We start from the raw sequence: 144,179 nt of genomic DNA on the forward strand, positions 1-144,179 counted from the left end.
AAATCCTTAATTTCCAAGTAAAGACAATAACAAGGTAAATAATTCTGATTAACATGATAAAACTGTATTGTATACAACAAAAAGTGCATGAATCTCTTCCCTAGAAAAGGGAATAAAGTCCCTGGGTGATGTTTACTCTTTTCCTGGTATCCTATAACTTAAATACTATGATGTAAAATTAGCAATACTTAAATACTGACTCAAAGTCAATATATTTTATAAGATGAATAAGGAACAAAAACAGGTCATCTGCTTAATATGTGTATATACACAAAAACATATACTTTTTTAAGCTTATTTATTTTTTATTTTAAGATAGGATCTCACTTTGTTGTCTAGGCTGCAGAGCAGTGGCAAAATCACAGCTCACTGCAGTCTCGATCTCCTGGGCTTAATCAGTCCTCCCACCTTAACCTCCTGAGTAGCTGGGATTACACACATGCACCACCACACCCAGCTAATTTTTAAATAATTTGTACAGATAAAGTCTCACTATGTTGCCCAGGTTAGTCTTGAACTCCTGGACTCAAGCCATCCTCCTGCCTCGGCCTCCTAAAGTGCTGGGATTACAGGTATAATCCACAATGCCTACAAAAATATTTTTAACAAAATAGTGAGGAAATAATCATGACAATTATAGTCCTCAGTTCTGTAAGTGGTAATGTGGTTATAGTTGGTATTTATAACGACCTTCTTCCAGTACACATTCTGTATTCCTTTTGTCTTCAGCAAGCACCTCACTTGGTTGTGGTTCTTTACATGGCAGGGTGACCCAAACCTTTATTTCTGAAGGGTCTTGGCCAGTCATAATCCTACCTGGATTGGGTTGTTGTTATTTCCCATTGACCTTAATCACAGGGCATGGTAATACTAGTAGATGCCCTAAGGGATCTCTAATATTCCAGACACATCCTTCCTTACCACCATTGTGGAATAATAGTCCAATTTCTCTTTAGTAATCTGATCAGTCATCCCGGTCAACACTGTAACTCCCTTCTTAGCCTATTGACTCAGAAGCACGAGGAAACCAAAGTGACTGGGTGGCAGTCTTAACTTTCAGTTTAATGAAGTCATTGTTGTGAGTCTTGGTAGCAACATTCCTCCCTCTGGAACTGAGACCTCTAGGCCAGCAGAGCACATATTGCACAAACAGGAAGCAAGGATTTTGCTAGTTGGTCACTAGGGGTGATGGTGACTGGTGCCACTCCCGTATCCCCCTGGATTCCTGGACTCATAAATCCTGGCAATGGGATTAATAGTACCATATATTGAATGCTGATTCAGAGCACATACAGCCTTCTGGAGAACCTTGCTCCAGACTTTCAAAGTATTGTCACCTAGCTGGCACCGTAACTGACTTCAAAAGGCCATTCCATCATTCTGTCAAGCCATATGCTTCAGGATGTTGGGGAAGATGGTAAGACCAGTGAATTCCATGAACAGGAGCCTGTTGATGCACTTCTTTGGCTGTGGAGTGAGTTCCTTGGTCAGAAGCATTGCTGTGTGGAATACTATGATGGTGGATAAGGAATTCTGTATTTTTGTTTTTGTTTTTGAGATGGAGTTTCACTCTTGTCACCCAGGCTGGAGTGCAGTAGTGCAATCTTGGCTCACTGCAACCTCTGTTACCTGGGTTCAAGCAATTCTCCTGCTTCAGCCTCCCGAGTAGCTGGGATTACAGGTGCACACCACCACTCTTGGCTAATTTTTGTACTTTTAGTAGAGATGGGTTTCATCATGTTGGCCAGGCTGGTCTCAAACTCTTAACCTCAAGGGATCTGCCCACCTTGGCCTCCCAAAGTGCTGGGATGACAGGTGTAAGCCACTGTGCCCGGCCTGATAATGCATTCTGTAAGTACATGGATGGCAGTTTTGGCAGAAGCACTGTGTGCAGAGAAGGCATATCCATATCCAGAGTGTCTATTCCAGTAAAGATAAAATGCTGCCCCTTCCATGATGGAAGTGTTCCAGGTAACTGGTTGACTACCCTGGGGAATGATGCCATATCAGGGGCTCAGTGCTGGTCTCTGCTGCTGGCATATTGGACACTCAGCAGTGGCTGTAGCCAGGTCTATCTTGGTGGGTGAAAGTCCATGATGCTGAGCCCAATCCGTATTGTTCATCCCTCCCACCATGGCCACTTTGTTTGTGAGCCCATTGGCCACTGACAGGGGTGACTGGGGTAAGAAGCCAGTTGGTATCCACAGAACAGGTCATCCTACCCACTTGATTACCAAAGTTTTCCTGTGCTGAAGTGACCCTTTGGTGAGCATTCACATGGGACACAAATATCTTCACGTCTTTTGCCCATTCAGAGAGGTCTAGCCAGTAACTCCTTCCCAAACTGCTTTGTCACCAGTTCTCTAATTGTGTTCCTTTCATGTCCCTGACCATCCAGCCAAACCACTGGCTAAAGCCCATGAATTGGTACACATCTAGGAACATCCTCACAGATACATTCAGATGTAACGCTTTATCAGTTCTTTAGGTATTCTTTAATCCAGTCAAGTTGATACCTATCATCACAAAAAGGCAGATCAACAGGAAAATTTAAGAGGCTGAGACTTCAGTCCGTAGTAAGAAAACAGGTATTTTCCTTGATTCATTCAACACATTTAGGTAAGTGAATCACCTGCTTTTTAAGGTCTTTTATAATAATCTCATAAACTGGGCTTTTCCTGGTTTCAAAAAACACTTCCTCTAGCTTCAAGTTATCAGATTCAGAACGATATCACCATTCTCCCAGGATGCTCAAACAAGAGAATTCTCAGATCCCAGAGATGTTGTTTATATACTCTAACTTAATAAATATCAGGCTAGGCACAGTGGCTCATGCATGTAATTAATCTCAGTGCTTTGGGAGGCAGAGATGGGAGGATCCCTTAAGCCCAGGGGTTCAAGGCTGCAGTGAGTTATGATCACACCATTCACTCAACAGAGTGAGACACTGTCTCTAAAATTGGTTTTTTTTTTTTTTTTTTTTTTTTTTTTTAAGATGGAGTTTCACTCTTTTGCCCAGGATGGAGTGCAGTGGTGCAATCTCGGCTCACTGCAACCTCTGCCTCCCAAGTTCAGGCGATTATCCTGCCTCAGTCTCCCGAGCAGCTGAGATTACAGGCACACGCCACCACGCCTGGTTAATTTTTGTTTTTTTATTAGAGACGGGGTTTTACCATGTTGGCCAGGCTATAAAAATCTTTTCTAAAAAAAGAAATATTGGATTTAAAGAATAGGTGTCAGCCATGTTTTAAATGCAAATTTGGCAATATACAAATCTAAATGGTTACTCATGAGGCATGTGCTAATTGTAGGTCATCCTATTAATGAAAGCCCAAACAAAAAATTTTCACAGGTGGCTTACAGGTCTTTGAGAGTATGTCTGTGCCCCTCACGAGTTCCAGGGACCCCATTTTGAGAACCAATGAGAATTCTTTTCATAGGATTATTTACTCATGCATTGCATTTATATTGATATCTTGCCTCAAATGTTATCAGTCTTCTACGGAAAACAGTATCTGATAGATTTAAATGTAAGTAAAATAAAAAAGTTTTTGTTAAAATAACAATAAGAATAGTGGAAATAAGTGAAGCATAGGAATCATGCTAGGAAATTAGGGTCCTTGACACCATTATCTGTTTCAAACTCCGGTTTGATGGGAAGTGTTTTTCCTTCGGAACTCTAGGAAGAAGATACCAGGAGGGGGTAAATAAGAGTAACAGTGGCCAGGCATGGTGGCTCACACCTGTAATCCTAGCACTTTGGGAAGCCAAGGCAGGTGGATCATGAGGCCAGGAGTTCAAGACCAGCCTGGCCAACAGGGTGAAACCCCATCTCTACTAAAAATACAAAAATTAGCCAGGTGTGGTGGCGCATGCCTGTAATCCTGGCTACGTGGGAGGCTGAGGCAGAGAGTCGCTTGAACCCTCAAGGCAGAGGTTGCAGTGAGCTGAGACAGTGCCACTGCATTCAAGCCTGGGCAACAGAGTGAGTTTCTCTTTAAATAAATAAACAAATAAATAAAGTTTAGACTAAAGCTACCTCCTTACATATTTTAAGTTTGGCCTAAAGGTTTATCTGTACATAGCAAACTGGATGTGTAAACAGACTATAACCTACTCTTGTAGCAAGAGCAAGAAGCCAACTCTCAGACAATCACAGCAGCCATACTTCAACCATTCACAGGTGGCCAACTATTTAAGCAAGAGAAACACTGAGTGTAACCAATCCAGCTCTTTCTATACCTCACTTCCATTTTCTGTGTGTCACTCTTTTTTCTGTCTAGAAATCTCTGACCAGGCAGCAGTGCCAGAGTTGCTCTGAATCTGTTTCTGGTTTTGGAAAGTGGGCTGTCTGATTCGTGAATCATTCTTTGCTCAATTAAACTCAGTTTAATTTGTCTAAAGTTTTTAACAGTAGATCCAAGGATTAGGCTCTAAGCCCACCCATAAAGAAAAAGTTGGATGTATCAATATCATCCTTGAAAAGTTCCCTGGAAATTCTCCATCATGGCGACCATTTCAGACCACCTCTCACCATGTTAGTTTTCCTTCTGAAACTGCCTTTGCAAGAATTATGACAGTAAAAAAAAATCTGTCATAGAAAAATTATGACAGTGAAAGACATCTGACCTAACTGACTCCATCTTGCCTTTAACCTCCAAGCTGCCCTTGACCATTCCTGGGTGTAGGCCAAGCTAACTATGGGAGTAATTTAGCTTATCATTTAACTTTGAAACAAAGGAAATAGCTGTGATAACAAAGGTTCAAACAATTCTCCTGCCTCATCCCCCTGAGTAGCTGGAATTACAGGTGCCTGCCACCACGCCCGGCTAATTTTTGTATTTTTAGTAGAGATTGGGTTTCACCATGTTGGCCAGGCTGCTCTCAAACTCCTGATCTCAGGTGATCCGCCCACCTTGGCCTTCGAAAGTGCAGGGATTACAGGTGTGAGCCACCGCGCCTGGCCTAAACTCTTTATTGCAATTCTCTTGTCTTAATAAATTAGCTTTATTTGGGCAGTGGAGAAGAAGAATCTGTTGGGCAGTTACACTTCCATTATTGGAATCGATTCATTGCTTCTTGGGCTGAGCACAGATGAAGTACTTATGTGGATTTTAGGGCTGAGTAGTTTGAAAATATAAACTATAGCTTTAAACACTAGGATTGCACTCCATGGAGAAAATGTTCACATTTTGAGAGATCCTCCCCCAGGAACTGAGACCTCTAGAAGGAAAAGCACATTTATATTCCCCATTTCAAAAAGCTCTCTGAGTGGAATGACGACGATTTTAATTTTTGTTCTTTACATGATTTTAGTCATATAGTTTAATTCACATATGTTAAATGGGGCATGGGGTATTAGGCAATTCCACTGTAAATAATGTACCTCCAAGCACTATTATTTTTTGTTGGATACTTACTTTCATGTAATCCAGCATTTTTCCAAGTGTAGCCCAGCTATTCCTGGAAGTCTTCGCCACCTTTCAGGGGGACTGGGCACTGTGGCTCATTCCTGTAATCCCAACACTTTGGGAAGCTGAGGCAGCAGGATTGCTTGAGCTTGGAAGTTCAAGACCAGCCTGGGAATAAAGAGACTCCATTTGTGCAGAAAAATTAAAAATTTAGCTGGGCATGGTGGTGTGCATCTGTAGTCCAGCTACCCTAGAGGCTGAAGTGGGAGGATAGCTTGAGACCGGTAGGTTAAGGCTGTAGTGAGCTGTGGTCATGCTACTGTGCTCCAGCCTGGGTGACAAAGTGAGACCCTGTCTGGAAAAAAAAAACCTTTCAGAGGGTTCATGAAGTCAAAACTATCTTTTTTATAATACTGAGATGTTATTTTCCTTTTTTACCCTCATTCTCTCATACGTGTGATTTATTATCTTTTTGATGTCTCAACCTGGCCAGGATATAGTCTCCGGTTATTCAGGGGCTATAGTCCTCTAGTTACAATCTAGATGTTACTGTGAAGTTATTTTATTGATGTGATTAAAGTTGAGTTTAAGTAAAAAGGAGATTATCTTAGATAATCTGGGTGGGTGGATTCAATCAGTCCAAAAGCCTTAAAAGTTGAGCTGAGGTTTCTTTGATGAAATACCAACTGGACTTTTAGCTTCTTATGCCTTAGAATTTCAGTCAGCTCCATCTGATAGCCTTTCCTGTGAATTTCAGACTTGCCTTGCCTGTCCCCACAATTGCATAAGTGATTCTTTACAGTTAATCTCTTAATACATAATTCCTCCTGTTCTGATTAAGATTTTGACTGATAGAGGCCAGGCGTGGTGGCTCACGCCTGTAATCCCAGCACTTTGGGGGGCCGAGGCAGGTGGATCACTTGAGGTCAGGAGTTTGAGACCAGCTTAGCCGATATGGTGAAACCTCGTCTCTACTAAAAATACAAAAATCAGCCGGGTGTGGTGACATGCGCCTGTAATCCTAACTACTCAGGAGGCTGAGGCATGAGAATCATTTTAATCCGGGAGGTGGAGGTTGCAGTGAGTGGACATCATGCCACTGCACACCAGCCTGGGTGACAAAGTGAGATTCCATCTCAGAAAAAAAAAAAAAAAAGATTTTGCTGGATAGAGATTTTGGACAGAATCATAAGAATGAGTTTTTGGAGTTGGTTTGCTAATCTGATTAAATTTGAAGGCACCAATGCCTCTATTTTCAGAGGTAAAGAGGGCACTGGTAGTCCATGTTATGATATGGTAAGAGATACGCAAGGCATGGCCCCTGGATACTTCTAATAAAGTATCTACAGGAGGCAAGGTTCTGGGTGGCCAAGTATTTACTTTGAGTCAAACTACGGAATATAATGAGATGGGCTGATTGTTCCTAACTTCACTGAGTAGTAGGAAAAGAAAAGGATGAGCTCAAGCCTTCAAATTCTCAGGTCATACTCCACATAAGAAACCTGAAAGCATCTATGTCTGCCCTGAAATAAACCCTCATCTCCTGTAGCCACATGGCAAAGATTTCTGAAAACCAACCCCCGCGTCTCCCTCTGCCAAGGGCTGAGTTAGACACAAAAGTGAGTCCTTGATTGAGAAGGAACATGATCCTGAAATTTGGTATGGGAACAAGGCAGATCTTGATGAAGCTGAGGCTACAGAATCCCTAAGTTCTGATGCATCTCCTTTGCCAGTTGGAGGGGCTTTCCACCACTGCCTGAAGAAGTTAGCCCTCCTATGCCTATGCCTGAAGAATGTGTCATGGCCTCCCCTGAGGCACTTGCCTTGCTCATTCTCCTCAGGACCTGCCTCCATCACTCCTGTCTGGTTCTAGACTAGAACTAGACTCCAGTCCTAGCACGTCATGAAAGGTGAGGTATACTATACTCCAAAGTATGTCCTAGGAGAAGGTATACTGTACTCCAAAATAACTGCTTTTTTTTTTTTTTTTGGAGAGTTTCTTGCCCTGTCGCCCAGGCTGGAGTTCTGTGGTGTGATCTCAGCTCATTGCAACCTCTGCCTTCTGGGTTTAAGAGATTCTCTGCCTCAGCCTCCCAAGTAGCTGGGACAACAGGCATGTGCCACCACGCCCAGCTAATTTTTGTATTTTTAGTAGAGACGGGGTTTTACCTGTTGGTCAGGCTGGTCTCGAACTCCTGACCTCAGGTGATCCACCCGCCTCAGCCTCCCAAAGTGCTGGGATTACAGGGGTAAGCCACTGTGCCCAGCCAAAGAACTGAGTATTTTTTGCAATGTATGCTGAAAGAAACCTGGAGAATATCTGTGGGAATGACGTGAAGGAAGTGGGAGCATGTCATCCTGGTTCACAAGTAAAACTAGGAGCTTATGTAGGGCAGGTGATCAATGGAGTTTTATCTCAGGTCCATCTTATATTGGGCCCAATGAGTCTTTGAACTCATCCTGTGGTTACTTCCCCAGTCCTGAATGCAAAATTGGGACAGACATGCTCAGCAACTGGTAGAATCTCCATGGTGGATCCCTGACCTGTGAAGTGAGGGATGTGGATGAGAACAGGAGACAGGTGTGTGTGTATGTGCATTGGGGGAAGCACTGGGATGTGACCAAAGACCCAGAGAAGAAGAAACCCTGCATAAACCAGAAGGTGGGAAAGATTATTTTTTGGCATGTGATGAAATTTGGGTTGGATGCAGACTGTGGAATGCTTCCAGATCTAACCTAAAATGTTCAATATTTCATCTTTAACTTCTGGCTATTAGGGAGCATTAAAGTAACTAAATATGGTCTGAGAAGGACTCTGTACTTCTATATTTGAGTGCTCGTGGATGAACTGCAACCTAACTTAATAGGCAGACAAGATCGAAAAATCTAACTTAAGAGTGTGTGCCCGGCCGACGCAGTGGCTCGCGCCTGTAATCCCAGCACTTTGGGAGGCTGAGGCAGGCAGATCACCTGAGGTCAGGACCAGCCTGACCAACATGGTGAAACCCCGTCTCTATCAAAAATACAAAAATTAGCTGGGTGTGGTGGCGCCTGCCTGTAATCCCAGCTACCTGGGAGGCTGAGGCAGGAGAATCATTGGAACCTGGGAGGTAGAGGATACAGTGAGCCAAGATCATGCCACTGCACCCCACCCTGGGCAACAGAGCAAGACACTGTCTCTAAATTCTGTTCACATTGGCCACAATTGCTGTCAAAGCAGAGGCTTGAAGAAGACTTGAATAACACAATGAGTTAACAGGTAAGGGCAGCTGTTTGGAATCAATTATTTTTGCTTTGATATCCAGACACCTAGCTGGACCTCAATGTTTTTTTTTTTTTTTCCTTTTTAGACAGGGTCTTGTTCTGTTGCCCAGGCTGGAGTGCAGTGGGGTACATGTCGTCAGGACCTCCTGAGCTGTCATGAATATATATATATATATATATATATACACACACACACACACATACACACACACACACCCACACACACAGAGCCTGTAATCCTAGCACTTTGGGAGGCCGAGGCGGGCACTCTCCCCGCTATGGATATGACCTATGGATATGACCTTATTTGGAAAAATGGTCTTTGCAGATTAATGCAAGAAAAAGATGGAGGGTTTTTGCCCTTGCACCAGGCTGCCTGCTGATCTCTGCATAGAGCTTTGCATATATACAGTATACTGTATATATATTTTATATATATAAGTGTGTGTATATATGTGTGTATATATAACACACACACCTGTATGTGTGTGCATATATATGTATATACACACCTGTATATACATATACATACACACTTGAATATACATATATGTAGAGATCAGCTGTGTATATATATAATATATATACACACACACAGGTGTGTAAGTGTACCTATATACAGGTGTGTATATATATTCATAGTTACGGGTGTTAGGACTTGGACATATCTTTTGGGTAGGCGTGTATATATATACATGCCTGGATTAATAGGTAAAAAACAGGAGTATGGATAACTTCATTATTGAGCATTGACTATTAGCTACCATTTAATACGTACCCTTCATTTAATACATAGCCAATAACAACCTTGCCAGGTAGGTGTTATTATCCTCATTTTACAGAGATGGTAATTATAATGGGTTGAATTGCAGCCTCCCCAAAAGACATGTCCAAGCCCTAACACCCCTAACTGTGGATATGATCTTATTTGGAAAAAGGGTCTTTGCAGATTAAGTTTAATTCAGGGAAGAATCCCAAGATTAGATCATCCTGGATGAGGGTGGGCCCTAAATCCAGAATAATGTGTCTTTGTAAAAGAAAAGAAGGGAAGAAGAGACACAGGAAGGCCATGTGAAGACTGAGGCAGAGATGAGTGTGCTGCCACAAACCAAAGAATGCTGGGATCCACCAGAACCTGGAAGATTCTCCTCTACAGTTTTGGAGGGAATGTGGCCTTACAGACAGACACCTTGATTTCACACTTCTGGTCTCCAGAACCGAGAGAATCAATTTCTGTTGTGTTAAGTCCTTAAATTTGTGGTGATTTGTTAAGGCATCCCTAGGAAACAAATACAGTAAGTACAGGGGGTCCTGACTTCAGGGACAGAGTAGGTAGGTTCCTACCTAGGTTTAAGTCTCAAGGAATGGAGGAGGGAGGAGAGGTGAGGTAAGTGAAAGAGAGACAAGGAGAGCGGCAAGTCGGGACCACCCTTCCCTGACTTGAGACAGGGTCAGGATCACCCTACATTTCTTCTCTTCCCTCACCCTCCTCCAGCACTGCAAAGATGAGCCTTTGTTACCCTGGGGAGCCTGTGTTGGCTCTCCTGCGTTTTAGGCAAGAAAAAGATGGAGAGTTTTTGTCCTTGCACCAGGCTGCCTGCTGATCTCTGCATAAAGCTTTGTCATTTACCATGCAGTTTCATGCTCAGAATCACTTTCAACCCCGAAAAGAACCCATCTTACTGATGAGAAAGGTGAAGCACAGAAGCACTTGCTCAAACTTACATGTGTCAAGCTGGTGTCAATCGAAGACTCCAAATTCCATTTTATTACCATTGCACCATACAGCTGTGGAAGAATAATTCTTCCGTAAGAGTTAAAACAAAACCAAAACCATTTTGTGGAGTTTGTTCATGAGCACCAAAAATCATTGGAGAGTGTGTGCACTCAGCACACGCAAAGTTGTGTGTATTATCTCCGTTGTAGGGTAAACTTTGGTACAAGGATTCAGCCTTCCTTAGTCATCTTGGTTTGAGGAATAAAAGGAAAATAAGAGTTTTGCCTGAACATATGGTGTTAAATATGCCAATATAATCTTTGGAGTTTTGCACTAAATATATATAGTTTTTGGAAGCAAGGACTTTGGGCAGCTTTCGGTAGTTGTGTTTTCCGTGTTTTTCTAAACTAGCCAACCCATACAGAGGTTTAATTTTGAGAAACCAAGCTCCTAACACGTCTTCATTCATAATCTGTTTCTTTGTTTATTTGTTTCGTTCTTGTTTTTTGAGGCGGAGTCTCGCTCTATCTCCCAGGCTGGAGTGCAGTGGCACGATTTCGGCTCACTGCAACCTCCGCCTCCTGGGTTCAAGTGATTCTCCTGCCTCATCCTCTTGAGTAGCTGGGACTACAGGCGTGCGACACCACGCGGAGCTAATTTTTTTTGTATTTTTAGTAGAGATGGGGGTTTCGCCATGTTGGCCAGGCTGGTCTTGAACTCCTGACCTCAGGTGATCTGCCCACCTCGCCTCCCAGAGTGCTGGGATTACAGGCGTGATCCACCGCGCCCGGTCCATAACCTGGTTTTAATCATCAAGTTATAATTTTTTCCGTTCTTAGTGCGGGAGGGGGCTTGTGACAGCTACCTGGCAGTAAGTACATAAGGCAGACATCTACATTATTTACAGAGGTGCCTCTCACTTTCTTGCCTCCCCAGTTCCTCCACACCCTGGGCAGGGACCATTTTCTCTGCAATATTTGCTATCAACGCTGTTTCAATTCAGTTTGCTGGCCCTCCCAATTTTTCCAGCTTGAAACAACACCTGAAAAGTACCTGTAAGATATTTTGGTCGAATTCAGCGGCAATCTGGAAAATCCCTTCTCAAAATCCCTTCTGCTCATTCTTTAAAATAGTTCAGGTCTCTAAGAGAACTGCAATGGAGTAAATAACATACAGGGTTTTGCCCTTCGTTGCTCTGATAAGGGCTGGCACGGTAGAAGCGCGGAGCCTGAACACCCAGGAGACACGTGTCAGCTTGGTGAATGAAGGCTTGCGCCGGCCTGGCATTTCTGCTACCTCTAAGCGCGGAGAGTATAAGCTGAATGGTAGGGGAGGGTGTGGTTGGAATCTTCTCCAGGAAGGGAGTGACAGATAGGTTTCTGTGCTAGGGAGATGGCGGCTCAATGGGTTAGGCGACGCGTGGACAGAGCTTCCTAGTCTCGGGATAAGCAAGATTGAGCCCCACAGCTGTAGGCCATGCGGGGAAGGAGGTGTGGGAGTCTGAAGCGGCGTACACGGCTACCTGGTGCGCTCTGCATTTTTCTGTCCTTGGAAGCCCTTCCCAAGAGTTCGTTTTACACCCACACAAACAAGACCTCAAGCGTCCCAGAAACGTCAGCAGTTCATTCTGCGGGTGAAGAAAATATTAACATTTTTCAGATGAAAACTCTCCTCCTGAAAGGACCTTTGCTGAGTGCTGGGGGAGGCGGGGCGCGGGGAAAAACTGAGACCGCCCAGGAGGCTGCGGCGCTCTTGGGCTAAGTCCTGCCAGGGAGCTCCCCCGTTGGGTGACGGAGGAGGTGGGGCGAGGGCAGCGCGCAGAAATAGGGCTCTGGACGCCCGAGCGCAGCCAGCCTCCAGCACAGCCCGCGGCCCGGTGCGAGCTCCGCCCGCTGCCGGTGTGCCAAAGTGCGGTGCTCCCGCAGGGAACCTGGCTCGGGGAGGGCCTCTGTGAGTCATCTGCTGAGTTGTCGCAATCACCATCCAGAGGAAATCAGGCACCGGGCGGGGCGCGTTCCCGGCTGCGCTCGCGCGCTCTGCCGCGCGGCAGTGTCCCTTCGCTTACCCGCAGCTCCGACCACTGGCTCGCGCTACCCAGGTCTGCGCACGCCGCGGTGGCTTCAGCCCAGACCTGGGCCGCCGGCGGAGAAGGAGTTAACTGACAGGGGCGAGGAGGAGCCCGGGGAGGAAGGAAGGATATTGCCGTAATTCTGAAAGTTTTTTTCCTTCCTCTCTTCCCCTCGCAGAGGTGAGTGCCGGGCTCGGCGCTCTGCTCCTGGAGCTCCCGCGGGACTGCCTGGGGACAGGGACTGCTGTGGCGCTCGGCCCTCCACTGCGGACCTCTCCTGAGTGGGTGCGCCGAGTCATGGAGGGCGCAGAGCTGGCCGGGAAGATCCTTTCCACCTGGCTGACGCTGGTTCTCGGCTTCATCCTTCTGCCTTCGGTCTTCGGAGTGTCTCTGGGCATCTCCGAGATCTACATGAAGATCCTGGTGAAAACTTTAGAGGTGAGTGCCGGGAGGGATGCAGCCAGCCCCACGCCGCTGCGGGCTCAGAACCCTGGGGTCCAGCTCTCAAGGTCAGTGGTCGCGGGTCAGGGGTGTGTGTGCGCGCGTGTGCATGCGTGCGTGCATTTCTGTTCCTTGCCCGCGGCAGTGCGAAAGTCAGCATCTCGGCGGCTTTCGCGGACCTGGAGGGATCTGGGCTGAAACCACTGGACCACTATTGTTCCTCTGGTCGGAAGCAAAAATCACTCCATTCCCTGAGCATCGTTATTATTTTACTGATTATAATAACAATGCGACCAACTTTTTGTATCAGAGGATTTGCTTATATCCATTATGCAGTGCAGTTTCCGCCTCACCCGCTTGTTTTTACAGCCCCAGGTTTCAGAGGTCCTTTAGTGTACTCAGGCATCCTGTTAAGAAAGGCATCGTGTTCTTCTTTATGCCCAAGATAAGAGACCAATTCCTGGATGGCAGAAAGAAATCGTATTTTATTTTAGTGGAGTCATGGAATTTTATCTAACTAACAGCACTTGAAATGCCATTGAAAAGGTATATATTCTTTGACCTCAGGTCTCCCTACCCTCCTGTTTCCAAATTCTGCAAAGAAAAATGTTAGATGGAAGTGGGCCTGGTAGAGAACAACTGCAGCTTACTCTTAGGGTTTTATTAAGTGTCAAAAGGCTGGGTAGGGTAGGGAGGGCAAGTGCTATCCCCCTTTTACAGAGAGGGAAACTGAGAGTCAGAGATAAGTGGTTTGTTTGAATTAACTGTTAGAAGCAGGAGTCTTTTTTTAAAAAAAAATTGTATGTATATAATTTATATCTACTTGTTTCAAAAATATTTATATGTATATATTATATATACTTTTTTTAAATATAAGAGACAGCGTCTTGCTATCTTGGCCAGGCTGGTCTTGATCTCCTGGCCTCAAGCAGTCTTCCTGCCTTTGCCTCCCAAAGTGCTGGGATTACAGGTGTGAGCCCCACGCCTGGCCAGAAACAGGAGTCTTAACTGAGAAGAGGCCCTACAGCCTAGTGGTTAGGAGTAGAGATCCTGGATACAGGTTTGCTTAGATTTGGTACCAAAATTGTAGCTCTGTTTCTCAAAATGTGACCTTAAGGAGGTCATCTACTCTTGTGCCTCGTTTTCTTTATCTATAAAATAGGAGTAACAATAACTCCTATTTCCACAGGGTTGTTCAAATAAGTTAAAATGTATCAAGCACCTTAGAAGGCTGCCTGCATCGACTATATGAATGTTTGTTGCTATTAAAAGAATAATATGATTACTGAGATTCTAGCATTCCACAGTGCCTTCTTATAAGTTTGGTTCCCATTTTTGTGACCTTATTTTCTCTCTGCCCTTAGGATGTGGCTTTATCTGCTCTTCTTCCTCAGCTAATTGGGTGGCTCCCAGGTATACATCTCTAACCCACCGGACACTGTCTTGTACCTGCTAGCCTCCTGTATTGCCCTAGACTCTCGTTTGTGGCTATTTCTTTGCCTAGTCTTTGAAGTTGTATGTGATTCTTCATTCTCAGTGCTCATGCTTTTAAAGTTTTATTGTTTCTACTTGGGAGCTATTTCTGTTTTGAACTCTTATTGACTTTACATTGTGAGCTTGGTCACATTATGCTGTGAATTTCTTAGCTGCCTGCTACTGTTAGACCTTCTTCAGAATCCTCTCCCATAGCAGATGATCCTCTTCAGCTGGTGTTCCGTCTTTCTCTGAACTCTGAAATGATTGAACTGTTCTCCCATACAGTAATGTCTTTTGGAATTTATACCCTGTTTAAGAATGGTTTAAGGTAAATCATACCCACTGGCTTCCAGGGGCTCACTCCTGTTTTTCTTTAGTGACTCAAGGTACAGCTAAGGGCAGAGGCCAGCTAGTTGCTGTCAACCTGGCAAATTATTGCGCCTGATAGGATGATCTCCAGTCCAGGATCTGACTTTCAGTTTGACAGGGCCACAGATTTTAATTTTTGTCCCTCTGCGCAACTCCAGAGCTGAACTCCTTGTCAATCAAACTGTCAAGAATGCCAGTTTTCTAATTCTGGTGGGAGAAACTAGATAGTTTGGAAACTAGGTAGGTGACACATAAGGAACCCACCCTGTCTGCTGAGACTAAGTTATTAGGTCAAAGAGGTGCTTGATGTATGTGGAATTTGAATACAGATTCATTGTGTGAGCCAGCTCTGATTTGTTGGCTGTGACTGCCTGGAACTCCTGTGGGAGCATCTGAGCTCATCAGGAAGGAGAGCTGTGATCCCATAGTGATTTCTGCTTTAGGTGCAGGAGAACAGTAACCCAGGATCTTCTCTCCTTCAACTAGAACAGTGTTAGATGTTTCAAAGACATTTCTGTTAGACTGGGGTTAATATGGTGGACTGCTTTTCTCAACTATAGGAATAATTCCTTAAGGGATTATGTTGATGTTTAGCATGAGAAAATCTTCAGTGCTGGACAAATACACTGCCTTTTTGTAGATTGCATTTAAGGCCCAGCCCTTGTATCACTCCTTGGTAAATTCTTAATTGATTTAGTTGTTTCTTTCTTTACATTTCATTCCCAAGAATATTCTTTGAGCTCTGATCATAATTGGATGTTTCTCAAGTTTCTTTGCTTATAATTTATGTACCATTTAAAAAGATCATTTAGTTTTGTCTATTATATGTTTACTTTGACAAGTTTTACTGTCAATGGGTATCTTTCTTATGACCATAAACTCAAATTCTAGAAGTTGAAATGTGTGTAGGGTACCTTCTAAATTGCTGATTTTGATAATTATTACTTGTCAACTCACTGAGCTTTATGCTCTTCTCTGACCCCTTCTTAACCCACTGGTTCAAGTAATAATCATTTATTGAGCACCTACCTCTACTTTCTTCTGCATTGCTGGGTATCTCTAGATGTATGCATAAGTCACTGATATGACAAGATACTTGAGGATAAGCCTTGAATACTTAGAATAAGTTTAGTGATTCTCCAAGCCAGTGATTTTCAAGGGATATATGATAATTTGTTGGATATGTATGCTAATATTACAGCTTTATATTCGAGAAAATTGTTTTAGGAATACAAATTATGAAAAGTAAAACTTGGCCAGGTGTGGTGGCTCATGTCTGTAATCCCAGCACTTTGGGAAGCCGAGGCGGGCGGATCACTTGAGATCAGGAATTTGAGACCAGCCTGGCCAACATGGTGAAACCCCATCTCTACTAAAAATACAAAAATTAGCCAAGCATGGTGGTGTGCACTTGTAATCCCAGCTGCTCAGGAGGCTGAGGCAGGAGAATCACTTGAATCTGGGAGGCACAGGCTATAGTGAGCCAAGATCACGCCACTACACTCCAGCCTGGGTGACAGAGCAACACTCCATCTAAAAAAAAAAAAAAAATCAGACTTAAAGCCATTTCTTTTGGTGAATTTTGGACAGCTACCTTTTTCCCTCCAAGAGGATTTGGAAATTAGGTGGAAAGATAACTTCATTGATAAGTATCTTTCAACTTTCCTGGGGAGGCAGAAACTGTGGGTTGTTAGAAGCCACTTTTGTACTTTAGGACCATTTTGCTGACAGAGCTGCCTCTTTTGTGATGCCTTGAGGCAGATATGTTCTGATATACCCCTGTAAGAGATTCAGAATGTCTGGAAGAGATATTCTGTATTTGTATTTGGGTTGATCTGATTGGCTAGAGAAGCTGGCATGGTAAAAGAGAAATAACTATTTATGGGGAGAAGCACTGGACAGTCTGGAAAAAACTGGCCATTTCAGAGGCCTGAAATGTGGAATATAGGGAGGAGGAGGCTACTTTGTGGCCTGCTGTGTGGTAGGCAGGAGCTACATTATCTCCTTTAGCCTTTACAGCCACCTTTGGTATTGCCCCTGTTTTATTTTTATTTTATTTCTTTTTGTGAGACAGAGCCTTGCTCTGTCACCCAGGCTGGATGGAGTGCAGCGGCACAATCTCAGCCCACTGCAACCTCCCCCTCCCGGATTCAAGCGATTCTCCTGCCTCAGCCTCCTAAGTGGCTGGGATTACAGGCGTGAGCCACCATGCCTGGCTAATTTTTGTATTTTCAGTAGAGACGGGATTTCACTATGTTGACCAGGCTGGTCTCCAACTCTTGTCCTCGAGTGATCTACCCGCCTTGGCCTCCCAAAGTGCTGGAATTACAGGCATGAGCCACCCCGCCTGGCCTTGTCCCTGTTTTAGAGATGATGAAATGGATGCCCCAAGACGTTAAAGTCTCTTGTGTGAGATGATTCCAGCCAGGAAGTGGCAGAATTGCAATTCAAATGTATATCTATCTAGCTGCAAGGCACAGGCATGTTTTTACTTTCAATGGAGGGTCATCCTACAGAAGAAAAGGGTTTTCTAGTACAAATTCCCTTAGGCACTAAATGTCTGCTTCTTCAACCTTAACATTTGCATATCTTTTTTTTTTTTTTTTTTTTTTTTTTTTTTTTAAGGCAGGATCTCCCTGTCACCCAGCCTGCAGTGCAGTGGCATGATCACAGCTCACTGTAGCCTCGACCTCCTCAACCAGTCCTCCTGAGTGGTTGGGACCACAGACGTGTACCACCATGCCCAACTAATTTAAAACTTTTTTTTTTTTTTTTTGGAGAGACAATGTTTCACCCTGTTGCCCAGATTGTTTCGAACTCCTGGACTCAAGTGATTTTCCTGCCTTGGCCTCCCAAAGTATTGTGATTATAGGCATGAGCCACAGTGTCTGGCCTAAAATGTGCTTATCTTAACACAGTCATTGTGTTATGCAGGGTAGACCTTTAGAGCTATCATTTCAGGAGACAGAATGCATTCTGAAACTTGTCTGGTGCCAAAACATGGAGTGCTTTTGAGCAGATCATGCTTTTTGAGGAATGTCACTGTATTAGTTTGCTAGAGCTGCCATAACAAAGTACCACAGACTGGTGGCCTAAACAACAGAAATTTATTTTCTCAGTTTTGGAAGCTAGAGGTTCAAGTTCAAGGTGTCAGCAGGTTTAGCCTCATTCTGAGGCCTCTCTCCTAGGCTTGCATGTGACTACCTTCTAGCAAGAAGGTGTGGTATCCTCACATGGGCCTTTCTGTGCTCACATCCTTGTGTCTATTTGCGTGTCCAAGTTTTCTCTTCTTATAAGGACATCAGTCAGATTGGATTAGGGCCCACCCTGAGGGCTTCTTTTTAACGTAGTCACCCTTTGAAGACCCTATCTGTAAATATAGTCATATTCTGGGGGTTAGAGCTTCAACGTATGAATTTTAGAGGGACATAATTCAGCCCATTAACAGGAACAGAATACCAGCATTTTCCATCATATGAGCATGGAATAATAGTTCTAGTCTAAGGTAACTACTATTTGTATAAAATATAAAATCACTCGCCTCACAATGAAAAAAAATGAGTCTGAAATGAACAATGATTGACTGTTTACAACATTTTATTTTAATTATATCTTTGGTTTACTTACAAATGATAATAGGCCCTGAAGCTTTAAGTAAAAATCTATGGAAACAGTTACCTCAGTTGAGAAAAGCTGAGTGGTATTAGTCCAGAGTTTGAGAACTCATGCACTAAATCCGCAAAAGATAACAGGATGCAATCAGATTAAGACTGAGTCTTATGATTTAGTCACTTGTCACTGGAAGCTGGGAAGACTGGCCTCTATTTATAGGCTGTTTTCTAAGTGCAAATGGCATGTTCTTGTTTGGCTCTGTGGGTTGTTTTGAAGGGGTCCTGACGTAGTCAGATATCATGCATTACTCCCTGACCTTCATGTACGTTTTAGGTTATTTATTCTCTATCAGTTACGTTCTTATTTATTTGAAAAATTTTTTAACCTCTCTAGTCAACAAACTCTTTTGAGCCTAGCAATAACTGAGGTTTTGACTTGGCCTATTAATAAATCTGTCTGTGGGCTAGGTGCAGTGGGTCACACCTATAATCCCAGCATTTTGGGAGGCTGAGGCATTTGGATCACCTGAGGTCAGGAGTTTGAGACCACACTGGCCAACTTAGTGAAATCCCACCTTTACTAAAAATACAAAAATTAGCTGGGCTTGGTGGTGGGTGCCTGTAGTCCCAGCTACTTGGGGGGCCAAGGCAGGAGAATCGCTTGAACCCGGGAGGCGGAGATTGCAGTGAGCTGAGATCGTGCCATTGGACTCCAGCCTGGGCAATAAGAGCGAAACTCCTTCTCAAAAAATAAAATAAAATAAAATAAAATACGATATAAAATGGTAGCTCACACCTGTAATCCCAGCACTTTGGGAGGCTGAGGCCAGTAGATTGCTTGAGCTCAGGAGTTCAAGTACAGTCTGGTTGACAAGGTGAAACCCGATTTTTACAAAAAATCCAAAAATTAGCTGGGAGTGGTGATGTGGGCCTGTGGTTCCAGCTAGTTAGGAGGCGGAGGTGGGAGGATTGCTTGAGCCCAGGAGGTCAAGGCTGCAGCAAGCCCCTGTCTCAAAGAAAAAAAAAAAAAAAAAAAAAATTGTCTCTGCCCCTTCAAGGGTGCTTATGTTCAATTATAATTACTACGATACTTTTTAGTGTAAGAGCCCTGGGGATTCTCTAGAATGAGAGACTTGAAAAGTTCACTAGCAGTTTTTGAATTATGATGTTAATAGTGAATAATTTGGGAAGTGTGTAAAAAATGTATAAAGAAAAAAATTTTTAAAATTACTTCTGGGTACATTTTTTTATATTCCTAGGTACCTTCAAAACAACACGAGAGTTGTTTTCCAGTTCTTAAATTCCCTAAAATCTGTAGATCTTCATAATTATAACATTTTCCTATGCATCTTTATAAGTATCCATGTGGACAGATGATTTTCTGTAGTTAATGATTTCTTTTTCTTTTCGAGAGTCTCACTCTGTTGCCTAGGCTGGAGTGCAGGGGCCCGATCTCTGCTCACTGCAGCCTCTTCCTCCCTGGTTCAAGCAATTCTGCTTCAGCCTCTAGAGTAGCTCCAGCATGCGTCACCATGCCTGGCTAATTTTTGTATTTTTAGTAGAGATGGGGTTTTGCCATGTTGGCCAGGCTAGTCTTGAACTCCTGACCTCAAATGATCCACCCTCCTGGGCCTCCCAAAGTGCTGGGATTACAGGCGTGAGCCAATCGTGCCTTAGTTAATGATTTCATCGAGTCCTTTCTAACTTTCCAAGTCTGTGCTGCCTCTTTCTGCGAGCTTATTTCTGATGCATCTTTGAGTGTGTCCTACCCCTGAATGTCTAATTTGTTGTGAAAATAATTGTTATACTTTATGCCCTACGTTTTAGGCCCTTATATGTGTTATCTTGTTTAATGTGACAGCAACCCTATAGGATAGGATCTATTATCCTTATTTTACAATGAGGAAACAGAGGCCTATAGGGAATAAGTAATTTTAAACCCAGACATTCTTGATGCCGTGACCTGTACTCAAGCCCCCCATGCTTCACAGCCTTCTCAATGAATAATTTATCACGACACCCATGCATGTGAGGTGGTTGAGAAAGGGTAAATATTGTCCTTTCCACATTTTATTAGGGCATTATCAGTAACTGATATAAAAGTATACTTGGGACTTGGAATACTGCTACATCAGAGATTCACTGGGGTTATCTCTTTAGTTCAGATACTGTCACAGCTTGATGTGTAATTTCACTTGTGTATAATATGGTTGAAGTATTTTATGTTGTGTCTGTGGGACAGTTTAAATTAGTATTTCTTGTTTTTGAACAGTGGGCCACAATACGAATTGAAAAAGGAACCCCAAAGGAGTCGATTCTTAAAAACTCTGCTTCTGTTGGTAAGTTTTCCTTTTCATTATGATTGTTACCATATTCAAATTGCGTAGATGTAAACCTACCCAATTTGAACTTGAAATATGCAGAGAGCAGTATGTTCTATAGGCTTTGGATCTGTCATAATTCTGTCAGTGTAGAATAGCAGCTGCCTGAGTTTTCACGGACTTTTTATTGTAAAGGTGGTAATATGTGTTAGCTCATCTATGTGTTCTTATAGGTATTGTTTTCCTTTCTAAGGGCATGCATTTGAAGATGGCTGTCCATGGTTTTAAAGATGTAGTCAATGGCCAAAAGAAAAAAGAAAAAGAAAAAGAAAAAGGCTAATGGGAGTTCCTGCAAGTTAGAACCTATTATTGAGGTTTCATTAACCAACTTGTGATTCTCAAAGTATGTTTCTCAAAATACTCTTTTCTGCTGAAGGCTGATTGGTAATACATGAAATAAAAAATAATTTTCTTGTGAAATAAGCTTAGGAATCATCACATACTACACTTTCCTTTTGGAGAGTCTATTGCATACTAATAAAGGCTCAGAAAAGTCCTGCAATAAAGAAACATGCTTGACCAGGTGCGGTGGCTCACGCCTGTAATCCCAGCACTGTGGGAGGCTGAGGCGGGCAGATTGCTTGGGCTCAGGAGTTCAAGACCAGCCTGGGCACATGGTGAAACCCCGTCTCAACAAAAAATACAAAAATTAGCTGAGTGTGGTGGTGCGCACCTGTAGTCCCAGCTACTAGGAGCAGGGCTGAGGTGGGAGGATTGCTTGAACCGTGGAAGTTGAGGCTGTAGTGAGCCGTGATCACACCACTGCACTCTGGCCTGGGCAATACAGTGAGACCTCATTTGGAAAAAAAAAAAAAGTCAAACTATCAAATACTTTGTTGGAAGGAATTTATCTTCTGGAAGCTTTTCTAAAAGGAATTATAGAAATTGTATTCTATAACGAGTTTTGGAAATAACAAAATATTTGACTGAAAACATTGCAGTATTTTTGTATAATCAGATTATGATTTTCAAATGATTGAAGCAACTAGTAGAGCTTCATTGTGTATACTTAAACACCAAAATATTATCACCAATAACATTTTTACCAAGTCTGGATATTTCTGGCTATATTTTATCGTTTTTTTATTGCCAGATACCTTCTCTGAGATATAACAGATCTATAATTTTAAAAAATTATTCTGAGTTCCTTTAAAAATGTATGTCCTTATGATTTAAGGAAAGAACAAACTTTCTTGCTGGTTTTCTGTTGTGCTTGGTGAGACTGAGCTGTTGATCTTGAGTGAAAATCAGTGAGCCTTAATATATTGGGGTGATTGCGGTACATGTTTTGGGCCATGAGTTTTAATTTAATTTAATTTTCTTATTTACATTAAATTAATTAAATTTTCTGCTTTTGAGACAAAGTCTCATTCTGTCCCCGAGGCTGGAGTGCAGTGGCGAGATCTTGGCTCACTGTAACCTCTGCCTCCCAGGTTCAAGCAATTTTCCTGCCTCAGCCTCCTGAGTAGCTGGGACTACAGGCGTGTGCCAGCATGCCCGGCTAATTTTTGTATTTTTAGTAGAGATGGGGTTTTACCATGTTGGCCAGGCTGGTCTCAAACTCCTGACCTCAAGCGATCCTCCCACCTCGGCCTCTCAAAGTGCTGGGATTACAGGGCATCAGCCATTGCACCCGGCCAGGCCATGAGTTTTAAAGGACACAAAGTATTTCAATTTGGCAGGTGATGGGATTAAAAAATCAGTAGATGAGAGGGTCCAGTAGCATGGGTTTAGTTGTTTTTTTTTTTTTTTTTTGCCTATGCAGAAATGAAAACTTTTTGAATGTTTACACTTACTGGATTACTATTTTTATTGCAATCTTTGTCAAACATCTGCTTTTTCTGTTTTTGATCTTTGTCTTTTCCGTGGTATCTCCAGGAAAGAATGGAAGTGAACAGGAGGAGAAAATAGAAATAATATTTTAGAGTAATGCTGATGCCTGCAAAATTTGTCGTATTTCATTCAGAGTGTCTGCCCTTCCTTGTAGCCTGTGAAATTGGAAATTGACTCTCATAGTTATTGAACAACTGCAACATGTAGGGTTGACAAAGGATCCAAAGTTGATTAAGACATGGTCCCTGTGGGGAGATAGGCATTTCACAGACCACTGTGATAAATACTGAAATAGGTGCATAAGCAAAGGACAGTGTGAGATCTCATTTCGGCTCTGATATTACTGCTTTCGTCTCTGCTAATCCCACAACTGTGCATGGTATGCAACTCTGCTCCCCTCCTGACTTGGTGCTTGGGTATCCAGGGGTACTTAGTACCAGGGGTATTAAGTAAGGGGTGTGTGCCCTGTTGATACATACTAGTGTTTGGAGTCATCTGAGAAGTAGTGTCACAATCCTAGACAGACTGATAGAGGGTGATGATGAAACATTGAGCACTTGTGTGCTTGGCTGGTGCAGTTTTTGGCCTTGAGAGCACCACGTCTCTGTATCAAAGTTTAGGCAAGGGTCACAGGCAGGCCAAGGACCCCAGGAGTGTGGGTATGATTTTGAGATGTGTCTGAATGATATAGTCCTGAAAATAGATTTTGAGGAGCTGAGAGGGAGAGTTAGGCTTATTTTCTGCACTGAAAAACTTCCTTCTGCTGCTCTTTCATTTAGTGAAACACACTTTTTTTTTTGAAATGCATTTCAAGTCTCCCCAGTTAAATCCCTCTTGCATTGTATTTCTTCTGTGCTTTTATTGAATAAGCCAATTGAAAGGTGAGCCTAGGCAAATTATTAACTGTGGTTAAATAATTCTCTTCTGTCTTTGGTCATATTCTGCTGTGTCTTTTATTTAAAAGCTATTTAATTTGTTGAGCTTCAGATATGATTATGGGTAAATCTTGTTAAGAAGTTATGTTATTGCACTTTCACCTTCCTCTTCTTCTTCTTCCTTTTTTTTTTTTTTTTTGAGATGGGGTCTGGCTGTATTGTGCCAAATCCCTGGCCTCAAGCAGTCCTCCTGCCTCAGCCTCCCAAAGTGCTGGGATTACAGCCATGAGCCATAGTGCTGGGCCATACCTTACTCTTGTAAGCTTCAGGACTTTTCTTCATTGTTAACACAAAGAAAAGGGTAAATCTTTTTCCCCACTTCAAGTAACTATTTTATTCTGAGCATTAAACTTCAGTGGAGAATATAGTTACCCTTCTACCCTAGTTTTGTCCCCTGAAAGCAGAAGTGCTAGAGCCACAGCATAGAAGGCTAGGACAAGAAAATACAAGAATAATGGCTCGTTTGCTTCTTTTTATCAGCTGTGCTTTTGTTGCTCCAGCCACAGGACAAATGCATCTCCTCGGACCCTGGGACTTGGTCTGACTAAGATCTTAGCAACTTTTATTTTAGCCTGTTTTAAATATACAAAGGATTGTTTGACTTTTAAGAGGCACCGGCCTTACTCTTTGGGCATCTGATTTTCGAGGATTATGATGCTGTTAGGATTGAGTTTGAATTTGGTTCATAGCTTTGATAGTAATTGTGATTAATATTAGTAATTATGTAATTTTAGTGACTCAAGATGAATTCTACTCTAATTGCATTATGACACTAGGACATTTTGAATGATTACCATGAAAAGTCACCAAGCATGAATAAAGGCCTGCATTTACCTGGGAGTGAGTCATAAACACCACAAATACATAGAGGTGGTAGCTTGTCCTTTGGCATTGTTCCCTTAGAGTGTGATGCTGGCGTGACTCAGCATTGTTGGCCACAAAGTGCACACAACCACTGCAAGTCCTGCACCATCCCCTGCTCCAGCAGCACCGCACACGAAGACTGTGGTCACATGGCCTGCTATTGATTTAGCCCCTGTGCTGAATTTCTCTCTGCCTTGTATCTCATGCCCCTAAGTCTCTTTTGCCCACCTAAACACTCAAAAAGGAGAAGGTACTAAGGTGAAACTTATGGTGTTATACCTATTCAGAGAGAATTCAGGTTGCCTAACATGGCCCTCTAATTTTACTTCGGGAATTTTTTTCTGTGAGGTAATTGACTAACTACTTGAAATCCTGTATACACTGGTTATATGAACATTAATAAAATCTTATGCATTCACAGAAAAATATGGGATCATATTTTGTGACAGAAGTTTGAGAAATATGAAGTCAGGTGGGGTCATGCATGCCTATAGTCCCAGACACTTGGGAGGCTGAAGGGGGAGGATCTGGAGTTTGAGGGTAGCCGGGGCAAAATAGTGAGACCCATCTAAAAAAAAAAAAGAAAGAAATTTGAGGAATATTTTTATACACTTATTTTGTTTTGGGCAGGGCGTTTTTGATAGTCTATATTAGCTAATTTAATTAATGGTGTACACTCTGAATACAAACCAGTATGTGTTGCCCTCAAGAATATGAAGTATAATGCATCTAATGGGGTTATCTTATTGATACAATACAGGAAGTTGTCATATATATATATATATGAAACATGTATTTGTATGTGAAATATATAAACTTGTCTCATATATATGAAACATTATGTATTAGTATGTGAAATATGTTATTAATACATAATATATATTATTATTATTATTTTTAAGACAGTGTCTCACTCTATCGCCCAGGCTAGAGTGCAGTGGTGCAATCTTTGCTCACTGCAACCTCTGCCTCCCGGGTTCCAGCAATTCTCCTGCCTCAGCCTCCTGAGTAGCTGGAATTACAGGGGTGCGCCACCACACCTGGCTAATTTTTGTATATATTTATTATTATTATTTTTGAGATGGAGACTGGCTCTGTTGCCCAGGCTAGAGTGCAATGGTGTGATTTCAGCTCACTGCAACCTCTGCCTCCCGGGTTCGAGAGATTCTCCCACCTCAGTCTCCTAAGTATCTGGGATTACAGGCATGCACCACCACGCCTGGCTAATTTTTACATTTTTAGTAGAGATGGGGTTTCACCATGTTGGCCAGGATGGTCTCAATCTCCTGATTTCATGATCTGCCCACCTAGGCCTCCCAAAGTGCTGGGATTACAGGCGTGAGCCACTGCGCCCTGAGTTATTAAACTCAATTTTGGGGGTTAAATTTATATTGTAAGCATAAAAAATAGAAAACCCCAACCAAATAAAACATTAGTAATCATTCAGCTAATGTTTATTCTGACAAATAGAACTAGTTATATATGAATGGAAGATAGGTACCTTCTTGAGGTGTGATTTGATGGTTATCTGCTCCAAAACAGCTCCATTCAGCCTGACCAGTGCCTGGAATTTAAACTTAAACCTATGGAACAAAGGAGTTTTTAATAAAAATACATTACCTCTTAGAGCTGGTTTTCTCAACCTCAGCACTACTGATACTTTGAATTGGGTAATTCTTTGTTGTGGGGAACAGTCCTGTACAATGTGAGATGTTCAGCAGTATCTCTGGCCTCTACTCAGTAGATGACAGACAGTAGCACACTCCCATTTGTGACAACCAACAATGTGTGCAGACATTGCCAGTTGTCCCCTGGGGGCACTTCTCTCTCCTTCCCTCACCCCACCCCTGCTCATTTGTGAATCACTGCTCCTAAAGAAGAATGCATTAGTGTATTGGTACCCACTATCGTTAGCATGATTTTAGTTTTCTAACAAGTAGGCCCTTGAAGGAGCAGAATTTGATTTCTACAGTTTTTGGTGGTTGATTTGGGGAAGAATGGAACGACAAAGTAAGGCATAGGTGGGGGTGGTTAGATGAGCAGCAGGGTTAGCAGATGGTAGAAGAGGAGGCAGGTTCCTTAAGGAAAGGTAGAAGCAGACAAAGAAATCTTCTTTCAAACTTTGCCTCATAATCTAATGAGAACATACTGGTTTATTTTGGAGGGACCTTTACTTTAAAATGGATTAGAGACTGGCATATAACTGTGCTTTATGGACTGAATGTCTATGTCCCCCCTCCCTAAATTGATATGTTGATATCCTAACTCCCAAAGTGATGGTATTAGGAGGTGGGGCCTTTGGGAGGTAATTAAGTCATGAAGGTAGAACCATAATGAGTGGGATTCGTGCCCTTGTAAATAGGGGCCCCAGGGAATTGTCTAGCCCCTTCCACCATGTGAGGACACAGTGAGAAGATAGCCATCTGGAAATCGGAAAGAGAGCCCTCACCAGAACCTGACCCCACTGGCCCCCTGATCTTAGACTTCCAGCCTCCAGACCTGTGGGAAAATAAATTTCTGTTTTTTGTAAGCTACTCGGGCTATGGTACTTTGTTATAGCAGCCTGAAGTGACTAAGACAGTGCTCTAAACCTCTGAAACTAAATGACTTAGCATTTAACTTTGACCACTGATGAATGAGCAGGATGAAGTTGTTCTGGCAGGAAATGAGAAGGTAAAAGGTCAGATCAGAGCTATGGTCTTGTAACTGCATTGCGAAGTGATGGGTGTAAAGAGAAGGAAATAAGCCTTGAATCACAGAAAGGAAGGCTCCCATCTAAGGAAACTAGCTAGGACATTCATAAAATGTCTTGAATTATTTTTTAGATTGTTTTTCTTTTCAAATAGTAGTAACAACATGGATAATATTCCTGTGCCTTACCTCTATTTTCAGTGAAACTAGTTTTAAAATTTTCGTCTCTAGCACTAACTGCTGAAGTTCTGGTTGGTGATTTAGCTGTATTAGTCCAAAGCCCCTGAGCAGCTTGGAAGAGGGAGGGTACTTGCATCTCAGAGTTGTGGAGGTTTGAAAAGGCTGAGTGAGAACTGAGATTCAAAGATTATTTGAGGCCTGGTGCAGTGGCTCACACCTGTAATCCCAGCACTTTGGGAGGCCAAGGCAGGTAGATTGCTTGAGCCCAGCGGTTCAAGACCAGCCTGGGCAACATGGTGAAACCTTGTCTCTACAAAAACTATGAAAAATAGTCAGGCATGGTGACTCAGGAGTCTGAGGTGGGAAGGTCTCTTGAACCGGAGAGGTCAAGGGTGCAGAGAGCTGAGATCGCACCACTGCACTCCAGCCTGGGTGACAGAGTGAGAGCCTGTGTCAAAATAAATAAACAAAACAAAACGAAATAAAATAAAATAAAATAAAATAAAATGAAATATTTGAGAGTGAGAAGATAATAGGATCAGACAATAGTCCCTTATAGTCAGCTCAAGAATACATAGCCTTTTATTTATTTATTTAGGGAGACAGGGTCTCCCTCTGTTGCCTAGGCTAGAGTGCAGTAGTAAGGACCACTATTTACTGTAGCTTTGACCTCCCAGGCTCAAGCTGTCCTCCCACCTCATCCTCCTAAATAGCTGGGAGACCACAGGTATGCACTACCAAGCCTGGCTAATTTTTTCCTTTTTGCAGAGGCAGGGTCTCATCATGTTGTCCAGCCTGGTCTGTAACTCCTGGGCCCAGGTGATCCTTTCGCCTTGGCCTCCCAAAGTGCTCGGATTAAAGGCTGCCTGCCTTATTTATTTAGGGAAGTTCTTTTCACTGTTGATAGGAGCAGACCTCTTAGCCAGTATCTACCGCACTGAAAATCCAGCTTGTCATTTTAGAATTATTTCCCAAACCAGGCTCCTCACCCTCTGTATATCTCCTGGTCTCTAAATCTCCCAGAGAAAAATCCCAATTAAAACTCCAAAGCTTCTTTATTTTGTTTCTATCTTTTAGGCAAGAACCTGTCAATAATAGTAATCATAGTCACCACCATTTGTTAAATATTGGCCCCACTATTCCAAATTATTTATTATATATGAGGGGGTCTTGTTAACCATCATTTTACTTGCTCTACATTGCATGGCTGGTCAAAGGCAGCTTGAAAAGAATCCCAGTTTGTCTGTTCTACTCAAAAGCCCCTGTTACCACTTCCTACTACTCTCTTACTATGCCTTCCTTACTAGCTCCTCTGGGCCATACTTTCTGATTCTCCTTTTGATGTTTAAGGTGACTCTTCTACACATGGAATGGAAGCTCCCTCTTCTTTTCTTTTCTTTTCTTTTTTTTTTTTTTTTGAGATGGAGTCTTGCTCTGTCACCTAGGCCGAAGTGCAGTAGCGTAATCTCGGATCACTGCAACCTCTGCCTCCCAGGTTCAAGTGATTCCCCTGCCTCAGCCTCCTGAGTAGCCAGGACTATAGGCGCACGCCACCATGCCTGGCTAATTTTTGTATTTTTAGTAGAGACTGGGTTATGCCATGTGGCCAAGCTGGTCTTGAACTCCTTATCTCAGGTGATCCACCTGCCTTAGCCTCCCAAAGTGCTGGTATTACAGGTGTGAGCCACCGTGCCTGGCCTCCTCTTCTGAGAATTGGCTTTGTCACTGTGATATAATAAGAAATATGTATTGGACTTCTGCTCCCTCTCCCTTTCCTGGCACATAGGTCCTAAAACCTTTGGCATCTCTGCAGTGATAAGTGATAGTATCTTTGTATATGCTGTTGAGATGACTGGTGGCTGGGAGCTCCTGGATAGCCTCAGGATGGTGGCTGATTGCCAGGGAAGCCAAACATATGATTAGAGGGTTGGAACTTTCAGCTCCCCTCCATATTGCTCCCCAAAGGGCAATGGTTTAATCGATCATGCTGATGTCCTGAAGCCTCCATAAAAACTCAAAAAGACAGGGTTTAGAGAACTTCCAGGTTGTTGAACACATCCAGCTGCCTGGTGGGAGGTGCACCCCAGCTTCATGGGAACAGAGGCTTCTGTGCTAGGGACCCTTCTGAACCTTGTCGTCTGTGCAGTCTTCATCTGGCTGTTCATTTGTATGCTTTAAAATATCCTTTGTAATAAATCAGCACTAGTAAGTAAAGTGTTTCCCTGAGTTCTGTGAGCCATTCTAGCAAATGACTGAATCTGAAGAAGGGGCTATGGGAACCCTCAATTTATAGCTGGTAGATCAGAAGTACCAAAGGCTTGGACTTGCAATTGACACCTGAAGTGGAGGTGCTATTGTGGTCTTGTAGAACTGAGCCCTTCATTTGTGGGATTTGACTCTAACTCCAGGTAGATAGTGTCAACATTTAATTGAATTATGGGACATCTAACTGGTGTTGAAGAATTGTTTGGTGTGGGAGAAAAACCCACACATCTGGGGTCACAGGAGTGTTCTGTGTTGTGGTGAGAGTATAGTAGAAGAAAAGTCAGTCTGTTTTTGTCTTGTTATGTAGTCACTTACCAGGAAGCTCATGACAGTTTGTCCTCAAGTCGTCAATGACATTTTTGAAGAAACAAATCTATTGAGAATGTTTAGCATTACAATCAAAGATACTCTACATAAATGCCAAACCACAAGGCTGACATTTTAAGTGAACTGATGGTTCATTTGACAGTGGAGTTTTATGAATGCTTCTGTGTTGTGGGATTTCTTGTTTAATCAAATTAGCTGTGTCCAAATCAACAGAGTTAATGTGTGCTGCCAGCCAAGATGTGGGTCCACTGTGTGTTGAGTGGGTTGTTAAAATGTTAGTCATTAAAATGGAACTCTGTTGAGACCATTCTGGCCAACATGGTGAAACCCTGTCTTGACTAAAATACAAAAAAATAGCTGGATATGGTGGTGCACAGCTGTAATCCCAGCTACTTGGGAGGCTTAGGCATGAGAATCGCTTCAACCCAGGAGGCGGAGGTTGCAGTGAGTTGAGATTGCACCACTGCACTCCAGGCTGGGTGACACAGTGAGACTCAGTCTCAAGAAAAAAAAGAAAAAGAAAAAAAAAAAAAAGAGGAACTCTGCCTGTTGTTCACAACACTGGTGTTTTTTTTTTTTTTTTTAGTGCTAACTGACAACTGATTAGTGTCCACAGCTCCACCCCTACCCCCATTTAGGCATCAAAATTCACAGTTAATTATGTGGCTAATACTTATATTTGGGGTTAAAATTTTCCTATTTTATAATCAGCATTGATTATTTTGTAAGTTTTTAGAGAACTACTGGAATATGTAATGATGAAAAAAGAAATAGATTTTCTCATCTACCTTTCTCAAAAAAAAAAAAGTAAATTTATTGCTTCTAGCCTGGTATTTTTCTTAGTCCACTCAGGCTGCTATAACAAAATACCATAGAGTGGGTGGCTTATAAATAACAAACATTGATTTTTCACAGTTCCGGAGGCTGGAAAGCCCAAGATCAAGGCCCAGCTTCCTATTTGTACAGGTTTGTACAGAGCTGTCCTTTTGCTGTAACTTCACATGATGAGGGGAGTGAGGGATCTTTTTAGGACCTTTTTTTTTTTTTGAGACGAGTCTCGCTTTATCACCCAGGCTGGAGTGCAGTGGCTCAATCTTGGCTCACTGCAAGCTCCACCTCCCAGTTTCATGCCATTCTCCTGCCTCAGCCTCCCAAGTAGGTGGGGACTACAGGCGCCCACTACCACACCAGGCTAATTTTTTGTATTTTTAGTAGACGTGGGATTTCACCGTGTTAGCTAGGATGGTCTCGATCTCCTGACCTTGTGATGCACCCACCTTGACCTTCCAAAGTGCTGGGATTACAGGTGTGAGCCACCACGCCTGGCCTAGGACCTTTCTTATAAGGGCAATAGTCCCATTCATGAAAGCTTCACCCTCATGATCTAATTACCTCCCAGAGGTCCCACCTCCAAATACTCTGACATTGGGGATTAGGTCTCAACACATTAGTCTTGGCAGATACGAACATTTAGTCTATAGCGGTACTTTTAACTTGGTTTTAATAACTGAGAGATGCTAGCAGAAAATTACTCAGTTATAAAAAAAGGGGAGGGGTGCAGATTATTCTGTTACAAATATACAAATCATGTAGAAATGGGAATATTGAAGTTACCTTTATTTTAGTAAAGCTTTTGATTCTATTGTAATCCCAAGTAACAGGGTCAGCAAATCCATTCTGCCTGTTCCCTTGCCATCATCCTGGCAGGCATCACTAGTTGATGAAGTCTGACTCTAACTCAGGGGTATCCAGTCTTTTGGCTTCCCTGAGCCACGTTGGAAGAAGCAGTATTGTCTTGGGCCACACATAAAATGCACTAACACTAACAATAGCTGATGAGCTTTAAAAAATTGCAAAAAATTTCATAATGTTTTAAGAAAGTTTATAAATTTGTGTCGGGCCTCATTCAAAGTGGCCCGAAACAAATTTATATGCAGCCCATAGGCCATGGGTTGGACAAGATGCCCTAAACCGTGATATGGCCTCAGAACTCTTTCATGCAATCCAGCAGACAGCTACTCATGTCTCACTGTTTTGGAGTTGGCCTTTGCACCACCTCTCATCTGGAGGATAGATAGGGGTTCTCATGCTGTGTACCAGAGAGGGTCACTAACTGAGAGTTGGAACCTGTTGAGTAGCTGGGTTTTGGCATGCATTTGATTTTATTGTTTGAGGTAGTATTGATGAATTTGACATAATGTAAAGGGCACTGTAGTTGATTGGAGACTCTTAGAGTTTTAAACAATGTAGGAAACCGGATTTTAAAGCCATCTTGATTGGGTGTGGTGGCTCATGCCTGTGATACCAGCACTTTGGGAGACCGAGGCGGGTGGATCACCTGAGGTCAGGAGTTCAAGACCAGCCTGGCCAACATGGTGAAATCCCATCTCTACTAAAAATACAAAAAATTAGCTGGGCGTGGTGGTGCATTCCTGTAATCCCAGCTACTAGGGAGACTGAGGCAGGAGAATCACTTGAACTGAGGAGGCAGAGGATGCAGTGAGCCAATATCATACCACTGCACTCCAGCCTAGGCGACAGAGCAATACTCTGTCTCAAAAAAAAAAAAGTCATCTTGATAGTTTTGATGAATGAGCCATCAGAGAGCAGAACTACTTTCAAGATTGTTTACCCATAGATGATGCTCTAAAATGGGATTAAAAAAACTGGGCTGGGTTATGTGATAAAGACGTGCCACATAATGGCAGAGGCAGAGGTTTAGACAACCAAAAGGTGAAAAACAAGGCAAAACATAGAACCTAAAAAGATGTGGCAATGCATATCAGAACCAGCACGTTCAACTACACAGCCATGACTGAACCACTCACCCTGGTTTCTGCATGCAGTATGAAAGGAGATCATTTTGGATGGGGGACATTGGAAAATGTTTTTTGGTGGATATGTTGGTGTTGAAGCGGCCACGTGGAGATGGATTGGGATTAAATAAAGTGAGAAGACTGTCTAAACTGGAGGGATGAGGGAATAGCTTAATTAGCAGTGGGAGTGTATTTAGTTTAAAGAAGGGACAAAACATAGAAATAAAGTTGTAGGTAGGCAAGATTGGGTTCTGGAGGCCCTAAAAACAAAGCAGCTTGGCTTTGATGTAAAAGCATAGATAAACCCAGGTTTACTGTTCATATTAAGGGTGGTAAAGAGGAAATTCTGAAGCCTAAAAAAATGGTTAAGAGATCTGTGAATCTGTTAAATGAGATCTGTGAAGGCTGATTACTGAATTTAGAGAAAAACCAAGGGATGACTCATATTAAGTTGGTTAACTAAGTTGGAAAGAGGAAGCAAACCCACGGTTTCTCGAATTCTTAAGAGGTGGAACCAAAAGATTGGCTTAAATGGAAATAAAAGAATTAATATTGTATATAAGAAAAAACTTCTTATTAGCAAAAAATGATTAGAAAACTGGACCAGATTAGCAGGTAGATTATATGAGATCTTTTACAAGTAGGATAAATAGTTTAGAATTTTGGGAGAGGTATAAGTTACATAACAAAGCTCTTTTTATTTTCTTAACAGTGCCTGGTCATCTTGGTTGTAAAACACCTCTATAAAAATTTTAAATGTCTGTTTATTTTTAAATCCTTCTTTAGTCAGTGTTTATAATTGTGGGACTATCTCATGTGGATTACTTAGTATATAGCAGATAAAGCAGGAAAGTTTTTTTTGTTTTTTTTTTTTTTTTGGCGATGGAGTCTTGCTCTGTCACCCAGGCTAGAGTGCAGTGGCCCAATCTCACTGCAACCTCTGCCTGCCGGGTTCACGTGATTCTCCTGCCTCAGCCTCCCAAGTAGCTGGGATTACAGGCGCATGCTGCCACGCCCGGCTAATTTATTGTATTTTAGTAGAGATGGGGTTTCACTGTGTTGCCCAGGCTGGTCTCGAACTCCTGAGCTCAGGCAATCCGCTTGCCTCGGCCTCCCAAAGTGCTGGGATTACAAGTGTGAGCCACTGCGCCCGGAGAAAGCAGGAAAGTTCTTCATCAGTTCTTTTAATCTGCCAGCGAGTATCAACAATCCTTTCATTCTCCTTTGTCTTTTCTTCTTTCTCTAAAAGGTTTTGGTAATGGAATTTCCCATTTTTCTCTGTCCTCTCACTGAAGCTCCTGGGACCCATGCATTCTCATATGAACAAAAAGATGAGGGGGGCAGGTGGCAAGGCATGCTTTGTACACAGAAGGCTGGGGAGATGGAAGTAGATAACAGTGCTTCTGTTTGTTGAGAACAGGCTTTTGGGCTCAGAGAAAGGAGACAGCCAATTGGACTTGTGATTAGACAGAATCCTTTTCTTGGGTTGGAGTAGGAAAAAGCCAGTGATGTCTGGATGCCCAGGGAGCAGGCAAAACCTTCAGGCAGGAGCTTTGGTCTTTGTGAGGCAGCCTCAGAATAGTATAGTGGAGGCTCCACTGTGGATCCCCTTCACTGACTTTTCTAGACCGGGTGCCTGGTGTTCCTGCTCTCTTCCTCAAAGCTCTGTTTTGTTTTGGTTTTTTCCCAAAGATTGGGCTGGTGAAAGAAGAGCTTTGATTGCCTAGAGGCCCATCAAGTTTCCAGAAGGTCCCTCAGGGAGCAAACCAGTAGACCTTTACATCTTCTGTAATTTCTGAGGAACAGCTGGTGAACAAGAGCAAGAGGAAAGTGCGATGTGGCCTGATTTTCACCAGTTTGAGCCTCAGCATTTCTCCCTGGGGTGGGTGGGCGTTGCCTCTGAACTTCTCTGGTATGGTGCCCAGGCAGCCCATACCTGCTCATTTCTTATTTATTTTTGTTTAAATTTTTTTTTTTTAATTTAAGTGACATCACGGTCATACGTACCTGCTCATTTCACCTGAGAAATAGGAGTGGACCCTGAAGCATGAGGATGCAGGGGATACTGAGGACAGATTTTTGTGGGTGGGATACTTTGGCCCCTTTACCTTTGAGTATCTGGGAAAAAGCACTCTATGCAGAGGACTGCAACTTGAAGGAATACTGGTGATACAGTTTGGATGTGTCCCCGCCCAAATCTCATGTTGAAATATAATCCCTGGTGTTGGAGGTGGGGCCTGGAGGGAGGCGATTAGATCACGGGAGTGGGTTCTTATGAGTGGTTCAGCACCATCCCCGTGGTACTGTCCTCATGACAGTGAATGAGTTCTCGCAAGATGTAGTTATTTAAGTGTGTGGTACCTCCCCTCCTTCTCTCTCTTGCTCCTGCTCTGGCCATGTGATGTGCCTGTCCCTGCTTTTGCCTTCTGCCATGATTGTAAGTTTCCCGAGGCCTCCCCAGAAGCAGATGCTGCCATGCTTCCTGTACAACCTGCAGACCCGTGAGCCAATTAAACCTCTTTTCTTATAAATTACCCAGTCTCAGGTATTTCTTTATAACAATGTGAGAACAGACTAATACAACTAGCATCAGGCCTTTACAAGAAGTTAATGTATTTTGGAGACAGTGTATAAACATAGCAAATGACACCCTTCTTCAAGTTATTAGAGAAAACAGCACAATGGGGGGTGATTTCTAGTATCCTTTTGCAACCAGCAGTATTCTCTTGGTTTAAGTGGAGAGAAACTGATAATGAATTCCAGAGGCTATCATTTTAATATAACAAAACAGAATTTTTTGAAAAAAGGAGATTAATGCCAGAAAGAGATTACAGGCTTTGGCTATGTGTAATTAATAACATGCTTGGTAGAATATGTAAAGTACTTCAAGTCTTTGCAAGGTGTAAGTGTATGTTCCTTTTTTTTTCAAGATTGGCAAGCTGTTTATTTGTTGATATCTGTCAGTGTATCATTCATATCCCTTCTTCTTCTTGCCTCTGCAATGACGTTGGCACAAATGTGCTAAAATAAAATAACATCCTCATTTTCACTGACTCATTGTCCAAATCAGTGAGTTTACTTGCCAGTGTGTAGGCCGACCCACATGACCTCCCACAAATAATATCAAGTGTGTGATGTGAGCAGGGATTGCAAAATTAGAGCATGTGCTGGTATTCAGCATCTGATGTTCCACTGGCGTCCTGTACAAAAAGTATAAGCCCAACAGTGCTAATCGATAAAGAAGCATGTGTATCAGGGTTTGTGTAAAGGAGAGTTAAAAACAGGCATTTTGTAATTGAGAAAGATAACATAAATAATGTCCTTTTTCTTCCCTTTTTGGGTTAAAAAAAAAAAAGAAAGAGCATTGCCTTGCCATTCCATCCTTATCTCCATAGGACAAGGCATCTATCATGTTCTTTAATATAAGCCTGATTTAATTTTAGAAATTTGGAAATGATATTTCGTAAGTTTCATATAAATTGGTCATTTTTTGGTCTTTGCTTATAATCATTTAAGACAACCCCTTATGTAATGAATGGAGTCATGAGCTCAAGGAAAATAAGAAACAAGACAATAGAGTTCTACTGATGTGAAAACTGAGAATGATTTCAGGGAAAGGGGCATCTGGTAGAAGAAATTGTAAGCAAAGGCAGGAGGTTAGGAGACCCTAGGAGATATTAGACACCCAATAACTGATTTCTAGTTATTATATATATATTATATAGTTTGGCTGCAGCTAGAAGGCATGAAGATGAGTTGGGCATGGATGGACTTGAGATTGAATATGCAGGTTTACATTAAATCCTAAAAGGCTTTAAGTGAATGCCAGGCTATGAAATTCATTCCTGAGAGGAGGAGATCACAAAGTTTTGAAAAGATGAATCTGGCAGTTTTATGAAAGTGGGATTAGACAGGATGTGTGTGGGGGAAGTGGAGAAAGGAGGCGTAGTAGACAGGAGGACATTGTAGAAGATAATGGGGGCTTGAACCAGAGCAGTGGCATTGGTGGAGTTTCCTAGCAGCCGTATAATAATGTGAGCCTGGGGAAGAAGTCAGGACTATAGGTATGTATTTGGGAGTTATTTGCAGAGGGTGAAAGTTGTAGATTTAATGAACTCACAGAAAGTGAAAGACATTTACAAGGGCTGGAGAAAAATTCATAGAAAAGGGGCAGGAAGAGATGAATGAACGAGACAAAGATCAACGATGAAAGAGAGTAAGAGCAGAGAAAATGGAAACAGAGAGAGAGAGAGAAAGAGATAGAGATAGATAGATAGATAGATAGATAGATAGATAGATAGATAGATAGATAGATACTTCTAACTATATATATATATTCTCTCTCTCCTCATTCTTCTGTCCACTGCTACTCTTGTGGGCTATATTTTTCTCCCAAGAATAATAGAAGTTGTCTACCAACTCCTCTTCAGAAACAAAAGTATTGAATGTCTTATCTGTAAACTGTGCTTTTCTGTGAGTTAGTAACACATATGAGGCGGGGGATTATTAGGGGCTTCTAAAGCTAACACAGAAATTAAGTATTTTATGTAAGATTTGGAATGAAAGGGTAACACTAGTTATCGGGAGAACCCACTCCTGATTGTTACGTAGGTTCTTTTCTATTTCCTAGGTGTCTTGGCTGGTTTGAGAAATAAAGGGAAAGAGTACAAGAGACAGAAATTTAAAGCTGGGTGTCCGGGGGAGACATCACATGTCGGCAGGATCTGTGATGTTCCCCGAGCAGTAAAACCAGCAAGTTTTTATTAGCGATTTTCAAAAGGGGGGAGTGCACGAATAGGGTGTGGGTCACAGAGATCACATGCTTCACAAGGTAATAAAATATCACAAAGCAAGTGGAGGCAGGGCGAGATCACAGGACCACAGGATGGGGCAAAATTAAAATTGCTAATGAAGTTAGCAATTGTCATTGATAACATCTTATCAGGAAACAGGATTTGAGAGCAGACAACCTGTCTGACCAAAATTTATTAGGTGGGAATTTTCCTCCTCCTAATAAGCCTGGGAGCGCTACAGGAGAACCAGGATTATTTCATCCCTTCCGCTTTGACCATAAAAGATGGCATGCCTTAAGGGGCTGGTCATAGGCCTACCCTCAGGGCGCATTCTCTTTCTCAGGGGTGTTCCTTGCTGAGAAAAAGAATTCAGCGATATTTCTCCTATTTGCTTTTCAAAGAGGAGAAATATGGCTCTGTTCCAGCCGGCTCACCAGTGGCCAGAAGTCTTATCTCTGATGTTCCCTGAACATCGCTGTTATCCTGTTCTTTTTTCAAGATGCCCAGATTTCATATTGTTCAAACACACATACTCTACAAACAATTTGTGCAGTTCACACAATCACAGGGCCCTGAGGTGACATTTGTCCTCCTCAGCTTACAAAGAAGATGACGGGATTAAGAGATTAAAGACAGGCATAGGAAATCACAAGGGTGTTGATTGGGGAAGTGATAAGTGTCCATGAAATCTTCACAATTTATGTTCAGAAATTGCAGTAAATACAGGCATAAGAAATTATAAAAGTATTAATCTGGGAAACTAATAAATGTCCATGAAATCTTCACAATTTTTGTTCTGCTGTGGCTTCAGCCGGTCCCTCTGTTCGGGGTCCCTGACTTCCTGCAACACTAGTTATGTGGAAGGCACCATAATCCAGTTTTACTTTGTTTCATCTTTACAATTCTGAGGACATGCTGAGCCATCAGACTGATGTTATTCTGGGAGGGCTAGTACTAGTGGACAAACACACAAAGGATATGTGTGTGCAAGTTATTGTGTAAACACTTTAAATTTGGGTTTTACTCATTGTTTTGAAAACGTTTTAATTTTTTGCATAAGTAATAAACTCACATTGGTCAGAAATTATAGCAATTTAAAAACATACGCTTTAATAAATGTAGCTTCCACTCCTATTACTACCTCTATCCCAAGTTAGTTTCTTATGTATCTTTCTATTGTTTCTTTATGCTATTACATCACAAACATGTTATTCTAATGCAAGTATTTATTATTTTCTTTTTTCTTTTCTTTTTTTTTTTGAGATGGAGTCTCACTCTGTCTCCCAGGATGGAATGCAATGGCACAATCTCAGCTAACTGCAGCCTCTGCCTCCCAGGTCCAAGCGATTCTCCTGCTTTAGCCTCCTGAATAGTTCGGATTATAGGCGTGCACCACCACACCCAACTAATTTTTGTGTTTTTAGTAGAGACGGGGTTTTACCATGTTGGCCAGGCTGGTCTCGAACTCCTGACCTCAGGTGATCCACCCGCCTTGGCCTCCCAAAGTGTTGAGATTACAGGCATGAGCCACTGCGCCCAGCCAAGTATTTATTATTTTCTTGACTTGCTAATACCAAACATGATGTCCTATAAACAGTATTCTGAGCCTTGTGTTCTTCACTTATTATATACCCCATAAACCTTTCTATATTATTACTTAGAAAGTTTCTTCTTCTTTAAGAGTTGTAAGAAATTTCATTATATGAATGCAAATAGTTCAATTTACCAGTAGTTCCCAACCTTTGCTGCTTAGAAAATGATGCTGAAGTAAATATATCTGTAACATGAATTCTTAGCAATAGGATTGCTCTGTCAGAGAACATGTGTGATTTGGATTGATAGTGTCAAACTGCCCTCCATAATGACCTCTATTGTGGAGGCTAGTGGGGCTATGAGTTCCCGCTAGGAGTGTATGCAAGTGCCTGTCTCCCCACAGCTTCACCAATGTTGTAAATACATGTCTAACTTTTGGATTTGTGCCAATCCAATAGACAAGAAGTGGAAACGCAGTTGGGTTCTAATTAGCATTTCTCTGATAAAGAGTGTGCGTTTGAACATGTTTTCATGTTTAAGGGTCAATTGCATTAATTTTTCTGGGAACTATCTACTCCTGTTTTTTGACCTTTATTCTATCAGGCTGTTCTGTTTCTTTGTTTTCTAGGACCTTTTCATATATTAAAATGATTAGTGGTGGGTGTGGTAGTTCAGGCCCATAATCCTAGCAGTTTTGGAGGCTAAGGTGGGAGGATAATTAGAGCCTAGGAGTTCAAGACCAGCCTGGACAACATAGCAAGACCTTGTCTCTACAAAAACTCAAAAAATTAGCCAGGTGTGGTGCTGCATACCTGCGGTCCCAGCTACTTGGCAGGCTGAGGTGGGAGGATCACATGAGCTCAGGTGGTCGTGGCTACAGTGAGCTGCGATCATACCACTGAACTCTAGCCTGGGCAACAGAGCAAGACTCTGTCACAAAGAAAGAAGAAAAAAGGATTAGCTTTTGTCTGTGATGAGAGACAAATATTTGTTTCAATTTGCAATTTGTATTTTTACCTCTGCTTATCATACTTCTTACTGTGCAGACATTTTTTATTTTTATGTAGTCTAATGTATCAATATTTTCTTTTTCTAACTTCTGGATTTTGAGCTTTTAGTAGAAATGTTTTTTTTTCCTCTGCTAAGTTTTAAGGGAATTCTCCAAAGTTTTCTTCGATTACTTTCATGGTTTTATTTTTATGTTAAAATCTTTGATTCATTTATTCTTGTGTGTTTTTCCAGATGTCTATCTAGTTGTCTCAACACTCTGCAAAAAAATCCTTTAACCAACTGATTTGAGATGCATCTTCAATAATTTGCAGAATTCCATTATACATTTATTTCTTTATCCATTTATTTATTTATTTTTGAGATGGAGTCTTGCTGTGTCGCTCAGGCTGGAGCACAGTGGCGCAATCTCAGCTCACTGCAAACTCCACCTCCCGGGTTCAAGTGATTCTCCTGCCTCAGCCTCCCAAGTAGCTGGGATTACAGGTGCCCACCACTATGCCTGGCTAATTTGTGTATTTTTAGTAGAGATGGGGTTTCACCACGTTGACTAGGCTGGTCTCGAACTCCTGACCTCAAATGATCCTCCTGTCTCAGCCTCCCAAATTACTGGGATTACAGGTATGATCCCCCATGCCCGGCCTCCAGTTTATACATTTAGATCTGTTTCTGAGCTATTTTATTTCATTTGTGTACTTGTCTTCTCATGCACTGTTATCATATTATCTTAATTATTGAATTTTTTTTTTTTTTTTTTGAGACAGGATCTCGTTCAGTCGCCAGGGTGGAGTGCAGTGGTGTGCTCTCTGCTGACCGTAACCTCTGCCTCTAGGGCTCAAGCGATTCTCCTGCCTCACCCTCCCTAGTAGCTGGGATTACAGGCACCTGCCATCATGCCCGGCTAATTTTTGTGTTGGGGAAACCAGCCCCACACCACTCGGCATGTACCCTGAGTCCAGCAGAGACAAAGGAATTAGAAAGAGATAGAGTAAGAGTTTAAAAGGCGGTCGGGGGTCCGGAGCATCGGAGGCTTGCTCACAGCCCCAAGCTCTTCGTCTCCACCCAGTTTATTTATTTACAAGCTCTTTGTTCTTAAGGCAAATGGGAGGGGTAGGAAGGGATGAAGAAAAGGATTCATCAGTGGAGGAGAACTCTGTGAATTTCCTTAAGCAAAGGCGTGTGTCTAAAGTACTTAAGATCTTTAACTTATCAGGACTGACATCAGTAGGAGTGGGTTTCAGGAGAAACCAAGATGATTAGACTCCACTCCTTCAAGGGGGTGTTATTTCCCTGAGCAACCTGTGGAATGCCAGAGCTGTTATGCTCTCGGGGCATAAAGACATGAAGGCGATAAGGAGACTTTTCTCCTCAGAGGCCGCCCATGGCTCCCCATGGCTGTCTCACACAGGGAAGACCAATTCATCTGGCATCCAAGAGACTCTCTTTCCCACATTTTCGTATTTTTGTAGAGACGGGATTTCACCATGTTGGCCAGGCTGGTCTCGAACTCCTGACCTCAGGTGACCTACCCGCCTCGGCCTCACAAAGTGATGGTATTATAGGCGTGAGCCACCAAGCCCAGCCAATAGTTGTTTTAGTGTCTGGTAGGAATAGTTGTTCTTATTGCTTTTCCTATTCATTCTTTTTTTAAAAAAAAAAAAATTAATTTGTTGTTGTTATTATTATTATTGTTATTATTAATAGAGACAGGGTTTCACCAGGTTGGCCAGGCTGATCTGGAAGTTCTGACCTGAAGTATCCACCCGCCTCAGCCTCCCAAAGTGCTGGGATTACAGGTGTGAGCCACGACGCCCGGCCTCCTGTTTATTCTTGTTTTCTTATTTTTCCATATGATCTTGAGATTCAGCTTTCTGTGATACAAGGAAATACAACAACCCGTTTTTATTGGAGTTGTATTAAATTTGTAAGTTTATTGAGGAAGGTTTGACATTATCTATATTGGGTTTTACTTTCTGAGGACATTATATCTTTCCATTTGTTTAGGTTTTCTTTTTTTTTTTCCCCCCATTTGTTAGGTTTTCTTTTGTATCCTTAAGAGATGTTTTAAAATTTTCCTCCGATAGGTGTTGCACATTTCCTCTTAGTTTTATATTTTAGTTGCTATTATAAATAGGGTGTGTTCTTCCATTATATTTTCCAAATAATTGTTGTTCATGCATAGGACTTACTACCTTACTTTAGTAGGGTAGAAGATATAAAATTAAGAATTCTCATACTGTATATGGTTTTTCAGGAATTCCCTTTTGTTCAGATACATAATTATTTTATCTTCAGATGTTGATAGGCTTGCCATTTCTTATTCAATTTTGGTTTGCATTTTATTTCTTTCCCAGTTCGTACTTCGTTTTTTTTCTCTTGTCTGGTTGTGCTGGCTGGTACTCCCTGCAGTGCTGAACAGTAGTGGTGCTAGTTGGCATTCCTATGTGGATGGTCTTCAGTGCCTTTAGGGTCTTCCCAATAAGGATCATGTCAGCTTTGATCTATTTTTCCATCTCATATTAAATAGTTGTTGATTCTTGTTTTGTTACTTTAAATTAAGAATGAATGTTGAATTTTTCATGCTTTTAAAGCATGTCTGATGGTGAAGATAGATTCTCCCCCTTAGACCCATTGTAATGAATTTTATTAATAACTTAAAAAATGTTTGAATTAACTTTGCATTTATGGAATAAACATTACCTGGTCATAATATAATGCTGGAAGTTGTCTGCCAAAATTGAAGTTAGGATTTTTACAGTTGATTCTTATACTTGTGATTAGTGTATTACTTACCTATCTTCCTTCATTTCTCCCTCCCTTGTCAGTTTAAATGTGTGGTAGAATGCCTTAAAAAAAAGGTCTGGTCTGGGAGTGGTGGCTTACCTGTAATCCTAGCACTTTGGGAGGCTGAGGCAGGTGGATCATTGAGCTCAGGAGTTCAAGACCAGCCTGGGCAACATGGCAAAATCCTGTCTCTATTTTAAAAAAACAACAATAAAGAAAGCCTGGGTCCGGTGCCCATTGGTTGGTTAGGGGTGCATATATAAGTATTTTTTTTGCTCCCTGCAACGTTATTTCATCTGTGCAAGTGGTTCTTTTTAGCATGTTCATCTCTTGGTGTCAGTAAAGCTTTGAACAATTCTTTTTTTTAATAGAAAGTTGTGTATTTGCCCAGATTTTTATTAAAGTTATTTGCATAAGACTTTGTGTAGAATTCTTTCTTACGATTTTTATGATTTTCTGTTTTTTCTTTGCACATTTTCATTTTGTATTGTATGTGGGCTTTCTCTCCTGCCCTTATTTTATTTTTCTTAATTGGGTTAAGTAGTGGGGTGTACAGTACTTAAAGTAAACTTTACCCTTTTTCACATTAAAAAAAAATTGATTGTAACTTGTAACTTTAAATGTGCCAACCCAGGCCACGTTACTAGGGGGAGCGTGAGTAATTTCATAACTTGAATGCTTTTTTTCAAAATAGGCAGTCATGATTGAGTCATCATGATTGAGTAGTGCTTAGGAAAACCAAGGGAGATGCATTTATTTTGAGCACATTTCATGTATATTAAAGGTCATCATAGCTGTGATGACTTCTTCCGCTTTTCATTTTATGGACCTACTGTATGGTGTATCATAATCTATTTCTTCTAAGGCAGGGTTGTTGCTACCAGGAAACCTGTGAAACTTTTATGTAGTGAGTTTTTTTCATTTTTCAGTTGTATTCACTTTTTTTTTTTTTTTTTTTTTGAGATGGAGTTTCACTCTTGTCGCCCAGGCTGGAGTGCAATGGCATAGTCTTGGCTCACCACAACCTCTGCCTCCTGGGTTCAACTGATTCTCCTGCCTCAGCCTCCCAAGTAGCTGGGATTACAGGCACCCGCCACCATACCTGGCTAATTCTTTGTGTTTTTAGTAGAGACGAGGGGTTTCACCATGTTCACCAGGATGGTGTTGAACTCCTGACAGGTGATCCACCGGCCTCAGCCTCCAAAGTGTTGGGATTACAGGCATGAGCCACCACACCCTGCCTGTATTCACATTCTTCTTTTTTTTTTTTTTTGTTTGAGACGGAGTCTTGCTCTGTCGCCCAGGCTGGAGTGCAGTGGCCAGATCTCAGCTCACTGCAAGCTCCGCCTCCCAGGTTTATGCCATTCTCCTGCCTCAGCCTCCCAAGTAGCTGGGACTACAGGTGCCCGCCACCTCGCCTGGCTAGTTTTTTGTATTTTTTAGTAGAGATGGGGTTTCACCGTGTTAGCCAGGATGGTCTCGATCTCCTGACCTAGTGATCCGCCTGTCTTGGCCTCCCAAAGTGCTGAGATTACAGGCTTGAGCCACTGCACCTGGCCCACATTTTTCATTTGTCATCCTCTTCAATTTCCTCACTTCCAATAATTGAGAAACTTAAAACCTTAAAATAACAACAAAAGTGCCTAACAAGGAGCAACCCCTCTTACTAGTACATTGCTAATGTAACCATTAAATAGGTAAAATACTATTCATAGTAAGTGAAATTAAGTGGAAAGATGTAATGTGTTTCTGTGACCTCCCAGTGTTCTAATACTTATTGGTAATAAGTTGGTTCTCCCATCTTAAGTATTTCTCCTAAATCAGCTTCATTTGTAAGGTGAATGGTTTAACATAGATCTGTTGTTTGTATCAACAAAATGATAATGTTATTCAGAGGTAGGGGCAAGTCCAGGTCTTGTGGGGGCTTAAAGTTTATGTAATTTGGAGGCCTTCTTTAATAAGGAATCCAAAGTGACCCAGGCAAAAGTAAGTACAGGACCTTGGAAGGGGCCTATGCAAGTTTGGACCCTGAATTTAACCTTACTGGCTTCATGGTTAATCTGTCTTTTGCTCAAAGACCTTGAACTCAAACCTGGAGTGATGACTGAGGATATAGCAGGGCTGCTTGACTCTTCGGAACAAAAAAGAGAGACCATTTTCTACAAACCTTGCCTGGGTGACAGTCCAGGTTATTAAAGATGTAAAAATGGTAGAAGGTGTAAGAATATATGTAACAACAATAACACCAACAACAAATCAAGGGTGATTATCCTTTCTAAACCTTGACTAAGCCGTAAGATGTGTAGGGAAGCTGCTTCTGCCGTGTAGAGGCCTTGAAGAGTAAGGATACTGGCAGGATGCCTGTGCATTGATGTTACAGTCTTAACAGAGGGCAGAACGGTCTCCTTGGACACCGTGGACCTGGCTGAACTACAGCACTGGGGGACCACTGGGTGCACCACAGCCCAGGGGATGGTTTTGTTTGTTTGTATGGCTTATTGCAGGATGGTCCAGAGATTCTAAATGAGAGGAATTTAAGTGGGTTCCAAGCTATAAAAGATTCCTGCCTCCATTAAAAGAAAAAAAAAAAAGGTAAATTGAGTCACAACTTGCTGGGAAGAATGATCAAGTGTAAGTGAATTATAAGTGCATCTCTAGATTAATGTTAGATAGGGGCCATATATAGATTTTCTTGTATCAATTAAAGTTCTCTTTCTTCCCTCAAAGGTAGGAGAAATGCTAGGAAGAGCTGCTACTCAGGGCTTTCTGTTTGGCAAGAAAGAACTGGGGGTGGTGTGATATTGACGGGAAATATCTTACATATTTGGGATTCATCAGTGGGCAGGTATTGGACAGAGTGATGTGAAACTTGAGGCAATAACATATGAGGAAGCACTTGGTTTTGGAGTCACCGACTTGGTTCCAAATCCTAGCTCAGTTCCTTCTTCTCTCTGGCCCCAGGCAAGTTACTCAACCCCTCTGAACTTTAATTTCCTCATGTATACGTTGGAGATAATAAAGAATACCTCATAGGATTGTGAAGACTACAAAAGTGTAGGTGTCAAGGGTTTTATATACAGCCTGGCATCAGGAAACCCTCAGTCAATGTCAGCTACCTTCTAGTTTAGGAAGGAAGACTTTAAAATATACATGGGAAGATAGATAGGATTGGCTAGAGCCTTTAATTGAAATTATAGCTAGAAATTTGGGAGAACTCTTTTTTTTTTTGAGACGGAGTCTTGCTCAGTCACTCAGGCTAGAGTGCATCAGCATGATCTCGGCTCACTGTAACCTCCGCCTCCTAAGTTCAAGCGATTCTCCTGCCTCAGCCTCCTGAGTAGCCAGCACTATAGACGTGCACCACCACACCCGACTAATTTTCGTATTTTTAGTAGAGACAGGTTTTTACTATGTTGGCCAGGGTGGTCTCGAACTCCTAACCTCAGGTGAGCCACCTGCCTTGGCCTCCCAAAGTTTTGGGATTACAGGCGTGAGCCACTGTGCCCGGCTTGGGAGAACCCTTAAAGGTAACCTTTTTTCTCTGATTAAAAAAAAATTGAGGTATAATTTACATCTGTTAAAATGCACATATTATATGTACAGATACATGATTTTTTACATATTTGTAGGCTCATGTGATTACCCTAATCGAGCTAGAGAACACATTTATGATCTCAAAGTTCTCTTAAGCCCCTGCTCAATATTTGCCCTTCATCTCTCAGTCCCTGTGGTACTCTGTCTTCCGATTTCTGTCAGCATCTGTTTTTCACATTTACAAAAATGGAATCATACATTACATATTCTTTGTGTTTGTTTTTGTTCCCACTCTGTATAATATTTGTGAGATTTCTCCATGTTGCATGAATCGGTGGATTTTTAAAAATAATTGCCATGGAGTATTCCTTTATATAATACCAATAGTTTGTTTATTATAATGTTGATTGATAATTGGGCTAGTTCCAGTTTTTAGCCATTAGGAATAAAGCTGCTATAAACATTGTACAGACATTCTTATGACTGTCTGTGCCATAGGGTAAGCAAGTATTTGTTGAACTTTATTAGAAACTGCTCCATGGTATTCTAAAATGTTTGTACACTCAGCAGCAACCTTTGAGAGTTCCAGCTGGTCCCTAGCATCTCCAGCACTTGGTATTTTTGGCCTTTTAAAATTTTAGCCATTTTTGTGGGTGTGTAGTAATATCTTATTATAGTTTTAAAAATAACATCTTAAGTATTTTTCTCAATGTAAATTAATATATATACTTCATTGAAAAATTAGACGTTGCAGAAGTATAAATAAGAAAGTTAAAAATCAGCCATATGAAATACTTATTAATCAGAAAAAGCCTAATATTTTTATGTATTTCCTTATAGTTTTTCCCCGTTCATATATATATAGTTTTGTTGTTGTTGTTGTTTGAGGTAGTCTCCCTCTTTTATCCAGGCTGGAGTACAGTGGTGCCATCTCGGCTCACTGCAATCTCTGCCTCCCGGGTTCAAGCAATTCTCCTGTGTCAGCTTCCCAAGTAGCTGTGAGTACAGGTGCTTGCCACCACACCGATTAGTTTTTGTGTTTTTTGTAGAGACGGGGTTTCACTATGCTGGCCAGGCTGGTCTCAGACTCCTGACCTCAGGTAATCCACCCCCCTTGGCCTCCCAAAGTGCTGGGAATACAGACGTGAGCCGCTGCGCCTGGCTTCATATATATATTTTAAAATGTAACTGACATTTTATTTTAATATATCTGGGAGTGGGCCCTGGTGTCTGTTTTTTAAAAGATTCCACAGAGAATTATGGAATGCAGCCATGCTTGAGAACCACTGAGTTAGCTCAATCCTTTTTTTCTCTCTTTCCCTTATAACTTAGTATCTTGTCTGGTGCCTGTCACTCTTTATATATTGACTAACTGAATGAATGAGTGAATGATTTTTTAAAATTTAGATGAGGAAATTGATCCTCAGCTAAGCTGGTATCTCCTACAAATTTCTTAAGTGCATTTTTAAGCATAGTATTAATTTTTTAAAAGTAGAAAGAATAGTACAATTAGTCACCTTATACCCATCACCCAAATTCAACAATTATCAAGAATTTGCTACATGTATCATTTTATTTCAGGTTTTCCTTTGTGTAAGTATTTTTCAATTTAAAAAATTAATTACAGAAGCAATATATGAGCAATGTAGAAAGGTAGAGAACACCAGTAAGTAATTAGAAATACCATAGTCTCATCTTCATGTATATCCTTTTATGAAAGTATTTTAAAGTTAATTGCAGATATCATATCCTTTTATATACTTCAGTATACATCTCAAAAAATGGACTTTTTGAAAAATATAACCCTAGTGCCATTATTACGCTTAACTAAATTAATAACAATTAAAAAATTTAAAAATGTTTGGCAAGGGAAGCTGTGATAATCAGGATCACAAAGGAGTCACTGTGAAATGAGCTTAGCCAAGTGGCCTAACTTATGTCCTGGAAATCCTGGCTTGACTAATGGCTCAGGGAATGATTTGGATTTGGTATATCTACAGTTTAGCCTTGCAGTGTTACATCTAAATTATTGTGAGAAAAGGTGGCAAAAAGTGGACTGAAATCTGTGCAGTTAGGTGACTATGTTGTTGATGCAGTAATTAACTTATTAACATATCTAGTGATTAATGAACTGTAGAAGGACAAGATGGAGATCAGTTGTACGTTCCTGGGATCTGTCCTTGGTACTAGCTTGTTAAGATGGTATAATGATCTTTTTATTTTTATTTAATTTAATATTTTATTTTTTTGAAATGGAGTTTCACTCTGTTGCCCAGGCTGGAGTGGAGTGTCATGATCTTGGTTTGGTTCACTGCAACCTCCTCTTCCTGGGTTCAAGCAATTCTCTACCCCAGCCTCCTGAATAGCTGGGACTGCAGGTGCATGCCACCATGTGTGGCTAATTTTTGTATTTTTAGTAGAGATGGGATTTCACTACATTGGCCAGGCTGAGTCCAAGTGCCTGACCTCAGGTGATCCGCCCACCTCAGCTTCCCGAAGTGCTAGGATTACAGGCATGAGCCACTGCACCTGGCCATAATGATCATTTTAGTCTTTACATCTAGGTGATTGCTTGAGTATGGGCCAGGCCTCTTCCTTGACATTGAATATTTCTGCTCTTTAATCTCAGTAGCACTGGTCCATCTCATTCCCCAATGTATACATACAGTTGGTCATTATACTACCTTATCGTGGTCTCTTCTTTAATCACACTAATCACATTTATGGGTCAGGGAGGAGGTTGGGGATGGTAGGGAAGGATCTAGACCTGGCTTCTTTGCCAAGGATCTGAGCCCCTCAGAGGAGCTTCTCATGCCAGGAAAAGTACACTATCACCAATAATTGGTGCTGGAACAGGTAAACTCCTCCCTGCCCAATTTTAAAATAATAACATACATAGACAGGAGTGTGAAATAATAAGTGTACAACTTCATGCATTTTCCAAAATGAACTTGCTCATATACCTCTCATCTAGATCAATAAATTGAACATTACTAGTACCCCAGAACGTTCCCCCAAAGCCCCCTTCCAGTCTCTGTGGGATTTAGGAGTGTATTTTTGTCAATTCCAAACTAGATTTAATTTAAAATTTTCCTATAGAAACAGTGTTAAGAGAGACTTTCTAGTTCGTGCTATTACTGCTCTGTGATCACCTGCTTTTGAGTGAGTTAAGCTTATGACTGGGTAGGGTTCTTGCTCACACAGACCACTTCAAACAAGGCTTCCATGACAAAGTGTTTTTCATGCTGAGGGTTTTGCTGCTGTGTTTGGAACACAGGCCATTGGTAGGTTAAGGGTCTACTTCTGTATATAAGCTACTATATCTTCTTTGGTCTGCAGTAGACCCTGATTTTCTTAACTGCTTGCTTAGGAAGTTTGCTTTACAACTGGAGGACAGAAAAACTAGTGTGATTTATAAATGCACTGTTATTCTAAGAGTTCACTCAGCTAATTTAGAGTTAATTATGTTTGAGATGGTTTCAACTTCTGCCTTCATTTCCACAGGCCTTTCATGTCTGGTGGTATTTATGTACAAGTGACTTGCTAAAGTCACAGGGGCACAGGGCAGCTTGTGCAATTAATCGCTTGCGTGAGATAGAGAGACAGTTGTAATTTTATCTTCATCCAAGCATGGACTGTGTTGGCTTGGTGAAAGCATTTAGTGTAAGAACAAAGTTCAAATGTTTATGGCTTTACCCTTTTAAAGCTGACTTGTAAAGTAAAAGGAATTTTTTTTTTAGAATTAGAGTTTTACCAATTTAAGAACTGTGGACTGCTTTGAAGGTTCAGGATTAACTTATTAAAAATAATGAGATTGTTTTAATGATAACAAAACTAATATAATAATTGAATCTGTGTTAGCTAATCTGATATGTGTTTATTTCTATGTATTTTGAAGACTTTTGGTCTACTCACGAACATTTCTTGGTGCCAAAACAAATATTTCCTCTCTTCCTTTCTAATCTGTAATTTGAGGTCTGACGCATAGTGAGTGTTCCCTGTATGTTGATTGAATTGAATATTTTTTCCTGTCAGAGCTTATATTTAGGTAAATTGGATCTGTAACTCAGACCCTCAATAATCAACATATCTCAGCAGAAAGTAACGTTATGTTTTCAGTCGTGCTCCTTTTGACTCCTTATTTTATTTTATTTTATTTATTTATTTTGAGACGGAGTCTTGCTCTGTTGCCCAGGCTGGAGTGCAGTGGAGCGATCACGGCTCACTGCAAGCTCCTCCTCCCGGGTTCACGCCATTCTCCTGCCTCAGCCTCCCCAGCAGCTGGGACTACAGGCACCCACCACCACGCCCAGCTAATTTTTTTGTATTTTTAGTAGAAACGAGGTTTCACCGTGTTAACCAGGATGGTTTCGATCTCCAGACCTCGTGATCCACCCACCTCAGCCTCCCAAAGTGCTGGAATTACAGATGCGAGCCACCATGCCTGGTCTCACTGTGGTTTTAGTTTGCGTTTCTTTGATTATAGTGAAGCAGAACATATTTTCAAATGTTTCATCAGTAAGGCTACTCTTTTATGAATTGCTTGCTATATTCTTAGCCATTTTTAAAACAGAGTTCTTTGACACTTTTAAATTAATTTATGTATTAATATATTCTGGAAATTAATCCTTTGTCAACTAGATACATTACAGTTACCTACATACTTTTGAAAGATGCTTAACTAAAATATAAAATTGAGTTATATTTTATTTAAGTTACACAGAATACACTAGGTAAGAAGGCAGAGAAAACATCGCACAACAAGTGTGTAGGGGCTGGAGGGCTGGCATTGTTTGCAGATCTCTTCTCTCTTGGCTCAGTCTAATAATATGGGGCAACTTGAACTTGCATTCTTATCTCTGGCCCCTCTGAAAAAGGTTATTTTTAGGAAGGCTGTCTGTCCCCAGTGTATTTCATTCAGAAATTTGCTGAAGAATGTATTCTTCCCTCTTGCTGTAATGAAACTCTTGCACTGCTAAATACTGGCCAGTACTTGGATTGAGTAACGGGCTTTGAGTGGTATTGCAGTGCCTGTAGAGCAAGAGGGTAATTCAGTAGGCACGGTATGGTGGTTCATCCTCTAATGCTAATTAAACTTCTTTTGGAGATGGTGAAAAAAGATTAAACCACTTAGACTTGACTTCTGAAAGAGAACTTAGTAATCATTCAAGAACTTAATTTTTTCCTTCCTTCCCTTCCTTCTTTCCCTCCCTTCTCCTCCCTCCTCTCCTTCCTTCCTTCCTTCCTTCTTTTCTCTCTCTCTCTTTCTTTCTGTCTTTTCTCTTTTTCTTTCTTTCTCTCTCTCTCTCTTTCTTTTTCTTTCTTTTCTTTTCCTTGCTTCCTTCCCGCCGTCCCTCTCTCTCGCTCTCTTTCTTTCTTTCTTTCTTTTCCTTCCTTCCCTCCCTCCTTCCTTCCCTCCCTCTCTCTCTTTCTCTTTCTTTCTTTTCCTTCCTTCCTTCCCTCCTTCCCTCCCTCCCTCTCTTTCTTTCTTTCTTTTTCCTTCCTTCCTTCCCTCCTTCCCTCCCTCCCTCTCTCTTTCTTTCTTTCTTTCTCTTTCTTTCTTTCCCTCCCTCCCTTTCTATTTTCTTTCTTTCTTTCTTTTTCTTTCTCTCTCTCTCCTTCCTTTCTCTCTTTTCTTCCTTTCTTTCTCTCTTTCTTTTCTTTCTTTCTTTCTTTCTTTCTTTCTTTCTCTTTCTTTCTTTCTTTCTTTCTTTCTTTCTTTCTTTCTTTCTTTCTTTCTTTCTTTTTCTTTCTCTCTCTCTCTCCTTCCTTCCTTCCTTCTCTCCCTCTTTTCTCCCTTTCTCTTTCCTTCCTTTCCCTTCCCTTCCCTTCCTTTCCCTTCCCTTCCTTTCCCTTCCCTCCCCTCCCCTCCCTCCCTCCCCTCTCCTCCCCTCCCCTCCACTTCCCTTCCCTTTCCATCTCATTTTGTCACCCAGGCTGGAGTACAGTGGCATGATCACGGCTCACTGCAGCCTCCATCTCCCGGGCTTGGGTTATCCCCCTGCCTCAGCCTCCCAAGTAGCTGGGACTACAGGCACATGCCACTATGCCCAGCTAATATTGGTATTTTTTTGTGAAGACAAGTTTCACCATGTTGCCCAGGTTGGTCTCACACTCCTGGGCTCAAGTGATCGGCTCGCCTTGACCTCCCAAAGTGTTGGGATTACAGGCATGACCCCCCATGCCTAGCCCCTATTGCTCTAATTCTTAAGGTGACTAGGTATAAACTTTGCATGTGGGACAAAAACAAACTCCAAAATACCCATATATCCCAAACCTAAAATCATAAAACATTAGCCCTGTAAGAAAACTAAAATTGTTTCCATTCTCTCAGTTTATAAAAGACATCAGTCATGGAGCTGGAGGTTGTCCTAAACAGGACTTGGCTTTTGACTCCAGGTCCTCTTTCCTTTCTCCTCTAGTATTAGTCCTTCCAAAAACTAGACTATTACAGCTCTTTCTACTGATACACATATAACTCTTCCTGGGGATAGGTAATACAGCACTGTCCATTTTCCTCATTGATTTCCTAGTAAACTGGAAAATGAGGTGATCAAAAAAGATCTTCTTTCAGGGAATTTAACATCTTAATCACTATCTCAAAAGAAAATATTTTTCTTTGTAGTCTAATGTCAGAAGTAACCTTTTGTGATACACCCCAAAGGAAGCAATGAATGATCATATGACTGTGTATGTAGTTACTCTTTATTCTTTGAAGACGTTCTCATTTTTTGTACTTAGTAGTTAGAACTGAATGACAGTAGTCACTTTTCAATTCATAAAAATTTATGCTGCTTTAAAAATCATTGGATTATTTTCTTGATGGAAAATACAATAACAGTATAGAGAGGAAAATCTAATCCTATTTTCTAGAAATAACTACTTAATGTTTTCATTTTGACATTTTTTCTATGTATAGTAGTTCATAGAGTGAAGCTATAGTTTTAGATTCTGTCTTTTCTTGATTAACATTATAGTATTTAGTAATGGATGCATTTTATATCATTGTGTGGATTAATTATAATGAAGAATGCTACAGTGAACACCCTTGCCTACATTTGCCTACATTTCGAATTATTTTCTGATGACAGATTCCCAGAATTGGAGTTACCGATCATCAGCAAAATTATCTTCAGTCTTTTCATGCCAAACCAACTTTGACCAAGTTGCTACTACTTCCATACTTGTACAAGTTGAATATGAGAGTACCTGTGTCTTTCAAGTCATTGAATTTTATCATTGAGTAAAATGCTGCTGATTTGCTACTGTAAATAGGCCTTTGTCTAATTCACATTTCTTTTTTCACTAGTGAAAAGTTCTGTGATATTAACTATTAATATTTATTTTGTTTCTGTGAACTTTGCTTACTTTTATGCAGAAGGCTGTGTTTTTCTTATTAAATAATTTTCATATATTAAAAAATCGGCTGAGTGTGGTGGCTCACTGTAATCCCAGCACTTTGGGAGACCGAGGCAGGCAGATCACGAGATCAGGAGATCGAGACCATCCTGGCTAACACGGTGAAACCCTGTCTCTATGAAAAATACAAAAATTAGCCGGGTGCCTTGGCGGACGCCTGTAGTCCAAGCTGTTCGGGCGGCTGAGGCAGGAGAATGGCGTGAACCCAGGAGGCAGAGCTTGCAGTGAGCCGGGATCGTGCCACTGCACTCCAGCCTAGGCGACAGAGCAAGACTCCATCTCAAAAAAAAAAAAAAAAAAAATCAACTTTTTGCCATTTACAGTAAATCTTTTGCCATTTTGCTTGCTTTTTGATTTTATGGTTTTTGTCAGGGAGAACAGAAGTCGTTGTTTTTACACAACCTAGAGCTATACTTGGGGAGAATTATTTTTGTGTGCATGAGTTCTTTGGCTAATGGTACACAGGGAAGAAATCCAAGCAAGAGGATTATGGAGGACCAAAACTCCTGTTTATAATTAACAAAGATCATGGGGTAGAGACCATTTCATGCAGACATAGTGATTTCACCTCTTTTCCCACTGCAATTGTTTGTCTCTTACTTCTGAAGATGGCTGATGTCACCCATTAAACTTATTTACTTGTTTTGCATATTTAACTTCTACACAGTTAAAGTTGCCACTTTGGTCAATTCTTCTGTCCTATGGCATTTTCTTATGTCCTGATGCTTTCTTTTAAGGTATTATCCAAAGAGATGAGTCACCCATGGAAAAAGGGCTCTCTGGTCTACGAGGAAGGGACTTTGAGCTGTCTGACGTGTTTTATTTCTCCAAGAAGGGATTGGAAGCCATTGTGGAAGATGAAGTGACCCAGAGGTTTTCCTCAGAGGAGCTAGTGTCATGGAATCTCCTCACAAGAACCAATGTAAATTTCCAGTACATCAGTCTGCGGCTCACTATGGTGTGGGTGCTGGGCGTCATAGTGCGCTATTGCGTCCTACTGCCTCTGAGGTAAGTCACATGCCTGGTAATTTGATGATATGCTTGACTCAGCTTTCTTTTTGAATCATGTACATAGTGGCCATGTAAGTGTTCTGTGGTGCTTATTCCACCCATTTCTACGTAGGAAATGCTACCAAACATGACCTCTGCAGGAATGTATTAAGTCTCCATTTTCCTTTCACAATTTTTCCCCAAATGAAGTTGTATATTCAGAATCCAACGTGTATCTTAGAATCTGGATCCACTTTGCTATTAGAGTCCGAGCTAACTTGAGGATGGAGAGAAAAGGGAAGAAGAAGAAAGAAGAAGAAGAAAGAAGAAGAAGAAAGAAGAAAGAAGAAGAAGAAAGAAGAAAGAAGAAGAAGAACAAAGAAGAAGAAGAAAGAAGAAAGAAGAAGAAAGAAGAAGAAGAAAGAAGGAGAAGAAGAAAAAAAACGAAGAAGAAGAGGAAGAGGAAGAAGAAGAAGAAGAAGAGATCATTAACAGTTTCATATTCACTAGAGCATCAACCAAACTGTAAGAGCTGACCAGAACCCACTGCCTTTCTTTGCCAGTCCATTGCACTTCATAAGAGAGAAAAACGTCTTGAGTGTGGTTACACGTGGGAGACAGCCATTTAGAAGTGTGAGTTTGTTCCATCTAATTCATTGTGATCACCTGGGTCCGCTTCTGCTTCTGAGCTTGAGTGCTACCTGCTGAGAAGGCAGTGTCAAGCCTAGTTTATGGAAAGCACGATGTGGAACGTGAGTAGAAGGCACTGCGTGGTGGGATGAAGCTGTAAGTGGCCGAGATCTGATTAGCATGGTGGTAGCAGTAGTAGGCATGTATACCAGCCACAACATTATTGTTGATCATCTTGCTTCATTTCCCTGGACATGGGCTTGGCATCCTCTCAGCAGAGCTTTCCAGGCAGTGGCTACCTGCCAACTAAACTTGGCACATGAGTTGAAATCTTTTTACTACCCCCAGGGTGGCCTGTGCTTGCCTCATTCAGATTTATTACCAGAGAAAGTATTGCTTAACTACAGGCAAATGTAGATTTCTAAGAAATTCTTTCTTTCTTTTTTTTTTTTTTTTTGCCCATATTGCCAGTTCAGACATTGGGGCATAGTATGTCTTTTGGGAATCATTTCAGCTGTGATAGTGAAGCAAAATTCAAGGTTTCACGTACACTTTTGCCTGAACCTTAAACTAGTGCCCCCAAAGTGGAGTTCATGTACTCTGGGAGTGTACAAGACTATTCATTGGCATGCAGGAAGGAAATATTAGAGCTCTTATTTATTAAAAGCTTCTGTTCTGGCTGGACGCAATGGCTCACGCCTGTAATCCCAGCATTTTGGGAGGCCGAGGCGGGCGGATCACGAGATTAAGAGATGGAGACCATCTTGGCCAACATGGTGAAACCTTGTCTCTGCAAAAAATACAAAAATTAGCTGGGTGTGGTGGCGCACACCTGTAGTCCCAGCTACTCGGGAGGCTGAGGCAGGAGAATCGCTTGAACCTGGGAGACAGAGGTTGCAGTGACCTGTGATCGCGCCACCACACTCTAGCCTGGCAACAGAGCGAGAATCCGTGTCAAAAAATAAAAAAAAGAAAGAAAAGAAAAAAGCTTCTGTTCTCTTTATAACTAGCACTTCCATTTATTCTGTTTTCATTCTTAAAAAGAAAAAGGCTAGGGGCATAGTGGCTCACACCTGTAATCCTAGCACTTTGGGAGGTCAAGGTGGGTGGATCACTTGAGGCCAGGAGTTCGACTGGCCTGGCCAACATGGCAAAACCCCATCTCTACCAAAAATACAAAAATTAGCCAGGTGTGGTGGTACGCACCTGTAGTCCCAGCTGTGTGGGAGGCTGAGGCAGAGAATTCCTTGAACCCAGGAGTCAGAGGTTGCAGTGATTCAAGATCACGTCACTACACTCCAGCCTGGGTGACAGAGTGAGACTCTTGTCTCAAAAAGAAAAAGAAGTTTGGCTGGGCATAGTGGCTCATGCCTGTAATCCCAGCCCTTTGGGGGGCCGAGGTGGGTAGATCAGTTGAGGTCAGGAGTTCTGTATCAACCTGGCCAACATGGTGAAACTCCATCTTTACTAAAAATACAAAAATTAGCCAGGAGTGGTGGCATGTGCCTGTAGTCCCAGCTACTTGGGAGGCTGAGGCAGGAGAAATCACTTGAACCCGTGAGGCGGAGGTTGCAGTGAGACACTGTATTCCAGCCTGGGTGACAGAGTGAGGTGAGGCTCCATTTCAAAAACAAAAACAAAAACAAAAAAATACATGAAGCTTTAGTCAAGTTCAATATATGGATTGGTTCATATCCAAGGTAACCTGAAGGAAGAATGAGGAATTCTACAGCACAGTGCTTGAGATGCCCTTGTTTGTTATTGGTTAGCTTTCACCGTCCTGTGGGGGCCCAGAAAATGCTGTTGTGATTCCCTTATCTACTAAACAAATGCTCACAAAGTAGATAAGTGACTTAAAATATTTTTGCAAAGAAACTGATTTAAGATAATAAAGCAATGTAAACATTTATCACTTCTTGGCCTTTGGGCTAAGATCAAGTGCAGTGATATAAGCATCTGAGAACAAAAAGAAAATGCAGAGTTAACACTCCTACTCTTAGTAGATACTTTTCAGTGTGGAAGAATTGCTTTGTAAATGCTTTTTAAAAGAAGCACCTAGTACAAAATGAGCTTTTCAAAAACCAGATTGTATTAAGATAGACTGTGGTGATGGTTGCACAACTCTGTGAATACGCCAAAAACTTTTTTTTTTTTTTTTTTTTTTTTTGGAGACGGAGTCTGGCTCTGTCGCCCGAGCTGGAGTGCAGTGGCCAGATCTCAGCTCACTGCAAGCTCCACCTCCCGGGTTTACGCCATTCTCCTGCCTCAGCCTCCCGAGTAGCTGGGACTACAGGCGCCGCCACCTTGCCCGGCTAGTTTTTTGTATTTTTAGTAGAGACAGGGTTTCACCGTGTTAGCCAGGATGGTCTCGATCTCCTGACCTCGTGATCCGCCCATCTCCGCCTCCCAAAGTGCTGGGATTACAGGCTTGAGCCACCGCGCCCGGCGCAACCAAAAACTATTGAATTGCATACGGCGCTATCTTGGGTCACTGCAACCTCTGCCCCCTGAGTTCAAGCGGTTCTTACGCCTCAGCCCCTCCAGTAGCTGGAATTACAGGCATGTGCCTCCGGGCCTGGCTAATTTCTGTATTTTTAATAGAGATGGGGTTTCGCCATGTCAGCCAGGCTGATCTCAAACTCCTGACCTGAAGTGATCTACCTGCCTTGGCCTCCCAAAGTGCCAGGGGAATCTCATTATAGACGTGAGCCACAGTGCCTGAACTGAATTGCATATTTTTATGGGGTGAATTGTATGGCACATGAATTGTATCTCAATAAAGCTCCTAAAATGCAGACTGTGGCTGAAAACTTATATCATCTATGAGAACTCTAACATTGGCTCACTTAAACTGGGATACATAATGTTCTTGCCTGTTAATCTAGCGGGTAAAAAGTTTCAGTAGTTTTGAACCCAATTGTTAAACATGTTAAAATGAAAGTCCTTCTGATTTAATGGACAGGAACAAGTGATTCTCCCTGGGGCAAGATGGCAAAACATTATTTTAAAAGTTTTGCATAATTGATGATGAGATTAAACAGTAATTTAGTTATTGCATCAGTAACTGACAAGAAAAAAGAACCTGACCTTCAAATTGCTATGTCAAATCTTTAACAAGATTTAACACCTTATTTAACAAGGTATTTATAGGAAAGCATATTCAAAAAGCTTTCTTCTCGCTCAGAATAGTAATAGTGTTAATTATACTTATTAGCTATAGTAATATATCATGCTATTAAATTATAATTATACGATTGATAACATTATCATTACATACAATTATAATTATAATAAAATTAATAATATGTATTTATTAATGTATTACTATATTATCCTATTTTGAGTGAGGACAAATTGCAACATTAATATAATTTCAAAATACTGTATTTTTTCATAAAAATACTTATTTTTTTTTACATTCTTTATGTTTCCAGATGTTTTATAATGTACATTATATCAGTACAGCATATGCACATTATTCTTAAACATATTGGGATACCTGTTCAGATATGTTATTGATGGAGTGTGTCTCCAACTGGGTTGAGACCACTGCTTTTTACACTGTTTGGTTTTTTTTTGTTTTTTTTTTTTCTTTTCTTTTTTGAGACAGTCTCGCTTTGTTGCCCAGGCTGAAGTGCAGTGGCACGATCTTGGCTCACTGCAACCCATGCCTCCTGGGTTCAAGCGATTCTCGTTACAGGGATGTGCCACTATGCCTGCCTAATTTTTGTATTTTTAATAGAGACAGGGTTCACCATATTGGCCAGGCTGGTCTCCAACTCCTCACCTTAAGTGATCCGCTCGCCTGGGCCTCCCAAACTGCTGGGATTATAGCGATGAGACACTGCTTATTTCTTTTGTTTTAAATAATGTTAAACTGCTCTGTTAAATAATAATAATCTCCTGAAAGACAGAATAACATCATGCTTATGAAAATGAATTCTGGAGCCAGACTCCCTGGGTTCAAGTCCTGGCTCTGCTGCTTATTGTCTGTGTAACTTTGGGTAAGTTATTTAGCCTTTCTATGCTCCAATTTTTTCTTGAGACGGAGTCTCGCTCTGTAGCCCAGGCTGGAGTGCAGTGGCCGGATCTCAGCTCACTGCAAGCTCCGCCTCCGGGGTTCACGCCATTCTCCGGCCTCAGCCTCCCGAGTAGCTGGGACTACAGGCGCCCGCCATCTCGCCCGGCTATTTTTTGTATTTCTTAGTAGAGACGGGGTTTCACTGTGTTAGCCAGGATGGTCTCGATCTCCTGACCTCGTGATCCGCCCATCTCGGCCTCCCAAAGTGCTGGGATTACAGGCTTGAGCCACCGCGCCCGGCCTCCAATTTTTTCATCTGTAGAATGGGGATAATGATAATATTATTGCCTCATAGAGTCTTGGGGATGATTAAATGTGTTAAATATAAAAGGTGCTTAGAATATTGCCTGGCATACAGTGTTAGCTGTTGCTTTATCATCATCTAATGTAAAACCTGGAATTGGTTAAGACAAACAATTTTATGCTCCAACTATCTGATCAGGAGGTAAAGCAGTAAATGAGCTTCACCCTGGAGAGGGTTACTATTCCTGACCCTTGACCGTAGGCAGCCATTGTAGCTTCCCCAAACACACAGGGTCCTTCTGATACTGCAGTGATGGTCCCCTTCGGTCTTCTTACTGAATACCTCACACATTCAGCAAAATGTTATGCTCTTCTGGGAACAGGAAGACATAGATAGGCCTCTGGTTTGATTTGAGAGAGCAATGAGATAATCTAAAGTTTCTGCTTTCTTCATTTGACAAAGATGATTTAAAGAATCTTATTAGTAAAATGTGATTAAACTATTGATTTTTCCTCTTTTAACTAAATCCTATTTATTTTGAAAGATTTTAAGTCTTAACTTTCCTTTTTGAATAATTCTATTTACATTTCTAGAAATTACTACTTTCCTTTTGAAGTCATTGGAATGTATATTAAAAGCACTTTTCAAAAAGAAGGCAATGTCTCTATGGAGGTTAGAGATACTGTCAGTCACCTTGTTTGCTAACTTCTGAGTTATCTTGAACCATGCAAAAGGACAACAGTTAGATTTGCATTAAAAGATGTCTACATGGTGATATATTTTGGTGTTCTTATTATTAAAGCACCTTTAAATATATTCCCTTCACTAGCCCTCTTAACCCTTTGATGATTATATAGATTTAACTTGATAGTTTTATGAAAATTTCCAGGCCTTCTCTATGCAGGTACAGACTTGTTACACATGTGCCTGTTGTTATTTTGCAGATGGCATCATATTCTGTACTTTATTCTGAAACTTACTTTGCTTTTTGTCTCTCAAAATGCATCGTGGAACATTCTTCCGTGTTAGAGCTATATAGATTTACCCAGTTGTTTTAGTGGCTGCATCATATTTCATCATGTGGATACTCTACAACTTATTTACAATTTTGTTATTTATGAGCTTTTTGGTTACCTCCCTACTATGCGTCAAAATCTTATATGACCCTTTCTTTTCTTTTTCAGGGTTACCTTGGCTTTCATTGGGATCAGTTTGCTGGTTATAGGAACTACACTGGTTGGGCAGCTGCCAGACAGCAGGTGAAATGTTTCCTTCCATCCAGCCATACATAGGATTGTTTTTACTCTTAGCTGTGTCCACAAAGAGAATATTTGTTTGATTCCTACGTATTGCATCATTATTATTATTATTTTTGAGACGGAGTCTTGCACTGTCACCCGGGCTGGAGTGCAGTGGTACGATCTCGGCTCACTGCAACCTCCACCTCCCAGGTTCAAGAGATTCTCCTGCCTCAGCCTCCTGAGTAGCTGGGATTACAGTCACCCACCACCATGCCCAGCTAATTTTTTGTATTTTTAGTAGAGACAGGGTTTCACCATGTTGACCAGGGGGATCTTGAACTCCTGACCTTGCGATTTGCCTGCCTTGGCCTCCCAAAGTGCTGGGATTACAGGTGTGAGCCACTGCGCCTGGCTGTATTGCATTAAAATTTATGTTCTCTACTCATTTATTAGAATCCTGCTCACTTACTTCATCTTCATAGTCTTTCTTTGATTTTTTATCATACTTCCATATTAATCGAAAGAAGTTGTTTTTTCAAAGGAGAATTGAAGAAAGAAAATGAACTGAGTTACCTCAGAAAGTCTTATATATTGGCAAGCTCATAAGAACAAGACGAAAGAAGCTTCAGTTTATCTTGTTCAGGAATTTGTCATAATAGCCTAGTGGTTTTGAGCTACTTTTCATCAGAGTTATGTCCAGTTCTTTTGGTAGACTTTTATGATCTAATACTAAATGCACCAATGAGACTATAAGAATTGAACTGTACTGGTTCACCAGAATAGAATGCAGTATGCTGTTGTGAAAAAGCACATTAAAACTTTCATTATACTGTTTCTTAAGAGTGCCCAGAATGGCACAATAAAATGTTTCTATTTCCTTCAGCCTCAAAAACTGGCTGAGTGAACTGGTCCATCTGACTTGCTGCCGGATCTGTGTGCGATCCCTCTCTGGTACCATTCATTATCATAACAAGTGAGTATCTGCTGCCAACGTGCCTGTCTTTTTCTAGGTCAATTCAGCATGAGATTGACAAGGAAGCACTGGAAGTGGGTGGGAAGAAGTGGGTGGAGTCAGAGTGCTTCCAATGTGTTCATCTCTACTTCTCAGGGTGGCACAGGCATAATGCACAAAAACACTAAATAGCAGTGTTTGCAGAAAGAATATAATAATAAATATGTAGTTGTGCTCAATAATTGGGCATTTATGGTGTGCAGGCCAGACCCTATGTTTCTTATAGTTCATCCCTATGAGATAGGCACTGTTAACCCATTTTAAAGGAGAAGAAATGTAAGCTTTGGGATTTGTTGTTTAGGGTCACAGTGAATAAGCAATGGAATCAGGTTTTGAACAAGGTCTGTCTGATTTTAAAAACAATGAAGTTGACAGGTCTGTAGTGTGGTGGAAATAGGACTAGACGTGGAGTCTGGAAATGTGGTCTCTAGTCTTAGTCCTGCTACTTCTAAAATTCCATAATTGAGCCTTAAAACAAAATTCTGCTTTTCTCTCCCAGAATTGTAGAGAATGAAGGTAGCAAAGGAAAATAATTAGCTAAGTGAAAGGGATTTTGATTACGTTTGAACTACTTTTCTGTTATCTCAGTTTTTTTAGATTTAGCATCATTGTTTTAAAAGTTCTAGGCCAAGCATCTCTTTTTTACTGATTTGGTCTTTCTTTCTCATTTGTAGAAGAGAAACATTTTGCCATTTGGCTTTACCATGTGGTACCAACATAAAAGACCCTTTAAACATTTTAAATTATATGATCTTGCAATTGGACTATGAGTTTTAAAGTGAAGAGTAAAAGAAAACACTCTGGCAGAGGTGCAGTCAGAAGAAACACCTGTAGAAAAGGCACACTTATTACATAAAGAGGAGTTCCTAACTTCTTATAGAATGACTTCTAATTTTAAAGAAAATGTGCTAAATAATTGCGTATTTGGTTCTCTTTCTTCTCTGTATAGGCCCAAACAAAACTACTTTGCTTTATTGGTGTCAAAGGCTGGTTTCACTCTAGGGTAGAGATCCACAAACTGAACGGGAAGCCTATAGGCCAAATCTGGCCCACCATCTGTTTTCTGTAAATAACGTTTTATTGGCACACAGCCGTGGTCATTCACAGCCATGGCTGCTTTTGTGTCACAACAGCAGAGTCAAGTAATTGTGACAGGCATTGTCTGGCTTGCAAAGCTTAAAGTATTTACTGTCTGGCCCTTGATAAGAAAAGTTTGCCAACCTCTGCTATAGAAGGAGAGGAGGGAGGAAACTACGGCGAATTTTCTGCATGGATTACCATGAAACCACTAAAAGTGATGTATATGAAGATAAAAATAATATGAAAATGCTTCAGATTAAATAAGTGAAAGCTATGTATTATCAATGTTAAAATCATGGGCCCCCTACCACACTCTCATCATACTGCCTAGAGATCACCTTTTAAAGATGGGCCCATCTACCTCCAAACTTAATTTTTAAAAATATGCTTAAAAAAGACCAGGCACTGTGCTCATGCCTGTGATCCCAGCACTTTGGGAGGCCAAGTGGGGCAGATCACTTGAGGTCAAGAGCTCGAGACAAGCCTGGCCCACATGGCAAAACCCTATCTCTGCTAAAAATATAAAAATTAGCCAGGCCTGATGGCACATACCCTTAATTCCAACTACTTGGGAGACTGAGGCAGGAGAATTGCTTGAACCCCTGGAGGCAGAGGTTGCAGTGAGCCAGGATTGTACCACTGCACTCCAGCCTGGGCCACAGAGTGAGACTCCATCTCAAAATATATATATACACACACACACACACACACACACACAAACACACACTTAAAAAAATAAGGTGACTATTTACATGCTGTGGCTATTTTAGAAGACTTTGAATTTTCCGTTGTTTGTAATTGCAGGCAATACAGACCCCAGAAGGGAGGCATTTGTGTTGCCAACCATACTTCCCCAATTGATGTTTTAATCTTGACAACGGATGGATGTTATGCTATGGTAAGAGCAGCTCATTGATATTTCAAGTAGTTGCATGTTTTATGGATTGATCAAACTTTTTATTTTGGCACAAATTAGCAAGTTGGTTTTATGTTAGAAATTTGGCTGCGTTATACTATTGTAGCTATATAAGTTATTTGTAATATATTTACATGAGGAATATGTAGTGCAAGAAAAGGAAGGAAAGTAGCCATGATATTTAAGATGGTCAAAATTTAACTTACTGAAATGCAGACATTCTTGAGCTTGATAGTACCTTGTAAAGTTGATTCCATTTTCCTTGTAAAATCCCTGCCAGTGTTTAATAATGTTTGCAACATTAAATTCTTTCTTTTTACAGTTGTACATATCCCCCAGCCACCCAATTAGTTCTTTCTTCCTTCAGGGACTTATATGCAATTAAAAGAAATCTGGCTTTTTAACAAGGATTAGCAAGAAAGGCAAATATTTATATCAGGTTGCCTTTCTCAGTCCTTGCCTGTAGCCCCAAAAGAAAAGAAAACGAAACAAAACCCAAGAACAAACTACAAAGCCCACAGTAAAACTATATACCTCAAAACAGCCTTTCATGGGGATGAATACAGGAATCATATTCTGGCTTTTTTTTTTTTTTTTCAAATCTGTGTTTTCTGTTGCCCTTGCAAATTTGTCAAGATTTCCTGCATCTCCTTTCTGTGTCAGGTAAATTCTGCAGGATAATTGAAGCTGCATGGTGGTTAAATGTGCCTTCAGTTGGTGTTTGCCTGGACAAGGGTCCTAGAGGATTACCTTCTCATATTTTTCATGGTGGTGGGTTGGGCTTCAGGGAGAGTAGATGGATTTTATTTCACTTACCAGTTCCAGGGATTGGTAATCATGGTCTGGTGTGTTTTTCTGAGAAGGCATTTGAAGGGAGCCATTCTTGATTAAATGTCGCTGCAAGTAGGAGGGTGGAGAGTATTGGCACGTGTGCAGGTATTTGACTCTGCATGGGTTACACAATCATTAAGGGAATTTTGAAGGCCTTTGCAAAAATTTCTACTTATTGCCATGTGTTTAATCTGTCTAAAATACATGGTCAGATACATAACTCTTGAACACTACATTTTAACACATTATTAAATTTCTCTAAATACTGAGCTCTTTCTGAATCCAAGGAAGCGTTAGCCACCTTTATGAAAAGACTTATGGGAATTGGTACTTCTTAATCTTTTCTTAGGTTAGGAATTAGTTGATAATTATGTACCTTTTTTTTTTTTTAATTTATTTATTATTATTATACTTTAAGTTGTAGGGTACATGTGCATAACGTGCAGGTTTGTTACATATGTATACTTGTGCCATGTTGGTGTGCTGCACCCATCAACTCGTCATTTAATTATGTACCTTTTTAAAGAAAAAACTAACATGTATCTGCATCATACAAACACAATTTTATGTATAATTTCAAGATGTTTATGGGTCTCCCTAAAGACCGTCCAAGGATCCTCATGTTAACAGCCTTGATAGACCCCCCAGCACAATTCTCAGTGTATGTAATAATCCTTGTATTTATGTGGACAAACACTTTCATGCATTATATTTGACCCTCCCTGTAATCCAATCAGGTTAGGTCTGAAGTTTTATTATAGATGAGGAAGCAGAGGCTTAGGCAACCAATCTGACTGTCAAAGTTGATTTTGTGCTGCTATAACAATACCACAGACTGTAACTTATAATGAACAGAAACTTACTGGCTCACAGTTCTGGAGGCTGGGAAGTCCAATATCAGGGTACCAGCATCTGGCCATGGTCTTCTTGCTGAGTCATCACATGGTATAAGGCAGAAGGGCCAAAAGCCCAAGAAAGCAAACCCACTCCCAGAGCCATTTTGTAAGGGCATTAATCCATTCATGAGGAGAGCACCGTCATGGCCTCAGTATCTCCCGTTATGCCCCACCTCCCAAAACTGTTGCAAACCATAACACTCCTTGGTCATGGTTTTGTGTTTCAGAAATCATATTCCTCCTGTATTCTGGTCAACAAAGAGTTGAGTATAACCCATTTGTGACCAAGGACCTCAGAACTTTGTTGCCATTTTTCTTATTTTTGGATTGAGTATAACTGCAGTTGCAATATATTAGTCAAAATTTAGAAAAGCATAGTAACTGCAAACTGTCCAATGGGTTGAGTGTAGAAAACTAAAGCTGACTGAATTTAAATTGGAGGTGGCGCAAGGCAGATGTGGGATGATATGGTGCCATTAGCCTCCAGACATCATAATTGGCCTCTTTTGACTAAATATAAACTCTGTATCTGAAGAACATCAAAGATCTCTTCTCAGTGACTCTCCTTTTATTAAAAGAAATCTATTGTTTAATTGACAAATAAAAATTATATATATTTATAGTATACAACAGATGTTTTGATAGATGTATATATTGTAGAATGGCTAAATCAAGCTAATTAACATATCCATTACCTCACTCAGTGACTTTTCTAGTCTTTTTTTTCCTTCTAGACAAAGACCTCTACTTTTCTAAATTTAGAAATGTTTTCAAGCTTACAGAAAAGTTGTAATAATAAGAAAATCACAGTAGAGCACCCTTACGCCCTTTATCCACTTTTACCTATTGGCAACATTGTGCCTCATTTGCTTTGTCATTTGCTTTCTCAGGTACTGGGAAAAGCTGTCTTGTTCTATCTCTCCCTATAAAAATGTGGGTAAAATGTTTGTATTTTTAATATATTTATTTTTAAAATTTCTTTTTTTTTGAGACAGCACCTCACTCTGTTGCCCAGGCTGGAGTGCAGTGATGTGATCTTGGCTCACTGTGACCTCCGTCTCCCAGATTCAAGTGATTCTCCTGCCTTAGCCTCCCTAGTAGCTGAGATTACAGGTACCCACCACCACACCCAGTTAATTTTTGTATTTTTAGTAGAGACAGGGTTTCACCATGTGGGCCAGGCTGGTCTCAAACTCCTGACTTCAGGTGATCTGCCCACCTTGGCCTCTCAAAGTGCTGGGATTACAGGTGTGAACCACTGTGCTTTTTTTTTTTTTTTTTTTTTTTGAGACATAGTCTTGCTGTGTCATCCAGGCTGGAGTGCAGTGGTGTGATCTCGGCTCACTGCAACCTCCGCCTCCCAGGTTCAAGTGATTCTCCTGCCTCAGCCTCCCAAGTAGCTGGGATTACAGGCGCCCACCACCACATACGGCTAATTTTTGTAGTTTTTAGTAGAGATGGAGTTTCACCATGTTGGCCAGGCTGGCCTTGAACTCCTGACCTCAAGTAATCCGCCTACCTCAGCCTCCCAAAGTGCTGGGAATACAGGTGTGAGCCACCACATCTGGCCTATATTTACTATTTATTTCTAATATTTACATTGGAAATCTGAATACATCCAACTCTTAAGGTTCTTTCTTGCTTTCCTTCAATTCATATTTGTATCTCGCTTTTTCATAGTGAAAATCCTGTTTCCCAAAAATATCATATGTTTACTAATTTTCTCAATTCTATAATACATCTAAAATTATTTCAGAATTGCTTCACTATTACAGACAAAAATCTAGTGAAAAGAATTCAGAATGTTTTGCATCCAAGATGGAGGGTATGTGGTTAGACACTGTCTGTGTAAGTTTCTTGGATGTTTCCCCCTTCTTTTAATGCTATTCTTTTATTCACTTAAAATACAATTGGGTTCATTTGCTTCAGTTTGCTTTAGTTTGTCATTTGTTCCTTACTGATTTACTTTTATTTATTTTTTGAGTATGTAGGGTATCAGTATGTTTCCGAATGTCAAAACAAAGCAGAAAACGTATACTTATTGAAGTGCTGCTACCTTCCATGTTCATTCCATCCCATTCCTTCCTACTCTTGTAGGTTCATTGACTTTGGTATTTCTTTTTGTAGAGATAAACACATGTATGTGTATTATTTCCCCTTTAGTCTTATACAAAAGGTAGCATACTGCATTTGTTCTTTTGTCTTTTTCATTTAACAATATCTCCTGGAAGTTACTCTTTATCAGTCATAGAGATCAACCTTGCTGTATTCCCAGCTGCATAGTACTCCATTATTTGTATGTACCATTGTCTATTTATCTAATTTCTTATATTTGGACATTTAGGTAGTTTCTAATATTTTGCCATAACAAGTAATGCTGTAGTTAATAGCCTTGTGCATATATATTTTCATTTTGTTGGAAGTTTATCTTCAGGATAAATTTCTAGGAGAGGAATTATTGAAATGAAAGATGAATGTATATGCAATTTTGTAGATGTAGCCAAATTTTCTTCCATTTGTGTTGTAATCTGCTGCCTTCTCCCAGGCAATGTATGAAAGTTATCCATACCTTTATGTCAGAATGTATTGTCAAGCTTTTAAATCTTTGTCAGTGTGATGGGTTTGAAATGGTATTTCAGTGTAGTTTTAATTTGCATTTCTCTAATCTTGACCAAGTTGAAAACCCTCTACTTTTTGAAGTTAGAGGATTGCTAGCACAAGAACATAACTTAAAATTCAAAGGTGCTACTAAAGAATACCTTTTTGCTTACATTTGACCTTTCAGACTCTTTGATCAGACTAAGAACTTCAGTCCATAGAAGGCCAATCTTATCTTTGAGTGGAGAACAGAAATTTGTTGGTACTTAAAAAACTTTTTTTGGACAACTGTGTCTTTTACATTTTTTTTTTTTCTTATGGTACTTCTAGGTTGGCCAGGTTCATGGCGGCTTGATGGGAATTATTCAGAGAGCTATGGTCAAGGCTTGTCCTCATGTCTGGTTTGAACGCTCAGAAATGAAGGATCGACATCTGGTTACTAAGAGGTAAGCAGTGAAATTACTCAGAGTTCACTGGAGTAGCATGAAAGCTGATAAATCTTGGCCTTCCTACCAAAGAGGGCCGAGCAGCACTGAGTCTCAAAACTAAAACAGAGCTCTGTTTGCAATTGGATTTTCCTGGCAAATCACCTGTCTTAGCCACATTTTTTTTTTTATATACTTTAAGTTCTAGGGTACATGTGCACAATGTGCAGGTTTGTTACATAGGTATACATGTGCCATGTTGGTGTGCTGCACCTGTTAACTCATCATTTATATTAGGTATATCTCCTAATGCTATCCCTCCCCAAGCCCCCACCCAACAGGCCCTGGTGTGTGATATTCCCCACCCTGTGTCCAAGTGTTCTCATTGTTCAATCCCCACCTATGAGTGAGAACATGCGGTATTTGGTTTTCTGTCCTTGCGATAGTTTGCTGAGAATGATGGTTTCCAGCTTCATCCATGTCCCTACAAAGGACATGAACTCATCATTTTTTATGGCTCCATAGTATTCCGTGGTGTATATGTGTCACATTTTCTTAATCCAGTCTATCATTGATGGACATTTGGGTTGGTTCCAAGTCTTTGCTATTGTGAATAGTGCTGCAATAAACATACGTGTGCATGTGTCTTTATAGCAGCATGATTTATAATCCTTTGAGTATATACCCCAGTAATGGGATGGCTGGGTCAAATGGTATTTCTAGTTCTAGATCCTTGAGGAATCACCACACTGTTTTCCACAATGGTTGAACTAGTTTACAGTCCCACCAACAGTGTAAAAGTGTTTGTATTTCTCCACATCCTCTCCAGCACCTGTTTCCTGACTTTTTAATGATCACCATTCTAACTGGTGTGAGATGGTGGCTCATTGTGGTTTTGGTTTGCATTTCTCTGATTGTCTTAGTCAGATTTTTTAAAAATGTAATTCTGTAGTCATGGTGGGATATATGATGGGATTAGAAGGCCAATGTATTTATATTGCTGTGACTTAGATATAGTCCAGTCACTGAATCTTCAAAGATAAAAATTACCACCTTTAAATTTGATATGTTCTCACTTGAGTATGAGCAATTAAAAAAATAAATTAGATATGTATATTTCACCTCAAGGAAAAATATATGAAAAAGGAAAAAGATACCACCTTGAAGGTTAAATAATTGATAACTACTTGCTAAATAGATGATTGATTGTTTTCTGAATGATTGTTATCACTTAAGTCCAGCTAGAAGCTGGGCATGGTGACTGACATCTGTAAGCCATGCACTTTGGGAGGCCATGGTGGGAGAATGGCTTGAACGCAGGAGTTCGAGACCAGCCTGGGCAACATAGTGAGACCTCATCTCTATAAAAAAATAAATAAAATTAGCCGAATGTGGTGGCATATGCCTGTGGTCCCAGCTACTTGGGAGGAAGGATCACTTGAGACCAAGAGGTTGAGGCTGTGGTGAGCTGAGCCTCACTACTGCCCTCCAGCCTGGGCAACAGGGGGAGACCTTGTCTTAAAAAAAAAAAAAAAAAAAAAAGGTCCAGCTAGAGACAGAGGAATGGGAGAAGGAACCTTTGGGGTTTAGGGTAGAGTTGAGCTACCAGAAACCTTTGTTAGGAAACAGCTTTTGGCCTGAGGCCTTTAACTGAAGGCACATTGGTTATTGCTTCTATAAACACATTATATTCTTAAGAACATAATGAAAAGTATTTGCTGAATCTGCTTCAAGTTAGAGAAACAATTCCCTATCTTGAGATCATTTGGCAGTGGGACACTGTGGCAGCTGCAGTCTGGCTACCTCAGCCCTTACCAGCTGTGGAGAGAAGAGTTGGGAATATAGTGTTGGCTGCAGGGAGGACAGGACCTAAGCCTGGAAGAACGTCAGTCTTTCTCAGCTTCATGGTGTACACATGGAAAGTTCAACCTGAATCGTTTAAGGATTGTCTTGTACTTAATGGCCATAATGCAGATAGATCCAGCAACCCAATATTCCCATTTTTCAGATGAGGAAACCTAAGTACATGGAAAAGAGCACAAAGCTCCTGACACAGAGTCTCCAGAGTCCATGTCACATGACTGTCTAGTACTCTTTTTTAAGAACAGGCGAAGACACTGAAAATCACTTACTTTGGTCCAGGCATGTTGGCTCATGCCTGTAATCCCAGCACTTGGGGAGGTTGAGGCAGGTGGATTGCTTGAGCTCAGGAGTTCCAGACCAGCCTGGGCAACATAGTGAAATGCCATCTCTACAAAAAATACAAAAACTTAGCTGGGTGTAGTGGTGCACATCTGTGGTCCCAGCTACCTGGGAGGCGGAGGGCAGATTGCTTAAGCTCAAGGGGTGGAGGTTGCAGTGAGCCGAGATCATGCCCCTGCACTCCAGCCTGGATGAAAGAGTGAGACCCCATCTCAAAAAAAAAAAAAAAAAAATCACTTACTTTGAAATTTGAGAAATTACAATAGTGCAGCTCTTCTTATACTTTTTTAGAAAGGAAACAACTTCAAATTTATTTCTTTTACCTATATCTCAATTCTTTTCTCCTTATTGCTTCATAATTGTGCCAGTAAAGTGCAAAGAATATCAAAAAGGACATCCACCTCTCTCTTAAAAAAGGCAAAATTTTGATCCTTTATTTTTTTTCATAGACTAAAAGAACATATTGCTGATAAGAAGAAATTACCCATATTAATTTTTCCTGAAGGTAAGAATGGGCCTGCCTACCGAGCTATAGTTGATAACAATAAACCAGCAAAAATGTGTGAGGAATAGAATTGCCATAGAATTGGCAACCTTAGCCCTGATCTCTGCTCTTACAGGAATGGGATGTCATTCTCTGAGCTATTAATTCCTTGCTTTCTTTTGAGATTTGATAGAAATCATGTTACCTTTTTAATTCAAAAGTCATTTCTGGGTAGTGAACTGAGAACAGAATTGTCCATGGCTTTAAGTGTTGCATGTATTGAAATTATCACCTGTTGAGAGGAAGTTGTACCCATAGGCCCATAGAGTGTTCAGTAGAAAAGTAAAAGCTTGTTGTTAAACCTGCTTAGTTAGAACTATTGGATTACTCCTTTGACAGGGTTTGGTTTATGATTTGGTAGTACAATGCCTATAATTTTGATATTTTAAAATATTTTATATCAAAATAATTTCTTTTAAAATTTATTTTTAAAATGACTCCCTTTAAAAATATTCATGCTCCTACCCTCACCCCCTTGCAGGAACTTGCATCAACAATACTTCAGTCATGATGTTTAAAAAGGGGAGCTTTGAAATCGGAGGAACCATACATCCAGTTGCAATTAAGGTAAAACAGATACGTAATAAGAATAATAATTATTATTATAAAGATATTGTATTGGTAATTTTATTTTGGTAGCATTTTAAACTTAACATTTGCAAGAACGAAGAACACCAGTTTTTGCATGTACCAGTCCTCTGCACTTTGCCTCCTCTGCTTTCTCATGCGCTCACTCTCTATCTGTAGATAGATGTATACTGGGTGACTCTGTGCCAGGCGCTGTATTTGCTCGTAGTGTTAAGTGAAACAGTTGCTGTTCCTGTTTTCATCAGCCTTCTAGTTAGTGAGGAGACAGATATTTAATAGTCACATAAATAACTCTTGTTGCTGCACTCTGTGGTTCTATTCAGAAAAGTAGTCAGCTCTAGTCAGACGTGTTAGCTGACCTGGTTTACTTTTATTTTTTAATAAATTCTATCAAGTGAAATAACTTCTCTTTTTCCTAGAGTCTGATAAAGCTGTTTGGCCTACCACATTTAAAATATTGGGCACAGATGAGAAACTACTTTTAGTTCATAACTGGGATGTATTTTCTTTTCTTTTCTTTTTTCTCAGTATAACCCTCAGTTTGGTGATGCATTTTGGAACAGCAGTAAGTACAATATGGTGAGCTACCTGCTTCGAATGATGACCAGCTGGGCCATCGTCTGTGACGTGTGGTACATGCCCCCGATGACCAGAGAGGTATTCCTTAGCTAACACTTTGTCTAATCAGGTAGAAGCAAGGAGACCTTCACCTGAAAACCTGGGTGTCTCCCTTCTCCATGCCATGCTTTTCTGCTTGCTCAGCAAATGAGTCATTTTTTTAAATAATGTATTTAGCTCCCTTTAAATCAAACCATTTTATATTTAGAGATTCTTTTCCATGTTGGTTTTACAATTGCTCTTGGTTTATTGAACCTACAGATATTATCTTGGGTAAGACTAATAAAAAGCGTGATAAATATATGCACATGGTAAAAAATTAAACAATACAGCACTGCATTTTCTTGATAGAATAAATGATATTTGCTATGATTGATTAAGAATAGAAAGCATTTGAGCTGAAATATGAATCTTATATTTTAAAACAAATACAAATGATTATGAGACAGTATTAAAAACTTGATAAACTAAGATGTTCTTGTAATTTTTTTTTGTTTGTTTTTAACCAGGAAGGAGAAGATGCAGTCCAGTTTGCTAACAGGGTTAAGTCTGCTATTGCTATACAAGGAGGCCTGACTGAACTTCCCTGGTAAGAGATCTTTCAGAACTACTATCACTTTTTTTTGTTTTGTTTTTAAGAGAATGCCTCACTCTTTTACCCAGGCTGAAGTGCAGTGCATGATCATAGTTCATTGTAGCCTCGACTGCCTGGGCTCAAGGGATCCTTCCATCTCAGCCTTCCGAGTAGCTGGGACTACAAGTGCTTGCCACCATGCCCAGCTATTTTAAAATTTTTTGTAGAGATGGGGTATCCTTGTGTTGCTCAGGCTGGTCTCAAACTCCTGGGCTTGAACTCCTGCCTAAGCCTCCCAAAATGCTGGGATTACAGTCATGAGCTACTGTTCCTGACCTTTTTTTTTTTTAACTAAAAAGAGTCACTGGTAATAATGTCATTTATCATTCTAGTTAGTTATAGATTTAGCTGAAAGTAATAGTGGTTTATACATAACAATGGCTTAAGTAAGATAGAAGTTTATTTCTCACTTAAACATAACCAGTCAAGGCTGGTAACAGCTCAATCTGTATTGCTTTACTCTCCTCAATTTGTGCTTCTCTTATGGTCCACGATGGCTGTTCCAACTCTACTCATTGTGTGTAGCAAATGGCTATGAGGAAGGAATTTTAAAAAGGATACACCCATCTCTAAGAGCACAAGCTGAGAGTTGTATATCCCACTTGTACTTGTATCCATTGGCTAGTACTCAAGTCATGTGATAACACCTAGCTGCAAAGGAAGCTGGGGAACGTAGTCATTGTTCTGGGTGGTCATGTGCCTATCTCACATTTAGGGTTGTTTTTCTGAAGAAGAAAGGGAGGATGGATTTGTGGGTAGGGCAGACATTGGGAGGCAAGGGGCTACTTTCAGGCTCTTTCATATTTAACTCTAGCTATAACTGTATAATAAGAAAATTGAACAACTTGAAAGAAGGGAAATAAGTGAAATATTTTAGTTATGGATCACTATGGTTTTAGTTTTTGTTTGTTTGAAGAAGATTGAACGTAGGTGAATGTATTAGTCTGCTTGGGCTGCCAGACAAAATACAGTAGTCCCCTGGGATAATGGGGGATATGTTCCAAGAGCCCTAGTAAATTCCTAATACAATAGTACAAATCCTATATAGACTATGTTTTTTTCTTTATGTACATAGCTATGATAAAGCTTAATTTATAAATTAGTCATAGTAAAAGATTAACAACAATAACAACTAATAAAATAGAACAATTATAATAATACACTGACTAATAAAAGTTTTGTGAATGTGGTCTCTCTCTTTCTCAAAATATCTTAATATTTTCCCAGGTTGACTGTGGGTAACTGAAACCATGGAAAGCAAAATCTTGTATAAGGGGGGAGTTACTGTACCACAGACTGGGTGGCTTAAACAACAGAACTTTGTTTTCCCACAGTTCTAAAGGCTGGAAGTTTGAGATTAGGGTGCAGCATGGTCAGTTTTTGATAAGGGCTCTCTTCTTGTGTTGCAGATAGCTGCATTCTCCTGTGTGCTTACATGATCTCTTCTTTGTGCAGGTGTGAAGAGAGAGAGTGCATGTTCTCTAGTCCTAGTTTCTTTTTATAAGGGCACTAATCCCATCATGAGTGCCCCACCCTCATGACCTCATCTAACCCTAATTACCTCCCAAAGGATCAGTCTCCAAATAGCAACACATTGGTAGTTAGGGAATTTTGGGGAGGACAAAAACATTCAGTCTATATCAGTGAAGGTTAACTATACCTACATTATAGTGGGAGGTTGAATTATTATTATTATTATTATTATTATATTATTATTTGAGATGGAGTCCTCTCTGTCACCCAGGCTGGAGTGCAGTGGTGCAATCTGGGCTCACTGCAACTTCTGCCTCCTGGGTTCAAGCAATTCTCCTGCCTCAGCTTCTTGAGTAGCTGGGACTACAGGTGTGCACCACCATGCCCAGCTAATTTTTTTTGTATTATTAGTAGAGATGGAGTTTCACTATGTTGTCTAGGCTGCTCTCGAACTCCTGACCTCAGGTGATCCGCCTCAGCTTCCCAGAGTGCTAGGATTACAGGCATGAACTCCCTGGCCTGGAGACTGGATTCTTATTTACATACAGGGTGTTAAATTAGCAGTCTGTCACAAAACAGTCTATACTTCAAGTCCTATGCAGTTAATAAAGTTCCTGCTGTCGTTTTTGGTGTTTGAAAAACACTTTGCATGAAAAGTTTATTTGAGGCAATTGTAGCAATGTTTCTAGGAGGAGGATTTGGCCATCTGAGTTAGGCTGTCAGCCAGGAAACCAAGGACCCTCCTGAACCAGCAGAGGATGGTTTAAGGTGTCTGCCTCTAGAAGAAGGGCTGGCTAGATATTATACAGTAAGCATTCACTTCACATCATTGATAGGTTCTTGTAGGCTGTGACTTTAAGCAAAATGACTTTATAGTAGGTTCTTGAATATATAACATCATTTTGTTCCATGTACTTTCTTTATAATGTTGATGAGAAAAAATATTGGGTTTTGTTATAAATCATTTTGTTTAAAGTTACAGTTTCTAAGAACCTATCAATGGTGTTCAGGGAGGACTTACTGTACTCCGTTATGCAAGGGTGGGGAGTATCACTAAAATATTTATCCATTCACATAGTGTGAATACAACTAATTGTGTCCAGGTAAACCGTTTCTGATATCCATTATGCAAATTAACACGCCACTAATTTCTACAGTGAAAACTCATTTCTAAAATTTGTTATGCAAGGACCTGGTGCAGTGGCTCATGCCTATAATCCCAGCACTTTAGGAGGCTGAGGTGGGTAGATCACCTGAGTTTAAGAATTTGAGACCAGCCTGGGCAACATGGTGAAACCCTGTCTCTACAAAAAGAATACAAAAATTAGCTGAGCGCTGTGGCGCACACCTGTAGTCCCAGCTACTTGGGAGGCTGAGGCCTGAGAATCCTTGAACGCAGGAGGTTGAGGCTGCAGTGAGCTGAGATCGCGCCACTGCACGGCAGCCTGGGTTACAGAGCAAGACTCTGTCTCAAAAATAAATAAATAAATAAATAAATAAAATTTGTTATGCTAATTAACAAAGCTTGAGAAATCGATGGGCAATAAAGATAAAGATAGCTGAAGCCATTAGTGGCATCTCTGAAAGGCAGCCTTCTGATTAAATGCTGGCTGACCACCCTGGAGTATGAGTTCTTGACTAACAGGGTATATGATTTGAGTTCCATACACCCTGGAGTATGAAACTGACTAGTCCTAAGGCATAGGTTAGGACTAAACATTTGTATTACACTATCTACATTGGAATATGTTAAACTAAATGACAGAATCATAGCATCATAAAACTATATAAAACGACCTTGGTCCACAGATGTCCTTTAACCCATGGTCATATGTGCAGCTGGGTTCCTTTTCCTTATTCAGTTTTTAAAACTCTTTACACACCCTTTGTCTTACCTGACACTCAACCCTCCTGCTTCTACCCTGAAGTCAGTGTCTGTAGTCTCAGACACAGAGGAAGGGAAGAAAGCCTTGAGAGGCAAGAACCACCTAGGGGAGTCAGCCAAGTACAGACTCTCCATCAGAGTGGCTGAACTAAATCCGTCAAAAATGATCATCAGAATTGTCCAATTTCCTTTTATCAGGCCATATGCAATTGTACAATAAAATTACTTTTAATTACCTAGCCTCTTAAAGAAAAGAAAGTGGCCTCATTGCCTTTCTAGATATATCTGTCATTTACCTATTGGATATGAATTAACATATCTAGATTTTTTTTTCATAGATTGAGTGAAAATATAATTTTATGAACTTAAACTGGCTCTTACATATGGCTGCTCCTTTCCTTAAGAACTAAGACCTGCTGCCATTGCAAAGGGGAATTGGGTAAAATTTTGAAGTCTCTAGGGGTGGCAAGTCACAGTTTAAGTACTTAGGGCAGCATGAGGTTTTTTGCGTGCTTGGAAAGGAGAATTGTACAAAATGATGTCAAATTGCTCAAGACTTAAATTTTTGCCTGTTTTGGGCTTGGATCTTGTGAAAGGAGAAAGGCCTTTCTCATTTCTTTAGTTGCCTTATTTCTCACTATTCAGAATTCAGGTAAGTGCTGTTAATAGAAGAAGCTCATTTGGATAAAAGAGGCTTATGTGGACAATTCTGTGGACTTAACAAATTGTCATCTTGTTTCATGAAAACTTCCCACAACTGACCCCCTGGATGATTTGTGGATCACAGTCTGTTTTTAAGTTGAGGACTTATTGCTGCATCTTAGATTTGACTCTAGAAGCCAGAGCACTGCATTGGTCTCAAGCAGGTGTCTCTATGGAGGTCAAGTTCTGTCCTCATGGCACTGAGTTCACTGGCTAACCTATGATCATTCATCATCATCAGAAAGCATTTGGTAAACATGCATGCTTAACTAGATTAAAATTAAACAGAGTATAAAGTAAGCAAGTTCTCAGCCCATGCTCTCCTAGCAGTTAAAATCCAAAACATTAGATTAGGAGCCAGATAGTGACCTATGGTAGTCCAAACTACTCCCAGCAACTCCTTTGTTTCTTTGTGTGTCATCCAAAGAAGGAAAAGCCTGCAGAGTTCTTATACCCAGACAGGCACCCTGGAGAGAGTTCAAAGATTTACAGGTTCTGAATGAAGGAATGCTGCTTACATAGGCACTTCTGGTTGAATGCAACTTGTGATTTTGTTGTTTGTTTTATTCTGAGTCTGTTTTGGAATGTAAAAGATTATAAATGCTGGAAATATAGTGCTTTGAATGAAAATACAACTTGTTAAACATAGATAGGGTTATATTTGAACAATGATTTATCTTTTTTAAATAATCATTTATCTTTAGGAAATTTACCCACACATATACAGTATACCCTTACCGTTTCTTCTGTGTATATTTTAAATTTTCCTATGGTTTTCCAGTAAGACATAGGTAGATGAAAAACCAGTATTTTGTTTTCCTTAAGGAACAATATAGAGAAATAATCCTAGTTTTAATAATCCTTGTTTCAATCCAATTTTTGTTTTTTTTTTTCTGTTTTTTTGAGACGAAGTTTCACTCTTGTTGCCCAGGCTGGAGTGCAATGGCATGATCTCAGTTCACTACAACCTCCGCCTCCCAGATTCAAGCGATTCTCCTGCCTCAGCCTCCCAGGTAGCTGGGATTACAGGCATGCACCACCATGCCCAGCTAATTTTGTATTTTCAGTAGAGACAGGGTTTCACCATGTTGGCCAGGCTGGTCTCGAACTCCTGATCTGACGTGATCCACCCACCTCAGCCTCCTAAAGTGCTGGGGTTACAGATGTGAGCCACTGCACCTGGCCAATCCAAATATTTAATACACCACCCCTTAACTTCTAAAGAAACTGAGTTGGAGATATTGTTACTTATTTTAACCAAACATCAGAGAGATTGTTGCTTCCTCAAAGCAATGTATGTTTGGCAAGTGGTAGGGCAGAGACTGAAATCTGGGTCTTCCTGTTTCCAAATCCAGTGTTCTTTCCCTTATTTCATCCCAGCTGCCTAAGCGTCATGGCATCATACAGCATGTTATTATTAAGTTAACTCTTTTAAATCACTGCTGTAAAGTATCTTTTATGTATTTGTCTTTCTGTTCGCAGGGATGGAGGACTAAAGAGAGCAAAGGTGAAGGACACCCTCAAGGAAGAGCAGCAGAAAAATTACAGCAAGATGATTGTGGGCAATGGATCTGTCAGCTAAGAGGACAGCTGACAGCCTTTAGATCTAGAACTAGCCCTTAGAAATGGAATGGCTTTGTTTTCTGTTTTGTTTTTATGATTGTGAATCTTTTCTACAGAATGATTGTCTCTACCTCTTTATGCCAGAGGCAGAACCTACAGGTGCCCTTTTTGGCTTTTGTTGTTGTTGTAACATTAGCCCCATGGATTGTAAGGTGGTTTACTGAGTTCAAACAGATTCTGCTTTGATAAAATGATGGCGTCACTGTTGACTGAATGAAATATTTGTATAGAAAAAAGTGCTTATAAAGTGTGTTTGGAACTCATCGATAGGGTAATTCTCCAAAAATGCCCAAACTCTCTTTTTATAATTAGCCTTGCCACTTTCTTCAGTCACTTAAATGGTGAGATTACACATCAGTGCAAGATGACCATTATGGTTATGGTCTACTGCAAGGTTGAAAGGAATAATGGAGGATTGTATTTAGGAAAAGGGACAACTTTGTGGCCACCTGCTCTGAAAGTCAAAAGGAAACATAAATTAGTGTTATTAGTATGTTGGAAGAGAAATACTACTATTCTTTTTCACAGGAGTTCTCTGGCCCTGTGAACTCCACCTTGAGCAATGTCACAGATTACAGTTATTTTGCAGGTGAATTAAGCTTCACCAAAGAAAAGTGAGTCAAAGTTAATGTGTGTGTGCATTTATATGTAGGCAGCTCATAGACCACATTTTAGCCAGCAACTGGTAACAAAGAGCTTAGTTTTCCTTGTTTGAATGCTGTAGATCTATACCTAGTACCCCTCCCATCTACTGATTTCTTTGTTTTTATAACCAAACACATTTTCAGATAGAAGGAGCCTTAAAAAAAAAAAATCACATTGAGTAACTTCAGTATGAATGAATGAGAGTGTGCGGAGCTACCCCTCACCCTCCACCCCTTTGTGGTTTATTCCCTAATTTTCCCAGTCTCTTAAACAGAAAAAATGACTGATATAATTACCTTTTGGAAACTGAGCCTTAATTTTTTTTAGCGGGAGAAATAAGTTTTCCCCAACTCACACAGCATAAGCAATGTTTGACAGCAATAGAATGCCGTTGTGAACTCCTGAGAGTATGGCATCTGTTCTGGTAGCCATGTACAGAATGTGAAACTGTCTTATGAATATAAATAAATTCTATATTTCTAAATGTGTATTGCATTATTCCTCCCTCCCTTCCCCCCTTTTCTGGTTTTGAGTAAGTTACATTATTTTCTATTACAAACAAAAGTTTTTTGTTTTTCATTTCAGTGACATAGTTAGATTTTATTGGACTGGAACAAATGGGAAACAAGAACATGAGCCACTGACTCTCTCCCCCCTCCCCCCGCTTAAATCTTATTTTTTAGTCTAGTTATTTGGACTCTGGCCCTCTGAACTCCACCTTGAGCAATATCACAGATTACAGTTATTTTGCAGATGAATTAAGGCAATTATATCTAACTAGGTAGGCCTAGCATAGCATATATCAGTTTATACTCTTCTTATCTATCTAGCTAGTTGGATTTCATCCCAAAAGAGAACTTGCAAATAGGTTACTCTCATGGCCATCCACCTTCTGTTCTCACTCTCCCTACTTTCCCTTTGTTGTTTGGGGAAATTTTGCCCCACAAACTCTATTAGGAGTGATCTTGACTGAAAATTAGCAAATTCAAATATGTATGTTGGGTGACTTTTTGTCTTATTTTTTCTCAGAAAAAGGAGTGCCTTAAAAAAAAATTTTCTATGTTAATTATGGCATGAATTAATAAATCTTATTTCATTAGCTCAGTTCTCAGAAAAGTGTATCTTTCCAAGATCACTGTATTAAAAATAGCAATGCTATCATGTATTCACTAGATAACCTAATAGTGTCTCTATCTGAACTTTCGTCTTCCAGGTCTGATTTACACAACTAGTTTTCGGGTTGCTTGAGGAATTGCCATGTTGTTGAAACCATGTTTTTAGAAAGCTGATATTGCTCAGATTTAGTGTATGCTCCTTAGAACTCCTTTTACGTTTGCTTTCCTTAATATTATTCCATACCCACTTTAGAGATACTGTATCCAGAGTTTAGTATTCCTGAGTCTTCCCTAATTGTAAGGCGATATGAAGGGAAGGCAGGATTTGGTAGAAAAATCTCATCAGATAAGCTGAGCTTTCATTGAACCCTTGCATACATTCATTAATTTAGCCTCAAGGTTGCCCTATTTTTATTTCAATTCTTTGTCCTGGGGTCATATTTCTAGACAGCAGGTCCTAGGAATGCCAAGGATTTCTAAAATATGCCACATTCTGGGACTGGATGAGCAGCCGTGTGTGAAACAGTAAATACACTTGGAGCGCAGGGGAAATAGTTTCAGATGCCACTCTGGGGCAAAGAACAATCTCAGGGGAAGTTTCCCTGCGTCAACAGACTTTCCAAGGCATAGTCACCTTTGTCTTGGTGATTTGCATGATCTCAGTGCCTATGTTGCAGTTTGCACATTCTGTTGATATTTTAACGTACATGATAAGGGTTGTTGGTTTCTTGTGAGTACAAATAACGTATTGTAGTCATGAGGACTGCCTCTTGGCCAAAGCTGCTCTCACGTTTTTTTTTCCTTCAATATGGCACTATTGACCTAAACTGCTTCATGATAGAAAAGGGTAGGTTATGATGGGAGGATAGGCCAGGGGTGGAGGTGGGGTGGAGGGAAGTGGGGAAGGGTGTTGGGGGTGTTGGGGGCAAGGCTGGGATCTGGGATTGATACTGCTAGGGGCCCTAATAAGTATCTTCACAAAAGCTGTGTGTTTGCTTTTGTTTTTTAACAGCTGTTTCTAGTGGATTGATACTAGATATGATTTTTTAAAAAAATAGTGGTTAAGATAATGGGATTAAAGGGACAGAGAGTCATAAAACAAAACATTTTCTTTATTTTTTCTTTTTTTGTTTTTTGAGATGGACTCTCACTCTGTTGTCCAGGCTGGGGTGCAGTAGTGTGATCTCGGCTCACTGCAACCTCCGCCTCCTGGGTTCAAGTGATTCTCCTGCCTCGGCCTCCTGAGTAGCTGGGATTACAGACATGCGCCACCATGCCCGGCTAATTTTTGTATTTTTAGTAGAGACAAGGTTTCACCATGTTGGCCAAGCTGGTCTCAAATCCCTGACCTCAGGTGATCCACCTGCGTTGGCCTCCCAAAGTGCTGGGATTACAGGCGTGAGTCATAGCACCTGGCCAATTCTATTTTTTATTACACATTCCTTTTTTAATGATCAGTACATATTTATTATTATTACTACTGCTGTAAGCAAGCATTGGAGATTGGCTCATAATGTCTTCTACTTGCCATATGTCTTTATTAGCTCAGTTCATATTCATACCCCTTTTTATAGGTGATGGATGGTAACTTCTCAATCCTGTGTCTTTTCATTCAGAATCAGCACTTGTTCTCCAATAAAATAATTTCAGTCATCCACAACATTGTCTTGCAGGCCTATTTTTCAAAATTGGGCAGTCTAGGGAAAGGGCTTTCCTTTGGTTTTGTTGTTTTCTTTCCTCATGTATAGTGACTGTGCCCAAAATGTAAGGAAAATCAAGAAATTGCAAAAGATATCATCAGCTATTCATATTAAATGTAAAACACTAAGTAATATTTAAGTTAATTTGTGGCTTGTAAAAACTTTGGAACGTTATATAATGAACTAATGGCACATAATTTCTGAGAGTTTTAATTAGACTGTTGGTGTTTGCAGCATCAGCCTTAGCATACCTGTTTTTAAATTATTAATTGATAGATAATTGTGCATAATTATGAGGGATAGTGTGGCATTTTGATACATGTGTACAACGTGTAGTGATCAAATCAACATAATTAGCAAATCTATCACCTTAAACATTTACCGTTTCTTTATATTGGAAACATTCAAAATCCTATCTTCCAGCGATTTGAAAATATACAAAAAGTCAGGCATGGTAGCTCATGCCTGTAATCCCAGCACTTTGGGAGGCTGAGGCGGGTGGGTCACCGGAGATCAGGAGTTCGAGAGCAGCCTGGCCAACATGAAACGCTGTCTGTACTAAAAATACAAAATTTAGCTGAGCATGATGCCGTACACCTGTAATTCCAGCTACTTGGGAGGCTGAGGCAGGAGAATCACTTGAACCTGGGAGGCGGAGGTTGCAGTGAGCTGAGATCGCACCACTGCGCTCCAGCCTGGGCGACAGAGTGAGACTGTCTCAAAAAAAAAAAAGAAAATATACAATAAATTGTTAACTCTAGCCACCCTACAATGCTATATAGAACACCAGAATTTATTTCACTTATCTGGTTATAATTTTGTATCTGTGAACCAATCTCTCCCTATACTCCCCTTCCTCCTACCCTTCTCAGCCTTTAGTAATCACTATTCTACTCTCTACTTCCATGAGATCAAATTTTTTAGCATCGACATATGAGTGAGAACATGTGGTATTTATCTTCCTGTGCTTGGCTAATTTCACTAACCACTACTGTCATCCAGCCTCAGCCATGTTGCTGTGAATGACAGGATTTCATTCTTTATATGGCAGAATAGTATTCCATTGTGTATATACACCACATTTACTTTATCCATCCATCTGTTGATAGACACAGGTTTATTCCATATCTTGGCTACTGTAAATAATGTAATAAACATGGCAATGCAGATATCTCTTTGACATTCTGATTTTCTTTCCTATGGATAAATACTCAGTACTGGAATTGCTGTGTCATATGGTGGTTCTGTTTTTAGTTTTTGAGGAACATCCATACTGTTTCCTGTAACAGCTGTCCTAATTTACATCTTCATCAACAGTGTATAAGAGTCCCCCTTTCTCTGGACCTTTGCCAGCGTTTGCTATTTTTTTGTCTTTTTTATGATACCCATTCTAACTGGGGTGAGATGCTATCTCATTGTGGGTTTGATTTGCATTTCCTTGATGATTAATGATGTTGAACGTTTTCTGTAAACTTGATCATATGCATGTCTTCTTTTGAGAGATGTCTATTTAGATCATTTGCCCATTTTAAAATCAGATTATTATTATTATTATTTTGCTCTTGAGTTTTTTAGTTCCTTGTATGTGCTGGATATTAATCTCTCGTCAGTGGCTAGGTGCAGTGGCTCATGCCTGTAATTCCACCATTTTGAGAGGTGAAAGTGAGAGAATAGCTTGAGGCCAGAAATTTGAGATCAGTCTGGGCAACACAGTGAGACCCTGCCTCTACAAATTTTTTTTTTTTTATCAGCTGGGCATGGTGGTGCATGTCTGTAGTTCTAACTACTTGTAAGGCTGACACAGAAGGATCACTTGAGCTCAGAAGTTTGAAGCTGCAGTGAGCTATGATCACTGCACTCTAGCCTGGGTGACAGTGAGAGCCTATTAAAAAAAAAAAAATTCTCTTGTCGGATGATTAGCCCACAAAAATCTTTTCCCATTCTGCAGGTTGTCTCTTTAATCCATTTATTGTTTTCTGTGCTGTGCAGAAGCATTTTAGTTATATATGATTCCATTTGTTTATTTTTGCTTTTTTCCCTATACTTTTAAGGTCTAATTAATATTTTTTTTTGCTCAGAACAATGTCCTGAAACATTTCTCCCATTTTCTTCCAGTAGTTTCATAGTTTTGGGTTTTTAAAGAAGACAAATGTCCTGAAATATTCCCCCTATTTTCTTCTAGTAGTTTCATTGTTTTGGGTTTTTCATTTAAGTCTTTAATCTGTGTTGAGTTGATTTTTATACTAAGGATTTAGTCTCATTTTTCTGCACATGGATACCTAGTTTTTCCAGTACCATTTATTGAAGATACTGTCCTTCCCATTGCATGTTTTTGGCAGCTTTGTAAAGAATCAGTTGGCTTTAAGTACATGGATTTATTTCTGCATTGTCTATTCTGTTTCATTAGCCTATTTTTTTTTTTATGCCAGTATCATGCTGTTTTGGTTAATATAGTTTTGTAGCATATTTTGAAAGTCAGGTAGTGTGATGCCTACAGCTTTGTTCTTTTTGCCAAAAAATGATATGGTTTTTGTTTTTCATTCTGTTGATGTGATGTATAACATTTATGAATTTACATATATTGAGCCATCTTTGCATTCCTGGGATAAATCCAACTTGATCATGTTGTATATTTTTTATGTGCTGTTGAATTTGGTTTGCTAGTATTTTGTTGAGGATTTTTGGGTCTTTGTTCATCAGATATTTTGGCCTATACTTTTCTATTTTTTACTGTGACTTTGTCTGGTTGTATTATCAGAGCAATGCTGGCCTCAAACAATGAGTTTGGAAGAATTCTCTCCATTTCAACTTTTTGGAATAGTTTGAGAAGCATTGATATTGGTTCTTTTAAAATAATTTTGTAGGATTCAGGAGTGAAGTCATTTGGGCCTGGTCTTTTCTTTATTGGGAGATGTTTTATTACTGGTTCAATCTGGTTACTTGTAATTATTCTCTTCAGGCTTTTCATTCTTTCTTGGTTCAGTCTCGGTAGGTGGTATGTGTCCAGAAATTTATCCATTTCTGTTAGGTTTTTCTAACAGAAATTAGGAAGTAGAGTTGTTCATAATAGTCTCTGATGATCCTTTGTATTTCCGTGCTATCAGTTGTAATGTCTTTTTTTTTTCGCTTCTGATTTTATATATTTGGGTTATTTCTCTTTTTTCTTAGTCTAGCTATTCCTTTTCAAATTTTGTCTATTATTTTGAAAAAGCAGCTCTTTGTTTCATCCTTTTTTTTTTTTTTTTTTGCATTTTTTTGGTCTCAATTTCATTTATATTTGCTCTGATATTATTATTTGTTTTTTTCTCCTAATTTTGGGTTTGGTTTGTTCTTGCTTTTCTAGTTTGTTGGGGTGCATTGTTATTTATTTGAAATCTTTCTACCTTTTTTGATGTATGTGTTTACTGATGTAAACTTCTCTCTTAATACTGCTTTTGCTGTATCCTATAGGTTTTGGGTGTTGTGTTTCCATTTTTATTTGTTTAAATAAATTTTTAAATTTTCTCCTTAATTTCATCATTCACTCATTGGTCATTCAGGTGCATGTTGTTTGATTTCCATGTATTTGTACAGCTTGAAAGTTCCTCTTGTTATTGATTTTTAGTTTTATTCCATTGTGGTCAGAAAAGATACTAGATGAGATTTTGGTTTTTAAAAATGTGTTGAGGCATTTTTTGTGGCCTAATGTATGGTCAGTCATAGAGAATGTTCCATGTACTGATGAGAAGAATGTGTATTTTGCAGCTGTTGAATGAAATGTTGTTAATGTCTGCTAAGTCTTTTGGTTGTAGTATGTTTAAATTTGATGTTTCTTTGTTGATTTTCTGCCTAGATGATCTCTTCAATGCTAAGAGTGGGGTCTTGAAGTCCCCAACTATTATTTTACTGGAGTCTATCTCTCCTTTTAGATCTAATAATATTTGCTTTATATATCTAGGTACTCTAGTGTTGGGTGCATAAACATTTACAATTGTTATATCCTGTTGCAAAATTTATGCCTTTATCAGTGAATAATAACCTTCTTTGTCTTTTTTTTTAGACGGAGTCTGACTCTGTTGCCAGGCTGGTGTGCAGTGGTGCGCTTGGCTCATTGCAACCTTTGACTTCCGGGTTCAAGCAATTCTCCTGCCTCAGCTTCCTGAGTAGCTGGGATTACAGGCACATGCCACCATGCTCAGCTAATTTTTGTATTTTTAGTAGAGATGGGGTTTCACCATGTTGGCCAGGCTGGTCTTGATCTCCTGCCCTCATGATCCACCCACATCAGCCTCCCAAAGTCCTGGAATTACAGGCGTGAGCCTCCATAGCTGGCCCTTTGTCCCTTTTTTAAAAAAATAGTTTTCTTTACCTAGTGCCTATTTTATCAGATATAACTATAGCTACTCCTGTCCACTTTTGGTTTCTGTGTGGAATATCTTTTTCTTTCCCTACACTTTTGGTTTATGTGTATTTTACAGGTGAAGTGAGTTTCTGGTAGGCAGTACATGGTTGGGTCATTTAAAAAAAATCCATTCAGCCAGTGTATATCTTTTGATTAGGGGATTTAATCTGTTTAAGTTCAAGATTATTATTGATAGGTGAGGACTTTATTCTTGTCATCTTGTCAATTGTTTTCTAATTGCTTTGTATAGCCCCTGTTCTTTTCTTTCTCTCTTATCATTTATCTTTGAAGTTTGGTGGTTTATGTGGTGATAAGATTTGATTTATTTTTCTTTCTCCTTTGTATATCTGGTGTATCAGTGAGTTTTATGCTTTCATGTTCTTTCATGTGTTTTCATGATGGTGGTTATTATTCTTTTGCTTCCAGATGTAGAACTCCCTTAAGCATTTACTTTAAGGCAAGCCTAGTGTTGATGAATTCCCTTAGTTTTTGCTTGTCTGGGAAAGGGTTTGTGGACTTCATTTTTCAAGGATAGCTTTCCTGGGTATAGTATTCTTGGCTGGCATTTTTTTTTTTTCCTTAATGCGCTTTAACTATGTTGCCTCATTCTCTTTGCCCTGTAAGGTTTCTGTTGATAACTATGCTATTAGTCTAGCGGAAATTCCCTTATATGTGACTTGACATTTTTCTCTTGCTGTTTTTAGAATTCTCTTTGTCTATGACTTTTGACAATTTGACTATATGCACCTTGCAGAGGACCTTTTGGGTTGAATCTATTTGGGAATTTCTGAGTTCCTTGGATCTGACTGTCTCTATGCCTCCCAAGACCTTGGAAGTTTTCAGCTATTAATTTATGAAATAGGTTTTCTATGTATTTTCCCATCTCTTGCTATAGTTTGGATATTTGTCTTCCCCAAATTTCATGTTGAAATGTGACCCATCCCCACTAATGTTGGAGGTGGGGCCTATTGGAAGGTGTCTGGTTAGTGGGGGTAATCCCTCATGAATGGCTTTATCCCCTTTCCATGGTAATGAATGATGGCTTGGTCCCCTTCCTGTGGTAATGAATGAGTTCTTACTCTATTAGTTCATACAAGAGCTGGTTGCTTAAGGCATGCCACTCCTTCCATTGCTCTCTTGCTCGCTCTCTCACCATGTGACATGCTGGCTCCCCTTGCCTTCACCATGAGTAAAACCTTCTTGTGGTTGTCACCAAAAGTAGATGCAGGTATCATGCTTCTTGTACAACAATAAACCCCTTTTCTTTATAAATGACCCAGCCTGAGGTATTTCTTTATAGCAATGCAAAATGGACTTATACGCTTCTCCTTTTGAAATTCTCATAAGGTGAATTTTTATTTTGCTTTATGATGCCCTGTAAATCCTGTAGTCTTTCTTCATTCTGTTTTATTCTTTTGTTTTTGTTGTTGCCTGCCTGGGTCATATCAGAAGACCCGTCTTCAAGTTTAGAAATTCTTCTGCTTGCTGTGGTCTTTCGTTGAAGGTCTCAGTTATATTTTTTTATTTCATTCATTGAATTCTTAAGTGCTAGGATTTCTGTTTCTTTTATTCTATCTATCTCTTTGTTAAATTTCTTATTCAGATCACAAAGTGTTTTCCTGATTTTGTTGAATTGTCTATACATATCCTCTTGCATCTCACCAAGTTTTCTTAAACTCATTATTTTGAATTTCTTTTTTGGCATCTTGTAAATTTTTTTGGGGGGGGTGCTGGTATTGGAGAATTAATATGTTCCTTTGGAAGTGTCATGTTTCCTTGCATTTTCGTTTTCTTGTATCTCTATGTTGATACCTGTGTATCTGCTGAAACAATTGCCTCTTCCAATTTTATGGAGTACCTTTGGTAGGTAGAGTCATTCCTGTAGGTGAGTCATATGATGTCCATCAGTAAGTTGAGTCGGCCTTGGTTCTGGGTGGACACAGTAGTGTAGTCTATTAATCTGTTAAGATTCTTTTGCTAGAATCCATGCTAATGATCTTTGCGGGTACTTCAGTGGCCTAGGCTGCGAGAATCTATGGTGGCAGTGGTGTATCTTTGTGGGGATGGGACTACTGACCTTTTCCTCTGGCCAGAGGCATAAGTGTGCAGTGGGTTGGTTGGTTTGGTGACTGGCTTGCTGGGGGTGAATTTTCCATGCAGTTTTGCTGGCCATGGGTGCAGGGACACAGATGCTTGGTGAACCTGGGGGTAGGTCCACCAGGAGTGTTTCTGCTGGAGGTGGGTTCACCTTGTTGCTTCTCCAGCTGGGACATGGGTGTGCAGTAGTTTGGTGGCTTGTCTCAGGGGCAGGTTTGTCAGGCTGTTTCTTTGGTGGGGAGTGCCAAGAAGGGGGACTTTCTGGAGGAAGGTCCGTTGGACTATTTAGTTCAGCCAGCCAAGGGTTGACTTTCCCACTGTGCAGTGCTGAAGTCGTGGCTGTTCCTGGCCCCATGTTCCAAGCAGACAGCGTTGTGGTTTTGAAACCATCTGTGTGGACTTGGTAAAATAATGGCAGAGACTCAAGGCTGGAGACATGCAGTGACTGCTGGACCCCAGAGCAGAGCAGACTCTAGCAGTGGTTCCAATTTCAAGATGGCACAGTGCTGCAGTGGCTTGGCTCACAGGGGTAGATTAGGGTGGGGAGTGCACACCTTCTGTTCCTACTCTGGAGTAATGCAGCTATGTTAATTCCAAGCAGCTCCCCAAACTGGGCTAAGGGTTTTTGAGGACTGTGGGTTTCTCCTATAGTAAGTACTACAGGAATCTGCAGTGGCAGTTCGGGCAGGTGGGGGCCTTCTGCTTACCTTTTCCCCATATGGGGAAGTCCCTCCTGGATCTGAGCCAATCTCAATGGGAGAGATGGGGTGGCCGGGGCAGGGTGCTTAGCTCCCTGCCTTTTGCTGACATCCTGGGCTTCTGTGCTCCATAGGGATTTCCCCAGTCCCTTTCTGCACTCCAGTGCTGTCCTTCAGACACTACAGTTGAATGTTAGTTGTTTATTTGTTGTTTTGGGGTTTTTTGTTGGTAGGGAGGGATATGTACCAGGCAACTCTGGTCAGTCATCTTGTCAATGTCCTTTATTTCCCTTTGTGTTTTTTCTTTTTTTTTTTTTGAGACTGAGTCTCCATCTGTCACCCAGGCTGGAGTGCAGTAGCACAATCTTGGCTCACTGCAACCTCCACCTCCTGGATTCAAGCGATTCTCCTGCCTCAGCCTCCTGAGTAGCTGGGATTACAGGTGTGCACCACCACCTCCAGCTAATTTTTTGTTTGTATTTTTAGTAGAGACAGGGTTTCACCATGTTGGCCAAACTGGTCGCGAACTCTTGACCTCAGGTGATCCGCCTGCCTCAGCCTCCCAAAGTGTAGGGATTACAGGTGTGAGCCACTGCGCCCAGCCTTATTTCTCATTTGTAAGAGTTATAGCTAATTCTTTTTCAAAAGTGATTACTCTCATATAGTTTTGAAGTACCTTATGCTTATTGATTTGATGTTTTTCTCAACAACTCCAAAATCTCATATCTTTTGAGGGTCTGGATCTATCTTTTCTGCTGCTTCTTGTTCATAGAGTCTTTGTGTGTTTAGAGAATTTTCATAATTATCATCTATGGAATTTTATCTTCTCTTAGACCTGGAGAGCAGAGTTCAGCAAACCAAAGCTTATAGACCAAATCCTGCCCTCTGTCTGTTTTTGTAAATAAAATTTTATTGGAAGACAGCATTTGTTTATATATTGCCTATAACTGCTTTTGCATGACAAAAGCAAAGTTGAGTAGTTGCTATAGTGACCCACACGGCCTACAAAGCCTAAAATGTTTACTGTTTCTTCACCTGATATGGTTTGCCCACCCCAGCTTTAGGGCACTATCAGTCTGGTACTACTTTAAACTGTATTATTGGCTTGAGGTTATTGGGCTATGGAAATAGTGAGAATTTAGCCTGTAAATCCAAATGTGAGCCATTGCAGTTTTGAATGATCTGCGTTCGATTTTTAGATAAATCCGTGTTGTGTTTATAAGTAATTCATTCCTTTTAATTGCCAAGTAGTTCTAAATCTTTGGGGGAAAGTTATTTTTCCCTTTCACTTAGCAGTAAGGTTTGACACAAGCAATTTACCTTACTTACATCTGAGAGTAGGGGATGGATGATTTCCTTCTTTCTTTCTTTTTTGAGATGGAGTTTCGCTTTTGTTCCCCAGGCCAGAGTGCAATGGCACTATCTCGGCTCACTGGAACCTCTGCCTCCTGGGTTCAAGCGATTCTTCTGCCTCAGCTTCCAGAGTAGCTGGGATTACAGGTGTGCGCCACCATGTCCGGCTAATTTTGTATTTTTTCTGGGTAGAGATGGGGTTTCTCCATGTTGGTCGGGCTGGTCTCGAACTCTTGATCTCAGGTGATCCACCCGCCTCGGCCTCCCAAAGTGCTGGTGTTACAGGCATGAGCCACTGTACCCGGCCGTTTCTACTTTACTCTTACACAGAGGTTATAGTCCTTTGATATCTCACCTTCAAAGGAAGACTCTAGTTAGACTTCCCATCTTGGGCAGGACTTCAATTTTGGTGTTTGTCCCTTAGGCCCTTGAGGCTCTAGAAAGCAATGCTCAAGTTTGCCTGGTTCAGCTAATGCCTACAAAGTAAATGACAACTGCTGGGCTCTCTGCTCTGCTTTTTTCTCTGGGAACCGATCTTGTCTTTACTCAAGTCTTTGACTTGAGTAGTCCTAACTTTCTTGCCAGTTACGGAAGCATTCAAAATCATTTTCTTTTATCATATAGGAAGAGAGTGAGTACTTGTTGCTAAAAATAAAAGTTTTAGAAGAAGACAACTTTAAATTTAAAAAGAAGTTTCTCTGAGTGTTTTACTCTAGATTAAAGCCATTATTTAAATATAAAGAGAAAAGCCTCTCCCTTAGAATCATTACTGTTCATTTGCAAATTAAATGTTTTGCTGAAAGTTTTTGTAAGATAAAGTGATTTATAGGAGATCTGGACTAACACAGGGAAAACTGTAAGATTTTGGTATTGGTGGAGAATACAAAAACTCAACAGCAGGAAGTCAGCTGAAAGAAGCTACCAGGTCAGTGGCGTTCTTGGCATTGTGGGTGGGTGGTGAGTTTTCAGGTTGCACATGTTACAGCCTAGGCTGAGGATCCCATCAAGGCTTTTGATGGCCCTCCATGCTCATAAATTCCTGTTATGAGAACGCCCTGCTGTTGTGAGACACATATAGTAATTCTGGCTACTTGTTGGCCTCTTGGCTGTATGTCTGGAAAAGATGTCTTGGAGAACTCTGAGAATAAAAAATGTATACTCTATCTTGGTGACCTAAAACATTTCAAATCCCTTTGCCCTCTAAGCTGAGATCAGGGAGTGGATATCTGAAAGAGCAGAACCAGTTCTTCTCCTCTCAAGATGAAATGTATATATTTCTTGTCCAAATAGGTGAATTTAAACTTTTTTGAGAATCTTTGACAATTGTATGTCTTGGCTTGGTTAAGATATATCCTTGCTGATTACACAAATCAGTTAGGGATCACAGGTTAGAGTTGGACAAGTTTTCAAATCGTTGTTTCTCTAGCTTTAGAAAGGAAAACACCTATATTTGGTGCTTACAATTCCTATACTGTTCTGGGTCTGAGGACACAACAATGACAAAGACAAAAACGTTGGGCTATGGAAATCCACTGAAGCAGGTGGAAAATAAAAACAAAATCAAGAAACATGTTTGGATGAAAACATCATAGGGGATTTAGAGTGGCTTTGAACTTTTTTCATATAAGTTTGGGATAGTAAATGCCTAAGCATTCTTTTGAAAGAGTTTACAGAAAAGTATACTTCCTTTATAACTAAAGTATAGTGTCAATGGAATCAAGCTCTGTGACTAGGAGCCGGGAGTGGAGCTGACACCTATGGAATGCACACGTGACAGTGCTCATGTGCTGAGTCACCTGTGGGGTTGACCTTGGTTCAAAGCCTGTTTTTCATTGCAATCATTCTTTGATACAGGCAGCCCTGATGTCTGTTGCTAAATCAGGCACAAGTGAACCTGTCAAACTTCCTAACTGGAAAGAATTTTTAGTGCTGGTTGGTTGTAAGGCAGATTCTGAAATTGTTCCTGCAGAACCAGAATTTTTTTTAGGATAAGCAGAGAAATGACTGGAAATCCTGTTCTATCCAGCCAGTTCTCCAGATATTTTGGTTAACCAATGGAGTGATGAATGAAATACCATAGCTTCAGCTAGGAAATTCCTTGTTCCAATAGCTCTCTTTGGAAACTGCTTCTGTTTAACAGTTATCCTCTTTAGACATTTACACATATTTTATAAAATACATACTATAATTCAGGCTCTGTTAGTCCTGAGGCTCTTCACTGCCCAAGACAGGAACTTGCCATTTAGGAGCTTAGAAAAATCTGGAAGTGGAGACAAACACCACTAACCACAAGAGGAAGTGGCGAGGCTCTGTTTTCCAGCCCAGGAACAAAGTGCTGTGGCAGTGTAGAGAAGTGATTAATGTTGGGTGGAAGGGTGTGTAGAAGGGAGGACATGAGTGTGCCTTGGAGAATGACTAAGTGCTCTCCAGTGAAGTCAGAAAACGTGCAGGTGATTCCTTGTTCTGTACATGTACTGTCCTTCCCAATCCCCATACCGTGGAGAAAAACAAAACAAACAAACAAAAAAACAAATAGGAGAGGATTGTTTATAATAGCAGACCTTTTTGACTCTGAAATGCCCCCTGTTCTTACTTTGGAGCCATTTACCACTTCCCCAGCATCACCACCCTAGCCCAAGCCATCATCATTTCTTACTGAGCTATGGTAACTCTTCTAATGGATCTCCCTGCCTCTTCTCTTGTTCCCCAAATAGTCTTTTTGGTAAATAGAAGCTAGCGTGATAATTTCAACTCATAGATTGAATCATGTTGCTCCCACTTTCAGAACTCTTCAGTGGCTTCCCATTCCACAGAGGATAAAGATGAAAATCCTTACCCCAGTATTTGAAGCCTTGATACCATCTGATCACTGATCAGTCTTCTAGTCTGATTTCTTTTTTTTTTCTTTTTTTTTTTTTTTAGTAGAGACGGAGTTTCACTGTGTTAGCCAGGATGGTCTCGATCTCCTGACCTTGTGATCCGCCCGTCTCGGCCTCCCAAAGTGCTGGGATTACAGGCTTGAGCCACCGTGCCCGGCCTTCTAGCCTGATTTCTATCATGCTTTCCCTGGCTCAACCTCCTGCAGTACTCTGGCCTTTTTGTTCTTTTTTGAAACCACTATGAATTTTTATGTCTCAGGGCCTTGGCACTTGCTACTTCAGCTTGGAATGATCTCCTAGATATTTGCAAAGCTCCTTTTTCTTCATTTTTTTGCCCAAATATCCCTTCCTCAGAGGACTTCCCTGGCCATCCCACCTAAAAGAGCAGCCCCTGCCACTCCCTATCCCCCATCCTGCTTTTTTCCCATTAGTACTTATTTTTGAACATTATTTGTTAGTTTTACACACTCCCGCCACACTATATGCTTGATCAATATTTGCCAAATAACAGGTAAATTTGTGATCTTTCCTCAATCCTTCTTGACTTTCATGCCCTTAACAATTTTGAGAATCATAGGCCAGGCATTTTTTTAGCAGTTCCTTTAATGTGGGTGTTTCTGATGTTTTCTCATCGTTAGTTCCAGGTTATGCATCTTTGACAGGAAAAACAAGAAGTGATTGATGCTCGGTGCCCTTTTCATTGCATCCTATCAGGAGGTGCATACTTTTGATTTGCCCCATGACGGAAGCACAGTACTCTGGGTGCTTGATAAAGGTGGTGATATGGTTTGGAACTGTGTCCTGCTACCCCAAATCTCATATTCAATTGTAATCCTCAATGTTGGAGGTGGGGCCTGGTGGGAGGTGATTGGATTGGTAGTGAGTAAGCCTCATGAGATCTTATGGTTTTAAAAAGGGTTTTCCCTTTCACTTCGTCTTCTTGCTGTGTACTCATACGGTTGTCCCCTGGTCTGTGTGTTTTCTATGTCCTAATCTCCTTTTTTAATAAGAACACCAGTCATATTGGATTAGGGCCCATGCATATGACCTCATTCTGCCTTAATCACCATCTTAAAGGCCCTATCTCCAAACAGTGACAGTTTGAGGTACTGGGAGTTAGGACCTCAACATACAAATTTTGGGGGCTACACAGTCCAGCACATAATAGGTGGTGTCTGCCTGGATTTTCCATGGTAAACTTACTCTTTTCTCCTTCATTAGTGAATGGGTCATTTGGAGGGAGATACTTTGAAACTACACAGGTATCTGATATGGTTTGGCTGTGTCCCCGCCCAAATCTCATCTTGAATTGTAGCTCCCATAATTTCCACGTGTTGTGGGAGGGACCTGGTAGGAGACAATTTAATCATGGGAGTGGTTTCCCCCATACTGTCCATTTCCAATCCAATATTACAGGTTCATTTTAATTTTCTCCCTCTTTATATTTGTAAGTCCCCTCTCAAACACTGAGAAGCCTGGTTCCCTATCTTTGATATATTTACATTTTTGTAACTAGTCTCATTGGCTTTGCACTCTCCCCATATAGATGCCTTCCTCACCTCACTTAGTGTCTACTTTATGGAGAACCACTTCCTTCCATGAATGCCTTTCTTTCCCTGCACAGGAGGGGCCACTCCCTCATGATCCTCCCATTACCGCTCTAGGCTTGACTCCCCACACCAGGCTGTCCCCTCCCAATGAAGATATCCTCCTCACTTAATGCAGGCTCTGTCACCTCACCTGTTTAGGTTCCAATGCCCTGCATTGGGCAGCCTTCTTCTGAGGATGTTCTCACTATGCACAGGCTCCACCATGCACAGACCCTGCTCTGTGCCACCAGTGCTTCCCATCACCAGTGTGGAGGCTCACCTTGCTCTGCCCACTGATGGCTTTAGGACTGAAGTATTCGAGGAAGGGGAAAAAGAGATCATGCCACTGGCTGTTGCCCAGGCTGGAGTGGGCACTGGCATTATCTTGGCTCACTTGCAGCCTTAACTTCTTGGGCTCAGGTAATCCTCCTGCCTCAGCCTCCTGAGTAATTGGGACCACAGGCATGTGCTGCCATGCTTGGCTAATTTTTGTATTTTTTGTAGAGATGGCGTCTCACTATGTTGCCCAGGCTGGTCTTGAACTCCTGGGCTCAAGTGATCTGCCTGCCTCAGCCCCACAAAGTGCTGAGATTGCAGGTGGGAGCCACCATGCATGGCCTTTATTTTTGTTTTTGATTTGTGGTTGCAGAGTATATCTTTTATTCAACCTTCACTTTCAATTGTACATGTTTCTTTAAATTGCACAAATAAGCATGCATATTTAAGACACAGTCTCTTTTAATAACCAGGTTACTTTTCTGAATGATATAGGTTGGCTATGTCCCTACCCAAATCTCATCTTGAACTGTAGTTCCTATAACGCCCATGTGTTGTGGGAGAGACCCAGTAGGAGGTAATTGAATCATGGGGGCAGTTACCTCCCTGATGTTCTTTTGCTGGTGAGTGCGTTCTCATGAGATCTGATAATTTTATAAGGGGCTTTTCCCACCGCCCTTTATTCTGCACTTCTCCTTGCTGCTGCCATGTGAAGCAGAACATGTTTGCTTCCCCTTTTGCCATGATTGTAAGTTTCCTGAAGCCTCCCAAGCCCTGTAATTGACTGTAAGTCAATTAAACATTTTTCCTTTGTAAATTACCCAGTCTTGGGTATTTCTTCATAGCAGCATGAAAACGGAACTAATACAGTAACTTGGTACCAGGGGTGGGGTGCTGCTATAAAGATACCTGAAAATGTAAAAGCAAATTTGGAACTAGGTGACAGGCAGAGGCTGGAACAGTTTGGGAAAGTTTGAAACTTCCTAGAGACTTGGAGGGCTCAGAAAACAGGAAGATGTGGGAAACTTTGGAACTTCCTAGAGACTCGCTGAATGGCTTTAACCAAAATGCTAATAGTGATATGGACAATAAAGTCTGAGCTGAGGTGGTCTCAGATGGACATGAGGAAATTGTTGGGAACTGGAGCAAAGGTGACTCTGGTAATACTTTAGCAAAGAGACTGGCAGACTGGCATGTTTTTCCCCTGCCTTAGAGATCTGTGGAACTTTGAACTTAAGAGAGATGGTTTAGTGTATCTCATGGAAGAAATTGCTGAGCAGCAAAGGGTTCAAGAGGAAGCAGAACATAAAAATTTGAAAAGTTTGCAGCCTGACAATACAATAGAAAAAACAAAACAAAACATTTTCTGGGGATAAATTCAAGCCTACTGCAGAAATATGCATAAGTAACAAGGAGCTCAATGTTAATCACCAAGACAATGGGCAAAATGTCTCCAGGGCATGTCAGAGACCTTCATGGCAGCCCCTCCCATCACAGGCCCCAAGGCCTAGGAGGAGAAAATGGTTTCATGGGCTGGGCCCAGGGCTCCTCTGCTGTGTGTAACCTAGGGACTTGGTGCCTTGTGTCCAGCCACTCCAGCTGTGGCTAAAAGGGATCCAGGTAGATCTCAGACTGTGGCTTCAGAGGGTGCAAGTTCCAGTCCTTGGCAGTTTCCATGTGGTATTGGGCCTGTGGGTACACAGGAGTCAAGAACTGAGGTTTGGAAACCTCTGTCTCGATTTCAGAGGATGTATGGAAATGCCTGGATGTCCAGGCAGGAGTTTGCTGCAGGGGTGGAGCCCTCACGGAGAACCTGTGCTAGGGCAGTGTGGAAGGGAAATGTGAGTTTGGAGCCCTCACACAAAGTCCTCACTGTGGCACTGCCTTGTGGAGCTGTGAGAAGAGGGCCACCATCCTCTAGAAGCCAGAATGTAGATCCACTGACAGCTTGCACCATGCACCTGGAAAAGGCACAGGCACTCAAAAACAGCCTGTGAAAGTAGCCAGGATGGGGGCTGTACCCTACAAAGCCACAGGGGCAGAGCTGCCCAAGGCTGTGGGAACCCATCTCTTTCATCAGCATGACCTGGATATGAGACATGGAGTCAAAGAAGATTATTTTAAAGCTTTAAGATTTAATTACTGCCTTATTGAATTTCAGACTTGCATAGGGTCTATAGTCCCTTTGTTTTGGCCAATTTCTCCCATTTGGAATGGGTGAATTTACCCAATGCCTGTATCCCCACTGTATCTAGGAAGTAACTAACTTGCTTTTAATTTTACAGGCTCATAGGTAGAAGGGACTTGCCTTGTCTCAGATGAGACTTTGGACTAAGAATCTTAAGTTAAAGATGGAATGAGTTCAAACTTTCAGGGACTGTTGGAAAGGTATGATTGTGTTTTGAAATGTGAGGACATAAGATTTGGGAGGGCCAGGTATAGAATAATATGGTCTGGCTGTGTCCCCACCCAAATCTCATCTTGAATTGAAGTTCGTACAATCCCCGTGTGACATGGGAAGGACGCAGTGGGAGGTAATTGAATCATGGGGATGGTTACCCCTATGCTGTTCTTGTGATTAGTGAGTTCTTATGAGATCTGATGGTTTTATTTTATTATCTTTTTTTTTGAGACACAGTTTTGCTTTTGTTGCACAGGCTGGAGTGCAATGGTGTGATCTCATCTCACTGCAACCTCTGCCTCTTGGGCTCAAGCGATTCTCCTGCTTCAGCCTCCCAAGTAGCTGGGATTACAGGTGTGTGCCACACACCCAGGTAATTTTGTATTTTTAGTAGAGACAGTGTTTCACTATTTTGGCCTGGCTGGTCTCCAACTCCTGACCTCAGCCTCCCAAAGTGCTGGGATTACAGGCATGAGCCACCATGCCCGACTGAGATCTGATGGTTTTATTAGGGCATCCCCCCTACTTTGCTCTGTACTTCTCCTTGTTGCCACTCTGTGAAGCTGCTACCATGCTTCCCCTTACACCATGATTATAAGTTTCCTGAAGCTTCCCCCGCCCTGCAGAACTGTAAGTCAGTTTAAGCTCTTTCCTTTATAAATTACCCAGTCTTAGGTATTTTTTCATAGCAGTGTGAGAGCAAAACTAATACACTGAGTGAATTTCAATTTGGCTTTAATAAACAAAGAATGTTAGTATATTTTGGGCTATGCCGTCAAATTTCATTTTGAAAATGGAGGTCTGATATTACCATGAAGCAAAGTTGTCCTGCTTTATTTCAGTGATGTAAGCGGTAAGTGTTACCTTTCATCTTCCATGTATTCTTTTCTTTTGTTGATGTGTTATACTATTGGGCAAGCATCTTCTCCTTCCACAGAGGTCGGCACATGCCCCAACACTGGCTGGTTAGAGACCTTCTTTTGGCTCAAGAGTGGACACATTATCTAAGAGTGTCAAGCAGAGTCCTTCTGAAAGAGCAATAAGGACACAGAGAGATAGGTTCTTAGATTGTAAATAGTAAGAACTATGCAGATCCAGAGATCATGGGAGCCATCTATGTTGCCACAAGGAAAATATCTTCTGAGAATGAAGCCAGCACAGAGGAAAGTGGAGAAAAAAGAGAGAGACCCATTCTGATGATATAGCTTGATACTCTTCATTCATCAGTGCTTGGAGCCAGAAAACCCTTTGACTTTCCAGATACAATAGTTAATACAATCTTTTCCACATACTTCAGCTAGGGTGAATTGGGTTTGCAATTAGTTAATTGAATTTACAGCTATAGTGAGTTGCAAATGAAATAGCCCTAAAACGAATAGTTTTATAAACATATATTTACAGTATATATATGTACATATCTATACATACATATGTGTGTATGTCTGCATGTGTGCACACACACACACATATATTTTCTTTTTTTGTCTATAGAAGTTTTTCCCCAGTGAAATCTTACATAATACTTTGATTGAATCAGTGATGAGGTTCCAAAGACTCAGAGCTCCATTGACTTGGTTTCCTTTTGCTTCTTTTTATTTTCTTTCTTTTCTTTGAGACGGAGTCTTGGTCTGTTAACCAGGCTGGAGTGCAGTGGCGTGATCTCGGCTCATTGCAACCTCCCAGGTTTAAGCGATTCTCCTGCCTCAGCCTCGCAAGTAGCTGGGATTACATGCCCGCCACCATACCTGGCTCATTTTGTATTTTCAGTTAAGATGGGATTTCACTATGTTGGCCAGGCTGGTCTCGCACTCCTGACCTCATCCTTCTGCTTCTATTGATAGTCTCTAATGCACCTTATTAAACCCTGAGGCTCTGCGAAGCAGACATTAAAACACAGCCTTAGAGCAAGAAATACGTTACTTTAAGAGATTCTTCCCCTCTCTATTGTAGGACCTAATTTTAATGATTTAAATATAAAATATTCACAACAGACTTTGTTGAATGTTTATTGAATCTAATGTCTATTAAGCTAAATTAAATATTAACTTAATTAAACTGGACACTAGCTGAGATAGGCAATTGTGTGCAGAAGCCTTTGGGAGTTTCCCACCTGCTGCTACACTCATGTCTGAGGCAGAGAAGCCACTGTTGGGTGTTGCCCAGACAATAGAGGCCTCAGAAGTGCATGGGTTCTTCCAGGAGCTGTACAGTACACTTTCTTTGGTCAGTGCCAGGAAAGACAGCCAGGGAGAGTATTGCAAACTTATAGGAACTGGAGGAAGACTTTCCAGAAGGAGTAAGATAGAGAAAAACAGAGCATTTGAGGCTGTGAATATCTCTTATTGCTAATTTACAACTGATTCTACTCCCTGTAACCCAAAAGAAATCCCCATATTCAAAGCTAAACACACACATTTGTTTCATGCTGCAGAGTGGTTAATTTTGGCAAAGAACACACCACTCTCAAATCTGAACATAAAAGGGAAAATTAACTCTAACCGAATTATGAAGGGATTCATAAATACTGGTAGTTAGAGGTTTCGCAATGCTGCATGCCCTCTTTTAGGGAGAGGCGAGCAGGTGAAAATTCCAGCAGTGCATTTCTTCCGTGAACATACACCGCTGTTTGGAGGCGATACTGTTTCACAGAAACACTACTCTTAGAATTCAGGAGCTTGCGCAAATCATGTCAGCCTTCAATAAAACAATGTAGGAAGTAACCCATTTTCTCATTGTCTCTGGAAAGAGAATCAGTCCGTATTAAAAAAGCATTTTGGTTGTTTCTTTGACCTTGTTTTCTCTGGATCCTCTTTCCTTCTATTTATAGTGTGGCTCTAGCGCATGTCTGGCTCGGGTTACCTACACTCAGTTCATCTGGGTTTGCTATTTTTAAACACTGTGTGGAGGTAGTTTGGGATCAAAGTCATGTATCTGGGCAGCACAAGTCACTCAACTAACAAAGGCATAATCATCACTGAGGTGACATCCAAATTAGACTTTTTTTTTTTTTTTTAAGTGTGGCATTTCCAAGTAGATTTGTGAATTCTTATCAGATTTACTTTGGAGCAAGAAGCATTTTCTTTTCTAGTACTGATATTATTTCCTTCTAAAGTGGTCTCATCATGTAATTGGTTACATCATTAAGGGGAAATTCAGTTTTCTAAACATAAACCTGAGTCTTAGGCCAGAAGTTCAACTTCTGCTAACAAAGTGAACCATGTCCTCTTAGCAGATTTTCTCTGTGATGGGAAATTGCAAAGCATCGCTACATGGTTACACGTTTAAATTTCTTTCTCTACACTTTCTGATAAATTCCAATTCTGAGGATCTTGTTCTGCTATTGTCACATTATATTTATGGATGAAATTAAGAGAGTGGATCTGCTGGCAGCAGTTCAAAATATTTCACTGATAAATCTGTTCTGTAGCCCATCTTTCTTAATGAAAACTTGAGGGATATTCATTCATTCATTTAATCAGTGCTCACTGAAGCAGACCCTTTCCCAACAACCCGCTATCTGGGCAGGAATGAATGTTGTTTTTCCACATTGGGTGCCTCGCCTATCTGTATGGTGGCTTGTCTTGGGCAACCTCAGATTGTCTGCTGGCGTGGTCTTGGGGCAGGATCTGTTATCTGTAGTCCCTTCTCTAGTCTTGGGCTAGCTGTCCCTAGCCTCTTGAGGTAGGGGGCCAGGCCAAGGGCATAACTGGTGAGTTAGGCTGGCTCCCGAGGCTGGCTACTGGTGTTCCTCAGGAGGAGTGGTGGGTAGGTGGGATGCAGCCCCGGCCTGGTACATGCATGTGTCCCAGATTGGCAGATGGCTGGTAAAGGTGGATGGCATTTCGAGAATACTGAGTTCAAACAAGGAAACTTTTTGTTACTTTTTGGTTATCCCCCACGATTGGGCTTTCTATTATATTAAAGCTAGTAGATTCATGTTATTTTCTGGAAGAGAAAGGAACTTCATCTACCTGCTGCTCTAACAGGTGGATGTGTCTAGGTCACACAGCGGGCATGCCGTCAAGTGCCAGTGTGCCTCTATTCCCCCTTCTAGTTGCAAAATTAGGTGTAATGGCCATTGTTTACTCTGTGTACCAGGAACTCCCATCTTGCAAAGTAGGGATCATTATCCCCATTTTCAAATGAGGAGAACTGAGCTCCACAGAGCCTGAGTGTCTTGCCCAGCCAAGGCTTGCCTATGTTGTAGGAGATGGTGCCACTTAAATTATTTCTCTTATAAATATTTCACTGCTATGGCTTTCAAGTTTGCTGCCAGGCCTCATCATTTGCCTTCCTTAACTCTAGCAGTCAGCCACAGAGTTCTCCTTGCTCCTCCTGTTCTATTGACATGGTACCGCCTTAGGTTTTCCTGTCTCGTTTTCTCTCCACCCGCTTGGCTTCTTTGTCCTCTCTCCTGCCCTGTCTACATCATTGAATTTTTTTCTTTAAAATATCTCTCTAATTTTATTCTTCCATCATCCCTATTCAGGTAACATTCAGATCTTTTCATCACTTGCTAGATCATAACAGTCTTAGAACTAATATTCCTAAGTCTGAAGCCACAGTTACATTCAGCTTCCTAACTCACCCCTTTCATCATGTCACTGTTCCTTATTAGATAACAAGTGAAATCTAATTCCTTGGCTTATGATTCTAGGCTCTCTACAAATCTATTTTCAAATTATTGATATTTTTATTTATTCCCTTTCCTCTGGGTAGATGTGTATACTTGATATTTCTAAAACATCTTATGAGACCTGGTGCGGTGGCTCATGCCTGTAATCCTAGCACTTTGGGAGGCTGGGGAAGGTGGATCATGTGAGGTCAGAAGTTTGAGACCAGCCTGGCAAACACGGTAAAACTGTGACTCTACCAGAAATACAAAAACTAGCTAGGCATGGTGGTGTGCACCTATAGTTCCAGCTACTCGAGAGGCTGAGGCAGGAGAATGACTTGAACCTGGGAGGCAGAGGTTGCAGTGAGCCGAGATTGCACCATTGTACTCCAGCCTGGGCAACAGAGCAAGACTCTGTCTCAAAAATAAATAAATAAATAAATAAATAAATAAATAAATAACATCTTATGGCTGAGACTATTTACTCTCTTCAAATTAATTGTCTTCCTCTGCTTAGTAACAGAACCCTACATTTACTCAAGATGTTAGCATACCCAACTAGAAACTGTATTTCCCAGGCTCTTTTGCAGCCAGGTATAGGAATGGGATTTAGTTCTGGTCAAAAGGACTTGAATCCAAGTCTTAAGGAAGACTTTTGAGAAGTATCTATAAAAAGTATTTTTTCTTTCTAGCTGTCTGGTTTGGGAATGTGACGGCTGGAACTCTAGTAGCTATCTTGGGCCTTGAGAATAGAGAACATACTCTAGGTTAGAGATCTGGAAGATGTCTTGCTCCTCAGTGATTTTGTGGATATTTGTATTGTCAGCTCTGGCTTCAAAATTATTTGAGCCATCATTTGAACCTCATCCCAACTGATACACATGCTTCATGGAGGAGGTAGCATTGAGATATTCCTTGAGGGAAGAACAGGATTTAGATGGTCAGGAAGAGTAGGAAAACATCATAGGCAAGGGGATAAAATAAAAATAAAAAACCATTAAATTTACAAGAGTACTTTACAGCTTGTAGAGTGCATTCACATCCACTATTTTATTCATTCCTCGTAATAACTGGGTATGATATATGCACATATTATCTTCACTTTACAGATTAGAACTGTGGAGTCCAAAGATGGACAAATGATTAAATGGAAAGGACATTGGGTTTGTAGTCAGCAAGTCTGGGTTTGAGTTTTTTATTGTGATGGACAAACTTTAAGGTGGCCCCCATGGTTCCCCTCCTGGTGTTTACGTTTTTATATAATCCTCTTCTCTTGCAGGTAGGCAGACCTGTGAATTACTTCTAATCGGTAGACTATAGCAAAGGTGAGGAGATGCTGCCCTTAAACTTTCATTATATTATATATCACTCCAGAACCTTCTGCTCCCTCAGCCCCTCCACCATCTCCATTGCTGATTTTGAAGAAGAAAGCTGTCATGAATCTTATTGCTGCAAGGAACTTAATATTGCCAAGAACCATTTGAGTGGGAAAATGAATTCTTCTCCAGGCAAGCCTTTAGATGAGACCTTAGCTCAGGCCAACACCTTGACTACAGCCTTGTGAGACTCTGAAGCAGAGAACCCAGCTAAACCATGTCCAGACTCCTGGCTCAGACTGTGTGTTATTTTAAGTTACTCAGTCCATGGTAATTTGCTATGCAGAAATAGCTAGCTAATAGACTATCTACTAGTTGTGTGGCCTTGAGTTAATAGCAGAACTGCTTTGTCATGGCAGAGGTAATTAACTGTTCACCATAAATTTATGCTTCCGCTTCCACAGAACAGCATTATCACTGGGAAGCAGCCACCCAGCGAGAGCCTACATTTTGCAATACCCTTTGCATCTGGGTGGAGGCATTGACTGTTCTCACCAATGAGACGTAAATGAAAGTCATTTGGGTCACTTCCAGCATGAGGTTGTTAAAAAGTAGGTGTGCTTTCTCCAACCTCTCTGCCTGTCTGCCAGCTCGAGGCAGGAGACTCCAAGGCTGTAGGGTCTGGTGGGGCCACAAGACAGAAGGAGCCAGGGCTCAATTACCTCATGGAGGAAAACTGCGCATCAACCAGGAACACCCTCAGTACACAGTTAGATGAGCAGGAAATACCCCTATTGTGTTAAGCACTGACTGTTTTGTTTATTGTAGCAATTACTGTTTCCCTAATGTAGCATTAATTTTCTTATCTACAAAATGGGGATAAAGTTGTTGTGACATGAATGGAACAATCTGTTTAAAACACTTATCAAATTGTAAACTATTATGCTTATATGAGGTGTTAATAGTGTCTTCAGAAAACCCCTGTGATGTAACTAGAGAAGGAATTATTCCTTCATTTTATAGGTGATAAAACTACATGAAATGGCCATGTGGCTGGTTTGAGGTCTCTGAGTGAGTAACAGGGGTAGTACTATCTCTCTTGATTCCCTACTTAATATTCTTCCACACTTCCATGACATCACACAAGGGTTCAGGGGAGTGGAAGGTGTGCAGAGGCAGGGGGAGTTGCAGGAAGACACATTTCTTTAAACATGTGCAGATGAATACAGTGATTTCAAAGGTGTCCCTGTGGAGTTGAACCAAATGCCTCTCTCTGCAGAGGCTATATGTTTAGTTGTCAGTACATGGAAGAGGAACATAGTTTCACCTTACATATGTTTTAGTTAAATTAGAAGATTAATGTATATTTACTCTGAGGTGATTGTTGAAATACCTTCCTTGTGTGTAATGGAATTTTCTTCTTTCCGCGATGCCAAAGACAGTTCATTTAGCTACATATGTTGTCAGTGAAATTTCCCACATGCTTCCATGAAACATTTGTCTTCTCCAGATGGCCTGCGTAAAGCCCAGTTGTTCTTCCAAATAAATTTATCGTTACGACAAATGTGTTATCTCTAGACTAGCTGAGATATCTTTTTTGGAAAAAGAAATAAATGGTTTCCTACAATTCAAAGACAGATAGATTTTTTCGTGTAAAGTGGGCATGAAACTCTGTTCTAAGACTGAAATTTGGTAGGATCTGAGTTTTAAAAATTAATAGGTAGATGTGTTGCTTTCATCCCCCTCCACCCATAAAGTCTGTGTGGTTTTAAGTTCCCTTCATACAAGAGTCCCAAACACAAGAATTCCCCTGCAGATTGTTTCCACATTTCTAACCTCTTGCTTTGCAGCTTTTTTCCCCCAATAAAGCCTTACTTTTAAAATTAAAAATCCAAACACTTTATTACTCAATATTTAATATATGAAAAAGAATCCTTATAACACAGATATAAATTCAGAAGCATACTAATAAATCAGACACCTGTGGAACCACAATCAACTCAAGAGCCAGAACAATAACAATGGCATTGTATTCATCTGCTCAGTTCCTTGCTTCTCCTGCCATTCCCCTCCCACTAGGAACCACTACTGCCCTTTACTTTTAAAAATTATTATGAACTGATTATAACTATTTATAAAAAGGTTTGAAAACCTTAGTGGGAGAATATGCAACGTGACTTCAGATTGGTATTAACAATAATCCTCAACCTTATATTGAAGGCTTTCAAGTTTTTTTTTTTTTGAGACAGGGTCTTACTGTCACCGAGGCTGGAGCGCAGTGGTGCAATCGTGGCTCACTGCAGATTCAACTTCCCTTGCTCAAATGATCCTCCTACCTCAGCCTCCCGAGTAGCTGAGACTACAGGCATGTGCCATCATGCCCAGCTAATTTTTGTATTTTTTTTGTAGAAATGCAAAAGGGATTACAGGTGTGAGCCACTGAGCCTGGGCCTTATGTTTTCAAGTCTGTGAAATTTATGAATCCCTGTGAGCTTATCAGTGCACACATTTTATTCTTTTTCAGATTGGAAATGGAGGCCCACACTGAACTGATTACTAATAGGTAGCAGAGGAGGCTAGAACCAGAAGCTTTAGACCATAAGTCCTGTGATCTTTGCAGTAAATGACATTGCTGATGAGTGAGTAGTTATCAAGGAGATTTCAAAGGATAAATTATTGTTCCTCACCTCACAGAAATATCACTGCAGGCAGCAGCAGCATAAAAATAGTACTTTGTATCATTAGCAGACCCAGCAATGCAGGACCAGCTATTGTATCTTAGTTTTCCTTGTATTTCCAGTTCATGGCATGGTGTCTGACACATAGTAGGTCCATGTTAGGAGCTTGGGCTCTGGCCTTAAACACCATTAGGCTGAAAACTGGATTTCCATTTAGTAGCTACATGACATTGGGCCAGTAAACTGTCCTCTATAAGCCCCACTTACTCATTTATGAAATGAGCATAAACATGGCAGAAGGACAAGAGCCCTTCTATCCTAGCCCACTTGCTAATATGGTGCAGCTGAAGGAGGGCATGAGTGGTAGTGTGGCAGGTGTAGCCAGCGTATACCCCTGCCCACCCACCCCCTCTGCACATGAAGCTGCACAGAAGAGTTCCCCACAGGGGCATAAAATTGACCAGGACCCTGACTAGAGAACTTGGGGTGGGGTTGCCTTGCAGTCACAATGAGGAGGACCCAGGCTATCTTGCTAGGGCTTGGTGACCCAAGCAAAAGGGGACAGCGATATGATACATCTGCATGCAATGGCGACTGAGTCTTGGTAATCAAAGAAAGAGGGGATGAATTGTGCTAGCAACAAAACCAGCATGAGAGGAGATGGATCAAGGAGGACTGGCTGACGACTCCTACAGACCCCAGGACAGCAGAAGCAACAGCTTAGCTGGGAGACAGGTACTCAGAATGACAAGGGATACCGTGTGTTGTGTATTATTCTGGATTATGTTCAAGGTGCTATGGCTATGGGAATATGACAGAGGGAGTAAGCAGCTCCAAAGACAGGATGACGTGTGCTGGGTTTTACAGAAGCTCATGCTATGGGAAAGAGGAAGGTAGTCATTCAGAACAGAGGGAACATGTTCAGAGTCCCAGAGAGGTCAAGAGCATGAAACATATGGCAGACAGTGAGAAGCCCGGATGTCCAGAAGGTCAGATACAAGTGAGAGAAAGGCAGGACAAGAGACAGGACAGGGATGTGGAGGCCAGCCGCAGAGAGCCTTGTATGACATGTTAATTTCCCCCAACTCTAGATCTTTCTGTGAAGGCTTCCAGAGTTCTTTTTATGAAAGACAAATATGATCATGTCATTTAGCTAAAAGTCTTGTATTGACTTCCCTCAGAACAGGGATTGTTGGCCGAGTGCAGTGGCTTAGGCTCAGAAAAAATATTTTTCAATGCATAACATAAAATAAATAAGATCACAAAGGAAACCAAATATATTGAAATACATTGGGAGGCCGAGATGCATAGATCGCTTAAGCCAAGGAGTTCCAGACCAGCCTGGGCAACACAGGGAGACCTCGTCTCTACAAAATAAAAAATTACCAGCCTGGGAAACATGGTGAAACCCTGTCTCTACAAAAACAAAACCCAAAATACCCAAAAACCAGAAAATAACCAGGTGTGGCAGCAGGTGCTTGTAGTCTCAGCTACTCTGGAGGCTGAGTTGGGAGGATCCCTTGGGCTCGGAAGATAGAGGCTACAGTGAGCCTGAGCCGTGACAGTGGCCACTGCACTCCAGTCAGGGCAACAGAATGAGGGCTTGTCTCAAAAAAAAAACAAAAGCAGAAATTCTTTTTTTTTTTTTTTTAATAGTTAATAACAATGTATCTTATTCCTTAAAGGGTTTTTAATATTTTCAACTTTTATTTTAGATACCGGGGTACACGGGCAGGCTTGTTACATGGATATGTTGTGTGATGCTGAGGTTTGGGGCACAAATGATCCCGTCATTCATACAGGTAGTGAGCACAGTACCCAATAGGTCGTTTTTTAAACCCATCCCCTCCTCCCTACTTCCCGCCTTCTTCCCCCGCCCAGTAGTCCCTGGTGTCTATTGTTCTCATCTTTATGTCCATGAGTACCCCAAGTTTAGCTCCCACTTATAAGTGAGAACATGTGGTTTGTGTGTGTGTGTGTGTGTGTGTGCATGGTCTTCTGAGATGGAGTCTTTTTTTTTTTTTGAGACGGAGTCTTGCTCTGTCGCCCAGGCTGGAGTGCAGTGGCTGGATCTCGGCTCACTGCAAGCTCCGCCTCCCGGGTTCACGCCATTCTCTTGCCTCAGCCTCCCCAGTAGCTGGGACTACAGGCGCCCGCCACCTCGCCCAGCTAGTTTTTTTGTATTTTTTAGTAGAGACGGGGTTTCACTGTGTTAGCCAGGATGGTCTCGATCTCCTGACCTCGTGATCCGCCCGTCTCGGCCTCCCAAAGTGCTGGGATTACAGGCTTGAGCCACCGCACCCGGCAAGAGACGGAGTCTTACTCTGTCACCCAGGCTGGAGTGCAGTGGTGCAATCATGGCTCACTGCAGCCTTGACCTCCCGGGTTCAAGCGATCCTCCCACCTCAGCCTCCTGAGTAGCTAGGACTATAAGCACACAACAACCACACTGGCTAATTTTTGTGGGTTTTTTTTTTTGTAGACACAAGGTTTTGTCATGGTGCCCAGGCTGATCCTGAACTCCCGGCCTCAAACAATCTGCCCACTTCAGTCTCTCAAACTGTCAGGATTACAGGCGTGAGCCACCACTCTCTGCCGGTATTTGGTTTTCTGTTCTTGTGTTAACTCACTTAGGATAATGGCTCTAGCTGCATCTGTGTTGCTGCAAAGTATTCCATGGTGTCTATGTACCACATTTTCTTTATTCAATCCATCATTGATTGACACCTAGGTTGATTCCATGTTTCTGCTAATGTGAGTAGTGCTGTGATAAACATATGAGTCCATGTGTCTTTTTTTTGGTTGAATGATTTTTTTTTGCGGGGGCGGGGGGGGGGGGCACATACCCAGTAATGGGATTGCTAGGTTGAATGGTAGTTCTAAATTATTTGAAAATCTCCAAACTGCTTTCCGCAGTGGCTGAACTAATTTATATTCTCACCAACAGAGTATGAGCGTTCTTTATTCTTTGCAGCCTTGCCAGCATCTGTTATTATTTGACTTTTTAATAATAGCCATACTGACTGGTGTGAGAAAGAATCTCATTATGGTTTAGTGAGATGGTGATCAGTGATGATGAGAATTTTTTTTTTTTTCATATGATTGTTGGCTTCATGGATGTCTTCTTTTGAGAAGTGCCTGTTCATGTCCTTTGCCCCTTTTTTAGGGGGTTATTTGTGGAACAGGGATTGAAATACGTTGGGAGGCCAAGGTGGGTGGATCACTTCAGTCTAGGAGTTCCAGACCAGCCTGGGCAATGTAGGGAGATCTTGTCTCTATACAATAAAAAATTAGCAGCCTGGGCAACATGGTGAAACCTTTGTTGTGCCACGTGTTCGTAGACTAGTTCCATAAAGCTCAGAGAAATATTTTTCAATGTGTAACATTAAATAAATAGAATCACTAAAGAAACCAATTATACTGAAATACTTTTAAATATTTTAAAAGAGAAAATTTGTAACACGTGTGCTTCTCAGTAACATGTTAACGTCCATAGGTAGGTCTAAGAACTACTGTAATTTGAAAATAATGATGAGTGTATACTTTTTATGATATCTTCTGCAACTATAAAGTGTTACAAAAAAACCTATGATACTACTTGGTTGAATAAGCCACAGGTTCTGGCCAATACTATAATACTTGGTTCATTACCTAAATTCTTTGTTTTGTTTTTGCCTTTTAAAGGCTAGTTGGCTGGGCATGGTGGCCCATGCCTGTAATCCCAGCACTTTGCGGGGCTGAAGTGGGCAGATCGTTTGAGGTCAGGAGTTTGAGACCAACCTGACCAACATGCTGAAACCCTGTCTCTACTAAAAATACAAAAAATTAGCTGGGTGTGGTAGCTCATACCTATAATCCTAGCTACTTGGGAAGCTGAGGCAGGAGAACTGCTTGAACCTGGGAGGTGGAGGTTGCAGTGAGCCAAGATTGCCTGGGTGAGAGAGCGAGACTCCGTCTAAGAAAGCAGAAAAAGAAATAAAGGCTAGTCAAGGGAAGCAGTGGGAGTGGAGAAGAAACAAATCTGTAACTAGTTGTAATCAATGAGTTGTAAACACTCCTTCCTGGATGTTGCCTAAATTCCTTTTTTTTTGAGATAGAGTTTTGCTCTTGTCACCTAAGCTGGAGTGCAGTGGCGTGATCTCAGCACACCACAACCTCCACCTCCCAGGTTCAAGCTATTCTCCTGCCTCAGCCTCCCGAGTAGTTGGGATTACAGGCACCTGCCACCACGTCCAGCTAATTTTTTTGTATTTTTTTGTAGAGACAAGGTTTCACCATGCTGGCCAGGCTGGTCTTGAACTCCTGATCTCAGGTGATCCGCCACCGCCTCGGCCTCTCAAAGTGCTGGGATTACAGGCATGAGACACTGCGCCCGGTGTAAATTCTTAATTGAAACAAATTTTAAATTTCAGAGGTTAGTGAAAATAAAGATGTAACTTTTTTCCCCCATCTAAGTTCATGGATGTCAGGCCTCTGAGCCCAAGCTAAGCCATCATCTCCCCTGTGACCTGCACGTATACATCCAGATGGCCTGAAGCAACTGAAGATCCACAAAAGAAGTGAAAATAGCCTTAACTGATGACATTCCACCGTTGTGATTTGTTTCTGCCCCACCCTAACTGATCGATGTACTTTGTAATCTCCCCCACCCTTAAGGTTCTTTGTAATCTCCCCACCCTTGAGAATGTACTTTGTGAGATACACCCCCTGCCCGCAAAACATTTCTCCTAACTCCACCGCCTATCCCAAAACCTGTAAGAACTAATGATAATCCCACCACCATTTGCTGACTCTCTTTTCGGACTCAGCCCGCCTGCACCCAGGTGAAATAAACAGCCTTGTTGCTCACACAAAGCCTGTTTGCTGGTCTCTTCATATGGAGCGCCTAACAATGGACCCTTTGAATTCTATGGTCCTTAGGCCCTAGAGAATGAATGAAGTAGGTATTATTCAATACCTATGCCAGATCAGGCAGAAATTATTACTAATTAGAGAAGAATGCCTCTTTTCCTCTCCTGACTTCCATGAGGAGGGATTACTTTCCCCTCAACACAGCTGGCTTCTATACTTGCTTGTGTTCTAACCATAAGTAAGGTTCAGATGGGTGCATCTGTTAGGATTCGTCTGCAAGGGGCAGAGACCTAAAATCACAGTGGATTAAACAAGGTAAAATTTATGCCCTGCTCACCTAATGTGAAGATAGACAGTAGAGGGTTGGATAGCAATTCTGCCCCATGACGTCGTTCTATCTGCACTGTACAGGATGCCTGTCAATCTAGGTGCCCCACCCCCAGCCAAGGGTTGGTCCAATGATCTACTTTAGGCCAATCAGATACTCTCTCTGGAACTGGCATCTGGAGTGAAGTGTCCATAAAGACTGAACATGGACTGAACTCATTGCCTTTGTGGAAGGCATCTTGAAGAGAGAACCTGTTCATTATTTCCTGCTACCCAGATCCTCAAAGCGGCCGTTTCTATCCTCCCCAAAGCGGCTGTTTCTATCCTCCCTGAAGCCTGATTCTATGCCCCTTTTTTCCCTTTCCTTTCCTTTCTTCTTCCTTTCTTCCTTCCCTCCCTCCCTTCTTTCCCTCCCTTCCTCCCTCCCTCCCTCCCTTCCTTCCTTCCTTCTTTCCTTTCTTTCTTTTCTCCTTCCTTCCTTTTTTCTTTCCTCCTTTCCTTCATTCTGTCAGGCCTCTGAGCCCAAGCCAAGCCATCTCATCCCCTGTGACTTGCATGTATATACACCCAGATGACCTGAAGTAACTGAAGAATCACAAAAGAAGTGCAAATGCCCTGCCCCGCCTTAACGGATGACATTCCACCACAAAAGAAGTGAAAATGGCCGGTCCTTGCCTTAAGCGATGATATTATCTTGTGAAAGTCCTTTTCCTGGCTCAGTCTGGCTCAAAAAGCTCCCCCACTGAGCACCTTGTAACCCCCACGCCTGCCCACCAGAGAACAACCCCCCTTTGACTGAAATTTTCCTTTACCTACCCAAATTCTATAAAACGGCCCCACTCTTATCTCCCTTCGTTGACTTTTTTCAGACTCAGCTCGCCTGCACCCAGGTGATTAAAAAGCTTTATTGCTCACACAAAGCCTGTTTGGTGGTCTCTTCACATGGATGCGCATGACTCCTTCCTTCCTTCCTTCCTTCCTTCCTTCCTTCCTTCCTTCCTTCCTTCCTTCCTTCCTTCCTTCCTTCTTTCATTCTTTCTTTCTTTTCTTTCTGAAACAGGGTCTCTTTCTGTCACCCAGGCTGGAGTGCAGTGGTGCGATCTCCACTCACTGCACACAAGACCTCCTGGGCTCAAGCCATCATCCCGCCTCAGTCTCCCGAGTAGCTGGGACCACAGGTGTGCGCCACCATGCCCAGCTAATTTTTTGTTTTTGTTTTTGTATAGATAGGCTCTTGCTATGTTACTCAAGCTCGTTTTGAACTCCTGAGCTCAAGCAATCCACACACCTACGCCTCCAAAAGTGCTGGGATTACAGGTGTGAGCCACCGCTTTTAGCTTTTTTTAAAATTTTGATTCTATGAATTACTTCTGTTACTTTCTAGTTTAAATCAGCCAGAGTTAATTTTTGTTCCTTAAAGTTAAATAACCCTAACAGGTACAGAGGCAGTAAAGCATTGTTCAGTATCCCCTTTGTTGTGGGCAGTTTCCATCTTCTATGCAGATATTTCTGCACATATACTAATTTGTGGGAAAAAGGACTTTTTAGACAGAAGACAAGCTGGAACTTGGCTGAACCGTTAACAAAAATAGGAATATCTGACAGAGATGACCAGGAAACAGTGAATAGAACTGTTATGCCCAGACCGTTTATTCCCCGAAGAAGACCACCAGAGTCCAGAGTCAAAGCTAAGCAGCAAGGATCTTTATTACAGGTTCGAACCTGGAACTCTCCCTCGCTCGTGAAACGAGACGGGCAGGAGAGCTCCCCCACTGAGCTCCGAGCAGTGTTATATAGTCTAAGAAAAGTGGGCATAGAGTTATTATACAAATCAGATATATGATTGGCTAGTGTTTGAACAAGGCAATTTGGCTAACTATGATTGGTTCCCGCCATTTCTGATATTTCGGTTCAACCTTTGAGGCGGGAGAGCAGGTTTATGGCAACAAGAGTTTATCTTACTTAAAACACGTCTTGTGACCTTGCCTCAGAACTTACAAAATCTCTGGTACGTGCAGAAAAGCAGGTACTCACAGAACTTACGGAATCTCTGGTATGTGCAAAGATTAGAGAGCAGAACAAAGGGTTTGGTGGGGGGTGGCGGGTACACATCTATCTTTGTGTTCTTTCAGAACAAGGAGAGAAAAAGACAGATGAGAGGGTGGCTAGAAATACATGGACTGGACAAGAACCCTGTTTAGGGTTGGAGACCAGGGTAGGTTTCATCCATGTATGGCCAAGAGAGTTTAGAAAGAACTCTGGTGGGGACAGAAATAGATCCAGAAGTTCGTAGTCAGTCTCTGTATTAGTTAGAGGAGAGGATATGCTGGAGATGAGTTGGATACCAGTGATCCTGGGCTGTCTGACCAATATGATTTGGATCTGTGTCCCTGCCCAAATCTCACGTTGAATTGTAATCCCCAGTGTTGGAGGTGGGGCCTGGTGGGAGGTGAGTGAAACATGGGGATGTATTTCCCCTGGGTGCTACTCTCATGACAGGGAATGAGTTCTTATAAGATCTGGTTGTTGAAAAGTGTGTAGCACCTCCCAGTGTCTTCCTCCTCGTCTGGCCATGTCAGATGTGCCTGCTTCCCCTCTGCCTTTCCCCATGATTGTAAGTTTCTTGAGACCTCCCTAATCTTGCTTCCTATACAGCGTGCAGAACCATGAGCCAGTGAAACCTTTTTATAAATTACCCACTCTCAGGTATTTCTTTATAGCAATGCAAGAACAGACTAATATACTAAGGCTTTTCTACCAACCAAAGAGGGTTGGCATGTGACACTGTTTTCTGTACCTTCCATTATTATCATGACATGGATTGTATCTTGATAAATAGTTGCACTTGTTTTATGGTAATTCTCTGTATTGACATACTTTCGACACTCTCATTTGTTTATTCATTCAATAACTTTATTGGGTGCCTACATAAATATTTACTGAGTGCTGGTCATTGTTGCTGGTGCTAAGTACATAGTAGTACAAAATATAGTTCCTCCCTCATGGAGATAGATAACTGTGGAGTAGGAGAGAAAAATAAACAATTAAATAGAAATATAAAATTACAAAATGTGTGCCAAGTGCTCAAAAGGAAAATTGCTGGCTTTGAATGGAATGTAACATGTGATGGTGTTTTACTACCAAAGGAGAGACAAGAGGGAAGAACTCTTCTTCATAAAGAAAGTTCACGAAACTTATTATGGTAGTAGGAGCCTTGTACTTTACCCAAGAGGTCTTTTCCTTCCATTTTCGTGAGCTCACCTTAAAACGTAATTCAAAGAATCTGTAAGATGTAGTGTATTTTGGTTTTGACTTTATGTGTTGGAGGTCTGGAAACTGAAGGCAAGCTTTGAGGAGACTTCTTGTGCCAGATGATGGACATTAAACCTGGTTGAGAGACAGGGACATGAACTTGTGACCTTAAGTTGTCAATAGGGAAAACAACTTAAAAATAATGTAAAGTTCTGTTTGCCTTGAAGACAGGGAAGATAATCAGGTTAATTTAATGAATGCATAATAGGGGTTTGCTGATCTCAGCTGTCATAGAGCATTTTAATTTGACTAAATTTCCTGAACATGTTGCTGGTTGATTTGTTATCCTGTAAGAAATGACCAGACATCATCTTTTCACATTTGTTTAGTGTTTCGGTGATTTGACCATTCACTGAAGACCATTATGTGCATGATACTCTGAAGGCTACATTGTAACTACCAGAGTGCTTATGGAATAATCTAGAATGGAAGGATTTAGCAACCTAATAGAACCTAGGATTCTTTACATAGGGCATGAGTGGCCTTTGAAGAGTGCCTTAGGCGCCCTCTTGTGGTCAGCATTATGAATGCATTGAATTCAACTCATCCTCAACTTACTGGAGACTGTTTACAAAGTTCCTGAGGGCTTTTGGGCTGCTGAGACTTGAATACATCTCTCCATAGAACCGATGTTACAAAGGGAGGTTACATTATCCTACTATGGCAAAGACCTGGTATATTAGTCAGGTCTTTTTCAGCTTCAGGTGACAGAAACCTATTTCAAACTGGCTTCGGCAAGAAGAGGGGTTTTCTCACAGAAGAAGGGATTGCTGTAGGAACCAGGGCCTTTGGTTTTATTCCATCATGCTTCAAGGAAGGTTGTTATCAGAAATCCAGATTTTGAATAATTTTCCACATTATGACTCAGCTAGCTACAAGCAGAAGAATCTCAAGGAAGGACCCTGGCCTGATTGGGTCTCCTGTCAAGCCCTGTACCTACCAATCATGTGTTCTGGGGAGTGGGACACCATAAACAGCCAGCTTGAGTTGGGTGATCATCCTCGGTGGTTGGGGGGTGGAGAAGAAGGGACAGAATATGTTACCTTAGGAAGGGAGTGGGAAGACTTGCTGGGCAAATGAGCAAACTAAAAAGAGCAACCACAACCTACTACCTTCTGCTACTGAAACACCAGAACACATCCATACCCTTCTCCCCATGCGTGCAATTCCCAAAGTATCTACGTGCTGTAACTTTCCTGAGTAGACACAGTACAAACTCATCTTCTCCACAAGAGGAATTAAAGATACATTGAGTTGATGTGTTCAACACCATATCTAGGATTTCTGGATGATGTGTGTTCCTCTTAGGTTCAGATGTAGTGTCTACTCCAGGTCCAATAATGTATTTCCATTAAGAAAAAAACTTGACCACAAAGCCAGTTCTTTAATCTATTTCGGATTCACTTAACATACCTTTTAAGATTTCCAAAAGAGACAAATCCTGTAAGTGTCTTATTTTATTGAGTCAAACACTTGAAAGCTATTTATTCATTTAAATCAGTATTTTGAGTAAGTGTTTATATGAGCCCCTAATATTTGTCAGGTATTATTTTAGGTGCTAGGAGTATGTCCCTAATTTCTCTGAACTTAAAGACATGAGCAAATAACTAAGCAGTAAGAGGCTGTAATTGCAGTATGAATTACATGTATGTTACCATTTTTACAGAATTGTATGTATGTTACAAGTGGTATTTATGAAAAATTGAAATGACAGAAATAAGAGAATCTCATTGATATAGAGAATAGGGATAAATAGAACCTCAAAGAGAGTTACTAGGATCAATTTTAAGTTGGAAGATACTTGAAAACGGTTTGTCAAAAATGACGGAAACGTTTTCTTCCTTTTTCTAGTTTATTTGGCCTTTTGTTCTAGCAAATTTTGGTTTGCGCACTTGAGGGCCAATAACTCATGTAGCAGAATATTTGAATCAATTTGCTTTATTCATTAATTGGTTGTCCTACTGGCATTTCTAATTTAAAACACATTGAATGACCTCCTAAGACAAACATCTAGCTTAATGATTAGAGGGAAGGATTGGATAGTACTTCAGAGCATGAGTTTTGGCATAAGTGTCACCAAGGTGGGCCGGGTGCAGTGGCTCACACCTGTAATCCCAGCACTTTGGGAGACTGAAGCGAGCGGATCACCTGAGGTCAGGAGTTCGAGACCAGCCTGACCAACATGGAGAAACCTCGTCTTTACTAAAAATACAAAATTAGCCGGGCATGGTGGCACATGCCTGTAATCCCAGCTACTCGGGAGGCTGAGGCAGGAGAATTGCTTGAACCCAGGAGGCAGAGGTTGTGGTGAGTCAAGATTGCGCCATTGCACTCCAGCCTGGGCAACAAGAGCGAAACTCTGTCTCAAAAAAAAAAAAAAAAAAAGAGTCACCAATGTTTAGTTCTGGCTTCACTCTTATTAGCTCTGTGACCTTCAGCAAGTCTTAGCCTTTCTTAGTTTCCTCATGTAAGTAGTGGTACTCAACTTGTACTAGTACTCAACTTGTAAGGTCATTGTGAGTGTTAAATAAATATGTCACAGTATTAGCATATAGTAAGGGTTATATACATGTTGAAGGAACGATTTAAAAAAAGCGAAGCCTTTCTTAAGTGCCTTTTAAAAGTAGGTACTACATGGCTAAAATCCATTTATTAATGCCATAGAGACTTGGTTATTGTTCATATAATTGATTATTGTTTGCTCATATAACTGATTACTGCTCTCTTAATTGGGGATCAATGTCCCTCAGAAAGAGTGTTGACAGTATGGAAATTACAAAAGATGTTGTTTTCATTTATTAGGTTGAATGGCGGTATGAGGGAATCACTGGACTTGCAAAACTCTCTTAAAAATTTTGACATGAGATGGAGTGTGTGGTGGTGGGGACCCTTTTCCCCACTGTTGAGGTTTTATTCTTGTGGAGGGAGCTCCACTAGTCTAGGATTTCTGGATGATGAGTGTTCCTCTTAGGCTCAGACATAGTGCCTACTCTAGGTCCCTTCCTTGGTGTTTTTAATGCCCCTTCCTTGCTCCTTTCTGGAGGATAAGTCACTTATCTGACTGGTGAATGTGGAAGGAATAACTGTGACCAAATGACTCGGCCTCTTCCCTTTTTCTCTTGGGAGGAGCCTGTCTTCTGGAAGCTTGCATTCCACTCTGATCCTCCTTGTCATAAATGCACCAGAGGCAGGTCCTGTTTTTCAGAGGCTTGTCCCAGTCCAGTGCTACTTGGGATTCAAAAGAGAAGCAGTGGCTGGGCGCGGTGGCTCACACCTGTAATCTCAGCAGTTTGGGCAGCTGAAGCAGATGGATTGCTTGAGCTCAGGAGTTTGAGACCAGCCTGGGCAACATGGTGAAACCCCGTCTCTATGAAAAATACAAAAATTAGCCAGTCTTATAACCCGGTCTCAAAAAAATAAATAAAAATTTAAAAAGACCAGCAGTTTAATTCTTGAGTGCGATGTGATCTACTTGACTAGAGACATTGCCACATTTTTCAATATTAACAATTTGATATCTACTCTCATAGCCGCCTTATTCTTTGGTCAGATTTCTTAATTGCCTCACAACATTTGTGAGAAAGATGGATGTCATTTACCAAGCCTGTTGAAATCCCAACAATCCTGTTAACAATGAATTGTGCACATTCTGCTGGGGTCTGTCTGTCCTTCCTTCCTTCCTTCCTTCCTTCCTTCCTTCCTTCCTTCCTTCCTTCCTTCCTTCCTTCCTCTCTCTCTCTCTTTCCCCCTTTCTTTCCTTCCTTCCTTCTTGTCCTTCCTTACCTCCCTCCCTCCCTCCTTCCTTCCTTCCTTCCCTCCTTCTCTCTTTGCTTTTCTTTTCTTCTTTCCTGAGTCTTGCACTGTCACCTGGGCTGGAGTGCAATGGCGCAATCTCGGCTCACTGCAACCTCCGCCTCCTGGTTCACACGATTCTTCTGTCTCATCCTCTTGAGTAGCTGGGATTACAGGCACACCCCACCACACCTAGCTAATTTTTGTATTTTTAGTAGAGATGGGGTTCACTATGTTGGCCAGACTAGTCTCGAACTCCTGACCTCATGATCTGCCCACCTCAGCCTCCCGAAGTGCTGGGATTACGAGTGTGAGCCACCGCGCCCCGGCCAGGGACTTTCTAAGAGCCTGAGTGGAATACACTTCAGAATTATCTATTGAACGGCAAGGGAGCTAGGGTGTCTATCCACCAACTCCCGTCCCTCACTGGCTGAGGGTTGCTTAATTCCCTGGTACTTTTAGCTTGCCCATTTTGTGGCTAGCAGAAATCCTCAGCCAGAGCAATGCAGGTGTTCGATGTGGGAAACCAAGAATAAGATGAGAACAATCTACTGAAGCACCAAGTAACTCTCAGTGTGTCCTGGGAATGGGTGGGGCACCCACAGTGCCTGCGATAAGGTTGTCTCTGAATTCCTGTGGACTATGCTAGTACCCTTGCTCTGTGATTCTACAGCTGTTTCCTTAGTCAAATCCAGCATTGGATGGGTTTATTCTGTCACCTCAGCTGTAAGCTCTGTGTGGGCAGGGACCAGATGCATGCTGTTCACTGTGGTATTCTCAAGCCTAGGTGATCAGTAAATATTTTTTAAATGTAGCCAGGTGCAGGGGCTCACGCCTCTAACCCCAGCAATTTGGGAGGCAGAGGCAGGTGAATCACTTGAGGTCAGGAGTTCAAGATCAGCCTGGCCAACATGGTGAAACCCTGTCTCCACAAAAAATACAAAAAAAAAAAAAAAATTTTTTTTAGCCGGGCATGGTGGCACGTGTCTGTTATCCCAGCTACTTGGGGGAGGGGGGCTGAGGCAAGAGAATCACTTGAACCCAGGGGCCAGAGGTTGCAGTGAGCTGAGATCACACCACGGCACTCCAGCCTGGGCAACAGAGTGAGACTCCATCTCAAAAAAAAAAAAAAAAAAAATTATTTGTTGAATGAATGCTGTGGTCAGGAATTAATAAATGGTCACAGTGAAAAAAATCATATGCAGTTATTATTAAAGCTAGTTTTGGTGTTTTGTAGAAAGTACATTTGCTATACAAAGAATTGTACTGCTGAACCCATTTAACACAGAGATGTGACGTGCATGGTTTGGACCCACCTGATGTTAGGTTTGAAGGAAACTTGCCTTTCACAACTTTATGGTCCTAGAAAAAGGGGGATCAGATATTTTCCTTTCTTAACAAAAATAGTTAGCAAGGAATAGTTTCCATGAAGGTAAAACAGAGTAAGAAATTTATTCTATTTGAAGTATTTTAAACAGGTTCTGTTTGTGAAGCTATTTGTCAGTTTCTCAACAGGAGAGAGTTAGGGATTTCAGGGCTGAGGATAAGATGATGTAATGTGACAACATTGCCAGTAGGTGGTGCTGTTTCACGTAGCATTAGAAGTTTTACTGCTTTGGATTCTGTAAATAGAGTTCACAACATTATTCTCGAAATGAATTAGATTAGTTTCTGAACGATTGATAGGATTTTTAACGTCAGACAGGCAGTAAAAGAGAAAGCGCCAAAATCAGTCACCCCACTCCATAAGCAAAAAAATCTGAGGGAGATAAAAATCTGTAATTCATACAACTGCAGCCAATATGGGGAAGAAATAATAAAATGGAAAAAAATGGCTAATTCCAAGTTGATTCTATGCTCCGGTGTGGCCTGGATAATTCCAGTTTTGAAAGACCATTGTGGATGGGCACGTATGCTGAGAAAAATTCAGATATAATGTGGGTAGTTTTTGTTATAGAATCAAGAGTTGCTTGAATAAATAGCTTTAAGATGAACTAGGAAGTGCTGGGCTTAACTTTGTGAATTACCACATGAAATACAATTATGCTCACAAATTACTATATTTAAAAACAGCTCACAAAGTAATTCTCATACTCCTGTATTTATAACTTGACAAACTGCTGAGCTGTCTTAATATTTCAATTGAATCTAATAAACACTTATTGGGGGTCTACTGTGTACCAGGCAGTCTGCCAAGCACTGGGAATCCACAAATTTTAGTAAGACAGAGCCCTCCCTTTGAGGTTAGCCTTTAGCCAGGGGTTTTCAGTCCTTATAGAGAGACTGCTTCTTTTCCATCACAGCCAAAGAACTCAGTCCAAGAGCTGTGGTGCAAGGAGAGGAGTGGTTGCTCCCTGCCTCCGTGGTCTTCCTGTAGCAAGGTCTCTGCTCCTCTAATACGAAGACCTTGTTTAGTCTGGAGGCAACCAAGAAGTAAGAATTGCCAACACACTGATTATTCCTCTCGCATCACTCCTTTCAATGCAGAGGGAAGAACTATGGTCATTTTAGATGTTTATCAAAATCTAGTTAATAGATTTAAAAAAGATTATCATTCGTCACTCCTAAGTGTCATAATCACTCCCTTTTCCAGGAGGCCTGAGGAAGGCTCAAAGACACAGTGAAATGGCCAAAATAATACTCTAGGACTAGCCTAGAATATTCTAGTCTTCTAATAGGTTCTAAAATGATTGTCTGGTGCCAGGACACTAACACAACTGGCCCCAGATTTACCCCTTCCTCTCCCTCCAGAAACATTCGAGATGACAAAAGTTTTCCCATGCAGCAGCAGAAAGCTATCCGATGACCTTCTGGAGGAGTGAAATCTTTTAGAAGACACTAGCAACAAAGATTTTGAAATGGGGTTAAAGAACAAGGGTGTCTTTGGAAACACACAGTCCTGGTTTGGATTCCAACTTAATTTTTCAGCCCTGTGATTTTGGGCAATTTACTAAGCTTTGGCTTTCTTGCTTAACAACAGGAATTATCATTCCCAGCTGTTAAGATTGTTGCAAAGTTTGAAATAGGATAATCTATGGGAAAGCACCTATAATAATTCCTGGCGTGATGGGCATCCTAGAAAGTGTTAGGATTCTCCCTGCCTTCTTTGGAGGGAGTGTTGGTCATCAGTTATGTGATCATCAAAACACATGTAAGCATGTTTAGTATCCAAGTCATGTCATCAACGTAGACCCATCATCTCCTCCTGGCCTGCTACTAATGCCCCTCATTTTGATAGTAATGTCAATATGCTTTTTCATGGTAAAGTCAATGAACAGCTATGATCATGAGGGCTAATTCTGAAAGCATTCGTAGGTAAATCCAAAGCAGGAAGAGGCTATATTTTTCCTTAGTTTTCTTATAAGAGGTGTACCTGAAAGCTGGCATTCTGAAAGAAACTGATTAAATGATGCATCATTTTGATGCATTCCAGAGCCTTCCCCTTTTTCGCTATGTGATTCTCAGCCTGCCAGCTCAAGTGAAGTGAGGAACAGTTTCTCTTCATATGCCACGCACAATATGGGAGCACGGCGGCTTTTGCTGCTGATGAAAATATTATGGCCTCAGTTCTCTGTAATCAATTTACTGCTTTATGGACCCAAAGTCCTCCAGAGAATTTAATAAATTCACATAATGTTTCTAAGTGCTGCATTGTGCATTTGGAACGCTGATTTAGCTGACAAATGTGAAAAATTCGTGTAGCTAGACAACTCCCTAGCGATTAGACATGTGTGGAAGCTAAAGAGAACACGTTGCTCCGGAGAAGGTCAGCATTAACATACAGCCCAGAATCTTCTCTTGACTGGCCTCATGTCCCTTCAGCTCTGATGGATAACACCATCTGACCAAACATTTATTTGGGGGGTAGGGGGTTTACTCATTTCCAGTGGGGCTGTACTTTTGATTCTCTAAAAGCCTGCTCTGGTCTAGGCAGAGTGAAGAACGACAAAGTTAAAGGTGATAGTGTAATGTGTGACTAGCATGGCACCTACGGATTTAGAGGATGAAATGGTCACTAAATTATGCACATTTGACCCTGAGGGATGCCAGAGGTTTCTAACGGAGCATTTTGTGGGACAGCAGCACAGAGTCACTTGTTTAAAACCAGTTCCATTTAAAGTTATATTGACTCTTTCTGCACATCTCTCTCTCTTCCATTCAGATTTCTTTCCAAATGTAAACAGATTTACAAAAAATAATTACTAAACCACTTTATTACTCAAAATAATCTTCTATCTTTACTGATGTACATATAAATATTCTACATCATGATAACTTATTTATTGCATTGTCCTAACAATGCCATTTTGTATTCCCCTTTTCCTCTTTAATGTTATTTCATACAAACAACCAAAGTGTTATTTTGTGTCCATCAAAGTGGGCCACAGAGCTGTTGTTTCAAATAGGTTTTTAGTATTTAATTTCTGGTGCTGTATTGTTACAGAGACCATCATTATTCAGAATTACTGCAGGTTTTACTGTTAATTTTAGCTTGAATTTTGGTTTTCAGCTCAAGCAAAGATTTAAGAGTTACCTTGAGTTTCCAAATTTGGGGCAATCTGCAATGGATACTGGGCCTGGAGATGTTGTAATAGCCCTTGTGGAAACAAGCAGACGCCTGCTGCACCTCCTATCCTGGTGATGGATGACCCAGCTGATACCTGTACTCCGGCAGGCTCTGAGCACTGGATAAGCGACTGTGGACTCTCTCCTGGAGGACCCAGAAGGTTTGGAGTTGCTCCTATGGCTCTGGATCTGGGTAGAGACACCCAGATGCTTCACTGATGAAAAGGGAATGCCACTTCCTGTATTTGGATGCTGTAAGCAATGCTTGACAGGTGAACTTTCTACCACTGTCACAGCAGCCGAAGAGTTGGGGAAACAAAATGTTGTCAAGTATTAACAATCAGAGATAGGATGGGAGTGAATATTCCTGTTCATGAAACACTCTGTAAAACACTTAAAGAGGTATATTCTGAGCCAATATGAGTGACCATGGCCTGGGGAACTGTATCAAGAGGTCCTGAGAAAGTGTGCCCAAGGTGGTTGGGTTACAGTTTAGTTTTATACATTTTAGGGAGACCAGGAGTGACAGGCAAAGACATAAAACCAATACATGGAAAGTGTATATTGGTTTGGCCCAAAAAGGTGGGAGATCTTGAATAGGGGGTGGTGCTTACAGGCCACAGGTGGATTCAAAGACTTTTTCGATTGGCAATTGGTTGAAAGACTTCAGCTTTGTCAAAAGACTTGAAGTCAGCTGAGCCTAGACGGCCTGGAAAAGGAAGGTCTGGCTGCATTCATGGAGATTCTCTACAGATGCAAACTTCTCGCACAAAAGACGGCTTTGCAGGAGTATTTCAAAATATGTCAAATAAATATGTTTTGGGGCTGGGCACAGTGTCTCACGCCTGTAATCCCAGAACTTTGGGAGGCCGAGGTGGGCAGATCACTTGAGGTCAGGAGTTCAAAACCAGCCTGGCCAACATGGTGAAATCCCTTCTAAAAATACAAAAAATTAGCTGGGCATGGTGGCAAATGTCTGTGATCCCAGCTACTTGGGATCACTGAGGCAGGAGAATCTCTTGAACCTGGGAGACAGCCACTGTAGTGAGCTGAGATCATGACAGAGTGAGATTCCATCTCTCTCTCTCTCTATATATATATATTTTGAGAAATATATATAATATATTCTAATATAATATAGACTATTATAAATATATAAATATATATTTATATATAACATATAATATAAATACAACATATATTATACAATATTACATATAATATAACATATATTATATAATATTACATATAATATAACATATTATATATTATAAACATATATGTATCTCTATATATTTGAGGGTAAAATATTTTGATGTTCTTCAGGGTCTCAAGCTATCTGACGTGTGATGATATACCAGGGTCCAGTTGGAAAATTATTGCACAAGATGTTTTAATTTCAAAGGCTTTTGAGTGAATTCTGGCCTGGATGGTGCAGTGCAGCACAATGCAGTGATACTATAAACAATATGCTTGATTGTGAAGCTTCCTGCTTCCCAGGAGTTAACAACAGATGATGAGAAATGGAAAGGTTGAAGGTTTAGTGAAGGTCCCTTTTAAGAGGAGGGTACTTGCTAATGAACATGCTTTCTAGAAGTTCAACTTTCTCCATGGGGAAATCTAACTGTATTATATTCCACCACCCATCCCGAGATGGTGGAGCTGAAACGTCTGTGCCAGGCAGACAAGATTCCACATTATTACTGAAATGACAAACCTATGAGGCCAACTTGCTTGTGAGGTTGTGATTTTATTTTTGCCACTATTTTGTTGCTGTCATTCCTTATAAGTATGTCTCCACACCTGTCAGGTCAAATTTGCCGTCAACTGAAATACATAAAATGCATATCTCTGTATGTATACATATTTTTCATTTTCTAAAATGAACATCATAAAAACAGAAACGTGACCTCCAAAGGCAGGATACAGACTCCAAATATTGTACAGCAGCTTCATTTTTTTATTAGATTTTCTGTGTTTTCTTCTCCCCCCAGTTGCTGGATAAAATCCATACAAATGAAATACTGGCTCACTCAGTAAATAATAATGAAAAGGTAAATTCATTTTACAGAGAAGCCAGTGCATGTAAGACATCATCTTGAATGACTGTGATTTTCTTGAACTGATCACCAGGCTATTATAGTCTCTCAAGAATAATATCTGGTTTTTAGGTTCTCCAATTGTGCCTGTGACCTCTCCTTAACCTTTGGCCCTTAAGAAACATTGACTTTAAAAAAAAAAAGTGCAACAGTATGCTGCTAAAATGACACAGGTACAGTTTAGTTCACATTAACTTGGAGTTCTAAGAGCTGAAATACACACTGAGCATCTGGCCTCTTCCTGCCATCATCTGACCCCTCCTCTTGTATCTTTTGATAGTTGTGATGTAACTATAAAGCTCTTTATGAGTGTAGAAAAGAAATATCTTTAGGGATAAAATCTTGTTTTCTTTTTAAGTTTATTGTGTAGCTTATAGTGTCTCCAAATCTGCCATATTAGTTTCCATTTTGGTTTTTGGAAAAGGCCAAATGTTTATGTAAGATATTTTTTGTTTTTTTTCCTGGGTAGGACACTGACTTTTAAGTAGGAATACATATGCCAGAGAGGACCCACTTCCTGGTTTGCCCCAAACTGAGGGCGCTCCCAGGACATAACACTTTTAGTGCCCAACCTGGGAAAGTCTCTGGCAAACCAGGATGAGTGGATCACTCTATGAGATGGGTTTTCTTTGGACTTTGTTTTGGTGTGAATTAAAGGTAAAATTAAACTCAACAACTGTTTTTTTGAGGACATAAAGGGCCTTTAAGAACGGAAGATCAGTAAAACAAATCTCTTCTTCTCAGAGAGCTTTCTGCATGGACTAACTGGTGAATCAAGTTCTCAGATAGCTGTAGGCCAAGGTGACCCAAGCTAAGAGCTACTGGAGCCCTTACACAGGCTGGAAGAATCAAAGGAAGGAACGGTCCCTTCCAAATGAATAAGTTGCTCTCTGGCATTTCTTTTTGAATTAAAAATAAAATACCCTTTTAGCTGGGCATGGTGGCCATGCCTGGGGTCCCACCTACTTGGGAGGCTGAGGTGGGAGGATCACTTGAGCCTGGGAGTTTGAGGCTGCAGTGAGCCAAGCTTGTGCCACAGTTTAGTTCTGGCACGACAGAGTGCTTGGATGACAGAGTGAGACTGTCTCAAAAAAATTAATACGAAAATATCTAAAGCTCAGTAATGCCATGCAAATAGCTCAGTGTTTCTTGTGTATCTAAGAAGACAAAAATATGTGAGTAAGCCCTTAGTCAGAAGTAGTTTGTCCACTGCATTCAAGATGAATCTTGGGTTTTACTGAAAGCTTTATTGTGCTTTATTGAAGACTTTGAAGATGGAAACAAGTTGGCATCTCTAATATATTTGTCTTCAGTACCAAGACTGTATAGTAGCTTGAGGAAACAACGTCTGTAACATCTGAGAATGGGTCCAGGTTCAAGTAGCTTTGAATACGAGGAAAGAGAACTGTAAGTTTGACCACAGTGAAGAGAAGCCAGGGTGGTAGAGTGCATGTAATTTATTTATTTATTTTTGAGATGGAGTCTCGCTCTGTCACCCAGGCTGTGCAGTGGTGCAATTTCAGCTCACTGCAACCTCAGCCTTCCAGGTTCAAGCAATTCTCATGCGTCAGCCTCCCAAGTAGCTGGGACTACAGGTGTGTGCCAACATGCCTGGCTAATTTTTTGATATTTTTGGTAGAGACAGGATTTCACCATGTTGGCCAGGCTGGTCTCGAACTCCTGACCTCAGGTGATCTGTCTGCCTTAGCCTCCCAAAGCCACCGTGCCCAGCCTGTGTATGCCTTTAGACAGGAGACCTCAGGAACCAAACCGTGGAGTCCCTTGGTTTAGTTTCAGGACAGGCAGGCCCTGATGTTGTTACCAATAGAAGGAGAGAGAATGGCTCAGTGCAGAACCTCTATCCTGGTTTTTGTCACAAAGGTGTGAAAAGCTGGCAATGGCCAATAAGTAGAGGGTAAGGGCAGGGCCAGGTAGTCCTGATTGGAATCCTTTTCCCACTACTCTCTAATGGTGTAATCTGAGGCAGTCTACTTCCTCCCTCTAAAATCCCATTTTCTTATCTGTAATCCAGGGCACAATTCCTTCACTATAGTTTAGTCATCAGGATTAGATGAGATAATGTAAAAAACAATTTAGTGTAATCCCTGGTACAGGTGCCCAATACCTAGTAGCTATGCATATTATCATTATCAATAATAGGATAGGCATTTCATTCGATTGCTGTGATGGATTAACATGTGTGAGTTCTTTCTCTTGTCAGTTTATGCAATCATTTTTCCCCCTGAACTAAAATCATTCTTTTATTGATATGTACTGTAATTATAAGAGCCATTTTCTAGTGGATGCATACATTTAAGGCATAAAAGATCCATTTGATAAATCTCTTAGGATTAAAATTTGACCTATGTTTAAAAAGGCTGATCCAGGATTTCTTCAGAAGTAACAGGCTTATTATTTTTCTGAGAGGGGCCCTGGGTTTCCCCTGGGATGTAGTTTTTCGTCTCCTTTGTGGGCATAGGTGCGCCCTGTGTCATCTGTTCTCCTGGGCTGAGAACGAGGATGGAAAGTGGGAGGCCTGCTCACTGCACTTGGGATGAGAGCTGTGGATAGCTGTCGGGACACATGAAAGCGTGACCGACAATGGGAGCAGCCAAAACAGAATCACCCTTGTCCACAAACCCACACCGCCCGATTTGTTTTGCTCTCTCCTCTTCGGCAGCCGTTCCACTGACTTTTCTGCACTAGGTAAAGTCATCCTGGTGTTGCGGATTAATCCTCCTCAAGGGCTCTGGTAGTGATGAGAGCACGAAGCAGATACAACCAAGGCTAAGTCTGTGCTCAAGGAGAAGAAAGACACATTTGAAGTACCTGCCCTGGGCTGCAAAGCAAATTTATGTCATGTCCTCCTTATTAGGAAGCTGGAAATTATACACCAGCCAGACAGTAAATGTCTTGAATTCACCCTATGAGGGTGCTAAGACAATTCTTTTGATTTCAAAGAAAACTAGCACTCGTTCAGTCTTTTCATTTTTATTATTTATTTATTTTTTGAAATGGAGTCTCACTCTGTAGCCCAGGCTGGAGTGCAGTGGCACGATCCTGGCTCACAACAACTTCTGCCTCCTGGGTTCAAGTGATTCTCCTGCCTCAGCCTCCCGAGTAACTGGGACTGCAGGCGCGTGCCACCATGCCCGGCTAATTTTTGTATTTTTAGTAGAGACGGGGTTTCATTATGTTGGCCAGGCTGGTCTCCAACTCTTGACCTTGTGATCTGCCCGCCTCGGCCTCCCTAAGTGCTGGGATTACAGGCATTGAACAACCGTGCCTGGCCTTGTTCAGTCTTTCTAAAATGACAACTTCTAACTGAGCTGAGTTTGACTCTTCTCTGTTAGAAGGCAAATACTGGCCGGGCGCAGTGGCTCACACCTGTAATTCCAGCACTTTGGGAGGCTGAGGCGGGCGGACCACGAGATCAGGAGATCGAGACCATCCTGGCTAACACGGTGAAACCCCGTCTCTACTAAAAATACAAAAAATTAGCTGGGCATGGTGGCGGGCGCCTGTAGTCCCAGCTACTCGGGAGGCTGAGGCAGGAGAATGGTGTGAACCCCGGAGGTGGAGCTTGCAGTGAGCGCCGAGATCGCGCCACTGCACTCCAGCCTGGGCACAGAGTGAGGCTCTGTCTCAAAAAAAAAAAAGAAGGCAAATATTTATGCTTGCCTCCTCCCAGAAAACAACATTAAGCGGTTAATAGTAAATCAATAGTAAATCAAGTGTCCTGGACAAGCCATGTGAACACCAGCTGTGTTTACAGCTGGAGTTCAAGGGGCCTGACAGAAGTCTATTGGCATAAGGTGCTGGGGAGTCTCCTGGGCAACTCTCCCCTAAGTGAGGTAGGAACCAGCCTCATGAGCCTAATCCTCAAATGAAGCTCGAGTAAGTTGTTAGGAGAAACACACCTTGAACATATTCTACCTCAAACCCACAGATGGATGAACAAAATAAAACAAAGAGCTAGAAAAAAGCTGACAAAGTCGCTATACCAGTAGAACTCACTATGGACCATTCTACTGAAGGGGAAGCCCAGGAGCTGGGGAACTGCTCAATATTTACAGTTGAGATGTGGGTACAGTTGAGTTGTGGTTGGTAGTTTTGAGGAGAGCAGTTTTGACATGTAGCAAACTTGGAGTTCGCATCCACAAAATAAATGTTGTAGGTTGGATTCTTCGGGAAGTAGTCAACCACATCACAGCTCAACTTTTCCTTCTGACCAATCCTTCCCTAGTAGGCGTCAATCCCAAAAGGCTAAGTCTTTGTCCACAAACCCCAAAGTTAATGCTTTTGGGATGAACGCCTCCTGGGGAAGGATTGGGCAGAAGAAGTTGAACTGTGACGTGGCTGTCCTCCCAGGAGCTTTGCAGCTGGCACAGACCTTCAGAGTTGTCCCCACTTGGGCTTGGAGGCTGGAGTTTTATAGTCCTATATCCACCAGTCATTGAATGCAGATTGGGACAGCCCTCAGCTGGCTAAACACCACCATCTCAGCCAAGATCTTGCCCACTTTCCAGGGTCATTGAATGCAGATTGACCCTGGGAAGTGGGCAAGACCTTGGTTGAGATGGTGGTCTTTAGCCAGCTGAGGGCGGTTCCAAAGGGCTGAGAGCTGAGGGTTGTTGGAGGGCAGGGTGCCCAGCAGCAGTGGGAATGACTTCTCCAGCCCTGAAGCTGGGATTTGGGTGACACAGCACTGTCTGTTACAAAAGGACTTATCTTTTGAGAGACTAGTAGAATGTACTGAAGTACTGCTGACTTGGGGAAATAGACATCAGTGTGGATTTTCAAAGCAAACTATAGTAACTCACACATTTGGGCATAAGGGACTGCCTTGGTTTAAAGCTTAAGTGAAGTAGGAAGCAGGCTTCATGAGCCCAATCCTCAAATGAAGCTCAAGTAAGTTGTTAGGAGGAACATGCCTTCTCCAGAAGCTGGAGAATCGGGAGGTCACAGGGCCCATTGTTAGTTACGGGGCTATCCTACCAAACTTAAACCAAGTCAGACTAAAATGAATGAGCTACAATCTGTTTTTTTTTTTTTTTTGGTTTTCCCATTCGAGAAGAGTGTTCCTTTTTCTCATACTCTGGTAAATAGTAAGTACTCTGTGTACTGCTAAGATCTTATGGTGCTACAGTCATAATAACAGTAAGAATAATTACAACCATAAACAACATTTATTGAGTGGTACTGTGTGCCAGAACTCTTCTAAATGCTTTACTTACAATTGTATATTTGAAGGTCAAGTCCCTTTGTAATAGACGATGCTGTGCCACCCAAATCCTACTGTAACCCCTATGACGTAGGTCATTTTATTACGCTCACTCTCAAGATGAGGAAACTGGGATACAGGGAGTTGAAATCGCTCCGCCATGGTCACATAGCCAATAAGTAGCAGTGCTGGGTTGCAAACTCAGGCATGAAAAGCAAAAGGGAAAAGCTTAGAATCAAAGCAAAGTGTTCTTTAAAAGAGATGGTCCCTGATGCCTTGACAGCTGGTCACACAAGGTTTCCCAAGCAATGGCAGTGGGCATGACCAGCTGTCCTCTGCTTGAAGTGGGCATGCTGTAGAACTGTGTCTGATCTATTCACAGCTACATCTCCTACTCTAGCCCGCTACCTGGCTCCTGGGGAAGCACAGTCCCTTTGAAGCACTCAGAGAGAAATGTAATGAAGGATTAAATGAATGTACCAGAAGGATTGTTTTTAGAGTTAAACAGAGTTATAACCCTGGGCAATTTACTTATTCTCTCCTGGCCTTGGTTTTTTCATCTGTAGAAAGGAAATGATGACTGAAGGGTGGCGTAAGTTTTGATCTATCATAGAGTCTTGCATAGCATTAACTCCCAATAAATAGAAGCTATTATTTGTATCATTATGATTTCTCTCTACATGCTGGAAGGTGATAGTTGGCTTAAAAATTGCAAAGAAGAACTAAATATCTCATTCTTTTAGTCAGCTTTCGAAGGCTTGACTACATTATCTCTAATGTTCTATCTTTAAGTATGGAATCCTAATTTTGATTTTTTTTTCAGGCACAATTTTTCAACAAAATAATTTGTACCAAAGTAAAAATGGAATTTCTCACTTCCATCCTGCCCTACCCTGTTGCCTTCCAATATTTTCCAGGCACGTCTTGTTTTTATTACCCCTGCATTAACAGATCTACTTCAAGGAGCTTACCATGACCCAGGAAATGGAGGCTGACCAAAAATGGAGGAGAAGAGAGGACAAAGAGACATAAAAGGAATTTTATGTTCTTTTTAAGGAGTCATTAAAGTAGTATAAAATAAAAAACCTTAAAATGCCACACAATGTCTTGTTTAGATAAGACTCAGGGAAGGCTTTCTATAGACATGGAGAAGGCAGAGCCAGCCTGGTTTTGACAGTTAACCCTGGGGTAGAATTGTGCTCAGAGGTCCTGTCAGTCAGCATTCAGTGGCATGGAGGAGAAACCACTTCAGTTATTTCGTGTAGAAGAAAATTATATCATGGAATGAGGGTGGAAGGACTGGAGGAGCAGGTCCCAGGCTGGCCCTCCCCCAGCTACTACCAGAAGGACAATTCAAACCCGGCCTGGGAAAGAACTTCAAATGGACGTAATCCGGAAGTTGGAGAATCAGGAGGTCATGGGGCCTATTGTTGGGTACAGGGTTATGTTACCTTAGCTGTGCATTTGGAATCAGGAAATCACTGCCTCCAATGCTGGCTCGGAAACGTACCACCCAGGCTGAAATCTAGGGATCAGGAAACTGGCTCCAACATTGTGGCCTCGGGAGCCATGATTTGCCTGCTAAAGCTGCACCAGCAAGATAAATATCTCCCTTCCCACTTACACTAGCTTGAATTGGGGTCTTGCTCAAGTGCATCTTCAGATAAGTTAAGAAAAATGTGGTTTGTATTTTTCTAGCTTCTGCAGTGCAGAAAGGCATGCCAGACACGTTGGAGGGGATGTTGAGCTATCCATCTACGATTTCTACTACTATAGTTTACCCAGTGGAAAAATAAAAGATTGGGAAGGCATCACTTCTTCTTTTCTGTTCTGTGTGTTGTTGTATGTACATGGAAGAATAGAATATAAGTGTTCGTAATCAGAAACTACATAACATTCACCGTATCTTGATCTCTGACTAATTTCAGTTAACCATAACACAGAATCTGAATTATTAGGACTTTAGTAAAGTCCAGCCCTTTGCTAATCCCAAGTATGCTTAGACAGCGAAGGCAATTTAACTTAAATGTTGGAATATCATTGGAAAATGTAGTCCCAGTCCTTTAAAACTGTTTGTAAAACCCATACCCATTAAAACCCCATTAAGAAATAAATAACAACTCATATTCTCTCTCACACACAAGCATATTTAATAACAGTGAATTTAATGGAGCTGTTTATTTTGTAACACACTTAGAGAATCATCACTTTTCTTGTGGCCATGGTCAAATAAGTGCCCAAATTGTTTTTCCTTAGACTCTTTGGTTGCTGCTGGTTGCTTGGATCATAACCAACTCTCTTTTTAACAAGAGCAGCCTAATTGACCAATGCAATGGCCTGCAATTTCTGTGAGGTCAGGGACAACATCTTTCAACTACTTCTTGCCCCCAACCCCCTGCCACAATTAATGCTGTTTTTCTAGCACCATAGACATAGCAAGTGTGCAACAAATGTTTGACTATTTTTTAAATGAATGATGAAATGCATGAATGCATAATTGCTAAATGGATCACATGTTCAATTTTAATTGTGATGAAACAATGGGAAATGTAATAGGGGTTTTCTCATTTGGAAGAAAAGCATTTTGATTTAACATTTTAAAAATAAGAATGCTTATGAAAACAGTTCCTGGATATCATAGGTAATTATTTTCCTCCTCAGGGTTTTATTCCAGACCAGATCTGATTTTAAATGAGATTCACATGGTGATTCTAACGTGGTTTTCTCTTTCCCCGCTGCTGTGGCCGCAGCAGAAGGAGCAGGTTCTCCCAGGAGCTTTCTTACTCTAGGCTTCTCTTCAAGCACTTAGCACACTTCTCATGCATTCCTAGATCTTGTCATTCAACCCAGAATAACTATTTCCTCAGCATTTCTCACCCCTGCTGAACCCTCATCAATGCTATCCTTTCTGACCTTTACGAGGAGCAGTAGGCAAAGCAAAACTTTCCTCTGCAAATTATAAACTGCGAATTATTTTTTTCCCAATAAGCCTGCAACGAATTACCCAGAATAGTATTTCATGATAGGAATGTCCAGACTGCATTATAATTATAAAGTCAAATACTTTTCTTTTGTATGAGACTTCTGAGGAGCAAAGACGTTAAGTTCCAAGCGTTTTGTTCTCATCAAGTAATTGTTATATCGTGGTGTAATTTGGGTGCCTAAAGGAATGTGATAGATTACTAGGTAAAAAAGACCAGCAATGATTTCATCACTTCCCCATTCCAAAATTATTTTTGAGCACTTGCATCCCAGGAACTGTTTCAGTTGCTGGAAATAAACAGAGAACAAAACAGGCAAAAATCCCTGTAAGTCCTCAAAGGACTTACATTCTAGTAGGGAGATGTATTCAATAAATACATACACATGTAATAAATATAATGTCAGGTTTGGTCATTGGAATGAAGAAAAATAAAGCAGCACAAGGTAGTAAGGGATGAAGTTTAAGCAGATGATAATGTGAAAGAGAGTGTTCCAGGAATGGGGAGTGTCATGCGAGTCTGTGTGAAGAGACCACCAAATAGGCTTTCTGTGAGCAATAAAGTTTTTTAATCACCTGGGTGCAGGTGGGCTGAGTCCGAAAAGAGAGTCAGCAAAGGGAGATAAGGGTGGGGTCATTTTATAGGATTTGGGTAGGTAAAGGAAAATTACAGTCAAAGGGGGGTTGTTCTCTGGTGGGCAGGAGCAGGGGTCACAAGGTGCTCAGTGGAGGAGGTTTTTGAGCCAGGATGAGCCAGGAAAAGGACTTTCACAAGGTAATGTCATCAGTTAAGGCAAGGACCGGCCATTTTCACTTCTTTTGTGGTGGAATGTCATCGGTTAAGGCAGGGCAGGACATTTTCACTTCTTCTGTGACTCTTCAGTTACTTCAGGCCATCTGGGCGCATACATGCAAGTCACAGGGGATGAGATGGCTTGGCTTGGGCTCAGAGGCCTGACAGGGAGCAAGTGCAATGGCGCTGGTACCAAAATGAGCATGGCCCTAATCACCACTTAATAAGTAAGAGCAGGAAGGGGCATGGCCGGGCTATGGGCGGGGGGTGGGGGGGCAGATGGGCCATGATAAGGAATTTGGATTTTTTTGGAGGTATATGTGTGATGAAAAGCCAATAGAGGACTAACAGCAGGGGCTCAGCATGATCTAACTTATATTTTGAAAGGATCTCTCTGCTACTGTATGGAAAATACACTTCAGGTGAGGTAAAGTGGAAGCAAGTCAACAAGTGGGGGCTTGGCTGGGTGTGGTGGCTCATGCCTGTAATCTCAGCACTTTGGGAGGCTGAGGGGGGTGGGTCACCTGAGGTGAGGAGTTCGAGACCAGCCTGGCCAACATGGCAAAACCCTTTATCTACTAAAAATACAAAAATTAGCTGGGTTTGGTTGCAGATGCCTGTAATCCCAGTTACTTGGGAGACTGAGGCAGGAGAATCGCTTGAACCTGGGAGGTGGTGGTTACAGTGAGCGGAGATCCTACCACTTGCACTCCATCCTGGGTGACAGAGCAAGACTCTGTCCCAAAAATAAGTAAATAATAAATAAACATTTGTGGGCTGTTGGAGTTATCTGATCATCTGCACCAGAGCACTGGCTGTGGAGGTGTTGAAAAGTGGTTGTGGAACTATACTCAATAAAATTTGGATTTACATTAACAATAGTGACAATTTGATTTTCATTCCTGCTATGTTGTGGACATTATAGGAAGAAATGGACTCAGGTAAGTAGAGGAATTTAGTTTAAAAGCAGGAAAAACGGTGGCGAGAACAAATTCCACATTGGGTAGATGGAGATAATGTTGGAATAACTTTCCCTGAGATATTCTAGAAAAACGAAGTATTGAGGATTTAAAGGAAGAAAATATTCCAAGTGAAAGTAACTGTATATTCTTCAGTGCTAAAAAAATCCCAGTGGCATGTTGTTAAAAAGCAACATGCCATTTCTTTTTTTTCTTTTTGTAATAGACTATTTTTTAGAGCAGTTTTAGGTCACAGCCAAATGAGAGGAAGGTACAGAGATTTCCTATGTATCCGTTGTACCCACACCTGCATAGCGTTTCCTGCTTCCAGTGTCTCCCAACAAAGTGGTACATTTCTTACCACTGAGGAACCTACATTGACACATCATTATCACCCGAAGACCATAGTTTACATTAGGGTTCATGTTTGGTGTTATAATGATACGTTTTCTTAGCAAAATTTCTGCTCACTTGGGCTCCTTCCTTTCATCTTCTTTTTAACTAATTACTTAGACATGAGATTAGATATCTTAAAGTACACCATCAGAACTTTGTCGAGGGTATGAAGGAAGAATAGGTTCACATATATGTCTAAAAAAGTTGAGAAGACAGAAAAAAATCCAATTGATTTATCAAAGAACTATATAAGCTTCTGAAATAGAAAAAAAGTCTAGAAAAAGCTGAAGCTTCAAGGACAAATACCTGTAGAAAGGTTTATAGAAGTAAGGTCAGAATTACTAAAGCAGGAAATGAGATGCAACTTCCAAAGGCGAAATAGAGTATTTCTTTTTTTTTTCCTACTCTATCAGGAGCAAGAAAAGACTAGAATGGAGTGTTGTCCTTTAATTAGATAGGAAAGAAAGAGACTCACTGATGACATCAAAAGGCCACAGGGCATTCAATGTCTTTTTAAAAAACCTTTCTGCATGATCAAGTGAATGGGCTCTGGAAATGGGTAATGCATACTTTAGGAAAATGAAAAGGGAAAACGAAGACTTGGAGGGAGATAATTTAAATAAGTGAGATCTGTATCTAAATGTGCAGGCCCTGATGATTTGCATTTGAGGGTACAAAAAGAATTGGCTGAAGTATTGTGGACCATAAATTGAATATGAGTCAGCAGTTAGTAATGCTATTATTTAAAAAAGGGAACATGATTGAGAGATGGATTAACAGGAGTATGACATGAAAAGGGCAAGGATATGTTCTTGAATACTTGGCATTGATCAACCATTATTTAGAATATAATTACCAATTTTGGTCCCTGTATATTAAAAGAGAACCACAAAATGATGAATGAAACAAAACGTAAGTGAGGAATTCCAATGGCTGGGATAAAAAGTTAAATTCTCCATTTTTATGTTATCTTGGTTAAGAGTACCAACTTCCAGATTGTACTGACTCAGAAGCCTAGGATTTGCCTTTTAAGTGATCTCTAAGTAGCCATATCCTCAGGTTAACAGAAGTGGGCTTGCTCTTTTTAGAAAAGAAGCAGCTAATGTATAGGAAAGATTATTGTGAAAACCATTCTGGCTAATTGTTCTTTATATAGGAGGGAGTTGGTATATATTGGAATTATGAGAGTTAGACCAAAAACAACAACAAAACATATCCCCAAACCCTAAGCTAAGAGTGATTAAATACCAGAACTGAGTGCTAGTTTTCTCTCAAATCCTTAGCATAATAAGTCAGGGTCCCTATGAATGCACTATTTACCTGTGTTGTCATAGAACCTTCTGTATCTTAACTCAGTAAAGGGCAGTGTTTCCATAGAGTTGTGATAAACAGGTGCCCATTTCAATGGGAATTCTGGTGTGATGTCAGAATTGCGCAATTGGCAAAATTTGTTTTCTGTTCTTCCCAATTAGCCTTTAAATTGTCTCCTTTTCCCGCAGACCCACCCCAGAACATCTCTTTCCCGGATGCACAGGGCACTTAGGTGGCCTCTTCCTGGCAGTTCAGGGCCCTCCTGTTGGCTCTCTTTGTTGGTCCCCTGCCCCGGGCTGCTTTCTCTGTGATGTCCCTCTATGCTTGGGCATCCCCTTCCTCACAGGCCTCTCAGAACTTACGTTTCCTCTCACCCATTGCCTAGGGTCCTTTACTTGGCATTCCAAAATGACAGCTTATGAATTCTGTAAACTTATTCTAAAGGGGTTAATGGTGGTTTTCCAGTGTGTCTTAGTTGCTGAGTGGCACTGTGGGACTAGCGATATAGGGGAGAACATTTTAGGTGGTGGCATATGAACGTGACATTACATAACACTGAATCACGTAGAGGGAAAATTATTTCCTTTTCAATTTCTTCTCAAGTCTTTCTGATTCAGTCAAGGATAAAGTTTCATTTTGGTGCTAGTGTGTTTTTAACCCTCGAAAATTGCTCATCTCCCTTTTAAATCAAGCAAGTGTAGGCTTCAGGCTCAAAACCTTGGGGGCTAGAATAATTTCTTAGACTGCTTTTTGTATTGAAGTATAATATACACACTAGAAGGGGGCATAAATAAAAATGTACACTTTGATTAATTATATTAGCTAGAATTTAAATTTATTTCTTTATTCTCATTGCATTTATTTACACAGTTTCTTTTTATTTATGCCAGTGATACTGGTTTCTAGGACGGTGATTTAAAAAAAGTTTTATAAAGAAATTTATTAAGTAAAAGAAAGAGTTGATTTAAGGAGAAAATATTACTGTATTTCACTGTTTTTAAAGGTTCACATTGGCTCCACTATTATTTTAACCTTTCCGGAATCATGATACGGCATGCAACTGCTATTATCTTACAATGTCAATGAACTAGGTCAGGCAAGGTGCTTAGAGTGGTGTAGAATCTTTAGTTGATACTTGTGGTTAAATCAAGAAAGGCCAACATCAGAGCGTTTTGGATTCAATGAAACATGATAAAAAATACTACAGGCAGTGTTGCAGAACTTTGCTCCTTAGTTCAGTTGAAACCGGGTTCTTGTCACAGGACCACGAAGGATTAGGAACACAGACTCATGGAAGGGTGAGGGGAACAGAATTTATTGGGCAAAAAAAGGAAAAGAAGAAGAAGAAGAAAAAACTCCCAGTAAAGTGAGAGGGAGTCCTGCTAAGAGGCCCCCCCACTTCACAGTCTGATTCCAGGCCACACACGTGAGCTAAAGAGGCCAGGCTCCTACCGCCGCACACAGTGCGAACTTCCTGTGGCTCCACCCTGTTCTCCCAGTACGCAGGCTGTCGGAGATTCTCCGGGGACCCTCCCCCTTATCTGCCTCCTGCATCTATCAGTAGTACTCTCATATGGAGAAAAATGGGGATGCGGTGTGCAGATACCTGAAGTTTGGGAAATAGTAGCTTAGTGACCTACCCTTCCCATCTGATGCCTTTGCATTTTAATAGGGGGTCTCTAGAGATGCAATGATGTGGCCCCAAAGAGCCTTGTGGCACAGTTGTGGTGGGTATTGGGAAATCCTGGGGACGTGTATGCAAGTGAGCTTTATTTTGGATCCCCTCAATGTTCCTTGTGATATAGGAATTAAAAAGAAATTATTTAGCCAGATAGTGAGGGTAAGGAAGTCCTCGGTAACGTTTCCCTTTTAATAAAAAGCAGCCCCCCAAATTATTTCTTTTCTAACAAAAAGCAACTTGTAAAATTGGGCTGCAAACGTAGATAAGCAAGCTGGAAGCTTGCCCGGGTGAATGCCAGCAGCTGATGGGAAAAGGCTACCTGAGGGCTAGGCATGTTCAAGACCAAGGCTCCATCTTCCCTTTTATCAGTCCCGTGTACCCTAAGGAGCTGAAAACGTGGCGAGGCCATGTAAAAAATCCATTGCATAATAAAAGATTAGGGTGGGGTGGCCAGCTTCTTCCAGTGCTATGTAAATGTCACACCTGGTCCAACCAATCATTGGGCCCTATGTAAATCAGACACCGCCTTCTCAAGCCAGTCTATAAATCCCTGTGCTCTTTACGGCGGGACCAGAAGACCCACTCAGGTGCCCGTCTCTGCAGAAGAGTGAGCTATTCTCTTTTCTCTTTCTTTTGCCCATTAAATCTCCACTTTTAACCTCACTCCACATGTGTCTGTGTCCTTAATTTCCTTGGCATGAGGTAATGAACCCTGGATATTACCCCAGACGAATGACGCTGCCTCACTTGAGTATGAACCCTTTGTGTCTTCCCCTAAGGCCTGCCTGGCCATTTGTGACATACATGTTATCCTTGCTGGGAAACTTCTGGGCGTCACATATCAGGCTGCAGGCTTACAAATTATAAGGAAATCAGCTTTCAGCTCTAGAACACTGTTACACTGGAATATAGACCAATATCCTTGAACATCAGATATCTATCCTTAGACTTTCTCCAGCACCTTGATGATCCAACGTGATGTCTTCTGCCTAGGAGCCTCCAAACACATATTTTTTAAAGAAATGAAGGAAGGAAGCCTACTCTTGGCCTTCCACTGGAAGACCCCAGCTTTGGCTGTACTATGTGGCCTGAGCAGCTAGGGGCCAGCAGAAGCCCACAGTTGGCTCCCCTAGGATCCTCTGCTGTGCTGGAAGCAATTGCTGTGCATTTGTATGGCAGAGCATTTGCATACTCTAACGAGATGGGCTATAATTGGCCTTCATTGATTTTGTTTTCATTGAGCTAAAATAGAGTCAGAGCTTCTTAGGCTAGAAGAACTGATTGATTTGTGGTAGAATTCAGGACTATTCAGTTGAAGAAATAATTAATTATGTTCTTATTTAGTAATCATCAGGGTTCAGCCTGTTTCTTAGCAGGAGAGCGTGCTCAGTAGAATTGGACTTTGCCAAGACAAAGATGCTTTAAAATAAGTACTTTAGCCAGGCAAATGGATACCATACAAAATACTTATCATTATTATTATTATTAAAGAAACTATGCAGATTAAAGACAACCAATCTCTATGTATATGTAGAGAACAAGAGACATGCATTTTATCTTTCTTTTCTTCATCTTCCTCCTCACATGAGCATACTGCCCATCTGTTAGTCTCTCTCCCTATGCTTTTACCCATTCGTGCATCTAGCCATGTGTTCTTGAAACCATCCACCCATCTTCCAACATTTTGTAAGTTCCCTGTGAGTTAATTCAGTCTGGGTGAATGATAGCTTCCATCTTTGTCTTCTATTTATCAGATCTGGGAGTTGCTTCAGATTGGCCGCAATCCTGGAGAAATAGACAAGGAAATTTCAGCCTGGAGTGATCACCCTGAAGCTTGGAACACTTAAGCAAGTATGGATATTCAATAGGCCATCCTGTGCAGATAGGGAAGCTTGGAATTTTTAACTGATTGTGATTCAGGTGTTTCTAAATGGTTTAGTCTCACGTCAATCTCTCCCTCTTAAATTTTTTTGAGAGTATTGTTTGTAGTTTTTGGACATAATTTGTCCCTATTAGAATAGTTATATTCTTTAAATTGAGGCCTTATATCTTTTGAGGAACAGGGTATAGATACAAATAAATAATATATAATAGATGTATATAGTCATACATATAAACAATATATATAAATATAGTTTATATCTGTATCAGACTCTCCTTTCATTCGGTAGACATTTATTGAGTGGCTCGATGTGTAAAGCATTATGGTAAGTGTTGTAAGGGATACAAAGATGAATAATACACTACTGCTGCTCTAAGGCATCTTACAAGTCAGCATAAAAATATTTGTCAAAAATTCATTTGTAAGCCATTATTTGGAGGTTTGTAGTCAATATTACATATAGCCCATAGCCTAGCTCATGAAAATCTGTTGAAGTATTAGGTTGAACTATATGAAATTGCCAATGTTTGACCATTTTATTCTACAAAATGGCAACTTAATATATTTCAACCTAGTATATGTAAAGCAATGTACTTTACTGAAGTTAAAACCAAGAGTAACTAGTGACCATAAATTATGATGATTATTTGGGGAAAATGCGTCCAGAAATCTATTTCTTTTTATTGAAGAAATAGAAATGAAACAAGGAACCCCTTTCTGGATGGATGTTCCCATTTTGGGGGATAGTTGAAAAAGGGGTTTGCCTAACTGCTTGCCTGGGGTAAGAATCCCCATAAAGAGGATAAAGTAGAGGGAATGCAAAAGAGGACAGAGAAGAGGAGGTAAAAGTGGTTCAGGGAGGGCTGGGATCTCTTGCTGGTGTAACTGGCGATGCGCTGTGATTGGATTGTCACTACTGCCATCTCTTGTACCAGAACTGCGTTGTGACAGCTATGATTCTCACTGGCAGAATGGATGCCCATGCACTGTTTCTTAAGTCCCGCAAAGCTAAGTGACAGGGTCTTCTGCTAATGCAGCCATGAAATAATCAAATCCAATAAAACCCACGATGGTGCAGCCCACAACAGTGCAAGTGTGGATATAAAGTGACTGGCAGCTATCACCCAGTCTGCTCTGTCTACGAATGGAAGTGGACTGAAGTTCCCATTTTCTCTTGGGGAAGGTGGGGCTACGTGGGAGGAGGTAAGGCCAGGCAGGGCAAGCTAGGTAAGCCTACCTTGAGACTTTGGGATGCACAGGGAGAGTCTCTGCATCATTGATATTCTCCCCATCCTAACTCTCTGGATGGAGCTGATAAAGATGAGCATTTCTGGAATACTGCCACTGTCTGGGGAGTATCGTTGGGGTTAAAGCTGGAGAAACAATCGCCACTGTTGACCACAAGTTGAGCAGGGACAGAACGAACTTTAGGTGTGCAGCTAGAACCTCAGAGCTTTCCAGCTGGCTGGCTGGGTGGGCTTGCTCCAGTCACTACCTTAATCTCATGAAAACACCAGCCTGCATTTTGGTGATGAAAAATTTTGGACCAAGTTATCATATCAGGAGGCATTTTGCTGAATCTCCATAATGGGTTTATCCTCAGAAAGGGTTGAAATGGCAGAAGAAAGCAGTAACGTGGCCTCCACTCACTTCCACCTTCCAGATATTGCACCAATTTATTGAATGGGTCAAACCAAAACCACATCTAGAACTCCAGGTGTTTGTCAAAACCGTGCTTTTTAGCTTTTCAGGCTTTGCAGTAAAGGAAGACACACAAAGAGGAGGGTGGAATGGATGTTGAATGCCTACTCATGGTATCTACCAGAGTGACTTCAATTTTATAAGGATTTTTAATCCTAGCAACCTCTTCCCTACTTAGGACCACGACTCTTATCAGTTCTTTTGCAACTCATTTCTGGTAAGAAAAGGTGGCAGAGCTGGGAGCTGACAGTGAGTTTTCAGATATATGCAAAAAACTGAAGATTCGTTTATAACTCAGAGGAAAACTTAGACTCAGTCTTCTAAGCACTTTTTCTTCCAAGGAGGACTAGACGGTGGTTCTGGGGAGTGGGGTGGGAAGGGAGCAGGACTGGGCTGCCACCTGGGACTCCAGGGTTGGTCAGGGGTAGGAAGAGAGAAGTCTGAGGATTTAGATTTTCCCTTTCTCTCTTTTTCCCGTTGCCACATCAGTCTGTAGTTGGCTGCGAGATGATGATTGAAGAGAAGAACTCACACTGGGGATGGGCCTGAGTTTTATTTCCTATTTGTTATATAGCACTGAAAAAGTTTGAAAATTCTTTTTCTAGGGTTGAAAATGCTTTATTTTATTTTAATTTAATTTATTTTATTTTTTGAAGTTCCAGAGTACACGTGTGGGATGTGCAGGTTTGTTGCATAGGTAAACGTGTGCCATTGTGGTTTGCTGCACCGATCAACTCATCACCAAGGTATTAAGCCCAGAAAACATTAACTCTTTTACGAGAGTAAAAATGATAAACAGAGTAACTGTAAACAGTGAAGACGAAACTTCAGTCGCTGTCTTGGCTGGGCTGGGTTCTCTGTGCTTTCACACATGACTCGTTTTTTCCTGTTCATTGCACAGTTCTTTATCACTTGGTAGACTACAATCTTAGCCATCTTCAGTTTTTAACTGAGACTTTTCTTTTGGTAACTGATTTATTTGAGGAGAAAGGAATGCAAAGTTTCTTCATTTTCTCCTAACGATTTTTCAGTATGCCTCCTCACATCTGCTTCACACTAGCTTCTTTGGGTGATGGTGTAGAACCTAGGACATAATCATAAGCCAATTGGTGGTTCCTGAGTCCTTTCTTCAATTTGGAATCACATGGATTTGGAATCTTAACTGATTTACAGGCCAAAGTTATTCTTTAGGCTCTTCAGAGGAAATATAGCCTGTTTACAGAATGGATGAATTTATAAATTTGGGGCTTGCAGAGGATACATAGGTGTAGCCTCTGTTCTGTGTGAAGGGTCACATCTTCCAGGAAGCTTTTCCCATCCTCCTCTCCCAGATAGGTTGATCCTCCTTTTGTACCCTCTTCCCCACTGAGCTCTGTACATTTTGCTCTTGGGTATCTGTAACACATTATCTTCTTATTGTCTTAACAGCTCTGCCTTCTTTCCACTACCCTGCAAGCCCCTTAAGAACTGGGGCCTTGTTTTATTCATCTTTGTTGGATATAGAGTGTCTAACAAAATCCTTGCATATAGTAGATGCTTAGGGAATAATTTTTGAGTGATTGAATAAATGGTAGCCCTGTTAGGGAGATATTAAAAATAATGAATTTATTGTTTTTATACAAATGAAGG

The 144,179-nt window shown here is 41.1% G+C and overlaps 1 protein-coding gene across 3 annotated transcripts; it reads left to right on the forward strand.

Annotated features, from left to right (window-relative positions):
• Window positions 1-12,115: 12,115 nt before the first annotated feature.
• Window positions 12,116-79,140, forward strand: GPAT3 (glycerol-3-phosphate acyltransferase 3). Of its 3 annotated transcripts, none has more exons than XM_031664575.1 (13): window positions 12,116-12,342; window positions 12,639-12,898; window positions 20,630-20,696; window positions 54,458-54,728; window positions 60,850-60,924; window positions 61,790-61,879; window positions 63,803-63,896; window positions 68,570-68,685; window positions 71,316-71,371; window positions 71,892-71,977; window positions 72,527-72,655; window positions 73,126-73,205; window positions 78,793-79,140. In XM_031664575.1, the coding sequence occupies exons 2-13, from the start codon at window positions 12,758-12,760 to the stop codon at window positions 78,890-78,892; spliced, it is 1,305 nt and encodes a 434-aa protein (XP_031520435.1). In that variant the 5' UTR covers window positions 12,116-12,342; window positions 12,639-12,757; the 3' UTR covers window positions 78,893-79,140. The 3 variants fall into 3 exon arrangements, with proteins under 3 accessions (XP_031520435.1, XP_031520434.1, XP_021789465.1); XM_031664574.1 differs by lacking the exon at window positions 12,116-12,342 and adding an exon at window positions 12,358-12,490; XM_021933773.2 differs by lacking the exons at window positions 12,116-12,342; window positions 12,639-12,898 and adding an exon at window positions 14,293-14,314.
• Window positions 79,141-144,179: the final 65,039 nt, after the last annotated feature.

This window comes from Papio anubis, chromosome 3 (assembly GCF_008728515.1).
Source record: "Papio anubis isolate 15944 chromosome 3, Panubis1.0, whole genome shotgun sequence".
NCBI classification, from domain to species: Eukaryota; Metazoa; Chordata; class Mammalia; order Primates; family Cercopithecidae; genus Papio; species Papio anubis.

Bases quoted from the DNA above. Each gene is read 5' to 3' on its own strand.
- GPAT3 (XM_031664575.1), top strand. From the start codon at position 12,758: ATGGAGGGCGCAGAGCTGGCCGGGAAGATCCTTTCCACCTGGCTGACG. The intron at 61,880-63,802 runs GTGAGTATCTGC...TTGTAATTGCAG, and splicing joins ACCATTCATTATCATAACAA to GCAATACAGACCCCAGAAGG. The intron at 71,372-71,891 runs GTAAGAATGGGC...ACCCCCTTGCAG, and splicing joins CATATTAATTTTTCCTGAAG to GAACTTGCATCAACAATACT.